At 49.7% G+C, this 140,115-nt stretch overlaps 7 protein-coding genes across 15 annotated transcripts; 6 read left to right on the forward strand and 1 right to left on the reverse strand.

Annotated features, from left to right (window-relative positions):
* Positions 1-5,938: 5,938 nt before the first annotated feature.
* Positions 5,939-28,174, forward strand: GARIN1B (golgi associated RAB2 interactor 1B; the record flags this gene model as incomplete). Its single annotated transcript, XM_079711849.1, is given in 10 exon segments — positions 5,939-6,187; positions 7,534-7,718; positions 8,694-8,946; positions 13,189-13,310; positions 16,163-16,179; positions 16,182-16,199; positions 19,169-19,266; positions 19,268-19,319; positions 27,317-27,582; positions 27,752-28,174. Coding segments are annotated over 10 exon segments (1,683 nt in total).
* Positions 28,175-36,740: 8,566 nt separating this feature from the next.
* CALU (calumenin) lies at positions 36,741-54,194 on the forward strand (the record flags this gene model as incomplete). 2 transcript variants are annotated; one of them, XM_079711026.1, is made up of 6 exons in its annotated part: positions 36,741-36,967; positions 41,756-41,949; positions 45,871-46,037; positions 46,707-46,767; positions 52,243-52,442; positions 54,090-54,194. In XM_079711026.1, exons 1-6 carry the CDS (start codon positions 36,747-36,749, stop codon positions 54,192-54,194), a joined length of 948 nt encoding a protein of 315 aa, XP_079567152.1. In that variant the 5' UTR covers positions 36,741-36,746. The 2 variants fall into 2 exon arrangements, with proteins under 2 accessions (XP_079567152.1, XP_079567153.1); XM_079711027.1 differs by lacking the exon at positions 41,756-41,949 and adding an exon at positions 42,023-42,216.
* Positions 54,195-57,956: 3,762 nt separating this feature from the next.
* On the reverse strand, positions 57,957-61,007 carry OPN1SW (opsin 1, short wave sensitive; the record flags this gene model as incomplete). Its single annotated transcript, XM_079710989.1, is given in 7 exon segments — positions 57,957-58,076; positions 59,070-59,309; positions 59,723-59,888; positions 60,196-60,364; positions 60,665-60,668; positions 60,671-60,775; positions 60,777-61,007. Coding segments are annotated over 7 exon segments (1,035 nt in total).
* Positions 61,008-69,648: 8,641 nt separating this feature from the next.
* Positions 69,649-96,198, forward strand: CCDC136 (coiled-coil domain containing 136; the record flags this gene model as incomplete). 7 transcript variants are annotated; one of them, XM_079711592.1, is made up of 18 exons in its annotated part: positions 69,649-69,706; positions 70,479-70,586; positions 72,111-72,368; positions 72,452-72,526; positions 78,134-78,457; positions 80,683-80,794; positions 81,378-81,546; positions 81,796-81,936; positions 82,257-82,415; positions 82,690-82,860; positions 83,268-83,453; positions 85,097-85,291; positions 85,752-85,979; positions 87,469-87,972; positions 88,344-88,565; positions 89,880-90,161; positions 90,827-91,141; positions 95,957-96,198. In XM_079711592.1, 18 exons carry the CDS (start codon positions 69,649-69,651, stop codon positions 96,065-96,067), a joined length of 3,618 nt encoding a protein of 1,205 aa, XP_079567718.1. The 7 variants fall into 7 exon arrangements, with proteins under 7 accessions (XP_079567718.1, XP_079567719.1, XP_079567720.1 ...); XM_079711593.1 differs by lacking the exons at positions 85,097-85,291; positions 85,752-85,979; positions 87,469-87,972; ... (2 more) ...; positions 90,827-91,141; positions 95,957-96,198 and adding an exon at positions 92,956-93,057; XM_079711594.1 differs by lacking the exons at positions 85,097-85,291; positions 85,752-85,979; positions 87,469-87,972; ... (2 more) ...; positions 90,827-91,141; positions 95,957-96,198 and adding an exon at positions 92,956-93,057 and having other exon boundaries at positions 78,134-78,424.
* Positions 96,199-102,309: 6,111 nt separating this feature from the next.
* FLNC (filamin C) lies at positions 102,310-130,582 on the forward strand (the record flags this gene model as incomplete). 2 transcript variants are annotated; one of them, XM_079711897.1, is made up of 48 exons in its annotated part: positions 102,310-102,668; positions 106,996-107,240; positions 108,821-108,918; positions 109,070-109,220; positions 109,315-109,433; positions 109,610-109,687; positions 109,898-110,060; positions 110,210-110,410; positions 111,828-111,965; positions 112,319-112,445; positions 112,599-112,735; positions 112,968-113,161; positions 113,252-113,365; positions 114,006-114,149; positions 114,378-114,501; positions 114,664-114,824; positions 115,045-115,135; positions 115,224-115,393; positions 115,621-115,738; positions 115,837-116,099; positions 116,857-117,454; positions 118,117-118,290; positions 118,403-118,565; positions 118,813-118,973; positions 119,738-119,905; positions 119,985-120,108; positions 120,643-120,799; positions 120,873-121,062; positions 121,151-121,174; positions 121,290-121,537; positions 121,989-122,069; positions 122,388-122,487; positions 122,809-122,949; positions 123,222-123,350; positions 123,429-123,602; positions 124,189-124,350; positions 124,471-124,674; positions 125,119-125,271; positions 125,368-125,490; positions 125,613-125,858; positions 126,009-126,278; positions 126,377-126,514; positions 126,790-126,905; positions 127,566-127,698; positions 127,786-127,962; positions 128,132-128,350; positions 128,965-129,174; positions 129,273-130,582. In XM_079711897.1, 48 exons carry the CDS (start codon positions 102,310-102,312, stop codon positions 129,458-129,460), a joined length of 8,166 nt encoding a protein of 2,721 aa, XP_079568023.1. In that variant the 3' UTR covers positions 129,461-130,582. The 2 variants fall into 2 exon arrangements, with proteins under 2 accessions (XP_079568023.1, XP_079568024.1); XM_079711898.1 differs by lacking the exon at positions 121,989-122,069.
* A 2,950-nt stretch (positions 130,583-133,532) lies between these two features.
* On the forward strand, positions 133,533-136,112 carry ATP6V1F (ATPase H+ transporting V1 subunit F). Its single transcript, XM_079711309.1, has 2 exons — positions 133,533-133,760; positions 135,645-136,112. Exons 1-2 carry the CDS (start codon positions 133,603-133,605, stop codon positions 135,844-135,846), a joined length of 360 nt encoding a protein of 119 aa, XP_079567435.1. The 5' UTR covers positions 133,533-133,602; the 3' UTR covers positions 135,847-136,112.
* Positions 136,113-136,642: 530 nt separating this feature from the next.
* On the forward strand, positions 136,643-138,737 carry SPMIP1 (sperm microtubule inner protein 1; the record flags this gene model as incomplete). Its single annotated transcript, XM_079710902.1, has 2 exons — positions 136,643-137,066; positions 138,616-138,737. The coding sequence occupies 2 exons, from the start codon at positions 136,643-136,645 to the stop codon at positions 138,723-138,725; spliced, it is 534 nt and encodes a 177-aa protein (XP_079567028.1). The 3' UTR covers positions 138,726-138,737.
* Between the last annotated feature and the right edge of the window lie 1,378 nt (positions 138,738-140,115).

The following is a 140,115-nucleotide window of genomic DNA, read 5'->3' on the forward strand; positions in this document are numbered from 1 at the left end:
GGATGCCCAGGAGAAAGATTCATAGTAGGTGCTCTATGGTGTTTATAACAGGGTTCTTGGTTAAGGGTTCTGGCCTTCCCTTCATTTGAGGAGCTCTGGGTCTGAGTACTGACTGAGGCTTGAAAAGTGGTGAGCAGCCATGATTCTGAACCTTATTCCTCCGAGCTAGCTATCATCATTCTTCTGATGATGCAGATGACCTTAGTCACTGCCTATCAATTTTATTCCTAGAGACCTTAAGTCAGCCCTGATTTTTTTAGTTGTCAACAGCCAAGTCTCACTAGTTCAGGCATAAAATGAACATTGGACAGGCTATCCAATAGCTGACACACTCTCCAGAAAGGTAAGAGAGAAATGGCTTGAAGGCTTACACAGCCAGGACGAAGAATGATGGCCCAACCACGGCAGGACTGCTCCAACAAACACCCCACTCCCCACTATTGCACGTACACTACAGCTCCCACCAGTGACCCTGGGCCAGGAGTCTTCTAAAATCAGACACTTCTACTGCCACCTGGCCCAGAAAATGAGACTCTGTGCAGTGCTGGCGTCCTTATGTTCTCACTCCCAAGCAAGTGAGTCTGCTTGGGAGAACACAGGTTGCAGGATGTACCTGAGCTGAAACAGAGTCTAGCTAAGTAAGGTCTGGCTTCCTCCCAGGCGAAGTAAAACTCACAAAGTGTAAATCCCCAAATAGAAGTACGAGCAGCCAGAAGCCATGAAAAATGTCCCCAAAGCACCCTTAATTAATTAACTACAGACCCGGATCTCAAAAGGTCAAACTATTCTCAGCTCTGATTAACAAGCCTGACTATTCTTCTGCTCCTGGAGTGCTCCCCAGAACCCTCTTCTCCCCACTGAGATCTCCACTGGAGCCCATTTACTGGCTTGCAGAGAGCCTATTAAACATTCTAATGCTTTCTCAAAACCTTGGAGATGGGCTTCCCCGGGGGCGCAGTGGTTGAGAGTCCACCTGCCGATGCAGGGGACACGGGTTCAGGCCCCGGTCCGGGAAGATCCCACATGCCGTGGAGCAGCTAAGCCCGTGCGCCACAACTACTGAGCCTATGCTCTAGAGCTGGCGAGCCACAACTACTGAGCCCACATGGCACAACTACTGGAGCTCGCATGCCCAGAGCCCATGCTCTGCAACAGGAGAAGCCACCATAATGAGGAGCCCTCACACCACAACGAAGAGTAGCCCCTGCTCGCCACTAGAGAAAGCCCGCACGCAGCAACGAAGACCCAGTGCAGCCAAAAATAAATAAATAAATAAATGTATATATTTAAAAAATTACCAATGGCAATTAAAAAAAATAATAAATGAAAATCTAGAATTATTAAGGCTAAGGCCACTTTCAGGAGCTATAACTTGAATGGAAACAACCAGAAATACAACAATCTAGAAACACAACAATCTAGAAATATACCAAGAGAGGATGGTTCAGGTTTTTGAATCTGTCTCTGATTCCTGCCTGACTTAGGATAAATCAACTCATTTCCCCATTGGAGAGATGTGGGTTTTTTTATTATGCCCCCAAGCAAAACCCTGTTTTGGAATGTTAATAGTTGCAACAATAACCAAGAACACACCATGTGTCCATGACAAACAAAGAAGTAGTCATGATTCATTCTAAGTTGGTCTTATAGCCCCCTAAAGTCTCCACGCTGCCTTGCAGAAAGAACGAAAGGAATTTCTGTCATATCTATCCCTCCCCTTGCCACCATTCAAGGGCCATGCCTAGATGCAAGAAGAATGTGGCAACTAGTGGTATCGGACCATCACACATGCAGCACTCGGGACATTCCATTTGTAAATGCTTTGAATTTTTCAAATTGTCTCCACTTCTACAATCTAATGTAGTTTTCCCAATTGTGTGAGATAGCTGTTATTTTGAACTATGCCTTACAGATGAGAAAAGTAAAGCCCAGAACAGCTTGGCAGGAACTTTGGGCAGCTTGTGAGTCTCAAAGTCCAGAGGGCAGTAGGGCCAATGGTCTCTGGGCCTCTTCTCACAAATGTCAGTCCCTCTTGCGCCCATTTCTGTCAGCCATCATCACTGAGACCTTTGTTGCAGGCTCAGCCCAGCCTAGTTGCTAAACCAGGGGCCCAGCCCAACCCCAAGACCCGGATTCTTGACAATGTAGCAGAGCGAATGACTGGCACCAGGTGGCGCCACACTGCAGACGGGACCCCAGTGGATTGGATCTGCACCTCCCAGCCCCTTGGCTGAGTAGGCTAACCCCAGGTATTTTATTAACTTCAGAATAACGCCACAGCACCTGATTGACTATTTGGGACCTCACTTGTCAAACTATAGTGGGCTTTTACTGTTTTTCAGAAGCCAGTTCAATACACCTTCAAGGGTATTTTTTTTTTTTTTTTGTAACTACTGCATTCTGAGTACAGGTCTCTGATTAGCTTTCATTCTGACTTCTAAGAGTCACACACAAGCATTTACATATTAGAATATATTTTTTATTATAGTTTTTTCCTTTTATATGACAGTTGAGCTAGCACATCGATTTTGAAAACCTATATGTGTATATTTTTATATTTATATATGGTATAATCACTGTATTTTATTTCAGAACAGCAGAAGAGGTGTTACGAAATATTTACCATGAAAAGGGGACTTGGGTCTGACAAGGTTGAGGACCATCATATGGGAGTATTGACCTTCTCCTGGATATTTCCTGGTTGACTTGATGATACTTGAACAGACAACAACTTTAAGCCTACTTTGCTGTCTCCACTTTCTCCTGCTCTCACCTCACCCTGGGGCTGCTCCTTTGCTCTGCTGGTCCCACACCTCCGTAGCTCTCAGGGAAGCAAGTCCCTGACAGCATCACTCGTGCCCTGGTGCAATCCCATGAATGCAATCGCTCCCTCCTAGCCTCTCTCCCGCCCTTTCCCAGCCCCTCAGCTACATCCTGCCTGTTCTGCCCTCACTCCAACTCACTTCTCATCTCCAATCTCTTCTGGACTGTCCATCCAGGTGAGATCTTGGGCTGTGCTATCTCTCCTGATGGCCCTTTAAATGTCCTTTTCTCTAGTTGGAGATGCATCCTGTTCTCATGGAATAATCTTTGTCAGTTCAGCCTGGAGATCTGAAAAACGGTGAGCCCAGCTGAGCTTTTCTGCCTCTGCAGAGGCAGTGCTGTGATCAATAGGGGCTTCTACTCTTGAAGATTTTTCTTACTGTTGTTTTCCCTGAGCTGATTACTCATCCCTCTGGCTGCCTGTCTCCTTTTGGGGGTGGTGGGTAATTTGTGAAAACACACACAATTATATTAACTTGCTTTCTTTATTATCAGGCCATACCCGGGTTTTCTGTTTTCCCTATCCTTTGGCCACCACGTAACCTCTTTCCTGGTTAGAGTGTCACTAGTTAAAATTTTGCTGTTAAAAAAAATATGTATTTACTGTGGGTGTCAGAGGGAGTAATTCTGTGACATGCTTCTTTGCAGAGTCTGCTGATAATCCACCAATATCCTTCATCCCTAAATAATAAAGAATAGAACTCTACAGTTCTACATGGGCTCATGGCCACTCAGCTAAAAGCTACATTTCCCAGCTTCCCTTGTATCTGGGTGTGGCCATGTGACAGAATTCCAACCAATGGGATGTGAGCAAAAGTGATTATGCCATTTCCAGGCCATGCCCTTAAAAGGAAAGAGTGTACACTCCTCTTCCCCTTTCCCCTTCTCACTGGCCAGGATGCAAACATAATGGCAGGAGCTGGAGCAACCACCTTGGAACCCACCTGTTGAGAATAGCAGAGATACTCTTACCAGCTAGGGACTGCTTACCTTTGGACCACTATGTAAGAGAGAATCAAAATTCTGTTTTGTTTAACCCACTGTATTTTGGGGGCTTTTGACTACCTAGATTATACTCTAAGTAATACAGCTTCATGTTACTACTTTTACCCAGCAGCGTGTACTTCCTTATTACTTGTACTTATTTGTGTTTTCTTATTTCAAATTTTATGTTTTATGTCTTCCTTTTTTAAAAATTTTATTTATTTATTTATTTATATATTCTCTTCGGCTGCATTGGGTCTTTGTTGCTGCGCATGGGGTTTCTCTAGTTGCTGCGAGTGGGGGCTACTCTTCGTTGCGGTGCACGGGCTTCTCATTGTGGTGGCTTCTCTTGTTGTGGAGCACGGGCTCTAGGTGCATGGGCTTCATTAGTTGCGGCACATGGGCTCAGTAGTTGTGGTGCACGGGCTTAGTTGCTCCGCGGCATGTGGGATCTTCCTGGACCAGGGCTCAAACCCATGTCCCCTGCATCGGCAGGCGGACTCTCAACCACTGCGCCACCAGGGAAGCCCTGTCAAATGTTTTTTTAAAAGATTCAGTGTGCTAGTTTTTGAGGTTTGATGGGGGCAGGTAGGAAGGAATAGGAACTTAAGGCACCATTTTATCATTGTTTAGCATTTTGTTTAGAGCTGAAAGCTTGCTTCCTCACAATTAGCTATTTAGACTGGGTGCTAAAAAGCCACCCTCTACACACCACAAAAATGGGCTCAACAGGCTTGTAAAGAGAAAAAGTCGTCTTCCGTATTGAAGGGAATTTTTGAATGTTTCAATGGCCAAATATATCCAAACCATGTATCTAAGCCAATAAGATTTACTGTTGCAGGTAAGCTTTAACTGTGAAAAGCATCATATCAGCGTATTAACTGCCATCACTTTTGTACTGTATGTTGTTTCCAGGGAAATGTAAACCACAGGATGCGGTATCTGACCCCATCCTTAGAGAATGTTACCATAGAGGACATTTCTTCCACATGGTAAACAAAAGAAAATGAGGAACGTGAGTGCAGAAGTTGCTTTAGCCATGAGGGAGCCGATAGAGCAGGGGCGCAATGGAAACGACTCAGAAAGGGAGCTGATGGAATCAGATAAGGAAAGCCTCGTGACCTTTCAGCCTTCTCCCTGACTTGATAATGAAACACAAAAATAAACCTCCATGCTTGTACTTTGCATATGTTGGTTGTCAAATTGCTTTTCTAAATTGACTGTATTTAACCTTGATGGTGAATGAACCTTGATGATTAATAGATTCTGGAATTTTGTCCAAACTAGAATGTGATTTCTCCCTGAAATAGACTTGAGTAGCAGTCAGCCTGCTTGGTTCTTTGCCTCTGATCTAGGCACCCCAAGATCTGGGCTCTTTCTTCCTCTGGCTCAAGGATGAGGAAGCAGGGCTTGTTGATCCAGCAGAGCTGCTCATTGGGATTCTATTCCTCTCAGCTGGTACCCTCACCAAGCCAGCCTCTGGGTAAGAAACTACTTGTTTCTACGGTTCTTCAGTTTGACTTCCTCAGGGAAATAAGGCCTGCAGAAGTAGCCAGCCAGCTGTAGGAGAACACAGAGCAGGCACCTACAGCCCCTCAACTCCTTCCAGAAACAGCAAAGGCTATTGCAGATAAACCAGGGCATGTGGGACCCACATGGTACAAAGCTCAGGAAGGCTGGGTTTTAAATTGACAACAGCCTTTAAAACTCTTTGGGGGAAAAATAAAAAATAATAAAAGAACTCTTTGGGGTTAGTCGCATTCAGAGTAAGGGAGGGTTGAAAGGCAGGGAGGGTATTTTCCTCTTAGAAGCAGGAGGAGCTTCCTAACAGCCTTCCTTCTTTGCTTTGTGCCTGGTTCAATACTTTCTTAGCAAGTTCTGGGGGAGCTCAGGTCCTGAGAAGGGCTGGGGCCTGTCAGGGCACTAAACAAGCTGTAAAAGCACTCTGGAGGAAAAGGGAGGCTCCTCTGTATTTCCCTTTCCTGCAGGCCTGCCCTGTTTTTTCATGATGTCATCCATGCATCATTGTGATCTGATTGGTGGTCCCAGGCCTTGGCCAGCTGCCCAAGGCCAGAAGGGAAGAGAGAGATCCCAGGACAAATGCACAGCAGGCCCCTGAGCATGTGCGGAAATGTTGTCATCAGTTCCACATAGAAAGACTTGGAACAAATCGAAGAAGACAGTAAAAGTCACAAGATCCTATCCAACCTTCCCTTCCCTGAATGCCTGGGAAGAATTCAGGGACCTCTTTCCTGTGGATAGGGAACCAAATCCTGGAGTGGGCCTGGGTGTGGAGGAGGGACTGCTCTGCCAGATGGTTCATTCTCCAGAATTCAGCCTGTTTCCTGAATCAGTGGTATTTGAAAGCAACTTTGTCCAGGTACTCTCGGGCCGCTCAGAATGGCACTCCTTGATTCCTCTAAATCTGTTCCCACAATGTGACGGAGAGTCTGTCCCTGGAACTGGAGTGGAGTGACAACTGAGGCAAAGAGAGGAACCTAAGGCAAGGCTACCCCTATCTGACCCTGACTTTGCAGAGCTCCAGATAGGTTTTCTCCTGCAGTCACTCTGGGGAGAGAGGTCAAGTGTTGTCTGCTCTGAGTGGAGGATTTGGCAGCTTCCTCCCTCAATTTACTTCCTCCTCCAGGCTGTCAGCTCAAAGCAGATGAACAAAGACGCAGTAAAATGAGCTGCCCTTTGAGGGTTCAGAACAGAAATGTTGGTGGGTGAAAGAATAGGAGCCGGAAGCCCAGAGAGATCTGGGCTCAGAGTCTGGTCCACTGCTTTCTTTTTCTTTTTTTTTTTTTGCGGTTCGCGGGCCTCTCACTGTTGTGGCCTCTCCCGTTGCGGAGCACAGGCTCCGGACGTGCAGGCTCAGCGGCCATGGCTCACGGGCCCAGCCGTTCCACAGCATGTGGGATCCTCCCAGACCGGGGCACGAACCCATGTTCCCTGCATCGGCAGGCGGACTCTCAACCACTGCGCCACCAGGGAAGATCCCGGTCCACTGCATTCTTATCAGGAGGTGTCATCAGGAAGGTGACCTGCACACCCTTAATCCCAGTTCCCTCTATTGTAAAAAGGGTGGGACTGACCTGGCTGTTCCATGAAACACAGGAGGCAAAGGCCTTAGTGCAACGGCACTCATTTTTGTTTCCTTGTCTGGGCTCCCCTCAGGCCAGATGGAACCCAGAATAAACAGAACTTGGAAGTTACAGGGACCTGACAGTGCAGAAAAGGTGCAGGAGATAATAGGGCCCCTCAAGAAAGTGCCAAAGGACAGGTTTTTCAAAGAAAATCCAGGAAACAGTCTGGGGAGGATTCACAGAAGTGTGACACACATCAAGGAACTCTTGTGGGCAATTGCTAATAGTAGGTAAAGTAAATACTGGTACAGTTGTTTAACCAATATAGGTTAAACTGTGGTTCCCAACAAGTGATGATTTTGCCCTTTCCACCAGGGGGCATTTGGCAATGTCTGAAGACATTTTGGGTTATCGCAATTTGTGTGGGGGGAGGGTGGATATTGCTCCTGGCATCTATTGGGCAGAGGTCCAATAGATGGACACTGCTAAACATCTTACAATGCACAGGACAGCTCCTCCCCCAAGCAAAGAATTATCCAGCCCAAAATGTGAATGGTGCTGAGTCTGAGAAACTCTCACCTAAAACATCCTGCTGCTTCTGCCAGTGCTCAGACTGTGCCCTGGGGGTGCTGCTTTGCAGGTCAGAAAGGGCAGGAACTGGATAGACATCTACAAAGCCTCCAACACCACGGCCCTTGGGGTGACCTCCTCTGTGCCCTGCCTGCCTCTTCCCAACATCCTCTTCATGGCCAACGTCAAATGGCACCATGGGCAGAGCCAGACATGGAACCAACCAACTACAGCCCCCAAGATCATCCTGAAGAGGTAAGCATCCTGAAGTGGGGCAAAGGGGGGCCATAAAGTGGACAGGAGTGAGGGCCAGTCTACATGCCCTCTTTCCTTCTCGCTGCATTCACTGCACTGAATTCTTAGGAAATCTCTCCACTTTGGGCCAAGGGGCAAGGAAGCCAGGCAGTCTGGCAGATGAAGCACTGGCTGGGAGATGCAGGTTCTAGTCCTTATGCAACTAACTAGACTCAAATAATTTTTGAGTCACAAGTTACTTGCTGCAATGCAGTCTTCCTACTGGTAAAGTGAGTGGAACGAAGTCTCACTTGGAGCTGTAACATTATGCTTGTTGGGGATGAAACGGCCCTTTTAGAGGTTTGAGCCTCTTCTGTAGGATATCTCAAGAATCTCTAGATATTCCCAGAAGTCCAAGTAAACCCTTCATTGCTCCAGGTTGCTTCAGTGATAGACCTCTCCATTATGTTCTAGGTACACCTATGGCAAGTACAGCCCAGATCCAGCTGACTAATACTAGATCCAAAGCCAGCCCCTTGAATCTTAGCTCCTTTAGGAAGAGTAATTGAGGCATTGAGGTCAATGAATGGACAAGCTGGACAGTGGGACCCAGCTCCTGTTGTGCCGTCAAGAAGGAAACTGAAAAGCCCTATGATCCCAGCTACCTTACTCCCAGGCTGTCCCTCTCAAGCAGGATCCAGGGAACACCAGCATGAGAATCATGGCAGGATGGGTAGAGGTTAGAATGCAGATTCCAGGGGCTCACCCCAGACCTACTGAATCTGAATCTCTGGGGGTATCTTGAGGCGTCTGCATTTTAAACAAGCTCCCCAGGTGAATCTGATCTCCCCAAAGTTTGAGCACCACTGTGCTGAGCATTCTCTCTCCTACGCACCAAAGCCTCAGTTCTGAAGGAGACACTCCTCATTTTAATGAAGACAGTGTTGGATCAGAAGCAATGGGGTTGTCAGTGTGTGTCTTCCCTCACGCCTTCAGGATTCTCCCTTTGAAGTTTGTGGAGCTCCAGGTCTGTGACCGCTTTCAACATATCCTGCGGTTGAGGACAGTCACGGAGAAGATCTACTACCTAAGGCTCCACCCTGACCATCCTGAGACTGTCTTCCACTTCTGGATCCGACTGGTTCAAATTCTGCAGAAGGGCCTGTCCATCACCACCAAAGACCCTAGGATTCTCGTCACTCACTGCCTGGTACCCAAGAACAGCTGCAGTCCCTCAGGAGACTCACAGGTAAGTGGGCACCATTGGCTCCTCCAGCCAAGGTCAGAGCTGAGCTGTAGAGCTTCGGTGAGCTGATACGGCAGCACCCTGGGAAGCCTTGCCTTAGGCCTTTTCTAACCAGCTTTACTGATTAAAATTCACCTGAGTGTACAGTTCAGATTTTTCAGTAAATGTATAGAGTTGTGCAGCCATCACCACAATCCAGTTTTAGAACATTTCTATCACCCTAAAAAATTCCCTCATGCCCATTTGCAGTCATTCCCTGTTCCTACTTTCTGCCCTAGGCAGCCATTGATCTGTCTTCAATCTCTACTCATATTTCTGAAACATTTCATATAAATGGAATCCTATAATATATAGGCTTTCGTGTCTGGCTTCTTTCACTTAGCATAAGGTTTTTCAAGTTCATCCATATCATAGCATGGGGCCAACTCTAGGGTAGAGTCACAGATTATCAATAATTTATTCCTTTCAATTGCTGAATAGTATTCCGTTGTATAGATATACCATGTTTTGTCTATTCACCAGTTGATGGACATTTGGATTGTTTCCAGTTTGGGGCTATTATGAATAATGCTGCTGTGGACATTTGTGTACAAATTTTTGTATAGATGTATGTTAGGGTATGTTTTCATTTGTCATGGGTAGATTCCAAGGAATTGGAATTGCTGGGTCATATGGTAAGCTTATGTTTAAACCGGCAAACTGTTTTCCAAGGTGACAGTACCATTTTACATTCCCACCAGTAATGCATGAGGGTTTCAGTTTCTCTGCATCTTCACCAGCAATGGTATTGTTGGGAATTCCCTGGCGGTTCAGTGGTTAGGACTCTGTTCACTGCTGAGGGCCTGGGTTCAATCCCTGGTCAGGGAACTAAAATCCCACAAGCCACACAGCCAAAAACAAAAGCAAAAACAAAACAATGGTATTATCTTTTTAATTAAAGTCATTCTAGTGGATGTGTTATGTTTTTAATTAGGGTTTCCTGTCAAGCAACTTTACATGGGCTTATTAGTCATTTATATATCTTCTTGGTGAAATTTCTATTCAAATCTTTCTTGAAACTTTTAAAAACAATATTTACTTTATTTATTTATTTGGTTGTGGCAGGTCTTAGTTGAGGCAGGCCGGCTTCTTAGTTGCACCTCGCCTGCTCCTTAGTTGTGGCATGCAAACTCTTAGTTGTGGCATGCAAACTGTTAGTGTGGCATGCATGTGGGATCTAGTTCCCTGGCCAGGGATCAAACCCAGGCCCCCTGCAGTGGAAGCGCAGTCTTAACCACTGGACCACCAGGGAAGTCCCTTGCCTATTTTTAAATTGATTTTTTTCTTCTTATTGAGTTGTAAGAGTTATTTGCATATTCTGGATACAAGTCCTTTATCAGATGTATGAGTTGTAAATATTTTCTCCCAGTCCGTGAATTGTCTTTTCATTTTCTTAATGATGTCTTTTGACGAGCAAAAGTTTAAAATTTTATTTTATTTATTTATTTTATTTTTATTTTTGGCTGCGTAGGGTCTTTGTTGCTGCACGCAGGCTTTCTCTAGTTGCGGCGAGCAGGGACCACTCTTCTTTGCAGTGCACGGGCTTCTCATTGTGGTGGCTTCTCTTGTTGCAGAGCACGGGCTCTAGGCGCGCAGGCTTTAGTAGTTGCAGCGTGTGGGCTTAGTTGCTCCTCAGCATGTGGGATCCTCCCGGACCAGGGCTTGAACCCGTGTCCCCTGCATTGGCAGGTGGATTCTTCACCGCTGCACCACCAGGGAAGCCCAAAAGTTTAAAATTTTGATGAAATGCAGTTTATCAATTTTTTCTTTTATGGATCAGGCTTTTGGTGTTGTATCTAAAAACTCTTTGTTCAACCCAAAGTCACTAAGATGTTATCCTATATTTTCTTCTAGAAGTGTAGAAGACTTAGCTCTTACATTTTGGTCTCTGATCCATTTTGAATTAATATTTGTGTATGATGTGAGGTAGGGGTACTTTTTTAAGTACTTTTTTTTTTTTTTAGCATGTGGATATACAACTGTCCTAGTACCATTTGTTGAAAAGCCTATCCTTTCCACATTGAATTGTCTTGGCATCTTTGCCAAAAATCAATTGACCATAAATGTAAGGATCTATTTCTGGCTTCTCAATTCTGTTCCATTGATTCGTTTGCCTATTCTTGTGCCAATACCACAATGTCTTGATTAATGTAGCTTTATATTAAGTTTTGAAATTGGGTGTTGTAAATCTTCCAATTTTGCTCTTTTTCAAATTGTTTTGGCTATTCCAGATCTTTTGCATTTCCATGTAAATTTTAGGGTCAACTTGTCGATTTCTACAAAAAAAAAAAAGGCCTCCTGGAACTTTGATAAGGACATGTGGAATTTATATATCAATTTGGGGAAAATTGCCATCTTGACAATATTGAGTCTTTTAATACATGTATATCGAATGTCTTTCCATTTATGTCAATCTAATTTAATTTCCCTTAGCAATGTTTTGTAGCTCTCAGTTTACAAGTTCTACACTTCTTTCGTTCAATATATTAAGTATCTGATTGTTGTTGATATTATTGTGAATGGAATATTTTCTTAATTTAATTTTTGCATCAGTCATTGAAAGTGTACAGGAATACAATTGGTTTTTGTGTATTAATCTTGTTTATTAGTTGTAGTAGTTTTTGTGGATTCCTTGGGATTTTCTACATATGTGCATACATTCATGTCATCTGCGAATAAAGACAGCTTAACTTAATTTCCAGTTTGGATCCATTTATTTGTTTATTGCCTTATTGCATTAGTTAGAACCTTCAGTACAATGTTTAATAGAAGTAGCAAAAGTAGACATCCTTGCCTTGTTCCTCGTATTAGGGGAAAACATCCAGTCTTTTATTAAGTATGATGTTAACCATGGGATTTTTGTAGATGCCTTTTATAAGGTTCAGGAAATTCCCTTCTATTCCTTGTTTATTGAGAATTTTTATCTTGAGTGGGTATTAAATTTTGTCAGATGCTTTTTCTCTATCTGCTGAGATGATCACATATTTTGTCCTTTATTCTATTAATATAGTATATTACATTAATTGACTTTTAGATGTTAAACCAGCCTTGTGTTCCTGCAATAAATTCCATTTGGTTACGGTGTGTATGATCCTTTTTATATATAACTGGATCTGGTTCACTAGCATTTTGTTAAGGAGTTTTGCATCTATGTTCATTAGAGATATTGGTCTGTAGTTTTCTTGTGATAGCCTGGCTTTGGTATCAGGGTAATACTCACCTTATTGAGTAATTTGGGAAGTGTTCCCTCCTCCTCTATTTCTGAGTTTGTGAAGATTGGTGTTACTACTTCTTTAAATATTTGATAGAATTCAGGGAAGCCACCTGGGCCTTTTTGCCCCAGGTCTTAGAGTATAATGAACAGAAACCTGACTTGAGTTACAACACAAAATCCATGAAGGCCGAGATTTTGTGTTTTGTTTTTTTTTTTGCGGTACGCGGGCCTCTCACTGCTGTGGCCTCTCCCCTTGCGGAGCACGGGCTCCGGACGCGCAGGCCCAGCGGCCATGGCTCACGGGCCCAGCCACTCCGCGGCACATGGGATCCTCCTGGACCAGGGCACGAGCCCGTATCCCCTGCATCGGCAGGCGGACTCTCAACCACTGCGCCACCAGGGAGGCCCAAGGCCGAGATTTTTATCTGTTTTCTTCACTTCGATTCCCCAGTGCCTGGCACGTAGTTGATATTCAATAAATATTGAATGAGTATGAGCAGTGTGCACAACTGGGGCATCTGTGGGGTATCGCAGGCAACAGGAAAAAAGGCAGTTTTACTCTGGCATAAAAAGTAGCTCAAGGTAGGATATTTCTTAGAGAAATGAATTTGAAAAACATTAAATTCCTACAATAAACATTTAATCCCCTTCCATTTAAATATAAAACCAAGTAGCATGAGCTTTATTAAAGTTTATATTAATAGGCTATTCAATAACATATTAAGGTATGTTAATAAGAATAGCTTATCTACTAAATTATGTTTAAAGTTTTCAGAGACAATGTTCTTCTTGGGACACCAAAGGATCTTTATAACAGTACGGGGGTATAAACAAACAGGTATGGCCTCAGAATTGCCTCTCTGTGCAGTTGGCGTGGCTCTGTCTGATAGGACAGCTGAGTTCTAACCCTTAGGGTCTGGACCATGATATTAGGAAAATGCAGAGATGCTGAGAACTTAACCACCTGGTTTTGCTTTTTTTCCTCCATCTAGTTAGTGCAGAAGAAACTCCAAGCCTCCCAGCCCAGCGAGAGCCTCACGCAGCTGATGGCCAAGGGGGAGAGTGAGGCCCTCTCTCAGATCTTTCCCGACTTGCACCAGCACAACCAGTTCAGGTGCATGACTCAAATCCAGCCAGCATGACGTCCCCAGATGGTCTGCGCGGTGAGATCCAGAAACCAAGTTATCTTGGTTAATGGGCACAGGGAGATGCATGAAGTATTGCCCCTCAGTATCCAGTCTGTATTCTTGACTCAGGGCAACCTTTGCCTGGTCTCTTTGCCTAATTCTCCTTCTCCACAAGCATCGTGGGCTTGACCCCAGAGGAGGAATTTTATAAAAAATGAAAAGTAGCTTCTTCAATATTAAGAATAAATTAGTAACACAGGTGGAAAAGTAAAAGCTAATTTCTAAACTAGTTTCTAGTCCTACAGAAAAGTAATCAAAACATTGTTTAAAATGTCATCATCTGTCACTGGGTTCCTTTACCTACTTACCTGGCCTCTGCTTGAACTTTATGGAGCTTCTATGGTCACTTTTTTTTTTTTAATGTTTTTTGGAAAGCTCCCTCATGCAGGCCTGTCTTCTCCATGCCTGAGGAAATATCCTTACACGTACAGATGACTTAGGGTTGCGTCTTAAGACTGGTTGGTATGAGAGAAACAGAGGTCGAGAGCACTTAGACCACAGGGCACCACGGCCAGAGAGCAAAGATAAAATGGGAACCGGGGTCCTAGTGAACTTGATTTGTGGTGTCAAAGAAAAGGAAGAACAGAAAAAAATGAGTAAATGTCACCAGAAGAGAAAAACGAGGTGTCAGAGAGAAGGAGATTTTTGTCATAACAGGGACCAGCAACTCAGAGACAGAATTTAAAAAAAGAAAGTTTTCTTTGTGAATGCCAGTAATAAACTAAAAACCAGGAGAGCTCAGAGGATGCAATCTCTCATAATGGGTAAGAGCTCACACAACCCTGGGCCCAAGTCACCACTCTGACTATGAGCCCTTGGGGGCATATTGCTTAACTCTGCTGGGCCTCGGTTTTTACACCTATAAAGTAGAAACTGCGGTACTGCCAACCTCAAGCAGATAGTGTCAGGACTAAATGAGCTCACATGCATCAAGTGCTTGGCCCATCCTCAGCAAATTTACAGGAGGATGTAATAAACTCTCAATTAACATTAACTTGTAGGGAATTCCCTGGCGGTCCTGTGGTTAGGACTCTGCGCTCTCATTGCCAAGGGCCCGGGTTCAATCCCTGGTCGGGGACCTTAGATCCCACAAGCTGCGAGGCGCGGCCAAAAAAAAAAAAATTAGCTTGTAGTATTAATTCTAACTTGAGCTGGAAGTAGAAAAAGTATTAACACAAGAAAAAGACTTGTTAGTTGCCCGCTGTTAAAGAATTTATACTGGGGTTGTCACTCTGTATATCATACAGAGATCTGTAATGAAGGAAGATGTAAGATGGTAAGATGTCACATTGCTGAGCTGGAGAGCCCTGGACTCTAATGGAGGAAGATATTTGGTATCTAATAGCAAGATATTTTGACTGTCTCAGAATGTTAACTTACAGATTTTCTTTATTACTCTGGGAAGGACTGCTTCTGTTTATACCTCATTGGCCACAATTCAGTCACATGGCCACACCCAGCTGCAAAGGAGGCTGGGAAATGCAGCCTCCATTCCACATAGCCATGGGCCCAACACAAAACTAGATGATCTGGGCTTCCCTGGTGGCGCAGTTGTTGAGAGTCCGCCTGCCGATGCAGGGGACACGGGTTCGTGCCCCGGTCCGGGAGGATCCCACGTGCTGCGGAGCGGCTGGGCCTGTGAGCCATGGCCACTGAGCCTGCGCGTCCGGAACCTGTGCTCCGCAACGGGAGAGGCCACAGCGGTGAGAGGCCCGCTTACCGCAAAAAAAAAAAAAAAAAAAAAAAAATTAGATGATCTACCCTGGAGGGAGAAGGGAAAAGGGCATGCTGGGGACCTACTGGCAATCTCTGGCACAGACAGCTTTTAATATCTCCAGGAGGTCAGAGGAGTCAAAGACCTGAAGGAGAAACATGCACAAGCCAGATAAAGGGCAGAGAAAGCTGTGCAGGGTAAGGGAACAAATGAGGCTTCACCCTGAGGAAGAAGCTTGATGAGTGCTGAGAAAGGGAAGGAAGGCCAGTAGGGAAGTGGGGATGGTGGTAGGACGACACATGTAGAAGTGGGCAGGAACCAAGCCAGGCAGGGGCTGGGAAGCCATGCGAATGGATTTAGACTCTAAGTGTAATGGGAGCCTTAGCAGCATTTTAAACAACGCGTGATCCCATTTACATTTTAAAAAGGTCATGCTGGCTGTTGCAGTGACAGTGATTTGAAGAGAGGGAGCCTAGGTGTGGAGGGACCAGCCAGGGAGCTATGGCAACCGAGTCTGGGCTGTCACGTACAAGACGGATCAGAAGGATGTGAGAAACAGGGAACATGGAATTTTTGCTTCCTTATCTCAATAATTGCTTTGTACAGACATTTAGTTTCTTCTCTTTAATTTTTCAGCATGAAGCCCTGCGTGATGATTTTTCTCCTCATTTAGGCAGGTTCTAGTCTGGTTGCGGTTATAGCAGTTTTTGCACGTTGGCAGCAACATGCAACGTACAGCAAATAAAATAAATGGCCAAGACGCAGGGCCAAACAGATGGAGTCACACCCACTCCACCTCAGCAAAATCAGCAGCCTGGGTTCTGCTGCCCAAACTTCACCCCATCCCGCCTCCCCCTTCCCTATTTTTTCTTCGGGTACTTTAATATGCGTCACACCCACCCAGTATAGTCACAGCTGGCCTTTTTCACATTTATATCTGCCTCTAACGCTTTTGTTGCATCAGGAAAAATATAACTAGAAACAAGATTTAAAATGAGAGTTTCATCCTCTATTCTTTTCCTTTTGACTTCCATTTCCTTGATCCTGAAATGGCTGGAGTTCCAGGAGCAGCAGAAAGACAGAGAAAAAAAGGACAGTCCAGGTAACGGAGGGCACGGGGCACCTTTGTCTCGGAGAATTTTCCACTCTGCAGATATAAGAGTAAGATTGCCTCTAGTCCCCCATCCCAGCTTTCCTGGTGCTGTCAGGTTTGCCATCATCCTCCTGTACCTTAGTTTGAGTTCCTCCGGGATCTTTGGCCACCATAGTCAATTTGGCATCAAATCCTATTAATTCCTTTCTTTCAAATGTTTCTTATATTCTTTACTTCATTTCTACTCCCACAGATCCCACCCTAGTCCACTTGATCATCTCTTTGCTGCCTGGACCATGGCAGCAATCTTCTGCTAGTTCATTCATTCATTTATTCATTCAAAAGCATGCACTGAGCACTCAGTAAGTGCCAAACACTGTTGAAGGCTTTGGAATCACAGTGAAGAAAGACACAGCACCCCCTTCAAGGGGTTTATAATTTCTGGAGTCAGATGGGTAAATCCCCAAATTACATAACCTCTCCTTCCAGGCAACATTCAAAGCTCAAGCCTGGGGTGCCACAGGAGCACAAAGGCAGGCCTCCCTCACTCCTCCCGGGAAGCTGTCCCAGAAGGCCTGGGGTCTGAGCTGAGTCAGAGAGGATGAGTACACGTGGGCTGGCCAAGGCAGAGGAGGCGGGGTTTCTAGGAAGAGACGCAGAGTCTGTGTGAGACAGCATGACCCATTCTGGAAACAGCAGCCCTGTTCCCGATTTATTTCTGGGTTCTAGTTTACCCCAGATCCAGTCATTTTGGCATGGATGATCCTGCATGAACTTTCCCCTCGTATGCATCTCACCTGATCACTGTCCCCTCCTCAAATGGGAGCCCTCTGACTCCTCCTGTTCTCCAGCCCAAATCTTCTGCTCTGGTCAAACCTCAGCTACCCTTCCCCATGCCTTATTCATCCCGCTCTCCTCCCTTCCTCCTGACGCCACCCTAAATCCTACCTAACCTTTCACGTCCACTCACGACACCTTCCTGCCCAGACAAATCTCTCCTTGCTCATAACCTCTCTGACACAACATACTGTCCCTAATTGTTTCATAGGCTTAAGTCTTGTTTCTTCAACCAATACTAGATTTTTCTGGTGCCTCTGAATTTCTACAGTGGCAAGCACAGGGCTGGGAACACAATAGGAGCTCAATAAATATTTGTGCACCACACCACTAAGAAATTATTCCTCCAAATTGGCTCAGGAGGCAGCCAGAATATCATGTTATATTTAGAGATTTAGAGGAATGTGTAGGTCCCAGGGGAGCTGTGCCAACTTTTATCCAAACCAGGGGTTGCAACTCAAACATCTGCAGGGGCTATAGAGGAGTAAAGAGTCTAAGTGTCATAGATATAAGAAATGGCTGGGTTTTCTCTCAACTCTATCATTGGTAAAACAACAGCTGGGCTGACACTTGGTTTCGGCATTGAGGAGACAATAGGGAGTGGTGGGGAGAGTGGCATGAAAAAGTGAACGTTTCAATTAAAGCTTCAACTAATTGTTGCCATGCTGCAACACAAGCCTGGGGTTGTCAGATACTCTGATTTTTCAAGAAAAAACAAAAATCTGAATTTTTATATCACATACCTCCCCCCCCCTCATAAAATACTAAAGTACAGTACAGGCCAACACTTAGTGGGCAAACAAAGGTATCCACAGACCAAAGTGAGCCTGGAGGCTGCCAGTTCACAACCCCTGTTCTATATGGTAAATAGAGCTGATTGCTGGCCCACGTTTTCTCCAAGTCTAGAAGTGCTTTCTCATATTATGTGACTGCTAATACAATGGTGATTCATTAATGTTTTTCCACATACATTCAAACACAGACACACACACACACACACACACATACACATACACTTAAAACATACCGCATGAGATTAGAGTTGAAGAAGACAGAAATAGAGAATATTTCAAACTTATTTCTAGGACTTGAGAGAACAGCTAGAATTTCAGACTCATAGGACATCTGTGTCATGGGAACTGTTGTTCCCAAGATGCCCCTAGGCTGATTTCAATTAATCATAATTTCAGACTCATAGGACATCTGTGTCTTGGGAACTGTTGTTCCCAAGATGCCCCTAGGCTGATTTCAATTAATCATCCTGGGGTGTCCTCAGGACCCTGCTCTTTCCTTGGAGCTGAAGGAACCCCTCTTTTCTCTTTGGGCCAGGTAGTGTACCCTTTCAGTTTGGAAGGACAGTCACACCCCAGCCTCTTGGAACTTTTGGATGACGAGAGAGAGAGAGAGAGAGAGAGAGAGAGAGAGAGAGAGAGAGGGCGCATTTGGAAAAGCCAGCGTCCCCAAGCTTACCTGTGTAGTTGAATCTTTCAACTCCCTATCAGTGGGTGGTGTGACCTATCACAGTGCTTCCCAAACTTTCACGTGCAAATGATCCCCTGGGGATCTTGTTAATATGCAGATTCTGATTCAGTGGGTCTGGGTGGACCTGAGACTGCATTTTTCACATGCTCTAGGTGATGCCAAGGCTGCTAGGCTGCAAGCCACCCTTTGAGTAGCTGAAGCCAAGTGGACCAGGAACAGGCTCTGGCTTCAGGCCATCTGGGTTCAAGGCCGTTGCCAGTTCAGCTAGCTGAATCTCCTAGGGAAATTCACTTGGTTAACCTCTCCAAGCCACGTTGGTTGCCTCCTTTTACTGGTACTGCCTTGTTCACATGACGTAGTGGTAAAAACATGGGCTCTGTTGCCTGGTTATCTGGCTTTGAATTCTGGCCTTTCCTCCTCATTTTGTGACCACGGGTAAGTGACTTAACCTTGCTGGGCCTCAGAAACCTCATGCATCAAATGGGGACTATGGCAGCACTGACCTCTCGGGGGTTGTTGTGAGTATTAAAAGAGCATTAACGCCTATAACTTTTTGAAACAGTGCCTGGCCCATAATAAGCACCTCACAAATGTTGGCTGGCCTCTGTGAGAGTGCTCTGGGGACTAAAGTACACAAATGCATTCCCTTTTTGACCTAGAAAAAAACCGTCCCAGTGAAGACTCCATCCCTTGCACCCGTGACCTCAGCTGGAGGGAGTGGGAAAGAGAGAACCCCGCTTGGCCGCAGCCCCTCTCAACTCCTCAGCACTCTGGCAGCCTCCACCGGGCCCCAGCAGGCACCACTCACAGGTATGGTGATGGGATTAATCCAGCTGCCTTCCTGGGACAGGCCTGGAATTCTACCTCAGGTCTGGGTTCAGGTCCTAGGGTCCTGGGGTTGATTCCAGGAGGCTGTGGGGTGGGAATGGGGGGCCTCTTTCTTTCTTTTTTTTAATTATTATTTTATTTTTTAATAAATTTGTTTTTATTTTTGGCTGTGTTGGGTCTTTGTTGCTGCGTGCAGGCCTTCTCTAGTTGCGGCGAGCGGGGGCTACTCTTCGTTGTGGTGCGCGGGCTTCTCATTGCGGTGGCTTCTCTCGTTGTGGACCACGGGCTCTAGGTGCTCAGGCTTCAGTAGTTGTGGTGCATGGGCTTAGTTGCTCCGTGGCATGTGGGATCGTCCCAGACCAGGGCCCGAACCTGTGTCCGCTGCATTGGCAGGCGGATTCTTAACCACTGCGCCACCAGGGAAGCCCTCAGCCCTCTTTCTTCTTGCCCTGTTCTTCTTTACCTCCAACTGGCCTGAGTGAAACCCTAAGTATGACACCTCCAGAGCCACCAGAGGCTCCTGGGAGTTCCTGCAAGTGGCTCTGAAGGGACAGAGACTAGCAGGACGCTGTCGTCACTAGAGCTGCCTTCTCCCTGCAGTGTGGGAGGCATGAGGGTCTGCCTCTGCAGCGGGGAGCGGGGAGCTCCTTTTCCTTCCCTGAGCTCCTTGGGAGCCCCAACCTTCCACTGAGGAGCGTGGGAAGGGGCTAGGGGCCCTAGCTGGGGCCCAGCCCTTATCTTCCCAAGCTCCAACCCTCATCCACCCATCCATGTATTCATTTAACAGTTATTCATTAAGTACTTCATTTGTGCCTCTGTCTGACCAGAGGGAGATACTTAAAGAAGGTAGAAGTGGTTATATGTTTTCCAGAGTAAAATACTATCAATAAACCACTAACTCTTACAAGTTACCTGTTATTTATAGTTGACAATTTTAAAAATTAACAGAAGTATCTAGGTGCCCACAGAAGAGCTTTTAAGGCATTATATCTTATTGAAAGTTTTTCTCTCCTACACCTACAGGAAGTTATATTTGAGCCACACTTTCACACTGGAGAGAATCTATGCAGCCCTCGCCAACGCCACTCTGCAGCATTCAGCTTTCTGAGGGACTCTATCTGGATGGAGGGGTGGAGAAAGCTGTAACTAAGGAAAAACTAGAATAATCTCACGCTGACAACATAGCCTTTCCCTGGAGAACCACTTGGGAGCATGGCTCCTGGATGAGAAGCATTATTCCAGCATCATTCCAGTCCATAACTTCATGTCCTCACCACTGCACATCACCACACCTCACCCCCATTCCAGCACAAGAAGACGTGCTCTCAGAAGGACCAGGACCAAGAGATGGAGAGAAGGAAGGAAAGAGAACCAGGACCAGAGGAGCGGTGGAAGAGAACAAAATGGGGGTGAAGAGGAATGTGGAGGGTGGAAATCAGAGAAGAAGGAAGATGCAGAAAAGTGGTGACAGAAAGAAACAGAAGAGAGGACAAGAGAAGTACACCTCTGAGAGAGGCTTCACCGAGCATCTAATTATCTAATTTAAAACTTGAAAGTAAGGCCATATACCAAAAGAGATATGTGTTTTCTTCTCCGCTCAGATTCCTCTGGATAAGGATGAAGAGACAGAAATGAATTCCAGCCAAAGGCTTCTCCTTAAATGTCCCTTTTTGCCAGTTTCTCTTGTTAATCCCTCTTTTCTGATTCAAGCTTTAGACCTTCTCTTCCTTAGTGCATTCCCTAACTTGAACTTGCTAGCCTGGCCCTGCTGTTCCAAATGGCGGTTTGGGTTTGAGGCTGCAGAAAGGTTCCTGCAGGAGGTTGTAAGACAAGGTCTGTGAAGTAGGCGGAGTTTCTCTTTTGTGTTCAAACTTTCAAAAGTTTACTATTGTCTCAGCCCTACAAACACTGGCTCACTTTCTTTTGCATATGACACCCCCTTGAAATGTTGACATATCTTGTTAATGCGTATTAGAGATTCCAAGGAGAAGAGACACAGGCTCAAAGCACAGGTAAATCAGAGGTTCCAGGCTTGAAGTATAGGTAAAATCAGGGGTTCACAAATTATAGATCAAGAGAGTCACTAAGGAGGGTCTGCCAGACGGCCCATGGACTCTATTTAAAATGCACAATATTTCACATTCAATAAAAACCAGACTATGAGTATTTCAGAAAAGCTACCCAACCTTCTAACTGGAAAGCTTTCTTGGATGTCTTGCTTTGATTTAGGATACCCTAGGAGGGTCTTTTTCTTCACTGAAGTGGTTTTTTTTTGGGCGGGGGGCAGTGACAAAATAACTTTTTTTTTAAACTTTTTATTTTATATTGGAGTACAGTTGATTAACAATGTTGTGATAGTTTCAGGTGATTCAGTTATACATATACATGTATCTATTATTTTTCAAATTCTTTTCCCATTTAGGCTGTTACATAATATTGAGCAGAGTTCCCTGTGTTATATAGTAGGTCCTTGTTGGTTATCCATTTTAAATACAGCAGTGTGTACATGTCAATCCCACACTCCCTAACTATCCCTCCCCCATTCACTGAAGTGGGTTTTTTTTGTTTTTTTTGTTTTTTTTTTTTTGCGGTACGCAGGCCTCTCCCGTTGCAGAGCACAGGCTCCAGACGCGCAGTTTCCGGACGCGCAGGCTCAGCGGCCATGGCTCACGGGCCCAGCCGCTCCATGGCATGTGGGATCTTCCCGGACCGGGGCACGAACCCATATCCCCTGCTTCGGCAGGCGGACTCTCAACCACTGCGCCACCAGGGGAGCCCTGAAGTGGTTTTCAGACTGAAATGGTTGGAGGGCTAAAAAGTAAGTTCCTGGACCACCATCACTCTTGCCAAGGATGAGTTATGTCCTAATTCTTGCTGCTTTCAATATCCACATAGATGATCCTTCCCATACCCTGGTCGCTGTTACTGTCCTTCACCCTCCTCAGCCACTGACCCCCCTGATTTTACCCTAGAGTTTGTCATTAATAACTGCACCCCACCCCATTATTCCTACCCTCCAACTATACCATCTCCTATATTTCCCTGAGTTCAATAATCCTCAACCCCCACCAATCCTGCAATCTCTTGCTCCTTCTGGGTTTTCACTATCCCTCACTCTCCTCACGTCCTCAGTCCCTTCCCCTCCAGCCTAGATTCCAGAATCCATCCTGAATATTATCACTCCCTTGCAAGTACCCTCAGCACCTTTGTGTCTCTTCCACTTTATTCTACTCACCGACCAAGTCCAACTCTCCACCAACTGCACCATGCCACTAAACTTGCCTGGAGAAAAACCACATGCCATTTTCACCTCAAAGTCATCATCTCAGTCCTCAAGAGGGTCCTTAATGTTGCCTGGAGATCATACTATGTTCCCCTCATATGTTCTCTCTGTTGAATGGCTATTTCACATCTTCTCCCTCTTTAAACCCCCCACTGCCTCCTGATGACCCAGCTTCCCATTTCACTGAGAACACAGAAGCAACTGAAAGAGAACTCCAAGTTCTCACCACGATGCCTACCACTTACCTGGAATCTGACCAGTAGATCGAGTTTCTCTCCTTATTAATATAGAAGAACTGTCTCACTCTAAGCAAAGTCCAACTCTTCCCCTTTTGTACTGGATCCCATCCCATCTCCCCTTCTCAAGGACATTGCTCCAGCAACTCTCCCTTCTCCCTACATCATCAGTTTGATTCTCTCTCCTAGGTCCTTCCCATCAGTAACAAACATGCTGGTATTTCTCCGAAACATAACTGTTATTTCTTCTATTTAAAAACATAACAAAATAAAACAAAACCTCTCTTGGCCCCTCTGCCCACTCTGCTCCCCTTTATAGTAAACGCCCTGAAAGGGTTTCCAACATCTTGCTTCGCATTCTCTCTCTAACCCCTCCACTACCCCACCAAACCTGATCTTCACATTGCTAAAGCCAATGGTCAATCTGTCCTCAGCTCACTGTTAGCACGTAACATACGTGATTTCTCCTGGAAACACTTCCTTCACTTGGCGTCTAGAACACTATGCTCTCCTCCTCCTTCACTGGCTTTTCTCCTCAGTTTCCTTTGCTACTTCATTCTCATCAACGCCCCCACCACCGCCACCATCTCCAAACACTAGAAATTTCTAGGACTCAGTCTTGGGTCCCTTCTAATCAAAACACATGGTTTTATACCACACATAAACCAGTTACTCCCAAATTTATATCTCTAGTCCAGACACTGTGAGCTCCAACTGCCTACTTGACATCTCCATTTGAATATCTAATAGGCATCTCAATATGTCCAAAACTAATCTCTCAGTAGTATCCCTCGAGACTTGCTCCCCACAAGGTCTTTTCTATCCTAGTAAATGCAGCTCCATTTTTTTACTTGCTCAAAACCTTGCCTCATCCTTGACTCCTCTCTCTCCACCCCATTTCCAACCCATCAGGAAACCCTTTTAAACTATTGATACTTTCAAGATATATGCACAATCTGACACTTCTCACTATTTCTACTGTTACTACCTTGGACCAAGCCATCATCACCTGGATTGTTGCAAAAGCCTCCTAAGTGGGTGGCTTGTTTCTAATCTTAACCTCCTCAATCTAATGTGACCCTTTTAAAATCTTAGGTCATGTCACTTCTCTGCTCCAATGAGAAGTGGAAACCTTCCAGTGGCTTCCCATGGCTTCCCATCTGTATTAGTTAAGGTAATGCTACCACTGTAAGAGATTAAAAAAACCCCGATATATCAATGGCATAAAATAACCAACAGAAGTTCATTTCTCACACACAGAAAAGTCCAGAAAGGGTGTTCCTGTTCACGGAGTGGCTCTTTAACAGGACCCTGGGCTCCTTCTATCCTGTGACTTGCTATCTGCACTACACAGTTTCCAGGGTTGCCACAGACAGAGAAAGAGCTTGGAGAATGGCATGTGGCAGGTTTGCATGGCCAGTACTGGAAGTAGTGGACATCATTTCTGCCTCTCTTCCCTTGGCCAGAGCTCAGTCATGTGGCCATGCTGTAAGGGGGCTGGGAAATGTAGTCTAGCTGTGTCACAGGATGAAGAAGAAACAGTTTGGTAAGTAATTAGCCAGTCTCTTCTACATCACTTCACTCATAGTAGCAGCTAAAGTCCTTACAATGGCCTAAAGGCCCTGCATGGTGTCCCTCTCCCCTTTACCGCCATCCCTGCTACTACCTCCCTGACCTCATGTCCTCCACTCTCCTCAATTACTGTACCCAGCCACCCTGACTTCCTGCTGCTGCTCAAACACTCCAGCAGGCATCAGCTCAGGGCCTTTGCCCTTGCTCTTCCCTTTCCCCGGGATGTTCTTCACCACCTTCAGATGTTCACTCACATGTCATCCTCTCCATAAGCTGTCCCTGGCCACCCTCTCAAAGACTGCAGCACCACTCCTGACCGTCCTGACACCCGCTTTTCTCCTTTCCTGCCTTCTATTATTCCGTGGTACCTATCACCACTTCTCATTCTATATATTTTGCTTTTTTATCTTGTTTATTGGCCGCATACCAGAATATGAGCACCATGAGAGAGTTTGTTCCATTGTGTTCACTGCTGTATCCCCAGTGCCTAGAACAGTGTCTTGCATACAGGAAACAATACATTCATTTGTGGAGTGAATGTTCAGTAGCGCCACATGAGCAGAGTTGGGATGCTTGAAGAACACCATCAGCCTTTTGAGGCTGACATCACGATACCTGCCATAAACAGTCCTTCAGTGCTTCTCTCAGAGACAGAATCCACAGTTAGATGGGCCTTTGATACAGCTATGGTGACACTTCCTATGTGTGTCAGCCCTCATGTCCTTTTCCTCCTCTGCTTTCCTTCTAACTCTTGGGCTCCCATGAGGCCTAATCTGTTTTTCTCTCCTCAGAAAGCTCATGTATTCTCATGGCTCCACCAGCTGCTGCCTGGCCAGTGACCCTAAGTATCTCCTTCAGCCTATTGGTTCTTTCTTTTTTGATGTTCTGCCATCACCTTAACTCATCTTGTCTTGAACTCAACTCAGTTCCCCCGTCTTCCACTCATCTAGCTCATTCTCCCAGTTTCCTATGATTACAGCTTTAAATTTTTGAGTGCTCCTTCTTCATTTCCTTCTTCCAAGCAGTGACTGAGTCCAGGAAATTGTTGTTCCCACTTTTTAAAATTCCCTTGTATAGAAGTGTTCATTTGCATTTCTCTTGCTTTGCCTAGGCCAAGCCCTCATCCACAGGGAATCTCAGAGTTGACAGGCCCCATCTCTGGCAGAGTCCCACTAGCTTATCCAGCCTCTTCTAGGACACTTCCAGGATGGTGGCTGTCCCACTAGGCTGCAGGTCCTTGAGGGCAGGGACCATGTCCTATTCTTTGTGGGTTCACCAGCACCTAGTGCAGTGCCTGACTTCAAGGAGGCATTTTCAAAATAGTTTTTAAAATATCTCCTGATGCAACCTATTCTATTATAGTTAACCCCTATTAGGAGATGCACCTTCCTGAAAGAACACTTTCAACCTCATTCCATCTGCCACAAAGGTACAAGCTTAGAAACCTTCAGAAGAAGACCCACAATTCCCACTGCCTTCAGCTCAGGCTCCCACCTCCCCCCCTTTTTTTTTTACCTCCCTCATCCCCTACCTGACCTAAGAAGTTACCTCCTACTCTGTCCCCTGCTTGCCCTTGTTCCTGTTATTCCTTTTGATGAATAGGGCATTCAGGAATTTCTTAGTCTAGCCTGAGTCACACCTTCTTAGGAAGCCCTCTCTGGTTGCCACCAAGGGTCAGGGCCACAACTTTGAATTCCCACTGGTTGTCAACCTCTCATCTTGATGTTTAAAGTAAACTAAGTTGCTTTCTATTTAACTCTCTCATGAGCATACTACATGTCTCAACTGGATTTTAAACTATAGAGGCTTTATGTGCTAAGAACACAGGTTTAGGGCCTCCCTGGTGGCGCAGTGGTTGAGAGTCCGCCTGCCGATGCCAGGGGATACGGGTTCGTGCCCCGGTCCGGGAGGGTCCCATGTGCCGCGGAGCGGCTGGGCCCGTGAGCCATGGCCGCTGAGCCTGCGCGTCCGGAGCCTGTGCTCCGCAACGGGAGAGGCCACAACAGTGAGAGGCCCGCGTACCGCAAAAAAAAAAAAAAAAAAAAAAAAAAAAAAAAAAAAAAAAAAAAAAAAAGAACACAGGTTTATAGTCCATTGACATTGCAAACATAGTAGCCCTTATTTAACTTTAATTTCATGATGTGAAAATGAATGAATAAGTTAATAATTTCCTGTGTTCCTCTTCAATCAGGGACATTCTATGGGTTCCACCCATTCAGTTCACTTAACTTTATTAGGCATTTACTTTGTACTGGGCAGTAAGCTCAAAGCTGTAGGTACAAAGATGAATAAAGGCAGATCTCTCCCCTGGAGCTTAGTCTGGAGGAGGACAAATGGATAAGCAGCATTATATAGCAAAATCTGGCAAAGTGTACCAAAGATGCAAAGTGCTATGAAGGTAAATAAGGGAGGAATTACTATGCTTAGTGAGGTCAGGAAAGGCTTCTAGAGCTAACATCTAAACCGTGATTTCTGTGAACCGGGACTTCTATTGTCATTCACAAGGCAGAGAATCTGGAAAACGCCCTCACTCCTGGTTGATAATAAAAGACTATGGAGATGTGAAAGGGCGGGCAGTTAGGAAACACCGAGATGGTGGTGGACCGAGTGCGACACCCGAGAAGTGGTGGGAGATGAAGCCGGAGCCAGCGACTGAAGTTCTGTACGATACCCCATTTAGGCGGTAGAGCTGAAGGGAAAGGAGGGAATGGGATTATTCAATATATCAATAGTTGGCGACTGACAAGAGTCGGATTAATTCGGCCCTGGGTTCTTGTGGGCATGAAGATAATTAGGATAATTTAAGAAGCCCTATGGAGGCCGAGTCAAGCGCTGCGAACCAGGACGTGGCTGTCGGACAGCCGCGCCCACACGCCCCCCGGAGTAAGGGGCTGTGGCCCGCCAACCCCACAAGTCCGGGGACGAGAGCTGGGAGGGAATCCTGTCCACGCAACTCGGCGCGCTCGCGGGGACGTGGCGCTTTCCAGCCAATCCGGACCACGAGACCGTAGGGCCAATGGCTGTCCGGGGAAGCTGTGCGTCCGCGGCGGGTTTGTTGGTGATTGGTCCGGAGGCTGCCGGCGTGGAGGACAGCGGCGGGGCGCGGAACCGCTTCCGGTTGGGCGGTGCTTGCGCGCCAGAGCTGAGCCGGTGGGTGAGTTGCAGCCGCGGCATCCTGGGCAGTGGGCGCAGCGGGGAGAGGTAAGTACTACGGTGCACATCTCTCCGCCGCCGCCTCCCCCTTGTTCACTTTCTTTTCGTTCTCTGGGCCTCGCTCCCGGCGCGGCAGGGCCTCCTTGTCTCAGGGCCCCTGTTTCTGCCAGCTCGGGGTTCTGGGGCCTGAGGCTGCTCGCGATTGCCCGACCCTCGGTGCGCAGCCTGGGTCGGAGGCCGCCTCTCGCCTTCCCTTGCGCTCTGGGAAGGGGCCTGGGTCCCTGCGAACTCCGGCTCCCGGCTTTGCGTCCTGTGGGGTACAGTTTCGTGCCTGGCTTGCCACGTCCTCTGGCCCTGGGCCCCGCCAGTCAGCAAGCCCCTCGTCCGAAAAGGTCACTCTTGTTTACCTCCTGAAGGTCGGAGTGCAGTCAGATAGCGTTATTGTTACAGCTCCCTGCCACTTCCCACACTTGGGCCTGCTTGTGTCCGCCAGCTCCGCCCCAGGGCCACATCCCGAGAGGACATCTGCATCTGCCAAGAAGGTCGTGTTCGCTGACTTTGAGGGTGTAGAAACAAGGGGGAAGAAAGCATGAAAACACTATGTGATTTTTTTTTTAACTCTCTATAATTTTAAAGAAAAGACGGAATATTTCGAGCTTCCATGTTTGGCCGCATGCTTCGGTCAGCGAAGGAAAGTAGTTTTAAAAGCTTCATTAAAGGATTGTATCTTTACCTTGTTTTGTTGCTTCTAGCTCCACACCCTAGTTCTGTTTTTTGGCATACTGTGTTCATCAATAAACTTAATTCCCTACAGCTGCCCTGATTAAGAGTCGTGTGATTGGCAGTTCCAAAAGCTGCTTTTGCATCAAGGCAAAAAGCTCCCTGGGTCTCCTACTAAAACTTCAGGGCCTTTGATCTGAATTCCTAAGTGTACAAAGTCCCAGAATAGTGTCTTTGAGAGTTGAATTACATTCACTTCCTGGCATGAACCATAAAGTCTACGTTAATGAGTCAGGAATAAGATTGCTTCTGATTTGTTTTTGTAGCCTGGAGGTAGAGAACCGTGGAATTTCTGATAAATTTATTCTTTGCTATAGAATGGGACTTGACACAAGACAAATGCATGTTTGACCTCATTCAGTAGATTTAGTTAACCGGGTACCAAACGGTGGTCATCATTGAAGAATTTATGTATTGTACTACAAATGAGGGTCCAGAGGTAACCTGTAAATTGTATTTGTGTGGCGAGAGATCTGAGTTTACCTGGGCCTAATCTGAGATTTACAGGGATTCAGCGGTCTCCAATAGGATTCTTTTGAGAATCACAACTAGGAGAAACATGAGCTAACAAACATGAATTGAGTATGCCTGAGTGGATAGTAGTACTCAGATACAGCTTTGAAATCAGCTCTTAATCATCACTGTTAATATAATCGTTTGCTTCCATTCATCCAATGACGTGTCAAAAGATACTTATGGCATTTTAGGTACATTGCACCAGTACTGGAGATCAGTACACTGATTTTAACACACATTTTCTCTGTGTGTGGCACACGCATGGTGTAGCCAGGGATAGCCATTGGAAATGCTTGCTAGGCCGTAAGGTCCTAGTTCCCTGTCTTTATGAACTCTTAAATATGGATGTTGTTGATGCTGTGATTTATGTATTAGAGTTAAGACAGCTGAAATAACACTTTTCTTGTTGCTGGCTGATGGCCAGATCCGGTAAGGGGAATTGGGGGTTGGGGAGCACTGGCAGCTGGCAGGAACTTTGTTGCTCCCAAGTACAGTCCAACTAATCCAATAAAATGTTTTGGTGTACAGAAAGTGCAAGACACTGTGTTAAGGACTACAGAGGGGAATTAATTTATATTAGCTGAGATCCCTGCCTTCCAAAAATGTACATCTACAGAGGAGCTAAGGAGACAACTTAAGAGAGCCTATGATCCTTATTGTGGAGTGGTACAAACAAGTCTTATAAAAGTTGAGAGGAATGTGTGCAGATCATTTCCAGCTGGAGTGATCATAGTAGGTAGGTCTTTTCATCTAGGATTTTTAAATTACATTTATTTACATTTGGCACTAAAGCAAGGATTCCCAAGCATTTTATGCATGTTACACATGCACAGCAAATTACAACTAGAAACCAAAACTCTTGTCCCTACATTTTACATGGTATTCCTATAGTAATTAATTATGTATTGAAGTTTCATCTGCCAAAAGGAAACTTGGATTCTCCCAGAGTTTCTAAGAACTTAATTCTTAAAGAAAATTTTCTTTACTCTGTAGCAAGAAAAATTTTAAGTTTGTACTGGGTTGCTTTGGTTATAGAACTAATGAAACCTGAGTAATAGTTTGTCATTTCAAAGCTTTTCTTCTACAGCCAAAGTTTGCACTTTTATATACTCAACTATCTTATAAACGTATGCCCTCAGTTACACAAATAGTTTAATTAGAATATATTAATGAACTAGAATGAATTAGAATATATTAATGTAAATTTGTTCCATCGATCGCTAGAGAAATGTTGAATAAATGGTTTGTCATTACCATAACTTTTATCAAATCATGAAGGATGACATTATTACTTTAATATGATAATCCATTGGTGGTACTTGTACTAAAGTCTGTAAGTGAAGAATGTCAGATAGATAACCAGATACCTTTAATTCCTAGACTTTATAACCTGAGCCTTAGTATAATTAAATTGCTGTCAGGCTCTTGCCCTCAATCCCCAATTGAAGTAGACACTTAAGCATGGAGATTCTGCTTTTGCTGCACTATAAAGGAATGCCTTTTTCTCTCCCCCCACCCCGCCCCCCGCCGCTAAATATCCAACTCACAGAACTGGAATTTTACCACCACACCCATTTCTCCCACTGTTAACATTGAGCAGTGGGTCTTTGGTCAACCAGAATAACTGTGGGGTCACCCACTGTTAATGTTCTTGAGAAGTTGAATTTAATCTAGACATCTAAATTCCCCTGAAAAAACTTACTTTTAACTGTTCAATGGATTTTTATAAAAAATGATTGGGAAGGAGGGGAGAAATGGCATGAATTTAGAGCTGTCAAGGAAATTTTTGAATGGATAAAATTCTTAAGGCTTATCGTTTTTGAAAGAAATTCAAGTCTATGCTGTTACCTGTTTTTCCTTATAAATTAACTGGAACAATTCATGAAACTAACTTTGCAGGAGACCGTTATTGGTGACATGCTGCAAAAGTATGATAGTAACTTGATACCTTTTCTGTTTTAGCCCTTTATTTGTGTCTCTAACATCATGTGATGCAATAGAAGTATAATACAAGCCACATATGTAACTTTAGATTTACAGGTGAATATTTTAAACATGTGAAATTAATTTTAATAATTTAATCCAGTGCATACAAAAATACCATTCTTTTGACATAAAGTGTAACACACCACTTCTTAATTCACACTAGCCACATTTCAACTGCTTGGTAGCCACATGTAGCTAGTAGCTCTTGTCCTGGACAGTGCAGGTCTAGTTTTCTGTTTGTTTAAGAAAAAACATTAAATGTTACCCTTGGTGAGGGAGGGACAGAATTTGAGGAAGAGAAACTTACAGGTCATTTGAGAAATGGGAGATGGGGAGATGCAGAGATGCATTTTTCACAGCCATTGATTTACTTTAGATCACATGGTAAGTTCACAGGCCTTCCTCAGAAAAGAAGAAAAATCTCAAATAAACTAACCCTACCACCTGAAAGAATTAGAAAAAGAAGAACAAACAAAACCTAAAGTCAGCAGAAAGAGGAAATAATAAAGATCAGAGAGAAAATAGAGATTTAAAAAACAATAGAAAAAGTCAACAAAACCTAGAGCTGGTTCTTTGAAAGGTTAAACAAAATTGACAAACCTGTGGCCAGACTCACCTAGACCATATGGTAAAAACTCATACAACCAAGTCCTTCATTTATGTAGTATATTATGTTTTCCTAATGTTCTGTTATCCATTGATGAATAGCTCTCATGACGGAGAAAGAGAAGGGTCTTAGCTTTATATTATTTGGTTTCCATTTGGTTGAAAAGAGAAAGATGCCTCAGAAATAACTGCACTAATAATAGTTCTTCAGATGCCTTGTGTAAGAAGTTGTTTTATACTCCTTCTCACATTGTCCTACATTATATATCCTTTGTCTTGGGAGATATCCTTTGTTTCTATTTGGACATTTTTATGTGTATATGGATTTAGATAAATTTAGTAGTCTCTTTTTTTAGTGTCTGTATTCATAAAACAAGGGGCCTTTTGTTAGTTTCTAATAGCTAGGAGTTGATATATTATATGTGGGCACAAAGTGCATAGTTTTTAAAACTTAGTAAAATGCAGATTTTTCATTGCCCACTGCAGAGAGATAAAGGTAGGACCATTGCTTTGTCCAGCAGGTGGTCCTTGATGACCTTTTTAGGCAGTTTCATCAGTAGTGATAGAAACCCACATTTCAGGGTGACAGTAGGTGGTGAGGAAGCAGAGACAGCAGTTTCTAGAGACCGTATGGGTGAAGGAAAGGGAAGAGCATGCTTGAAGGAATAACGGGGTCTGAGAAAGACTGATTTTGGATTATGAAGACCTGAGAAGTATTGATTGACAGAATGGAGGAACCTGTAGAGGGGCAGGATTGAAAGTTTAATTGAGAAGGGAAAGGATAGAGAGATGGATAAATGATAAAGGTGAGTCACTTGGCTTTTATTCTGAGATTCTTCTTTTATCACTGTATCAAGATGTTACACCTCAATCTTAAATGTAGTTTTCCCTCTAGAATCACAGTGAGTCAATCTGTTACATTTCTTTATGTTACACAGTATCAAAACTTTACACAGTATCCTTCCCAGGCCCTGATAGTGTTAGTGGGCTTAAGCATTAATTCATATTAAAACATTTGGGGTTTGCAGAAGTTGTCAGGGTATTATGCAAGAGTTGTTAGAGTATTATTCTTGGGATGTAATTAGTCACTTATAAAATTTTCCTGAATGGGAAGCCCCCTTGTTAATAGACATAAGGAAAATCCTCTGTTGCAGTGACTCTTGATTTTACTTGATTCTGTAAGCCTCTAACATTATAGATATTATTTGGATATATCACAAAATAACAACATAAATCTTATTCCTTATCTCTGTAAAGGATTTTATTTGTCTAAAGAATTATTTATAGTTTGAAATGGAAGTTTCATTTTGTCCTAAAATAAAGGCATACTGTGATGTTTGAGAGAGCCACTGAATCTAATTTTCTCTTTACTGTTCCACTGATCTGATTGATTAGATTCAATTATTGAAGAGTGGGCTGGAGTGTTTTTCTCCTAGGGCAGTGTTATTTTACTTTATAAAATAGGGTTTGTGTCTTAAGAATAAATATGTGTTTGTCCTTCAGTCTCCTTTTCCAGTCTGGAGAAATGGCTTGAAAATGTTTGCTTTGCTACCTAAAAATGCAAAGAATTTTTATGCTATTGTTTAGAAAGTAATACACATTAAAAGATAATACACATGACTATGTGCTCATTTACAAAAAATAAGACAACACAGCAGTGCAGTAGTGAAGTTCACTCCCCATGAACCTTACCTCCCCACCCCATCTCTTCTCCCTTCAGCCTAGGGCTTATTGCTGTTTACAGGTAGATGTTTATCCTTCCACACCATTTTCGTGCATATATGTTATATTTTATACAAATATAAGCAAGCTGGGGAGGTTGTTGGATTTTGCTTTTTATATAAATGAGATCTTGACATTGTTTTACAACATGCTTTCTTATTGTTGTTGTTTTTGTTCACTGAACATATCTTGGTGCCTTGTCAGTTTCAGTGTGAGTAGGTCCGCTTCATTCTTCTTAAACTGTGTTGTGTTCCACAATATAGATTTAATATGTATTTACCACTTCTTTGGTTTAGTTCATTTTCCTTTTTTTTTAAAGATCATTATAAACTGTTATCATTGAACATCTGAATTGAAGCATCTTTGTATACAAATTTGGGTATTTTGATGGGATAGCACGAAACAACATTGATAAACTTTCAGAAGCATAGCCAAGTCCTAACGTTGGTGAACAGCTTAAGAATAGTACCACCTTCTTCCCCTTTCTCTGTGGGTCTTAGGGCAGTGTTGCCACATTGTTTCCTCTGATGGGTTTTCATCAGTCTTAACAACTGTCCAGCAAAATTACCGTTTTTGTGTGTTTTTGAAATGGGCTCTTGGGGAAGCGACTGCCTCCCATTATCTCCTTAGCTAACATTTCTGTTTGTCTTTTTGGCATTGTCCTAGTTACTCTAGAACACTTTCTGCTCTCTACTGATGTATCCTTCTCTGCCATTTCTGGACCTCCCCACTTAGCTGCTTTCCTATTGAACACAAACAGTGCCCTTGTATGCCCTTTTACAGCCTGAAAGTCACTCAAGGAGGCCTCAGGTTGTGCCTTTGTATAATCAGCTAAATTGTGTTAGCATTAAACATATTCCTCTATTTGCTTTCCTTCCACTTTTAAGGAATTTTTATATAATGTAACGTGCTCACCATTAGCTGTGCTAAGCATTTTTTAGTTTATTAAATCCAAAATGCTTTGTAAATCCAAGCAAATACAATGTAACTTCTTTTAGTTACTATTTGGGGGATTACAAGGAGATGGATACATTAAAATATGTCTAAGTTATTGGCGTATTTGATTTCTTTATCCCTTGACACAATTCACTTTCTTCCTTCTAATTCCCAAAACTTTGAGGCAGGATCAGATGCATGCAGTTTCTTCATATTAAGTGTACTCTCAAGTCACATTTCTTAAGATATTATTATGGCCATTTGAGAATTTGGTTAGAATGCTGGTTCTCAACCTGGCTGCCTTTTAAAAATATTTATGGTTAAGGGTGGGGTTCAGTGGTCATTTATAAAAACTCCCCAGGTGATTTTAGGGTACAGTCTAGGTTGAGATCACTGAGTTACAAGCAATGCTGAAAGAGTTTTTATAATTAAAAAATTTTTTATATATAAAAAATGAGCCTTAGATTAGGTAGTTCCACTGGTGACATCCTGGGGAAGGTGAAGCCTGTGGCTAGTTTAATCTGCAGATTAGGACAAGATAATGCATTTAACTTTCATGTGATGCTGTGTCCCTCTGTACTGTAGCCTTGTATTAGTTTCCTAGGGCTGCTGTAACAAATTACCATAAACTACGTTGCTTAAAAGGACAGAAATTTATTCTCTTACAGTTCTAGAGGCTAGAAATTAGAAATCAGAATGTTGGTAGGGGCATGCTCTCTGAAGGCCCTAAGGGAGGATCCTTCCTTGCCTCTTCCTAGCTTCTGGTGGTTGCCAGCAATCATTGACATTCCTTGGCTCGTAGATGATCACTCTGATCTTTGCCTCTTTCATAATGTGGCACTATCTTCTCTGTGTCTGTATCCAAATTTCCCTCCTTTTATAAAGACACCAGCCATTGTATTAGAGCCCATCCTACTTGATTACATCTGCAAAGATCCTATTTCCAAATAAGGTCACATTCACAGGCACCAGGGATTAGGACTTCAGCGTATCTTTTGGGGGGACACAATTCAACCTACAACAGGCCTCATGCCCAGTAACCACCTACGCATCCAGTAAGGGAGTCACTGATCATAAGAGGAAACGAGTAAGTCATAATATGAAATTATTAAAGTTTATACTCACCACAAGGGGAGAAGCCTTCAGAATCTATGTTCTACTGATAAAGGATTAGTTAAAATATGAAAGCCTGGGAAACTCTTTCCCCTTGATTTTTTTATTTTTTATCTTATTTTTTGGCCATACTGCACGGCATGCAGGATCTTAGTTCCCCACCAGGGATCGAACCCATGCCCCCTGCAAGTGGCAACATGGAGTCTTAACCAGTGGACCGCCAGGGAAGTCCCCCCTTGATTTGTTTTTTTGTGGTTTTTAAATTTTATTTATTTATTTATATTTGGCAGTGTTGCATCTTCATTACTGTGCATGGGCTTTCTCTAGTTGTGGCGAGCAGGGACTACTCTTCATTGTGGTGCGCAGGCTTCTCATTGCGGTGGCTTCTCTTGTTGGGGAGCACGGGCTCTAGGAGCAAGAGCTTCAGTAGTTGTGGCACAAGGGCTCAGTAGTTGTGGCGCATGGGCTTAGTTGCTCCATGGCATGTGGGATCTTCCCGGAGCAGGGCTCGAACCCATGTCCCCTGCATTGACAGGCAGATTCTTAACCACTGTGCCACCAGGGAAGTCTCCCCCGCCCCACCCCCCACCTTGATTTTTAATTTTACAGTTTTCTCTAAAACCTTAACCTCTCTGGACAATACTATAGGTTATCTGTCAAGAGTTCTAAACAGTTTCTATCCTGCAGCTTCCCTGCGATTTTTTTGTCACTGTTTTCGATAAAGTGTTCCAGCCTTGTGCTTGTTCATCAGAATCACCTGTGACTGCAGAGATTCTGAACGAACAGTGTAGAGCTGGGGAATCTGTACTTTGAACAGTATTCCAGGTGGTCCTTATACCTGGGTAGGTTTGGGAAACACAAGTATACGGAATGATAAGGCAGTTATCCATCACTGTACCATCTCAGTGGTTTGATCTTTGAAGGTGATCATTGGTTCTTATCTGACAACCATCAGAATCACCTGGGAACCATTTAAAACTACAAATGCTTGGGTTCAGCCTCAGAGATTCTAATTCAGTAGGGGAAACTTTTTTTTTTTTTTTTTTTTTTCAATAAAGCTTCCTAGGTGATTCTAATAACCAGCCAGGTTTGAAGACCAGACCACTGATATAGTACAAAGGTAAAGTATTTGGAGTCAGTAGATCTGGATTTAAATCTTGGTCCTTTCACTTTTAAATCTTAGGAACTTGGGCAAAAGGATTAAAGTTCTACTTTGGTGTTTTTGAAATGAGACCACTTACAGGGTGGATGTTCCTAGTAATTCATTGTTCCTGTAATTCCTTGTCAGCCTACAATCAGATGAAGAAAACTGGTGAATAATTCTCAGAGTAAAACTGGAAAGTCTGATATTCTACCATACTTTTTTTTATGGATTAAGTAATAATATTTGGGATAATATCAAATTAATATTGTAACTGGATGTGAGCTTTTAATTTCTTGTTTCATTATTAAGCATACTGCTTCCTGAATGAACTACCTTTCTTTTTTCTTTAAGATCTGATTATCATGGACCTGCGACAGTTTCTTACATGCCTGTCCCTGTGCACAGCCTTTGCCTTGAGCAAGCCCACGGAAAAGAAGGACCGTGTACACCATGAGCCTCAGCTCAGTGACAAAGTTCACAATGATGCTCAGAGTTTTGATTATGACCATGATGCCTTCTTGGGTGCTGAAGAAGCAAAAACCTTTGATCAGCTGACACCAGAAGAGAGCAAGGAAAGACTTGGGTAAGGTGCCAGCTCTCAGGGAGCTAGTTAGAATAATGACATTTCTTTATAAATCAACTCATTCTTTTTTTCTCTTTTGGCTCAGTCACTCAGTAAAGCTGTATTGAACTACATCTTCTGAAAACTAACCATAGAATTGCTACCACTAAAATTTAATTAAGCGCTTTCCTGCATTTCTCCATTGAATAATAGTTTTTACCTCGTTCTACAAAGCAAAGTCATTTATTCATAGAATTGCCACATACTATAGGACTCAGCTTAAACTGCATCGTCTTGACCCCAAAGGAACATTACATGGGGGTTTTCTCAAACCTGTTGCTTTTAATTTTTAAAAACTATCTGTGACCTATTTATTACTGACCATACCAAGTCTTTGAGTGGATAATAAACTGCAAATTAGACTCCTGGACTGACTAATTTCTGTAGAGTTTATGGTTTCCAAGGATGTCCTTCACCCTCTTTGGTTTCACTGTCAGATATTTGCTTAACCAAAAACAAAACCAAACCAACCTTGCCTTTTTTTTTTTTTAATGTGGACCATTTTTAAAGTCTTTATTGAATTTGTTACAATAGTGCTTCTATTTTATGTTTTGGTATTTTGGCCGTGAGGCACGTGGGATCTTAGCTCCCTGACCAGGGATCGAACCCACACCCCCTGCATTGGAAGGCGATGTCTTAACCGCTGGACCGCCAGGGAAGTCCCTCAACCTTGCCTTTTAGAAGGTTGTAATAAGCAGTGGTCTTAATGTCAGAGCATGTGTTGCTATTTCAGTAACAGCTGGGCCATAGTCAGGTTCTGTGGCTCTCTCAGCAGGCATCTTTTTTTTTTTTTTTTTTTTTTTGCTGTACGCGGGCCTCTCACTGTTGTGGCCTCCCCCATTGCAGAGCACAGGCTCCGGACGTACAGGCCCAGCGGCCATGGCTCACGGGCCCAGCCTCTCCGCGGCATGTGGGATCCTCCCAGACCGGGGCACGAACCCGTATCCCCTGCATCGGCAGGCGGACTCTCAACCACTGCGCCACCAGGGAAGCCCCATCTTTTTTTTTTAAAGAGTTGATTTGGTAGAATTCCAGTTGATTATTTCTGAGGATCTGAGAATGTCTTTTTTAGCTCTTTCAAAGCCTTGCTTTTTAAGGAAATGCAGGTTAATTCAGTGAATATTTTCTCCTCAACGAAAGGCTACCATTGGTGTAACTTTCTGAACTATATTCAAGAGATTTGTCTGAAAAGTTATACCACATAGGAATTTCCAAAAATATTTTGCCCATGGATAGTGCTGTGATTAGAAGACGTTATAAGATTTGCTTTGGGTGGTACTTCAAAATAAATTTATTCTTTCAATGGATTTTCTGCTAACTGAAGGATATATTTTATTCTTAAACACTCACAGAAACAATCAAAAGATTTTGCTGTGTAGAATGAGAAACTCCTAAAACATTTGAAAGTAGATAGAGAAAATAGAAATTTATCAAAGAGTTAGTCTTCTGTTAGGTTGTTTTTCTAACTTTGAGGGACCATGCTCACTTTTAATTTTAATCTTATAACTGTGCTAACATTCCAGGCTGAAAATAGGGATGCATGAGGGCGTTCTCAGTCTTCGTGTCTTGCATAACGTGCATGTCCAGCCTACATTTTGGTCTGCACATGTCTCTGTGCAGAATTACTGTTAAATAATGAAGGGCCCTTAGGTTTGGTGTCAATCCGGATGTTCTGGCTCTGTGTAGGTACTGGAATAGCTCTGCTAACAGTCTTCAGTAGAGAGAAAATGTTTCTTTTTGTCATCAGTAAATATCAAAAGTTCAACACATGAGCAGCTCCATATTTGATTAGAATAAGATGGTTAAAATCATGTTTTTCATGGAATGTATGAATGAACCAAGTACTATTTTCTTCTCCCAAATTGGAGATAATGGCAAATATTTCCAGTTTATAAGGTGATGTACTGTTACAAGCAAGAATTCCAGGTGAACTTTTTTTTTCTTTTAACTTACTGTGGCATTTCTAAACATTATTTGGTACGTGACTATACGTCAGAGGTTGGGAACAACAGATTCCCCCTTTTCCATCTATCTAGGAGGCCAGTAATTATTAGGAGATAAGATCATTGTCTATACGTCTAGTTGCAAAAATTCACTACTGTTTTAAAATCCTTAGTTATAATACCTAAAAGACTTCAGGAAGCACTTAAAAACAATTTTAATATCCAGTTTTTTGTTCCTTTTTCTTATGAAGAATGTTGACAGATAGAAGATTTTTTCTTGTGTATGTATTCTCAACCCCACCCCCAAGAAGTCTACATATACTTAATTTTCATTTATGTGTCCTTCAAATGATTATTTATTTTGAGGTGGTGGTCCTTAATAAAGTTTTCACCCTTGATATAGTTGCTGTATAAATGAACTAGAGCAGTTCATCATCCTTTTTTGGGTTACAGGCCCAGTCCCTTTGGCAGTCTAGTGAAAGCTAAGGGAAAGTGCATACATATGAATATATATAAAATTTTGCATGCTGAAAATTTCTGGAATATTTTGAACCCTCCTGGAGCCCATTTATTGACCCAGTTCTTAAAAAGTCAAAGGATTTGTTTGATGCCTTTTGAAATGTAGACGCATATGTTACCTCTTAGAAATAATGTAAGATCCACTAGGTACATTGTGTCTGTCCTGGAGTGAGTGCTTATTTAGTGGCCTCATGGATCTGTAGGGTTCTCCAGTGTCATAGAAATATAACACCATTAGCTTCATAAATTTACACAGGCTTTCAAAGATTAGAGTTTAGAGCTTCATGCCTAAAATAGGACATGCCCACTTCCAATGTACTTTCACAACTGCCTGCAGGCTGGATAGCTAGCAAGATAAGGATGGCTTTTTTATTTTTAAATGGTTTTGTGGTTATTTTTGTTGTTTTTAAAATATGTGACAGACCATATGTGGCCCACAAAGTGAAAATTTCTTCTTATCTGTCCTTTTTCAGAGAAAGTTTGCTAACCTCTGATTTAGACCATTTGGGATATTTCTGTTGGGATGAATAGAATGGCATTTAGCCAACTTCATTAGGAAAAGCCCATCTTAAACAGTCATATGCCTTTTTTATCTGAGTGTTCCTTCTCTTTAGGCTGTTTTTAATAGTTTAAAATTTTCTTTCGGGAATAAGTACCTTGCCCTTTTTTTCTTAATGGTACAGTGGCAATCTTGGTAGCCAGTACCTTTCGGACACAAACTGGATCCCATTATAGATAATGCAGAAGTTTGGGGGCGGTTAAAACTTAATTTATTAATATTGTTAAAATTCTACAGGTTCAGGTTGCAAAAAATTTTTGTCCCGTGTCCATGTAGATAGAGGAGGATATTTGAGGTGACTTCCTACTGCTTTACCTTTTAACATTTTAGAGCAAAAGCTGTAAGATTCTCTGAAGGAAAATGCTTGTTAATTATAAGATTTAAGTAATAGACAATCATGGCTAACAGCATGTCAATATCAAGACGAATTTGTGTTGCTTGTATTCTGTGATTCTAATCACTTTCCAGTGTTGTATTCATGAGTTGAATACAAACTGGAGAAAAACATTATTTGCTGCCAAACGACAGTCTTTTTCAATCCTACAAATAATAGAGCATAGGAGTATGCCAAGATTTCAATTCCATTAGAAGTTGTTGGGGTTTTTTCTGTTTTGTTTTTTTGGCCGCACTGTGCGGCATGCCAGATCTTAGTTCCCCACCAGGGATCGAACCTTTGCCCACTGCAGTGGAAGCACAGTGTCTTAACCACTGGACCGCCAGGGAAGTCCCCCACTGGAAGTTTTGATTTAAAGTTCTTGTGACTTTACATAGGCTGTCTTAGCTTCTATAAGTAAGTGACTGCATCTTTAAACAGAAGTTTTCATATCATGCACATATTTTGAAATCCTTAAATAAATCATTTTTAAAAATGTCTGTCATTAACATAACAGATCTAGAAGAAAGAAACTCATGGAGGGCAAAGTATATTGATTCTTCAGCTTTGTAGTTTTGCTTTATCATCTGCACCCTAACCCTCTCAGCTTATTAACATTCTCATAATGAGGGATATACATTCTTACCACATTACTTCTTCAGAGCTCTTTGGTTTTGTGGTTATATGTAAAAATCCATTTCAACATAGTGTATAATAAACTGCTAGTCATTTTTAAAAATAAGCATGCTTCTGTCTCTGTGTACCTGTTTGGGGGTTTTAAAAAAAGTAATCTTGACTTTAGGTATAAGTGATCCTGGAACTATATTTGATATCTTTGTATTTTTAACAGAAGTGTTTTGGTTTTTTTTTTTGTAAACACAGCTGAATTTTTTTTAAGTCTGGTTTAAATTTTTGAATTTTTAGAAAACCAAGTCAGTGGTTGTGATTGTTTACCCAGAAATTGAGATTCTCGTAAAAGCAATAAAGAAAAAGTATAAAGATTTGCGTGTTGTTTGATACTAAGAGTGGAGAACCCAGATAGGAATGGATATTCACTCCTGAATTCTGACCATCGGCTGAAACCTACCTCTAAAGGGATAGTCCGGATTCACTTTTGGATCCAAGTACACCAGCCATGGACTGTGCTTGCCTTGTCTGGATGGCTCATTTCAGACCAGCAACAGGCACTTAAGAGAAAAATTTTCAATGGCCTGTCTGGCAGTTTTGTTTTGGAAACAATTTTTATTTCCATGCTTTAGCCCTGGGCAACACCTGTGGCCACAGCACGCACCTGGCTAAGTCCAGAGCCTAGTGTCCTTTTAACCTCTTGCTGGATTTCTCTGCATTTTCTACAGAAAGATTGTAAGTAAAATAGATGGCGACAAGGACGGGTTTGTCACTGTGGATGAGCTCAAAGACTGGATTAAATTTGCACAAAAGCGCTGGATTTACGAGGATGTAGAGCGACAGTGGAAGGGGCATGACCTCAATGAGGACGGCCTCGTTTCCTGGGAAGAGTATAAAAATGCCACCTACGGCTACGTTTTAGGTAGGTCCCTACTATCTGGGGGAAAAAGCTTTGTGGAGCCGGCACCTTGAAACGTAACTGTTTTGTCTTGTAGAATGATTGTAGATAAAATAGACGCGGATAAAGATGGGTTTGTGACGGAGGGGGAGCTGAAATCCTGGATTAAGCACGCCCAGAAGAAATACATATATGACAATGTTGAAAACCAATGGCAGGAGTTTGATTTGAATCAAGACGGCTTAATCTCCTGGGATGAGTACAGAAACGTGACTTATGGCACTTACCTGGGTAAGGGGCAAGATGTCAGCCTGGCAGAGACCATGGTCTTGAGTCAAAGAAACAAATGGGTCACACAGTGAAGGAAAGGAAGAAATTATGCTTATCTGAGATAGTTTGATGCTGAGCTGATTCTCCTTCCCTGTATTAATTTTGAATTTGTATATTATGTATTTTTTTAATTTGTTTTATTTTGGTTTTCTAAGGTCTGACATCTTTTACATCATTAGCATTTCAGATATATTTCCCCATTTGTTCTTGCTGTCATCCCTCAGAGAGACCATTTTTGTAGTAGATCTTGTTTAAAAGGCTGCATTGTTCCAACAATGCAAAGCAAGAGGCTTTGAGATGTCTCAAAGCCTGACATGGTCACATTAAAGTGTTGGACCTGAAATTCAAACCAAATTAGATTTCTTTGTAACTGGTGAGAATAGAAGGAAAATTACTGTTTTCCCTTAATAAAATAAAGATCAAATATAATAGCTTTCCTTGATGAAATTTAACTATTTCAGTATGTCTGCTTAGTGTAGTTTAGAAATGAATTATTTCCCATTTGTGTTCTCTGGCACATGAGTTTATCAGCCTGCTTTGCAAATGCTTCAAGGCAAATAAATGTGACTTTGATTGCTTTCTGTTGATTTGGTAGCTTGTATGCTTGGGCCACCTGTTAGTAATTTTCTTTTACTTATTACACTTGCCTGCTGTTGAATGCTAGGTGGCGATCTTACCGAGTTGATGACTTAGGGTGTTTTTGTTAGTGAGATTCCTCTATTGCACATGGTTACAGTTTGAGGCAAGAATGTATAAATGTTACTTCTTGCATTTTTATTCTGGAAATTAAGTAAATTTCTGGGTTAAAGCAGGCATTCTCCATCACCGACTAACAAGCAGTAAGTGTATGATGGTCTGTTTCCCCCACTGGATAGCCAGCTGTCCCTGTTAATTACAGGACTGCATGCATTTCTGTTGAACAGATTTTTATTTCTGTATCAGGCTTGTTCTCATTCCTAAGACTAGAGTGGCAGTCTCTCTCTACGCTTGACACTTACCCAAGAACCAAACATATCCTTCACCCAATTAAAAACACGTGTATTAAAAAGTCAGTGCAGATAGAGAGGCATCCATGCTTCTTGCTCTCTGGCTGAGACCCAACACCCTCCTGATTTATTTGGAATTAATTATAAATGTAAAGCAGTGGGTAGGCTATTGGTGATCTCAATAGAATGGTGTGTTAATAAATCTCAGCTCAGACCTAGTCACTCACTTGCTGTCCAGAATGAATCTTAAACTCTTTGTATGATTATGTGCATAAAAATCTGTTGAGAGCTTTGTTGCCTCACAGGGCAAATGATTCAATGTAATGGGTATTTCTACTGACTGAGACTGCATAAGCTGAAGCTCTGGCTGGAGAAACAATGTCTTTATAAGGCATCTTTCCCTGGAGTCCTGTGGCTGGACAGTGCTCGGGGTAATGAGGTGCCTTACAAAAGTGCTGAGGAGTTTTTGTGAAAGCGTGTTCTTGGTTCAGCTGAGTTCAGGTATAAATCATTTTAGCTTTTAGTCTGCTTTCCACAAAAGGAACATTAACCCTGTCTCTGCCACAAATGAAATATGAGATACTACGATCCACCCTGCCTATACCAAAACTAGATCAAGAGCCTACCCAGGCCAGATAGCCCAGTAAACTGGTGCTTAAGACAGATAATGGCACTCTGAACAGTGATGATACGCACATGAGTTTAGTCATTAAAAATAAAGTTTTAAAGCTTCCTTTTTCATCCTTATATATGTGCATGTTATCGGGCTACTTGATTCCAGTCACCATGTTTTAACTAAGGAGGAGAGAAGGGCTCTTAGCTAAGAATCTACTCTTAATGTATAAGTTGTCTTCTGTTATCTTTCTTATTTATGTTACGTAGTTTGTACTGAAGCTTTATTTGTTGAGAAGAAATGACTTAGTATCTGAGAAAGATCGTACTTTCCTTAAATTCTTTGTCTCTAACCTGTTACGGCTTTGAGTATACACGTATAGGGTCCGCAAAGCCTCATGATTCAGTCACCTATCTCACTGAATTTTGACACTCAACAAAGAATGAAACTTCAAGTTGCTCACCTCTCAAAATAGAGCAGTAGTTTATTGTTGTTGTTTTTAACTGTGCTTAAAGTATGGAAAGATTGAACTACAGTATCGAAAGTCAGCAGTGTAATGTTATTAAGGGACCCTGTGGGTCATTTTTATAAAACTAGTGCTGTATCTTTTAAAAAATTTGACCAATATGTTGTAGGAACAATCATTTCTTACCTTTAATATGGTGTCTTTTCCTTTCAGAATATCTTCACATGTTACCTTATTAGGTCCATACAGCAACTCAGATTGAAAAGGTTTTTTTTTTTCCTTTTCTGCCAATAACTCCACATTTTTTCAACTTAAAGAAACAAAATTTCATTTTTCTAGAATCTTATGGAGAGACTAAATAACTACTGCTTGTGCAGTTCAACATCCTAACAGATGGATAAATCCAAATTTAATTTGGTTGTAATCTAATATTTATCTTTTGTAACAGCTTTATTGAAGTATAACTGACATACGATACACTGCACGTATTTAAAATGCACAATTGATGAGTTTAGACAGATGTATGTATCAGTGAGCTCAGCACTACAATCGAAATAAATGAACATTTCCATCACCCCCAACAGTTTCCTTGTGTCCCTTTATAATCCTCAAGGCAACCACTGATCTGTTTTCTGTAACTCGAGTTTATTTGCATTTTCTAGAATTTTACAAAAATTGGGGAGGGGGGGTAGTGAACAGTATTTGTATCTCATGGTATATTTCTGAGTTGGTTTAAGAAACTAAAGTGTGACCATTCAAAGTGGTGTTGTTCTGGTACTTGAATCCAGATGGCCTATAATGGGATAGAAGGCCTTTGATGTCTGGCTTCTTTTGGGAGTGGCTGGGGGGTGCTGCGTTGCGCGGCTTGTGGGATTTTAGTTCTGCCGACCAGGGATTGAACCCAGGCCCCCGGCAGTGAGAGCTCGGAGTCCTAACCACTGGACTTCCGGGAAATTCCTGATATCTGGCTTTTTAATGAGAACCTAATGTTTAATCAACATAGCAATGGCTAACATTTATTAAAAGCCAACTCTGTGCCAGGCACTGTTCTAGCACTTAACTTCTATTTATTTGCTTATTTAGCCTCATAACAATCCTATGAGGCCAGCACTGTTATTATCTCCATTTTACAGATGAGTAAATTGAAGTACAGTCAAGTTGCTTGCCCAAGGTCACATGGCTAAGAAGTGGTAGAGTTAGGATTCAAACTCAGTATGACTTTAGAACCACCACTGCCCCTTGGATATATCTAGAAAACTCAAGCTCTTTGGTTGCCCCAAGAGCAGTGACAGTGAAGCATTACATAACGGATTACACAGTCCAGGAGCCAGGGTTCCATGTTGAATGGCAAGCATTTACATTTAACTCAGACCTGATTTTGAGGTCTTTGATTACCAAAACTGAATGTCTTTATACTGCTGCGATTTTACCTGAGTAATCAAGAGTTAATTCTTCAGTGCTTGGTTTATCTTTCTTGGAAATTGATTCCCCATACATTTTCATGTTTTCTGGAAGTCTTTTAAGATTTGACCTAAATTTTTCTTTTCTAGATGATCCAGACCCTGATGATGGATTTAACTATAAACAGATGATGGTTAGAGATGAGCGGAGGTTTAAAATGGCAGACAAGGATGGAGACCTCATTGCCACAAAGGAGGAATTCACAGCTTTCCTGCACCCTGAGGAGTATGACTACATGAAGGATATAGTAGTACAGGTGGGTGGGGTGAGAGCAAGGATTCTCAGTGGAAACTTTCTCTTTTTGTTGCTTAACGCTTTCCTCTTTAGCCTTTCCTCTGTATTTAGAAGAATGACTTGCTATACAAGTGCTGGCCAGATTGAGTCCAAGCTCTGTCGCTCTGTTTTTCTGTGATCTCGATGGTGCTTTAGGCTTTCTGTTTAGTATGACAATATGTACCATCAGATTATGTATTTTGCCTTTCATTGGTGGCTTCATACTGTAAGCATGAGGGGAAATCCTATTTTTTAAAATATCAGGCACTGAGTAATGACAATGATACTAAAGAATTTTCACAGAAGGCAGTTACTGATAAAACATAGACTATAGCTGTAGATGTACTCACTGGTCACATCTCCTGTTAGAGTTAAGCATGACTAGGGCTACCAGATCATCATGGGCTTCATGGGGTAGTTCACTATTAAGTGTTCCTTCAAGAAGACTGTTGGTTATTTTAAGCTGAAGCATAAAAAATTGATAATATTTTACCATTCTTTCAGCTAGAAAAACCACAATTTCCTATGGATTAACCATACCCACACACATCTACATAAACGTGTGTGTGTGTGTGTGTATTTTAATGAATGACAAATAATTGCCTAAACTAACTCATCCAGATACTAAGTCTAATTACTCTCTTCTGTTTAGGAAACAATGGAAGATATAGATAAGAATGCTGATGGTTTCATTGATCTGGAGGAGTATATTGGTAAGTCTATTTCTAGTGTTTTTCTTAGAAGAAGCTGAGAAGCTTTGGAAGATACGTTCACCAATAGAAACAATTTACCCCATGGGTCAACTCTTAGCACATCATTAAGTCAGACCAACGTGAGGAATAGGGGGTCATGATAAAGTGTCTGTAGCAGCACTGGCAAATCAAAATGTAAATGTGAGCCACATATATAATTTTAACTTTTCTAGTAGCCACATCAAAAACAATAAAAAGAAACATGAAATTTATTTCAATAGTGTATTTTATTTAGCCTAAGATTCCAAAATACTATAATTTCAACATGTTATCAATATAAATCATTGAGGTTTTTTTTTTTTCTACAAATCTTCAAAAGTTTATTTTACACTATAGCACATTTCAGTTTGGACCAGTCACATTGGCCAGTGGCTACTGTAGTGGACAGCACTGAAATAGTGCATCCCAGATGCCCTGTGGAATTGACAGTAAGGAGTTGCAGGGAGCCTAGACTGGCATTAGGAAACGGAAATAGAACAAAAGAGACAGTTGGGTGACTAAGAGCTGTTGATTCCTCTTAGTCTTTCCTTTTCGCTGTATTCTATTCATGTTTTCTGTCTAGGTTCTCTAATTTGTTTCCTTTCGTCTTTTTTTAAAAATCACTCCTTTCGGGCTTCCCTGGTGGCGCAGTGGTTGAGAGTCCGCCTGCCGATGCAGGGGACACGGGTTCGTGCCCCGGTCTGGGAAGATCCCACATGCCACCGAGCGGCTAGGCCCGTGAGCCATGGCCGCTGAGTCTCCACGTCCGGAGCCTGTGCTCCGCAACGGGAGAGGCCACAGCAGTGAGAGGCCCGCGTACAGCAAAAAAAAAAAAATCACTCCTTTCTGCCATTTTTCCTTTTAGTTGTCTGGTTTTGTTTTCTTTTCCTTTTTGTTTTCTTTTTTTTTTTTCCTTTTTTGACCACACCTCGGCTTGTGGGATCTTAGTTCCCTGACCAAGGATTGAACCGTTGCCCTCAGCAATGAAAGCTCGGAGTCCTAACCACTGGCCTGCCAGGGAATTCCCAGTTGTCTGTTTTATTTTAGATGCTACTATACCTTCAAGTTGTCTGTTTATTTTAGATGCTATACCTTTCTCTCAAGTAAAGCTTTTTTTTTTTTTTGGCCATACTGTGCAGCATGTGGGATCTTAGTTCTCCAACCAGGGATCGAACCCGTGCCCCCTGCAGTGGAAGTGCAGAGTCTTAACCATTGGACTTCCAGGGAAGTCCCTAAAGCTATTTTTATTATCCTCAAAATAATTTCAAGATTTTCCCATTGCTTTAAAAAAAGGAGCTGCCTCTTACCAAGTAGTTGAGCAAATTGTTTCACAATTAGTGTGATGGAAATTAGCATAAGTAAAGGAGAAGAGATGGAAGATACTACAAATGTCTTTGTTACAAATGTCATTCCATTTTAAAAGATATTAGATAATTTTATATTTCCAATTATTATTTTTACTCATAGTAACTTAATTCTAGTGCACCACTGGTTTTGTGTTTCTTAAGACAATTTGTTTTTATGCTTCTAATCTTTACCTGGAATGTTTATTTTAAGTGTGAAAGGGAGACTTAAGCCCTTACCTCTATCCCTGTATGTCACTTCAGCCCATTGAACAAGTCACTCCTTTACTCAAATTTTGTCTAATTATACCTGCTATTTATTTTCTAGAGTTATTCCAGTTGAATTACTCCTTGAATACTCTTTTCTTCTAAGACTCCATGATGTACTTTGAGAGGGGTGAGCAGTGGGAAGATGGAATTTTTTTCCAAAATGACTTTTTTAGTGGAATTCATCAGCACAGTGGAAATAAACGTCTGGTGCATTTACTGAGCCCATTTCAAACTCGACTATTTCTTTTTTTTAATATTTTATCTTTTAATTCTTGGTTTTTGCCATTTTATCACCATTGCTAAAACGGAGGAGCTCATTTTGAACCTCTTGAGAGGAATTAAGTTTTATAACGGTTAAGTACCATCATTTATCAAGCATTGGGGCCAAATAAAGAGATACTTCTATCTCCCTCCCATCATATAGATCAATTGTTTCTTGAAACTACTAAAACTATCAACTGTGTGTGTATGACTTTGTTTTGCAAATCATCAACTAATGCAAACACTTTTACATCTTGGGTGCTGGGCTTTGTAAAGCTAAAAAGTCTCCCAAACAGTATCTTCCAGTTTCTAGGGGTATGCTAGTTTCTGCCCTGTTGAGGAGAAAGATCAAAAAGAAACAAATGGTCTTTGCCTCTTACATTTAGCATTAATAAGTCCCCAGAGTTATACTGTTGAACCATTTAAATTTATTATACAGCATTGCAAGCATACACAAAATTAAATAGAATAGTATAATGAATCCCCTGTACTTACGCCCAGTCCCAGCAGCCATCAACCCGTGGCCAATCCTTTTAAATCCATATCCACGTCTTACCTCCTTTATTATTTTGAAGTAAATCCCAATCAACATCTCATTTCATCTGTAAACATTTGGTTATATCTCTCTTAAGATACATATGGGGCCTCCCTGGTGGCGCAGTGGTTGAGAGTCCGCCTGCCGATGCAGGGGATACGGGTTCGTGCCCCGGTCTGGGAGGATCCCATATGCCGCGGAGCGGCTGGGCCCGTGAGCCATGGCTGCTGAGCCTGCGCATCCGGAGCCTGTGCTCCGCAACGGGAGAGGCCACAACAGTGAGAGGCCCGCGTACCACAAAAAAAAAAAAAAAAAAAAAAAAAAGATACATATGTATCTCTAAAAATTTTTAAATAAAATCTCAAAAAATTAGTAATTCCTTAATATCATTATATAGGTTGAATTTTTTTTATTTGTATTTGTTTGTTTGTTTGTTTTTGGCCATGTTGGGTCTTCATTTCTGTGCGAGGGCTTTCTCTAGTTGCAGCGAGCGGGGGCCACTCTTCATTGAGGTGCGCGGGCCTCACTGTCGCGGCCTCTCTTGTTGTGGAGCAGAGGCTCCAGACGCGCAGGCTCAGTAGTTGTGGCTCACGGGCCTAGTTGCTCCGCGGCATGTGGGATCCTCCCAGACCAGGGCTCGAACCCGTGTCCCCTGCATTAGCAGGTAGATTCTCAACCGCTGTGCCACCAGGGAAGCCCAGGTTGAATTTTTTAATAGAAAATTAAATAGTATTAATTCTTATCCTTACTCTTCTAGCTTTAAGATGCACGTACATTATGTTGTATATTCTAGCTTCTGTTAAAAGCATGTCTTTCAGGAAGTTCCCTGGCGGTCCAGTGGTTAGGACTCGGCACTTTCACTGTGGGGGCCGGGTTTGACCCCTGGTTGGGGAACTAAGATCCCGAATGCCGTGTGGTGTGGCCAAATTAAAAGAAAGAAAGAAAGAAAGAAAGAAAAATATGTCTTTTAAACACATGTTTTCCTAACATGTGTTTCCTAATACGCACATATTCCCTAATTCAGAATTTCCCAATCTGTATACGGTGAAAGGTCTCCCTGACCCTCAGGACAGCTAGAGCAGGGTGCTGGCCAGTAGATCATACAAATACTGTGTTTTCTTTTTTTTTTTTTTTTTTCTTTTTTTTGCGGTACGTGGGCCTCTCACTGTTGTGGCCTCTCCTGTTGCGGAGCACAGGCTCCGGACGCACAGGCTCAGCGGCCATGGCTTATGGGCCCAGCTGCTCCGCGGCATGTGGGGTCTTCCCGGAACAGGGCACGAACCCGTGTCCCCTGCATCGGCAGGCAGACTCTCAACCACTGCGCCACCAGGGAAGCCCCAAATACTGTGTTTTCTGAATGTGCTGTAACATGAAAAAAGAATTGGCAAGACCTGCTCTGAGACTCCCAATTTGTGTTTAAGACAGAAAGGAGTAGTTCTACTCTTAACCCTCAAGTTCAGGAAGATGACAGTGCCAACTGTAAAATGCTGGAAATAGTAGAATTTAATAACAAGTTTGATGTCCTTTATTCAAGGGAAAACAATCCATGGATTGGGGGAGTCAAGTACCTCACAAGCAGTAGAGCATTCTTCCTAGGGGGTTTTGGGCAAGAGCAGGCTTTATAAAACATTAAAGGGGCAACTTGGATGCAGGACATGATTGGCTAGGAAGTCAGGGATTTCCTTATAAAGATAGCAGGTCGTCTTTTCTAAGGGTAAGGTAAGTTGACTGAAGCTGAGCTGGAGGGTTGTGATTGATATATGTTAGGTTTTCTTGGCAGTGTGGGCTGACTTAGGTTTAGATTTGTGGCATGGGCCGGGCCACTGGGGCAGCCTCCATTTTATGGGTCCCAACATACAAATTACTTTTATCACAAGTAAATAACTCTTTAGAAGTTACTTAGACTTATATTAGGTGTGTTCCCATACCTTACATGAAATGCATGTACACTTACTTTGATATAGTGTAATTTAGGAGTCTTCAGACTTTCACTCAGGTAATTCCTAAAAAAATATTGACAGTAGCTAAGCCCGTGCGCCACAACTACTGAGCCTGCACTCTAGAGCCTGAGAGCCACAACTACTGAGCCCGTTTGCTGCAGCTACAGAAGCCCGTGCACCTAGAGCCTGTGCTTCACAACAAGAGAAGCCTGTGCACCGCAACAAAGAGTAGCCCCTGCTCGCCGCATCTAGAGAAACTCCACGCGCAGCAACAAAGACCCAACGCGGCCAAAAAAAAAAAAAATTTTTTTTAAATACTTAAAAAAAAAATTAAAGTATACTCTGTAATTGGTTGGTGGACAGTTTGACTTACAGACCTCTCAAGTTTTCTTGAGGATTTAAAACCACATCTTTCTAAAACTAGTGGTCGGGTTAATTAGTAGTGAAATGGAATGTAGGGAACAACTATCTTATGAAAGTTGGTCTTTACCTTTCTTTTTATTTATTTTTTTAAAAAGAATTTATTTATTTTTGTCTGTGTTGGGTCTTCATTGCTGCACGGGCTTTCTCTGGTTGCAACGAACAGGGGCTACTCTTCGTTGTGGTGCACAGGCTTCTCATTGTGGTGGCTTCTCTCATTGCGGAGCACGGGCTCTAGGCACGTGGGCTTCAGTAGTTGTGGCATGCAGGCTCAGTAGTTGTGGCACACATGGGCTTAGTTGCTCCGCAGCATGTGGGATCTTCCTGGACCAGGGATTGATTGTCCCCTGTATTGGCAGGCGGATTCTTAACTACTGCTCCACCAGGGAAGTCCTGGTCTTCACCTTTCTTGACGCTAGTCATCTCCCTTTGTTTCTGCATTTTTTTTAAAGGATTCTCTTTGCTCTCATATTCAAGACCAACAGCTGGAAATATTTTTGTTGCAAGATCAATAATCACACATCAGGAAAACGCCTTGCTTCTTAAGGTCTATCTGACCTAAAATACCCTTATAACTGCTATTAGGTTCCAAACTGATGAATGAGGAAAAAGGGTCAGGTCAGATTTGTATGGGGCAGTCTTTGAGAAAAGACAAACTCATCTTTTGTATGGATGTGTATTCACACAGGTGACATGTACAGCCATGATGGAAATGCTGATGAGCCAGAATGGGTAAAGACTGAGAGAGAACAATTTGTTGAGTTTCGAGATAAGAACCGTGATGGGAAGATGGATAAGGAAGAGACCAAAGACTGGATCCTTCCCTCAGACTATGATCATGCAGAGGCAGAAGCCAGGCACCTAGTCTACGAATCCGACCAAAACAAGGTAAGTCTGTCCAGGTCCAAACAATCTATCAGTGATCAAAGTCTGTTTCTAGGGTATTGCCTAAAAAATTCCTGTTGAGGTACATAGAGCATTTAAGGTCTTAATTAGTTTGAGTCTGCTATGGATCTAAAGTTGGCGATTGAAAACTTACAGGGCAGCGCTAGCTCTCTGATCTCATTTTAGAAATCCTTTTGCCCAATGTTCCCAGCATTGGAGAAATTTAGGCCTCAGAAAGAGCCTCTGGATATAGCCTGTGCCCAGCATGCATCATCTGCTATCTTTGGAACCCCAAGAAATCTTCTTTGCTTTTTTGTTGTTATTTCCTTTGTTCTTTTATCTTTTACAGGCTCATTTTGCCTACTCAAAGCTGGTTGTTTCCTTCTTAAATCAAGTATGCTTTTTAAAATTAAGTCATTTGTAGGAGCTTATAAATCAGCTTTTCTCTGAAACCTGTTAAAATTACCCTTGATCAGTTATCTGAGAAGGCATTCAGTTCATTAAAAGAGTGGTGTTACTACTGACCCCTGTCACCTTTTTCAGAGATTTGAATGCTCTCCTTAGAGCAAACTGAAAATCAGTCTAAAGTTGGGGGATTCTAGAATTCTAAATGTTCTTTTATTTAGACTGATCTTCGGTTTTAATGCAGTTTCTTTTTTTTTAAATTATTTTATTTATTTTTGGCTGCGTTGAGTCTTTGTTGCTGCACGCGGGCTTTCTCTAGTTGTGGTGAGCGGGGGCTACTCTTCGTTGCGGTACACAGGCTTCTCATTGCAGTGGCTTCTCTCGTTGCGGAGCACAGGCTCTAGGCACGGGCTTCAGTAGTTGTGGCTCGCGCAGGCTCTAAAGTAAAGGCTCAGTAGTTGTGGTGCACGGGCTTAGTTGCTCCGTGGCATGTGGGATCTTCCCGGACCAGGGCTCGAGTCCGTGTCCCCTGCATTGGCAGGTGGATTCTTAACCACTGTGCCACCAGGGAGGCCCCTAATGCAGTTTCTTATTGAGCCTCTTTGAGGGTCAGTCTGTTTTGAGTTCTTGCTCAGTCACTTCAGTAGCCAGGTGCTGTGCCCTGAGACATGTGAGAAAAGGAAACTCATGTAGTCATCCCTTGGGAATCTGGCCTAGATAATTCTTGAGATGAGTATCTGAGCCTTCATTTGGGGTTCTGTCTGGAATCTGATTGGTGACTAGGTCATTTTGGAGTTGAAGACTGTGCTTGATATTAGCATATTTCATTGTTCCTGTTAGACAAAGACTTGATTCACTTTGAAGTATTTTTCCTGGCTCTTCTTGACTATCTCTTACCCATATCTAGGAGATGTCCCACATTTTGCTCGGAAGGGAGCATTTTCTTCTCAAAAAACAAACCCATATCCCTAGCACTGAGCTATTGAGCTATATTATTTCCATCCTTCCACTTTTAACTTCCTTGATAAGAAAAATGTATCAACTGCAGTTTTCTTCCCTCTTTGCGTATGTGCGTGTGTGCGTGTGTGTGTGTGTTGGGGGTGGGCAGTGAGGATTGAGTTCACATTTAACTTAGTGGGAATTAGAATCGTAAATCTTGACTAACCCCTGTTGTACGTTAACAGTGTTCTAAATTTGAAATGAGAAATATATTTTGCATCAATTCACTGTTCTCTCTACTTTCAGGATGGCAAGCTTACCAAGGAGGAGATTGTTGACAAGTATGATTTATTTGTGGGCAGCCAGGCCACAGATTTTGGTGAGGCCTTAGTACGACATGACGAGTTCTGAGCTGCAGACAGAGGAACCTACATTTCTTCAAAAGTAATTTATTTTTACAGCTTCTGGTTTCACATGAAATTGTTTGCGCTACTGAGACTGTTATTACAAACTTTTTAAGACATGAAAAGCTGTCTTAAAAATCCCGTCCCCATTCCTCCTCCTCTCTGAGGGACTGGAGGGAAACAGTGCTTCTGAGGAAAAACTCTAATTAGTACACTTGTGTTTGTAGATTTACACTTTGTATTATGTATAACATGTGTGTTTATTTTTGTATTTGTTCTCTGGTTGGGAGTATGATATGAAGGATCAAGATCCTCAACTCACACTTTGTAGGCAAACGTTAGCCCTTCACTCTGTCTCAACCCTTATCATATAATTTTTATAATTCTGACTTAATTAATTTTAAGCCTGAGATCAATAAGAAATGTTCAAGAGAGAGAAAAGGGAAGAAATAGTCCCCACAATTTATATTTAGAGAGATAACACTTAAACTTGCCTATTGAAAAGTATACTGCGTAAGGAGTAGGGGCCGAATATTTCATTCATCTGCTCCAGGTCCAGGTCCTGGCATTGTCTGGTCAAGGACCGATCCCTGTGCTGTAAGAAAGCTTGGCTCAACTTGATTTCATTCATTCGTTTTTTTCCTTCCCTGTAAGACTAGCTGTTTGCTAATTTTGTCAAGCACAGCTGTGGTGGGAAGAGTTGGGGCCACTGTCTTGAAAATCAATCAAGTACTGAGTGTGTTCTCTTTACAGAGCTATACATAGAAACAGCTGGAAAACTAAAGGAAAAATACAAGTGTTTTTAGGGCACATGCTTTTTTCTGGGTATGCATCTATTGAAGTGCTCAAGACTGTCTTGCCTATTGAATCACTGTAAGTGCCCCCATGCAGCTCCTGTTTCCCCAGGTGTTCCAAGGCATTAATCTGCACTGCAGTTAAAATGTACTCCTTTCCAATCATGTCATTGAAAGTGCCTTTAATGAGAGAAATGATCACTGAATGAGGATTCTCTTAAGAAACTCGAAGATAAAATAAAGAGAAGATTATTTGGACCACCTTAAATGAAAGCTTAGAAGCTCCTAGTGTGGTGGGATTTTTTTCTTTCCTTTCTCTTTTGGATGGTGGTTAAATAGCAGTATTAGTTAGGGGCTTGGTTGCAGTGTTCTTATCTTGTGGGCTGGTTTCCAAAAACCACATGCTGCTGAATTTACCAGGGATCCTCATACCTCAGAATGCTAACCACTTACTACCAGGCCTATTTCTGTGTCAGCTGGAGAGCCTGAGCTAAGACTCAAAGACGAGAGGGCTCTTTGGTTTGAGGACCATCGCTCACCCTTTCTGCCTTTGACCCATCACCCTCTATGTCCCCATCTCCCCACTGCCAAAAAAAAGTTTATCATGAATCAACATGGCCAACCCTTATCAAAGAGAGGGACATTGTAGAAGGAGCTGAAGAAACCACCTCTGTTCCCAACTCACTTTACCTATATTTTACGTAACAGGAAACTGTCTTTTTTTGGTCCCTTTCATACAGATGGACCTCTTTTGAGAAGAATTATTATATTCCAAGTTTTTAGTCCTCAGGTTACTAAGACAAATGTATATATATATCTGTTATTATTTCATATATCTTTCTGGATAATACATTCAGGTGGTGCTGGGTGATTATTATAATCTGAACCTAGGTGTGTCCTTTGGTCTTCCACAATCACGTTGAGGTGGGCTACTTGGCCTGGTAAAAAGCCGGATATCGTGTAACTCCACCCCAGCCTTTGCATTGAGCTCTTGAGAGTGGATACATTCTTTTAGCCCCAATATAAGGGAGTGGAAATTCTCTGCCTTCCAGATTCCCCATTTTTATTGTTAAGAAGATCAGGGATAATTAATAATGCCCACCAACCCTGGCTTGGAGAGGGCACATCATGAATTGTGTGGCAGGAGATCCTCATAGGTCACTAGGTACAGAGAACCCAGACCTTATGTTAAAGTCACGCACCTAGAAAGCAAACCTTCATCTGCTAAGACAGCAACTTCTGGATGCTGGGTGCTCATCAGTAAGCATTGTACTCTAATCTCTAATGATCCCCCTGGATTTTTTTTTTTCTTTTGGTTTAAATCAAGCCTGAGGCTGGTGAACAGTAGCTGCACACCCACATTGTGTGTTCTGTGAATGCTAGCTCTCTTGAATTTGGATATTGGTTATTTTTTATAGAGTGTAAACCCAGTTTTATATTCTATAATGCAAACAGGTACCTATCTGTTTCTAAATAAAACTGTTTACATTCACTGTGGGTTATGTATGTCCTTTTTTCCTTAAGAAATGGAACTCTTGCTTAGAATTATGGGTGTTATAAAATGGCATAGAAAAAGAGCTCTCCTAAAAGGTTTATCATACCCCCCACCCCAACCCAGAGAAGTTACTGCCTTCTCCCAAATTGGTTACTCTTTTCTTCCTATTCCTGAAGTCTTCTAGCATCCTTCTACAGCTGTAACCCTTCTCTGCTTCCCTTAGGCCATATAACTGGAGAGGAGCCCAGCTGCTCATTACATAATTGCCTGATACCAAACACAAGCCATTTCTGAATGTACACACATTTATCTTGATTTTTATTTCAAGAAGTCTCTTCTTCAGGGGGTGGGGAGAGGGAGTATAAGGTAAAACAGTTTTTTGAACATTTTGTTTAGTTTATAAATGGTATTGAGATGTGCAAATTCATTTTGAGAACATGAAGGGAATTAAACTATTAACTTTAGTAAATACACAGCTTAAGACAGATATATAGGTTTAGCCAGATAGGAGGTGTGGGGGGAAAGGAAGCACCTGGAATATTCATGCTGGTACAGGGGTTTGTGGGCATGGCTGTCGCAGCCAAAGCGGTAGAAATTACTGGCAGTGACAGCATAAGAAAGTTCTTTCAAACTCATTTGGGACCTACTGAAGGTTTTTTTTTAAGGTTTGTTTTGTTTTGTTTTGTTTTAATTTATTTAATTTATTTATTTTTGGCTGCATTAGGTCTTCGTTGCTCTGCTTGGGCTTTCTCTAGTTGCGGTGAGCGGGGGCTACTCTTCGTTGTGGTGTGTGGGCTTCTCACTGCGGTGGCTTCTCTTGTTGTGGAGCACGGGCTCTAGGCTCGCGGGCTCAGTAGTTGTGGCCTGCGGGCTCTAGAGCACAGGCTCTCAGTAGTTGTGGCGCACGAACTTAGTTGCTCTGTGGCATGTGGGATCTTCCCGGACCAGGACTCGAACCCGTGTCCCCTGCATTGGCAGGCGGATTCTTAAACCACTGCGCCACCAGGGAAACCCTAAAGGTTTTTTTTTTTAATGTCTCTCCCATTTCTAAAGTGTTTTCATAAGTTTGTTTTAATTCAAAATATATCATCTTTGAACAGATCCCCAGTAGGGAAAAAATGTTACTAAAAAGGAAAATAATTGTTGTGTATACACTGAAAAATCATCAGCCAGACTGCTTTACAGTTGCCTTTTATGTAGAAATCTGTTCTCCAAGTGCTATAAATTCTGCCACTTAAGAGGAGAAACTGATGATTGTTGAAATGGCCTTTGGGGTGGTCTGAAGTAGACCCAGCTGGAACAGTAGCTTTGTGTAGGTAGGAAGGAAATAGTAGGAAAATGGAAAATTGACCTCAAATTGCTGTCACTCCCCTTCCCATTTTCTGTGTTGTAGTAGTTTGGTTTTTGACAGGGAAGGTAGAAAGTAGAAGTTTCCTTAAATGTAAAATCCTTGTTGCTGCAAACAGGCCAGTATGGCTCCTTAGTTGGGGCCAACTTGGCTAGAAGAGATGGTAGAAACTTCCATTTTCTGGGAGCTAGACATGTCAGACTCATCTGTCATGGACCTTCCACACACCATCTCCATGATGCCAGCTCGGAACTGGAGGAAAGAGCAGAATTGGAGATAGTCCCCTTGGTAGACCAGTACAGAGGAGATAACATCAGGAAGCATAGGGGGGAAAAAGATCTCATTCTTTGTATCCTCAAAACCTTGCACAATGCCTTAGACACAGGATCTCCTCAGGTGGTTTTGATTATATCTTCCCAATACTGAGAGCTAGCTATATTCCAGGCTAAGACTACTCACTACTCTTGGGTCTACAGTGATAATCCCTACACATTCTGGCTAACTCTGAGAATGTGTAGAATTTCACTGTTGGGAAACCTCACAAACCACCCTGCCCCATAAGAGCACTGTCAAAAGTGACCCCAGAATAGCCCCGCCCACCCACCCCACCATTACTTGAAAGTGCTCCCAAATGGGGAAGGACTGCCAATTCTGTTTCTGTCCAGGAGGTTTCACATTAGTTTTGAATCCATCTCTGGAATTGAGGAAACAAAATAACAATTCTCAAAGCAGAGTGTTAGCTCTACAAGACAGGAACCCTCCTTGATTTGTCTGAGTTTGGGTTATTAGCTTAGATTCAGGATTTGGGATAGGAAGCCACCTGGTACCTTCAGATGATAAGCTGTTTTAGAAACTTATGCATGTGTTGTGATTTCTGTGTTTCACATAAATGGTCGTGCAGACTAGAAGTTGGAAAGGATTAAGAACTCGTGAAATGGAAATTTAGGGGCACTGTTGATCTATCAGTTTTTCAGTGAAACGGAAAGCCTTTTCACTTCTCATCCTGCCCTTTGGAGCAACTCGAATTTTATGGCTCAAGTTGTCTTCCCTGGGTTCTGTGATCTTGTCTGGATGACCACGCCTTCATCCCTGTGCTTGCTTACCAAGTGCTTTCTAGCCTGCTAAGGGTTTCCATGCCTTCCCTGTTCACCCCTAGAAACCCTTTGAGTGGAGTCCCAGGTGCTTGGAGTTAAAAGTCGTTGTTAAGAAGAACCAGGTCTTAGGAATATAAATAGAGAGCTTTACCTGCTTATTCATGAAGCAGTAGATGATGGGATTGTAGACGCAAGCACTCTTGGAGAAGAAGGCAGGAATGGTGACAAACCATAAGTCCACCCCGTGGTTACGGTTGTTGACTATATACATGGGCAGGGCAGCACAGGGCGTGTAACAGAGACAGAAGGACCCCACCATCATCACCACCAGGTGACTCACCTCCCGCTCAGCCTTCTGGGTTGTACCTGACTCCTGCTGCTGAGCTGCAACCTGGAAAGAACACAGAAAACATCACACCCTCTTATCCCTGGCCCTGAACTCCCAGATCTCTGGACTCTTCAACTAGGGGGCCATCTACTCTAATTGTCTCTCTGCTGTCCCAGCTTTTGGCCTAGTCCCTCTGTTTCCCCCTCCTTGAGGAAGGCAAGATGGAGGCAGCTCTCTGGTCTGTGACAATGGAAAAGATCACATGCATCTCTTGATATACCTGAGCAGGGATGACTCCGCCTTATTCTTCATTCCATTTCATCATCTCCCTGTCCCCACTTCCTTCACTGCTTTTTGATACCCCTCTACCTGACTATGGACATTTCCAAATGTTTTATGTTCTAGAGCACTTACCCGCTCTTCCTTCTCACCTAGAGCCTTGTGATCCCTTCCTCCCTGACCCTCACGAAAGGCACAGCTCTGAAGACCCCCAGCAGCTGAGAGTAGGAGAAGCAGATGAGGGAGAGAGGCACAATGTAGCAGAAAATGAAGAGAAACCAGGTATAGTACTCGCTGTAATATTTGGTGCTCACAGTGTACCAGTCGGGACCACAGGGACACTGAAGACCCTCGGGGACGAACCTGCAAGGGACCAAGCACTTGCTCACTGTGAGGCTCAATTAGTAGAGAGGGAGATGAGATTCTTGGGTTGTGTTCTCCACTTAGAACCCCGAGTGACTTCAGGCAGTGGGTATTTCCTGTCCTCACCAGCGAGCCTTTAGCAATTGCAACTGCAGGGTAAACTTTAGCACTTGTCTCCCACAGCCCTTTCCCTTATTTATTCCACCAGCTCTTTAAAAATTAGAGGTCAAAGACTATACCCAACTCTCTTCCCGCCCTCGCAGCCTGAGCTTCTAGCTAAGTCAGCACAACGGCCCCACACTCTCACCGGCTCCAGCCAAAGAAGGGTGGGATGGAGGCACCAATACCGATGGTCCAGGTGGCCAGGACCACCATCAGTGCGTGCTTGGAGCTGAAGCGGAAGTTGCCGAAGGGCTTACAGATGCTGATGTGGTGCTCAAAGACCAAGAAGGCCAGTGACCAGCCTGTCACCAGACCTGTGATGAAATGTGGGGGTAAGAGGGTAAACAGCCCCACTCATCCTGGCAGGCAGAGTGGAATACAGATGGGGTGGAGAAAGCACAGGGAGGGAAGGTTGGAGTGGTGAGTGAAGTAGAGTTTGGGACTCGGTCAAACTTCTAGTCTGGGTGGCTTTATATATCAGTATTCAAAAGAGCACCAAACTTCTATCCCCCAGACTCCTCTTTGGGGCCCACTCTCACCCAACAGCCTGGCCCCTGGTCCCAATCATGGAGCGGTGTCCTTTGCCTCCCCTCAGCCCCCTTCTCCTGCAATACCTGCTGTATATAGCCCAGGAAGGCCCCCAGAGCACAAACATGGTGGCCGAAGACAAAGTATCCATGACAGCTGGTGATGAAGACGACAAAGACAGAAAAGATGCAGTAGATGGAGCCCCCCCAGGGATACATTGACCAGAATGTAGTTGAGTGGCTGCTGCAACTTTCTGTAGCGCAGTGTGGCCACCAGCACTGTGGCATTGAGTGGCGTCCCTACAAAGAAGACAAAGCCCGTGAAGGCTGCCTGGAGGTGGAAGGCCCAGACAGGGGCGAGGTGGTGCTGAGGCCCATCCCACGGCCCCACCAAGGAGATGAACAGAAAAAACTCCTCCTCCTCTGACATCTTGCTCATGGGATGTCCGCCACCCCCTCTGATTCCTCTTACAGATCATCCTCCCGCCACCACTTCTCCCCGACCCTGCCAAAGAACCTCTCCTCCAAAGCCACTTTGGAGCTCGCTGAAAGATCAGTACTGATCCTAAGCCTCCTAAGGACAAAGCTTGGGATTAAGGACCCTAAGCCTCCACCTAAACCTTTTGTGGCCCCAAAGCCGATTGTATGTTCTTCAGAGGATAAAAGAGTGGGCTCAAAGAATCCGGACATGCAATGGTCAGGTGCTGGAATGAATAGGAGTGGGCTCATTAGGGCCTGGGAGATGCTGACCCATATTTAATGAAGACCCTCCATCACTTTTTTTTTCCCTTTGAGTGGACCTATGGAAGGCACCCTTCTTTGACTTCAGGCACTACTATATCCCTGTAGGTGTTTACACCCCATCTGCCCCTTTGTGGAAGGTGCCCCCTAAGTGTCCCTCTCCAGGGATCTTGGGCTCACAGCCAGCCTGGGAAACAGCCTCAGGCTGCAGGAAGGGGCAGGGAATGGAGAGTTCCCTGGAGCATCTTAGTAACAGCCTTCATGGAACAGTTCAGGGGCAACTCGACAATGCCTAGAGGTCTAAGGCATCCCAGGCTGCCAGTTTCTTCATGGTGAGTCTACCCAGAGAGGGTACCTTTCCTACTCAGACCTCCCCCAGCCAGGTCGAGGTTAGTTTGCTCACTGTCCCTCTCACGCCATGTTCACACCTGCTCCTGCCCTTAGCTCAGCAGTGCCCAAGCTGCCAGTCATCCTGTCTGCTCATCCAAGACCTGCCCAGTGAATTACATAATTCACTGTCCAGAAAGTCAACGGAAACCAACTGTTCTTCAGATTATGACAGACAAGAATGGGGTTTCACAAAGGAGACATCGGTGTGACGTAATAAACAATGTCCTCAACAGCATTCCTGAGTAGCACAACAACCAGCTTCACAGGATTGGGTCTCCTGCTGACTTACCCTCAATATGGGCTCCACACAAAGCACGATTCAGAACTGGACATAAACCAGAACCATTCGGCTGGGGGCCAAATACCAGCTCTGCCAGGCTACTCTAATCCAGAGGACATTTCAACTCTCTAGAGGCTTGAAAGGCATTATTCCCTAGCCTCTCTAATCATGGCTTCTCCCTGCTTAGTTTTTTCTCAAGTGGATTTCTGTTTCAAGTGGATTGTATATGCCTGGGGCTCAAAATTCAAAAAGTACAAAAGAATATACAGTGAAAAATACATTTCTTTCCCACCCAGGCTCCCAGTTCCCCTCTCCAGAAGCAACCAGTGTTCACTTTTTGCTGTGTTTTTGATGCGTAGGATGAAATGATGTGTTGAGCTTGAAATGTGTTGTGACAGTGTTGTCTGTTAAATACTGACCGGTCAGACTCTCCAGACAAGTGGTGAGATAAGGGAAAGTTCTACATGCTCTTGTGAAAATGAGGAATCGTCCAAGGATTTGCCTGAATGAATGCCATCCTCACGCCTGGGAGGAGAGAGCAGAACCCCCGCACCCCACCCCAAGGTAGAGCCATGAAGCTTCCTAGAGAATTTCATCTGCTGGCTTTGAAATACAGAGACAAATGAACCACTGAGGGCCTAAACTCCTACAGCCTAGATCAAGGCCACAGTAATTTTAGCCTGGAAAACAATGCATGGTAGATGGCAATGGATTTCCACCAGGGTGGCACTCCTCTCCCCCACCCTGTTACCCTGGAGACATTTGGAGGTGTGTGGGGTGGGAGGGGGGTGTTTTATGGCTGTTGGCAAAGAAGGGAATTACTGGTATTGAGTGGGCAGGACACTGCTCTAGGCAGGCCACACTGAGAATGATCCTGCCTCAAATTCCAATAGTACCCCCAGAGAGAAGCACTGGCTGGGACCCAATCCCGGTCTCAGCCCTGAAACATTCTCAGCAAAGTCCCCCTGGCGCCCTTGCTTGGAGCCACCTCACTCCTTGGCACACCCAGTGAGAGAAACAATTAGGAAATGTGTACTGAGGTAATGGAATGACGCGTTGAGTGGCTTTTATTTATAAGCCAGTTTAAAGCTGGGAAACAGCTACCCAAAAACTCCCTTTGGTTTGAGAATAGATGAGGTGTTGCTTTTCTCTCTGGCCATGATTGGTTAGTGGAGCCAGTCATCTGGTCCAGACACTCCTGGATGGGGATAATAAAACTTCATCCCCTGGGTACAAAGGAATGTCAGCCAATATGTTCTCTAAAACGAGGGCCATTCTTCCCCATATCCAACAGACGCGTTGGTTTATTAGGAAGCCTGCTTTTGCATGGATGGTGGGAGGGTTTCTTTAGGTTTATGGCTTTTACCCCGAGCCAAGTAATGAAGATCCACCTGAATATCTGTTGCCCCTGTGGTTTTTTGGTGCACACTCCTGGCTTTCTTTCTTTCCCTCATTCACGCATTCATTTATTCCACAGACATTTGCTAAGAGATGCCTACAACAGCAGTTGTGCTGTGAGGGTGACATGAGATTAATCTGGTAGAGTGCTTATCTAAGGCCGGGTACACAGAAATGCTTGGGAGTTGTTTGTTTTGTCAGCAGGATTGCCAAGTGCCAGACACAAGGCTGGATCCAAAGATCAATAAGACAGATCTCTGTCCCCCCAGAAGCTCCCAGCCTCCTAGAGGGGACCCCCCCACCCGGAGGCAAACAAGGGTCCTGGGGGTGTGATGGATGTGGTACAGTAGCAGCACAAAAGAGAGAGCCAGACAGAGCCTACTGGGTCTCCTACGAGGCCCCCGTTTCTGATGTGTGACCTCTCCCCTCACTCTCATCTGGGGAATCCCAGCCTGAAGAACCCCCACCCAGGCCACCCTTAGCTGATTGGCAGGCTCTTCCCTGAAGCTTCCCTGGGTGGGATGAACAGGGCAGGCTGGGGTGAGGGAGGAATTGTGGGTATTTACAGGATGTATTCCCATCTCTGGTTTTCTAGAAAGTCTGGATAGCAGTGTGTATCGCATTTAAAACACGCTTTGGATTCAGATAAATGTGCTTCGTATAAGTCGAATTTGGGCACGTTTCTTTTTCTTATAGTGGGGTGACAGCTATCTCACAAGGCTGTTACGAGGTTAAGTAAGATCTGTAAAGCACAGATCACACTTCTCAGCCCACAGTAAGCATTAAGTGGCAGCTTTCCTCTCATGTATTTTCTCCTTGCCCTCATGTTGCCATCATAATAACCCCTTTCCTTTGTACAGCACTTTACAGTTTGCAGAGTGCTTTCACATACGTTTACTCACCTGATCCTCAAATTACCCTGTAAGGCAGACAGGGCAGGTGTGACTTCATCCACAGATGAAGAAACTGAGTAATTTAGCAAATATCACCCAGTCAAGGGTGATCTGGGACAGACTTCTTAGTCCTCACCTAGGAGGCAGATGAGTTTGGAGGATTTTTTCTGGTGGTCTGATCATGAGGTAAGAAAGAAGAGTGGTTCTTCATGGGTGCAGGAGATGCCAGGCAGACCCCCTCAGCCCTGGGGTTCCCGGAAGGGGGGCTGGCTGGAGACTGGCTCCCTCCCTGCCCTTCCCCAGCAGCACCCCACGAAACTCCACTTGGCAGCCCTGAGGGAGAACTGGATGGTCACTGGGAAGATGGGACCTTGCCTAATCACTGTGTGGCTCCACAGTGGGCCAGGGAGCAGTGGAGAGAGCCGAGGGGCAAGGCCTGCTGCAGTGCAGCCGACCTGGGCTGGGAGCCAGCCTGGACGGAGAAGAGAGGCCCTTCTAGGAACCACAAACTGCGGCTACTGCTGATGTGGCAAAGAAGACACAGCTGGCAAAGAGTAACCCTCAGTGGCTCTTTGGTCTAGGGCTATGGTTCTCACTTAGGGTGCAAGAGGTCCCGGGTTCAAATCCCAGACGAGTCCTACTTTTCCTGGATTTTTCTTTTTTTCTGTTCCCCTTTCCCCGCCACACAAGTATACATTGCCTGCCCTTTCTCAAGCTGAAACAGAGATGACCCAGTGGTGAGTGAATAAAGGACCCTGAAGACAAGCTGCCAGTCAGTCTCCCCATTAGCCATGGCCTGTATATACCCCATTATTTCCACTGAGGCCAAGCCGAGCAGAAGGGGATTGACATAGCTCCAGGAGCTGAACCTGAGATGGTAGAGCCAAAGGGTTGCCTCGTGTTAGGCAGAAAGCCTCTCAGAGAGCCTCAGATAAAGAGCGGGTGGTCAGAACAATCAGGGCCTGAGCTGGAGGTCAAGACAAGGCAAACTCCCCATGTAAAACCCAAGCTATGAGATGCATTGGCTTCAAAGTCCAAAAGCTAGGAATAAAGTTACAATTCTTAGTCTCAGCTTTCCTCTTGGTAAAATGGGAACAATAATATTCATTTCTTAAAGTTGAGAGGATTAAATCAGAAACTGTATGTGAAAACACTTTGCAAACTATAATACACCTTACAGACATAGAGATTGTTAGGAATACTACTAAAGATAAAGAGAATCTGGAAAGGAAATTCTGACAACGTGACAGACTGAACTAATGTAGTTTCTCTTCACCCAGTGTCCCCTAAAACACACACAGAAATACTACATAAAACAGAATTTAAAAACTAACGTATGAACAATTGCAAAATTGGTTTAAAAAGGGAAATTCCCAGATATCAGAATTAAAGAAAGAATATAAGACTAAACAAAGAAGGAGGAGGAGGAGGAGAAGGAGGAGGGACTATCACAGAAGCCCATGGTTCATTTCAGACACAGATCACAGACATATACCAGGGACATAGAGATGTGTTCTAATGCTTTCAGTTATAGGCTATGGGCCCTCAGCCCACCAGAGACAAAGAGCTGGTACTGAACCCCCTGCATAAAGCTCAGAACATCAAAGATCTACCTTATCCATGGAAAGAAGACTAAAATGGCACACACCAGTTCAACGAAGCAGAGAAAAGGGTTAGAAATCCAAGTCAACCCTGAGAAATTGAAGTCTGAGCCTGAGAAAATGCTTGTGTTGCATCTGGATTTATGTTTGAACTTTTTGGCCAACACAATAATATTCCAAGAGATAATGATGGATAATTTTCCAAAATAAAAGAAAGACACAGTCCTCAGATTGAGAACTGAGCTTATAAACACATTGTGGTGAAACTGGAGAATACTGAAGAGAAAAAGAAAAATCTTAAAAGCAACAAAAAATAAAAAAAATTTAAAAACTTGTTTGCCTAGAGAGACAATTATATTGGCAGCTGACTTCTTATTAGCAGCAAAAGATTACAGAAAAAAATAGAATATCTTCAAAAGTATATCTAAAAGAATTGTCAACCTAAAATTTTATGCCCACTAAATTTCCATTTAAGTGTTGTGAAATAAAGACCTTTTAAGGCAAAGACTGAGAATGTTTACCACTCAAAGACTGTCACTGAAATGCTACCAAAGGATATACTTCGTAAGAAGGAAACTGAAATAAGAAGGAAGGAATGAAATGCAAGAAGGAATGGTGAGCAAAGAAATTTATAAATATGTTAGTGAATCTAAAAAAGCATTGAGGGACTTCCCTGGATGTCCAGTGGTTAAGACATTGCCTTCCAATACAGGGGGTGCGGGTTCGGTCCCTGGTCAGGGAGCTTAAGATCCCACATGCCTCGTGGCCAAAAAACCAAAACAGAAGCAATATTGTAATAAATTCAATAAAGACTTTAAAAATGGTCCACATAAAAAAAAATCTTTAAAAAATTTTTTAATTAAAAAAATAAAATAAAAAAGCATTGACAGCCACTGTTAGTGGAGTAAAAATCAGTTCAGCTGCTTTATAGAGCAATTTGGCAATACCTAGTAAAGTTTAAGGTGCACATATTCTATGACCCAGAAATTCTACTTCTAGGTATCTACCTTAGAGATGTGCTTACATATATGCCAAGGAGGCATGCACAGCACTGTCCATCACAGCATTGTTTACAATAGGGTATATTGGAAATATTCCATATGCTCATTAGCAGAAGAATGGATAAATCAATTGTGGTATATTCAAACAATGGAACAAAATTCAGCAGTTAAAATTCATGAACTAGAGCTATACGAAACAGCATGAATAAATGTAAAAAGAAAAAAAAGTTAAGGAAAAAAGAAAGGTTGCAGAAGAATGTGTATAATATACTGTACTTTTTGCATCTTTAAAAGATTCACTTTTTTTTTTCTTTTTAATGAAAGAATCTAGGCATTTAGAAATCAGGGTAAAGGGGGATAAATGGCTGCATCAGTCCTCAGAGAGGATGATCTGCTGGGATGGGATTAGGAGGGAAGCTGAATCCTGGGTCCATGGATTACAAGGATTAATTGAGATTATCCCCCTAAAGTGATCACTTGGCTGGCATCCCCACTACTCCTAGCCCTTCAGAGATGCATCCCTGGACTACAGTCCACCTCCCCCCCATACCTGCTAAGCCCTTTCCTCCAGCCTCCTATCTTCATTCTCACCCTCAACCCAGTACTGGTCTGGGTTTTACTCATATTTGGGTCCTGAGAATAGACTGGTTCAGATCTCCTCTGAATGCTCCTCAAATCAAGGGTGAATCGTGACCTGCACCCCTGGAGCCAGGGAGAGTTTAGTCCTAATACTCTGGATGAGAGCTCCCTGAGGAGAGCTTGGACCTCTAGATGTTACAGTTGACAACTTTCTCTCCTGTCCTTCCCTCCATTAGCCAGGAGGTCAGCAGTCAAGGTTTGCTATCTGACCCTGCTGGTTCAGTCAGGACCAGAAGGAGCTGTGCTGGGGCAGAACAAACAGCCACTCTGCTTCCAGCATTAGACTCTGTCATTCCCAGGAGCCCTATGCCCTCCACCCTCCTAACGCCAACCCCTTTCCATCATCCCTGACAGTTGCCCTGCTCCCCAAGTCTGGACAGGCCTGAAATCGGCAGCGGACCCTCTGGAAAGGGTCTGGGTGGGCCTGCTCAACAGTCTTTCCCCACAACTCCATCACCTTAACCACAGGGTCTGGAGTGGAGCCCTGTCCTCTGGGGAGCAAACGAAACATGTTGATCTGTGCTCACCATCTCTCAGAGCACATACGAGGCTGGGGGTATGAGAGGGAAGAAGAAAGGTGAGGAGAGAGAGACAGAGAGAGACAGAGAGAGGCTTAGAGGCAACATTATGGTTAAGAGGCAACATTGAACTCCTTAAGTGTGAGATCATATGTTAAAATAAGCAGAGCATTGACTGTGTTGTTGGGAGATTTACCTTTACTCATTTATTCTACGTGTAAAGGACTTTGGCAGATGCTGGAGATACAAAAAATGACTAAGATAACCTCCCAGTCTTCAAGAAGCTAGGCAGACAGAAAATTAAAAACCTGACCTTGACAACCCAGAGTGACTGGCGCTGCCCTAGAGGGAAGAAGGACAGGGCAGAGCACAGCAGGGGCATATAATGGGGTTGGAGTGGGGCGTCAGGCACAGCTGCTTAGAGATGACTCCCCACTGAGTGCTGAAGGATAAGTAGGGGATGTCCAGGCAAAGAAGGGCTCCCTTCTGAGGAATATAGAGGGCTTGTGAACCTGGGAGCCTGGGGGGAGGGGGTGACACTGACAACATATGCCCAATGACCTTGTGAGTGGATGCACAAGAGAAGGGATTGGTGTGTGCCCCTGGCTTAGGAATCTCCCAATGCTTTTCTGCATGTGCTGGGGCGCCCCGGTTCCCAAGTGTACCCCCCCCCTTTTTTTCCTGGCTGAGACCTGCAGAGATGTGAGAGCAATTGCTTCGTCAAGATCTGGCATACAGTAGACGTTCCTTGAATGAATGATGAAGTAAGTGAAATAAGCCCTCTGAGCTTTCACATCTCCCTTCCATGAGAGTGAAAATCAGCAGTGCCCACGCTGAGCAGGCTACAGGGGCAGGTTGAGTGAGGGTCATGGCTCGCAGCCCCGCGGGCATGGGGCCAGGTGGGAAGGCAGGCGGCGGAGAAAAGCGCTCTTCGGACACTAAGGACTGCGTAGGGCCACGGAGCGGCCCCTCTTAAGAGGGTCCCTGCTTCTGGCTTGGGGAGGCGCGGGGACAGCAGAGGGATCAGGGCCCCGAGGTTCGAGTATCCTGGCCTTGGTTTCCCTCCTCCTGCCCTCACGCAGCTCTGAGGCTGGGGCCGGCGGCCGGGGGTCCGCGCTTACTGCCGAGCTGGGCGGCAGCTCCGACCTGCTCCGTAGGAAGCTAGGGGAATGTAAGCATCCGTGCTTTTGGAGAAAACAGGCCGGGAGGATTTGTCCATCCTTGTGGTTTTCCTCCCCCATCACCGAGCAGAACGGGGCCCTGACAAATGGCGCAGAGCGGTCTCCCCGCTCAGCCAACTGCCAGCAGGACCCACTGCTAGACCAAGACATCTGGTCGCTCCCTCAGCGCGGGCCTCGGGGCGTGTCGGGGGACACGCTCGCTCGGCCTCCCGGGACCCTCCCGCCAGCACAGGGTCCCGGTGCTCCGGTGGTGGGCCAGCTTCCGGGCGGCGGCGGGGGAGGTGTCAGGTGGCCCGGCCAGGCCCCGCCCCCTCGGCCGGCCCGCCCTCCCTTCCCCTGAGCATCCGGCTCCGGTCCCCGGCCTCGCGGCGGCGGCGGCGGCGGCGTCTGCTCCGGGCGGCGGCGGCGGCGGCGGCGGCGCGAGCGGCCATGGAGGCGGGCGCCGGGGCCGGCGCGGGCGCCGCGGGCTGGAGCTGCCCGGGCCCAGGTCAGAGCGCCCCTCCCTCACCACTCCATCGCCGCTCCTTCCTCTTCTCCATCTCTCCTCCCTCCAGACCCCCACGTCCTCTCCCCTCTCCGCTGCTCCCCACCTTTACGTCCTAAGTCTTCCTCCCTCCATCCCGCCTCCCACCCAGGCCCGGTCTCCATCTTTCCGGGCTGGGTCTTCCCCACACCGGCCTCATCCTCCCTGGCAGTGCCTCCCCTGAGCCCTGTCAGTCTCGTCTCTCCAGACCAACGGTGCTTCCAGCCCTGGGGGCTCCAGACCCTGCACCCGCTCGGACCCCCAACTATTCTGAGCGCGGGGCGGGGGTGGGGTGGACGAAGTCCAGGGAGAGAATGTAGGGCAGGGGAGCGGCTCCGGTGCAGAGCCCCTTCCCACACGACCCCTGCCCGCCATCAACCCCTTCCCCTTCCACCTCACCCTTTCAGCCTCTTCTGTACTGGGTCGCGCCCTCTGCCATCCCTGCCCATCTCCCCCCTGCCCCCTCTGGGCTAAAGAGACACACACCCTTTCTGCCTGTGCAGGGGACAGGAGCCTGGAACGGGGATGCGGGCGAGGTTGGGCAGTGCAGGGCGCTGTCCCCATAGGCCCAGCTTGAGGGGCGGCCTGGGGAGGAGAATCGCAGCTCTTGGCAGAGTGAGCCAAGTACTTCCACCGGGATGAAAAACCCGGGGCTCCAAAGGGCTAGAAGGCGTGTCCCTTCTGCGCCCCAGCCTCCCCTACCATCCCACAGGCCCTCCTCTCTCCCTTCTCACAGGACCCACAGTGACCACTTCAGGCTCCTACGAGGTGTCAGAGGGTTGTGAGAGGAAGAAAGGCCAACGCTGGGGGCCCCTGGAACGGCGGGGGATGCAAGCTATGGAGGGTGAGTTTTCCCAAAAAGCTTTCTTTCCATCCCCCTCAGCCAATTTCCCTTCACTTCTCCTTCCTCCCTCTGACCCCCAAAACTCTGAGCCAGGACACAGCCCTTCCCCGCAGTTCAGCTGAGCCCCCTCCACCCCTCCTCAGGGCTCAGGCCTTGAGGGAAGTTCAGGGTACATCCCTTTGGAGTCCTAATCACCAGCTAACCAGGTTGTGTGTCCCGGGGGAGCTGCCGGACAGAGAAAGAGGCCTTGTTGGACAGAGCTTTGAAGCAGCCTGTCAGTAGGGGGTTTGTTCTCACTGCCTCCAGACCCACATCCCAAGCTGTCTCTTATTTTGAAAAGCAGGGAAGTGAGCATGTGAATTGTCTTTCTGGTGCCACCACCACTAACTTCAAATGGAAGCCTTGCGGCTTTGGTTCTCTAGGCTATCTTACCGCCTGAAAGAGGGAGCCTGGGAGCGGGGCCGGTGAGAAGGCCAACCTCCCAACACGCATGTATCTCCACCAACACCAGGAGCCTGGAAGGATGCTGGTCCTGTTTCCAGGACTTCCTGTGAAGGGTCCCTATGCACACTCAATATGGACAATCCTGCTCCCCCGAGGGGGACAGATGATGCAAGGGGTCCCAGGTGAACCTTAGGCTGTGGTTATTGGACAAAGATCAGAGATTCCAAATTTTAAAACAAAGCAAACTATTACCATCCAGGTAAGATTTTCTATTTAGAGGAACTGCATTGCAGCAACGGAGGGCGTGCTCGCCAGCCAGAGGCTGAGGACTAGCACACCCCAGTTTCTTAATGCGTTGAAATGTCAGGGTATCTTTTACACCCAAGTACAACCTATGACTTCCCCCTTAAAACTGCCTTGTGGTCAGCAGGGAGATCTCCTGACACTCAGCAGGGAAAAGAAAAGTGGACCTGGTAGAAAATTCCAAAAAGACTATTAAATAGAGTATATTTGAAAGGGGCCTAGTGTTTGTCCAATAAAACATATAGAGTCATTTCATTCAGATGTTCTCTTTCTCTACCTACTGACAGGCAACCCTTTCTTATTATGGAAAGGCTAATTTATCACAAGCCACCCGGATCATTTGTAAACTTTGTACAAACCCCCAAACTATAATTCTTGCCCTGTTTGGCTTAAAGATACACCCAGTGTCTGAATCTTTCTTGACTACTTGTCCTGCTACCCAGAGACGAGGATGGAAGAATCAGGTATCCTTGTGCCAGCTTCACATGGCTGAGCCAGCACCTGGCTGCCCAGTCTGCCCGAGGCAGTACTTGGAGGCCACCAGGGGCAACATTGGTCCAGAAAAGGCCCGGGAGGGGGATGGGCTACCTCCAAACTTGACTCTCACACCTGAGGGCTCCTCATGCATGCACGTCCTGCCCAGGGGCTCCTTGGGGGACACCAGGTGGCACTATTATACCATCTCTGCCCTGGGACAGTGAGTTGGAGGGCCCTCTAAGGACTGTGGAAAGGAAGTCGGCTCTTACTCGCTGGTGGCGGGGGGTGGGTCTCTCCTAGGGGAAGTGTTACTCCCAGCTCTCTACGAGGAGGAAGAGGAGGAGGAGGAAGAAGAGGAAGAAGAGGTGGAAGAAGAGGATGATCAAGTGCAGAAAGGTGGCAACGTGGGCTCCCTGTCGGTTGGCAAGCACCGGGGCCTGAGCCTCACGGAGACGGAGCTGGAGGAGCTGAGGGCTCAGGTGCTGCAGCTGGTGGCAGAGCTGGAGGAGACCCGGGAACTGGCAGGGCAGCATGAGGACGACTCGCTGGAGCTGCAGGGTGAGTGCCTGTGATGGGGCCGGAGGGCCTGGGCCCAAAGGCACTGGATCCCAGGCCTGATGCCAGCTTCCCCGTCACTGCAGGACTCCTGGAGGATGAGCGGCTGGCCAGCGCCCAGCAGGCAGAGGTGTTCACCAAGCAGATTCAGCAGCTCCAAGGTAAATCCTAGCGCTCGGACTGGAGGCAGGTGGTCATCCAAGTACTTTTTTCTTGAGGGTGTGGCTGAGGCATAGCAGACATAGCAGACCATCGGAACCGAATTCGGTACTTTCTCCTCATTTTCTTCTACTATTCTTGCCCTGTTCTCCTTGCCTCTCCATCCTCCTCTTTACCTAATTTCCTTTCTTTTTGCACCTCTAACTGGCTCTTCTGTTCCCCCTCCTTCCCTTTCTTGCCCTCCCATTTCACCCCCGTTCCGAGGCTCTCTCCTTTTTCTCTCCTCAGTCTCTCCCCCTCACACCTGCATCCCTTTTTCTTTGTTCTCCTGGTCAGTGCCACAGGTAGGTAGTCAAGGTTGAATTCCAAACCAGATTGCTTTTGTCTGTCCCTCCAAGGGCATCATGGGAAGAGCAGTGAGCCAATGAGAAGTGCCTGGAGGGGACTCTCTGCATCTTTTAAGGGAGGCAGATGAGAACGCTTCTTTTGCTCCCTAGGACCGAGCTGGTGGCCCCAAAAGCCTTTTCTTCTAACACCCACGTGCCTTTGTCTAGGAAGCAGCAAGGCAGTCGTCCCACATGCGCCGCCAAATAAAGAGGCAGGTTTTGTTATATCTGTGGGCTTTTGGAAGGTTCCTGGGAGCTGTCCTAGAAAACTGCAGGGACTCTCCGGGGAGAACTGAGATCAAGCCAAAAGAGAAGTATAAATGGAAAAAAAAGGAAGGCCGGCAAGCAGGCCTGGAGAGGAGCAAGCCAAGGTGGGAGAGGAGGAGGGAAAGAGAAGGGAAGGAAGATGTAAGCAAAGGTAGATGCAGGAAAAGTAGACAGTAAACAGGCTGAGGTGGGAGGGGAGGGGAAGGAGAGAAACTGCAGGAGCTATGTTGCTCAGGGAAAAGAGTGTGAGCATTGGTCTCAGGTCACCTAGATTCTTGAGCCCAGCTCTGCCACATAACAAGCTTTGTGATCTTGGGCAAGTCACTTTTATCTCTCTGAGACTCAGTTCCTTAACTGTGAAATAGGGCTAATTTAAATGTTTTGTCAACCATTTATTGAGTGCCTGTATACTTGGAGGAACAGCTATGAACGAGATAGACCAGATCCCTCCCCTAATGAAGAGTACATTCTAATGGGGAGAGGCAGAAAATAGACAAACACCACCAGTTCAGGTGGCAATAAGTGCTATGAAGAAAATATAACAATATGATTTGGAGAGACGGGGTAAGATGGAAGTTTATTTTTGATACGGTAGTTATAAAAGTCCTCTGAGAAGAGGACATTTGAGTTAAGACCTGAATAATGAGGAAGATCTGAGGGACGTGCACACCAGGCAGATGAACCAGCAACTGCAAAAGGTCAGAGGCAAGAATGAGTTTCATGTGTTTGAGGGACAGAACAAAGGCCATTGTGGCTGGAGCAAAGTGCACGTGGAGGACTTGGGTAAGAGAGAGTTCTGAGAAGCAGGCAGAGTTCAGATTACAGAGAGCCTTATAGGTCAGCTGAGAGGTTTGACTTTTATTCTAAGTATAGTGGAAAAACATGGGAGGGTATTAGCCAGGGCTGGAGGGATATGATCCACTTTACATTTTTATTTATTTATTTTAAAAATAAATTTATTTATTTATTTATTTATTTTGGCCGCTTTGGGTCTTCATTGCTGCGTGCGGGCTCGTGGCGAGCAGGGGCTACTCTTCATTGCGGTGTGTGGGCTTCTCATTGTGGTGGCTTCTCTTGTTGCAGAGCACGGGCTCTAGGTGCATGGGCTTCAGTAGTTGTGGCACACGGGCTTCAGTAGTTGTGGCTCGCAGGCTCTAGAGCACAGGCTCAGTAGTTGTGGCGCACGGGCTTAGTTGCTCCCCAGCATGTGGGATCTTCCTGGACTAGGGCTCGGACCCGTGTCCCCTGCATTGGCAGGCAGATTCTTAACCACTGTGCCACCAGGGCAGTCCCCACTTTACACTTTTAAAAGAGCACTTCAGCTACTGTGTGGAAATTGGATGAAGAGAAAGGAGTCAAAACAGTGAATCTGGTCAGCAAATAACTGCAATAGTCCAGTCAAGAGATGATGGTTGGTTGGATTAGAGGGATTAGAGCAGTAGAAATGGAGATGATTGAGAATATAATTTGAAGTTGGAGTTCTCAGGACTTGCTGAATTGGATTGGGGGATAAGAGAGACATGAAAGATGACTTTGCCTTGAGAAACTGAATAGATGGTGGTGTCATTTATTGGAATGAGGACAACTTGACAAGGAACAAATTTTGGGGCTAGGGGAACCATTTAAGACACGTTTTCTACATGTTGAGTTTGGAATGGCTATTGACATCTAAGTAAATATATTAAGGAAGCAGCTGGATATATGAATCTAGAACCAGGGAAGAAATCAGGACTGGAGATATAAATCTGGGAGTCATTAGCGTATAGATGACATTTGAATCCAAGCGAGATCACCATGAAATCACATGGAGAGATATAGAAAGAGGAGAGAAAAGGGTCTAGTCCCAGGGATACTCTAGAATTTAAAAGTCCAATAGAGGAGGAGAAATGAACAAGAGACTGAGGTAAGAGGAACTACTGAGGCATCTGATGCCCTGGAAGCCAAGAGCAGAAAGTGCTTCAAGGAGACAGTGATCAGCGGTGTCAGAAGTTGCTAAGTCAAGTAAGATGGCCATTGGATTTGGCAAGATGGAGGGCTCTGAGACATTTCAGTGAAGATAGAAGCCTGATTGTATCGGGATCGAAGAGGAAAGGGGAGGTGAAATGGAGAAGGTGAGTACCCATAGTTCCCGTAGTCATGTCTTGAAGAGAAGCAGAGAAATAAGGGAAATGAAGTCAAGGGAGGGCTTTTGGTGCTTGGGTTTTGGGGGGATGGGTCACAGTAGATCATGTTGGTCTGATGGAGGAAAGGATCCAGTAGAGCACTGGATCTCATCTGAGCGCGGGGGTGGGGTGGGGGTGGGGCTGGGGCTGCGGGTCTGGTGAAGGCGCCCAAACCCCACCTCGCTGGAGGAAACCAAGTCCTTGCGCACGCGCGTTGCCCGTTTCCGCCAAGAGGGGGCGCGCGCGGCCTCAGAGGTAGCTGGTGTTGAGAGGCCGTTCTGGCCGCCACAGCCCCTTGGGGGCTGGGACCGGTTGGCGGCGGGAGGCCCCCCGAGAGACAGCTTGCGGGGTAGGGGGTGGATTCTGGCGAGATGGAGACCATAACCAGTGAGTGAGAACTGACTTCACTGTGTCCCCCTCCCCGGGTCTTCGGCCTCGCCCCGACGGCCCCAGCTTCACTGCCAACCGGCGCCAGCTCTTCGGAACCCTGGTCAGGCCCTTCCACCTCCCAGCCGGGCCCGCCCCGCCCATCTTCCCGATAAGCCCCTCCCTGGGGCCTGCCTGCAAGCCCCACCCCTGCGCCCCTCTGTGTTTCTAGTTAAGAGCTTTCTGAGGCTGAGCGCGACCTTTCTCCGTTCCCCAGTGCATCTGAGAATGTCATTTTTTAGGGTTAGACCCCAGAGGAGAACCTAAGGGAGTTTTGAGCCCGAGCATTGAGGACAAAGTGGGGAAGTAGACGTTGGTCAGCCCTCCAACAGAAAACCCACCCAGGCCTTTATCCTAATGGCCGGTTGACTTGTGTGTCCGTTCAGTAGTGGAAAGAGCAAGGACTTTGTTTCCTTCAAACAGGAAGGAAGTCAGAGAATCTAAGTGGAGATGTTTGGACTTGGCACAGGGGTGATCAGTTAATACTTGTCGAATAGACTGAAGAGAGGGGACAGCTAGGATGGTTGGATGGTTGTAGAGAAGGAGAGACTGGCAAAGATGTGGCTGGAGCCGCCCGTGTGAGGTTGGCAGAAGACCTACCCCCGTGCCACTCCCACCCCGCACCCTTGCCTCTGAGACACCTGGTCCGCTCAGCGTTTATGTCTGCAGTGTGTCCAAGTTTTTCTTCTCAAACCTCCATGTTCTGTTCTAGTTTTTAAAAAAATACCCAAACATGTAATTCTTTTTTTTTTAACATCTTCATTGGAGTATAATTGCTTTACAGTGGTGTGTTACTTTCTGCTGTATAACAAAGTGAATCAGCTATACATATACATATATCCCCATATCTCCTCCCTCTTGAGTCTCCCTCCCACCCCGAACATGTAATTCTGTACCCGTGGTCCTCAGTAAAAGTGTGTGGACTAAATGTATCCCTGCCTCATTTATGCATGAATACAACAAATATTTATTGAGTGCATTATGCTAGGTTCTCTGGCAGATCCTGAACCTGTAATGGTGAGAAAAACAGACATGTTTCCTGTCTTCATGAAGCTTACAAGTGGAGACCAACGTTTTATGTACACACACACACTAAAAAGTACAAGGGGCTATGAGAGCATTTAATGGAGGGCTTTGCTTAATTTTTTGAGGAGGTTGGGGGAGAGGCTAGGGAAAGTTGAAATCTGTAGAATGAACAGGAGCTGGGGGCAAGGGATGGGGACAGTGTGCCTTGCAAAGAGTTTGTGGGAAGGTCCTGACCCTCCCAATCCAATCCTCACTAATTCCTGAATCCTGACTCCCAAATTTTGAATTCTCTGTTGGTGGCAGTGCCTTTTACTCTCGCTCCACTTTTAGGTTCTCCTGATCCTGGATGGGTACCTCTGTCCAGAAACCTTGAGATGCTCCACGGATACTGAGAGCTCTGACACATTTCTTTTGTAAATTAAAACCTATTATAAAATATAGGCTTGTTGTGAAATGTCAGACAGCACTGATATATATGATGTGGAAAGTAAAAGCCCCTCTCACATGCTGTCTCATTCCTCGGAAGCAGCTATGCTGTATGGTTTAGGACATATATCTTTCCAGAACTTTTTCTATGTCTTTGTATATTTGTGTTATATATTATACATATGAATATTTTTTGCAAAAATAAGATAATACCATGTATTTTACAGCTCATTTTTCTTCCTAGTTAGTATATTATGGAAACTTTCTCATGTCTTCTCTATAGATCTGCCACTTTCCTTTAAATGGCTGCCAATATTCTGTTTTACCTTCTTCAATTTAAGCTATCCGTTATTGATTGGCATCTAGGTTATTTCTCATGTTTGGTTCTCATGAGATGAACCTATATTTGAATTTCAGCTGTGAGCTCTAAATACACATTGTTTTGGGACCAGTACTTACACAGGCAGTTCATGGGAGATCTGAGGCTCTGTGATTTCTAAGCTCCCAGACTGAATAGATGAGAATAGTCTGTGTAAATTTTTTTAGTAAGGGGCTTTTTGGAAAGACTCAGGGCATCAGTAAAATGCTGTAAATTAGGTTTGGTCTTTAACTGTCAGGCGATTTCATAGAAGCACTTAATACTTTTTGTTTGGAGTAACCTAATTTGTTTTTGATGCCAAACCTCAAGATCTACTTTTCTACTGCACCTTGCTATGTAGATTCGCTCTGTTCTCTTCTTAGGTATTCCCTTTATTCCATATCAGGTGAAGCTATACTTCTCTGATGGGGTAGAGAGCGGGTTGTCAGGAGTTTCCAGCTAAGAAATAAGTCTGCCTTTAACTTTGTGCTTCTAGAATATGGTAGATCAGTTCACTTGTCCTCTTGATCAACTCAAGATCGTCTTTGGGCTTTGCAGGTGAGCTGCGGTCTCTACGGGAGGAGATTTCCCTGTTAGAGCATGAAAAAGAGTGTGAACTTAAGGAAGTAGAGCAGGAGTTGCATTTGGCCCAGGCTGAGATCCAGAATCTGCGGCAAGCAGCGGAGGACTCTGCGACTGAACATGAGAGTGACATAGCCTCCCTGCAGGAGGATCTCTGCCGGATGCAGAATGAACTCGAGGACATGGAGCGCGTCCGAGGAGAGTATGAGATGGAGATCACCTCCCTCCGTGCAGAAATAGAAATGAAGAACTCTGACCCATCCAATAGTTTAAGTCTCTCAGATTTCTCTGAGATGCAAGGTATGAGAAAGCCAGCCCTCCTCCTGGTCTGTCAGTCAAATCAAGCAGAGGGAAGTAATATTCAAGAAGATGGTGGAAGGTGGGCTTAGATCATGAATTGGGAGCCTCTAGAAAAAGCTTCCATGTTGGATTCAAGACTGTAAGAGAGAAAAACTTGATGTCATATAACCAGTCCATAATGGTGTAAGAAATAGCACCATGGAGCTGTACCCTGAGAATTCTTCCTCAGAGAGCCATTGGGCATTTGTTGATTTGCCTGTGCTAAAGCCCTTCCTGGGAAAGTTTCCATTTCTGGGGTGGGCGTATAGGGGCCTGTCACCTTGGAAAGCTTCCCACTGCTCTGGCATCATGGTGCTTTGCTTGGGTCACTTTCTGTGTGGGTTGGGGTGAGGGGTTCCCAGTCCTGCTCCCAAGTCCCAGAATGCCCACAATGCTAATTTTTAGCCTTCTTTAGTCCTCCCCAAGTAGAAGCTTTAGGGGGCAGCAAACCAGAGCACAAGACAGCTGGAGAGGAACAGAGGTTATTTCCAGTAATACGTGAGTCCTCAAAAGCTTGGAGCTCTGCTCAGTCTCCTAGCTAGCTGCTAGGCTTCATGACATCAGAGTATTTGCCTTTATTCTGCGGCTAGATTTATGATCTGGGTATAATGCGAGGCCCTGTACTAGGCCAGGTCAAGCAGAGGCAATCAACGAGGAATCAAAGAACTGCAAGTTTTCCCAGCTGTAGCAGGCCTCTCAGAAGCACTTTTGGACTGGTGTACTAGGAGAGGGAGACCAGCACAGTGGGAACGCTTGGGCTGGAGTTAAACAGACCCAAGTTCAGAATCTCAGCTCTGCTAATTAGCAGGATAAATAGCCCGGTTATTATCTCCTGGACCTCAGTTTACATAGCTATAAAAATTGATTAATAAAACTTTATAGCTGGATGGGATTCTGGAACAGGAAAAGAACCTTAGAGAAAATGTAGAAAAATCTGAATGAAGTATAGAGTTTAGTTAACAGTAAAGTACCAGTGTTCATTCCTTAGTCATGACAAATGTACCCATGGGAAGATGTTAACAATCGGGGAAACTAGGTGAGAACATTCCTGGGGAATTATGCACTATCTTTGCAACTTCTCTGTAAATCTAAAACTCTTCTAAAACTAAAAGTTTATTTAAAAAGAAAGAAAAAAAGAAAACCTTATAGGACTATTTTGGGGATTAAATGAAATGCCTAGTGTATTGAAGGCGCTCACACACAACTGAATCAGAGGCTGGACTCATCAAGTCTAATGCTTAGCACGTGGTTGGTTTTCATTAAAGATTAGTTTCCTTCCTTCCTTCTATGATAATCTGGAGTATGCCGAGGACTTTTGATTGGACTAAAGAGGGAACATTAGAAGTGAATTTCAGGGTGTTGAATCTCAAAGCAGGTAAGATAGGCCTTGTGTTCTAATTCGAGCAAGTTAGTATTCTCTAAATATCAACAAAATTAGTATTCTGAGAGAAATAATTCTTAATCATGAAGAAACAAAACAGATATGGGTGTTTATATTATCACAGCACTAAAAAGTATTGGTATCTGGAACTTAGGGACATGTGCTGGGACATTTCAACCAGATCTCTGCTGATGCCTGTGGATGATTTGTAGGTTTGGTTGGGGTGGGCTTTTTTGTCAGAGATAAAAGATCATTAGAAAGAATTCTTGGCCATGTGCAGGCCGATGGATTTGGTGTGGTCATAAAGGAAGTAAAAGGATGCCTGGGTTGTCTCTGAAAGCCTGGCACTGGCAGTATGACATCTGGCAGTTAACACTCTCAGCTTTTTGTACTAAAAGTGTAAGAGGAAATTAACTGTAAACAGTTGAGTGGAAACTTTCAACACAGTAAACCAAAAACTTACTTAAACCCTCGCAAGCTCCCAAAAATCTCAAGGCTGTCTTGGTTGGTTTTCTACCCCCTGCCACCCCTACCCAACCCCTTGGTTGGGGTTTTGAAGATGGGCACACAGGGCAATCTTCTGGGAAGCTGAAAAGAAGGGCAGCTCACTGAAAGAGGACAAAGACTCACTGCAGTGTGGAACTTTCCGGGCCCTGTCTTCTAAGCCTCTGCATGTGGTATCTCATCTGTCTTTAGAAAAAGAAACTCTTCAGCTTTCTGCAGCCAGATTTCTAGGCAGGAAAATTGGGGGCTGGTCATCAGTGCTTCCTCCCTGGGATCTCACCTCTCTGCCTGTCCTCTGCAGAAGAGTTGCAGCAACTGCGGGACCGCTACCACTCCCTGAACGAGGAGTACCAGGCCCTTCAGGAGAGCAACAGCAGCCTCACAGGACAGCTTGCGGATCTGGAGAGTGAGAGGTACAGCCTGGAGGCTGGCGGGGCTCTTTAGGACTGGGCTTTCCCCTGAGTAGAACTGATGAAGGCAGATGCCAGACTAATGAGCCTCCCTCCGGTCCTGGTGAGCCGGTCCTTTCCATGGTATTCAAAGGATATGGATACTGCCAAGAAGTAGGTCTTGGGGTCCAACCCAGATGTTTCAGGACTAGAACTGAGTGAGTTCTAAAATTTAGTTTTCTTCCATTCTAGGCATTAGGTCTGGTTTGCTCTGCCCTAGAGCAGATAAGAAGCAATTCCTTTGTTGTCCTCCCAGGCTTGATTCAGTCTAATGGTATATTACCTCCAGATTGGAGCTAGCGTGTCTCCAGGCCCAGCCTCGAGCCCGACTGGATTAGTATACTCTTAGGGTCTCCCAGAGCCAGACATGCCTTTGCAGATTGAGGTGCTGGGGACTTTTTCTATAATCTCCTAGGTGTGTTTGAGAGGTGAATCACTATAGAAGGCTCCTTTTGCCTAAAATGAAGGCATCAGGACCAAGCACACTTGGCAGGTGGTGCTGGGCAGAGCTCTCTCCCAAACGTGACTCTGGGGTTCTGGATTACAGGACACAAAGAGCAACAGAAAGGTGGCTGGAGTCCGAAGCACTACGGAGTACAAAGTCATCAGAGACTCAGACTTCAGAAGAGGATTTCTTGGAGCCTGATCCTGAAATGCACTTGTTGCGACAGCAGCTGCTGGGAGCTGAGGAGCAGATGCATGACATGCAGGACAAGGTAGGGAAAGGCAGGCCCCTTTACGGCCTCGCTCCCACCTTCTCCTGGCCTGTGGCAGCAGCATCTCCTTAGACACGAGGCTGACAAAGGAAGCAGGTGCTGTGGCAAGAGATAGGACTCCAGGGTCTCCCTTGCTTGCCTTTTCCTGAATATTCCGGTAAAAGGAATGACATACTCTGCCCAAGCCTGTTCCCAGAGAGCCTATGGTACCTGTCGTAAATCCGCCTTCCTGTTGCGCTTCCCACACAGTGTGAGAAATTGAGTTGTGAGCTGCAAGAGCTACAGCATCATCGCCGGACCAGTGAGGAGGAGCAGAGGCGGCTGCAGAGGGAGCTCAAGTGTGCACAGAATGAGGTGCTTCGGTTTCAGACTTCCCACAGTGTCACCCAGGTAAACACTGACAGGGGAAGGGCATCGGGGAGGGCAGAAGGGCCTACGTGGAGTCACCATTGCAGGGGAGGATGAACGCAGAGGAAGGCTGTGCTCTGCCGACTCTTGCCCTGCAACCAGAGAGCAATTGGAGAAGTCACACAGCATCGCATTCTAGAAATGGTAGTCGCTATCGAGTGTCTGCCGCAGAAAAGAAACTAAACCATATGCCTGTGGGAGTGCCTCAAGATGTCTGCGTCTGGAAAAGAACCACTCCGGTCTGGAGAGGGGTCAGCTGATTCATGAGAGTAACCGTTCTTCCCACATCCTCCCCACCGCAGAGCAAGGAGCTGAGGACCAGCCTCTGTGCCCTGCAGCAAAAGTATGATGCTAGCCAGGATGAGCAGAATGAGCTCTTGAAGGTGCAGCTACAACTTCAGGCTGAGCTCCGGCAGCTCAAAGTTATGAAACCCACAGTCGTAGAAAGCCAGAGTGAGAAGGTAACCACGACCCCGAGGTGAGGGGCTGCTTAGGTGCCAGAGTTTTGGGGGGAGGGGGATAAGAGTTGAGTGTTGAAATAGCTCCAGCTGCCCCCTGTGCGGCACCACAGGTACAGAACTCCAGCTGCCCTCGAGTCCTCTGTTAGGTGAGAGGACACCCGTAAGTGCAGGGCAGGGGGAAGTGGATTCTCAGACTGTGTCTGAGAGTGACTCAAGCAGAAGCGTGAGTGGGTTGAGGATCCCAGAGGTACTGCCCAAGGCCCCTCCACCGCAGGAGTTACAGTGCCAGCTACAGAAGCTGCAGCTGCAGTACCAGAACATCACGTGTGAGAAGGACAAGCTGCTGGCTGTGCAGCGGCAGCTGCAGGACAGCCTGTGCTGCCACAAGGCAGAGGTGCAGCACCTCAAGGGCATTGTGGCCTCCTTCCAAGAGAGCAGAGAGAAGGTAAAAGAAGCTTCAGATGAGGGAGAATGTAGCACGGCAGAGCCTCCCATGAGAGGACAAGCCCACAGGAGGAGTGGGGTGGTGGAGTTCTGTGGAGGAGCTGTCGATGAGGGAGATAAAGTGCTTCATGGAAACGTGATCTCAAAGGGTCACGATGCGCTCAGCCTCCTTCGATTTTAAATCAGAAAGGGCTGTAAAAAGGAAGCCGTTTCCCTTCCCCACCTTCCAAAAGAGGAAGTCCCAGTTCTCTGTATAGAGCCTGTTAGGGATTGGTCCATCTCAGGTAGTCCCCGCTGGGATGAAATTGGAACTGGAAAGGACAGGACCCTTTAGTCCCTGCCTGAGAGGAGAGAGTGCAGCCACGGGGGCTTCTGGGATGACGGCGGGGTCTGCCTCCCCTGCCCCAGAATGCGGAGATGCACGCCCAGCTGCAGGAGATGAAGTGGCTGTACCAGACCAGCAAGGATGCGCTGGAGCAGCAAAAGCACGTGTATGATCAGCTCAAGCAGGACTTCTGGCTCTGCCAGCAGGAGCTGCAGCAGCTCAAGACCACCCAGTCCACCCCAGAGGACAAGGGAATGTGTGCCGATAAGGTAATTGTAATTAAGAGAGGTGAGATCTCCTGAGCCTTGGAGAGAGGAGGTATAGAGGCAAAAGATGAAGTCATCCAACCAAGAGGCTTGGTGGACTTCCTGTCCAATCACAGATGAATGTGGAAAGGCAGAAAACAGAGGCAGAGCCCCATGCTGTTAACTTTAAAACTTTGCCTTGACCTTGACTTTGAGCCCAAGCCACAGCTTAGTAGAATCAATACCTCTGGATCCAGTCTGAACACCTGAAGATTTCACACATGATTTCATGTGTGTAGACATTTATACCTTATTGTTAGAACTGTAGTGATATCTTGTCATTTGTGGAAAAGAACATATACATAGGCCCATATACACAACTATGATTGTTAGAACTAGAAAGAGAAGGTCCAGTTTTCTGAGGCAGATTGTAGGTGCTCTTGTCAAAAGGCATGGTCTGTGCCCAGAGTGCTAATTGGGTACTAGAAGGACCTAGGCTTTTTCAGGATTTATTCTGTGACTTCAGAGTAGTTAAATTCTAAACTTGAATTTTACCCTCTTTAAATTGAACAGAATACTACTGTTATCTCACTTTCTTTTAGTAAAAAATCCTGGTAGTGATAAATAAGGCCTGCCTTCTTCACTTAGCCTTTTTTCCATAGTGTGTAAAATGCAAGTCATTATTAGTTAGCCTTGTTGAGTACTTTCAGCTCCTGACCACTGACAGGAAATGGAAAAATGTTGAAGCATGATGCAAAAAAGGTACAAGATTCCAAAAGATGGTGGAGCTAGTCGCCTTCTGCCAGAATACTCAGTAGCTCCTGCCACAGCCAACAGTAGGCTATGTCCCCAGGGAAAGGCCTTCAGAAGACACAGAACTGGGGACGTTATATGGGCTGCCCCAATAGTCCACCTGCCTTTCTACACCCAGGCTCACTTTCCCTCCCCACCCCCCGCCACTCCCGCTCCATTTAGAGGTCCAGGGGGTCCATAACTTGCTCATCACTTTCTCTCCTAGTGGAAGAAACTATGGGAAGGGAGAAGCATGCTGGCCTACAGAGCCAGCCTCTTCTCTCCTCCTAAAAGGACACTGAGATTAGTTTGATATTAGAAGATTTGGGTTTTTGGAATCATGGGATGATTTAGTCCTCTCAACCCAAATTCAGCAATAGCTCATACTTCTCTAAAGATTCTTAAAGCTGATTATGAAAACAAAAATGGGAAAAATTAGGGTGAAAGTAAGTCCTTATTGGAGCATAGGAGCATAATTAGTTGTAGAAACAACTGGAGAGTAACAGGAACTAGAATTCCCTGCAGGGTGAGAAAATGGTATCTACCAGAGGAAATGGAGGTGGGGAAATGAGAAGGGAGGGGCGCTGATAACCTCCCGCGAAAACCGCCCTCAGAAAGAACTAGTAGGCAAAATTTAGAGCACAGCCAAACTTCGGTCCTGAGAAGCCTGCTGGGGTGCCCATTCAGCATCTAGGCCTGTATGGGCGCAATGTGGCTTGGGGTGATGAGTCTAAGGTGACTACAGGGTGGGAGACCCTGGTGAATCACAAGCGGTAAGAGCACACGGGGTGCTCTGCTGACCGCACGGGGCAGAGAAACGCCAGGGAGCCTGCCTCCCAGAGTAAGCACCCCTGCGCGCCCTGCCCCGTCCACAGTGTGACGCACTGCTCTTCAGACTGACAGAATTGCAGGAGAGGTACAAGGCCAGCCAGAAGGAGATGGCGCAGCTGCAGATGGAGCAGCGCGAGCTCCTGGAGAGGCAGAGGAGGATACAGGAGGCGCAGGGCCAGCTGCACGAAGAGCTGCACAGGCTCACGTTCCCGCTCCCCAGATCTGGTCTCTTCCACAAGGTAATCACAGCCAGGGGCGGCTGCTAGCTGTGAGGAGCTGCCCAGATGTGACTGTACTTGGGAGAAGTAGAAGGGTGGGGATGGAACTTTTTCTCTTCTTAACCAACCACTCCTTCCTTTCTCACCAACCTCCTCAAACAGAACTGTTCAGTATAGCTGATTAGGGCTCTAAATCTTAAAATACATCCTATACTCTGGAATCTGTCCAGCATTTTATATTTAGATACTCAGTCCGTCTGGAGAAAATGTACTTGAAAGCACTTTGCAAACTGCAAGATGCCTCCAAACATATGAGGTCATTACTACTCAACTAGCAGGTCTCCAAAGAGAGACTCCCCTCCTGTCCCAGATGGGCTGTGCAGAGCCGGCCCCGCTAAGGGAAGGGTCCCGAGCAGGAAGGAGGCGGAGGTCTTGCTGTGTAACCACCACAGTTCTAGCCCCCTTCCACTCTGCCTCACAGAGTCAGGAGCTCCTTACAAAGTTACAAGACCTGTGTGAACTACAGATGCTCTACCAAGGCGTGCAGGAGGAGCAGAAAAAACTGATACAGAATCAAGAAAGTGTATTAAAGGAACAATTAGAACTGCACGGAGCGCTGCAACGTTTCAAGGAGTCTGATTTCCAGGAAGTGTTGGAGAATCCGAAGGATCCCAAATGGCCTAAGTCCTCAAAATGTGGTTATAACAAGGTAACTATAGCAAGAGGCAGGGAGATAGTTCTGAGGGCAACAGCATGGTAGGGAAATGGGGCTCCACAGAGGGGTCAGAGTTCTGAATCCCTGTTTTGCCAGGCGCAAGGATGAAGCTAAAGCTCCTCCCTCTCAGCCATTCAGGGGCTCATTAAGATGTGACTTTAGGTACAGCCTTAGCTGCTCCCTCAGATGGATGCCCAGTTGAAGCACTGTGAACACTTAGAAACCAGATGACCTGGAAGTTTGTGATCTCCTGATAATTTGACTCAATCTCTTCAACATCTCATTTTCCAGATGTATTTGGAAGTAGATCAACTTAGTGTTTGTTTGGATTCCTTAGGACTGACTCTAAACATGCCATCCTTTCCTCATGAACTCGTTGTTAATCGAGAAGTAAGCTTTCCAATGACCAAAATCTGTAACCTTTTGGCGTTCTACATGAGGCACATCTGAGGCCGTTTATTTCCAAGGAAAGAATTCCCAGCATGTGGGGTTCTTGGTACTGACCTCACTGTCTTCATTGGAACTTTGTGGCAATAACAGCCAGGTCAGAGGCGTTGGGCTAGAGAATCCATGGGTCTCAAGCACCAGCAAGTGGTCATGCCTCTGGGGTCACACTGAAGGAGATTTCTAGACATGTCTGTTCAGGGTTGGGAGATGCATTTGGTCTGAGGCCTCAGTGGGGACAAGGAAGAGCAGGTAGACAGTTTCAATTTATTGAAATTGAAATTTATTCAATTTCAATCTATTTGTTCAGATATTAGCCTAGACAGTCAGATATATGTAGGGAATAGCTGAAGTCCAAACTGAGATTTGGTCAGATTCCAGGGGTGTCAGATTTCAGCCTGGATAGCAGACACCAGGAACCAGGTATAAAATATTCCCTTAACCAATCAGATCTCATCCTGGGCATCAGCTCCCAAGAAGCCAGGCCCCGAGGGCTTGGGAAACATGCCCAGGGGCCAGATTCAGAATTGAGGCAGGAGGAGTCCCTCACTACGACAGGGACTTGTAGTGAGACCTTGATTCCAAGTCTGCATCTTCTGAGGAAGAAGTTCTTCATATGCTCACATTCAAGGCCAGGGCTGATTTTAGAATTGGGGGTGGCGGAGGGGACTGAGCCCCAGAGGTCAGGATAATGGATACGCCTGACTAAGAGGGGAGGGGAGGGAGCCCGAGTGACCTTGAGATCCACTCAGTGCTGCTCCAGGGAGAGAGGAAGTTACCAGAGCATATGGAAACCAGCAGAAATGGGAGGCCAGAAATCGTCGACTATCTGTCCCAGGGAGATTTTCTCCAGTGAGCAAGAAATTGACACATGCCAGTTACCTGTAGGCAAAGTCAGAGATCTAGGCTGTGGTGAGACGGGAGGGTAGGTGTGCAGTGCTCTGACCTGTGCTCTCAGACATCCGCACCAGGAGGGGTGCAGCTAGAAGGACCGCAGTGTCTAGAGTAACAATGCTGTTTCCCCGCCCACTCCTGGCAGTCCAAGATGATCATCGCCCAGATGCAGGCTCTGCAGGAGCTGTACGAGGCCAGTGAGACTGAGCAGGAGCTGCTGCAGCAGGAGCAGGAGCGGCTTCTAGAGGAGCGGAAGAGGCTGCAGGCCGACTTGCAGCTCTGCCTGGAAGAAATGCACGTGCTCCAAGTCCAGTCCCCTTCTGTGAAAATGAGCCTTGAGTCCTACAAGAAGAGTTATGGGAGTACGGCCACCAGCAACGAGAACTGTCGCAGAGGTTGTAACATTGATGACAACGAGAGCTATCACGGGAGTTACAACAGCAGCCAGGCCAGCGAAGAGAGCCTCCTCAAGAGCTATGACGGTAGCACCAGTACCAGGGAGTCCTATGGGAGGAGTTACCGCAGCAGCAGCAGCAGCAGCATTGCCTATAAGAGGAGTGACGGCACCAGCATTAGCTCTGACACCTGTCACAAGAGTTATGTCAGCAGCAGCACGGACGACGAACTTGCGGAGCCTGAAGATATGGAGGTAAAAGTCACCAGATGTCAGGTCAGATAGGGGAAGAAGGTGCTTGTCTTATTAAGAGAGAAGTCACGGGGAAGGGCACAAGAGGTGAAGTGGGCAGTGGGCTCAGAGCTGAGCAGGGAAACTTACAGGAAATAAATGAGGTACTCTGCCCGCCTCATACGGAGATGCTCCATCTGGATGGAAGTCTAAGATTCAGGACTTTGCATCAACACAGTCATGGTGCTCTTTATGGGAAGAAATACAGGATTCCCCCTGGGCAGCTTCAGATCCTTGTGGCCACTGTTTTGTACCCAAGAAAGGGCCTAGCGAAAAGAGTGGGCGGAGGGCAGGGGCTTCTCAGGGTGCCGTCATCACTCCCCTGCCCTCCACAGCGCTTTGAGGACACGGTTGCCAAGGTGTTGATCAAGCTGCAGGGAGTGCAGGCCATGTACCAGCTCAGCCAGGAGGAGCACGACCTGCTGCAGCAGCAGATGAGAAACCTGCTAGACCAGCAGAAAGGGCTGAAGGCAGAGCTGGATGCCTGCGAGAAGGAATTCAAGGAGTGCGTGGAATGCCTCGAGAAGACCGTTGCCTCCCAAAATGAGGAGCACGAGGTAACTGCTTTCAGGGAGGCAGGGTTTCAGGTAGGAGTCCCTAGAGCCAGAGGAGGTCGGAGCCCTTTCGGAGAGGCTGAGGAGAGAGACAGGAGCTCATTGCCAGCTCTGTACAGTTGCCCTCCTCCTGGTCAGAGGGACATAGCAGGGGCTGAACCCCAAGAGGCTGGGCAGTCTGTTGTGCCACTGATGGACATTTCTCAGGCGCCCACTGTACTGGGATTTACTGATCATCAAGACTCCTTGAATGGTTTTTTTTTTTCCCCTTTGCCGCTTCTGTTCTCTTTTGTCCTAGAGCACTTCTGTAGAGTTGTATTTTTTTTACCTCCAATTTTCTTTAGTTCGTGTGTGTTCCACCTTTTCTCTTCAACTAGATTGTAAGCACCTCAAGGCCAGGGCTGTGTCTTCTTTTGGATCTCTGGTAATGCCAAGCAGAGTGTTCCGCATCCACTAGGAATGGGACAGAGGGCATTGTCTCTGACGAAGAGAAGTCCTCTGTCCAGTGGGGGTCGCTGTACGCATGGGAGAGGCTCAGAGAGCAAGAAACATGTGGGCCTAGGTTGCTTAGTATTGGTACCTACCCAAGGAGGCCATGATGTGCTGCCAGAGGCCAGGAAAGACAAAACCAGGGAGTAGGGAGCAGGGTTGGCACTTGCCTCTGTTTCCAGAGTGAGGTGCAGGAGCCCAGGTCCAGTCTCAAGAGTGTACAACACAGTTCCTATAGTAATGATTGTACCTATTAGAGAAATAGCTTGGGCAAAGTAGGAGTTCCCGTCAAAAATAACTACGTAAGGGCCTCCCTGGTGGCGCAGTGGTTGAGAGTCCGCCTGCCGATGCAGGGGATACGGGTTCGTGCCCCGGTCTGGGAGGATCCCATATGCCGCGGAGCGGCTGGGCCCGTGAGCCATGGCTGCTGAGCCTGCGCATCCGGAGCCTGTGCTCCGCAACGGGAGAGGCCACAACAGTGAGAGGCCCGCGTACCACAAAAAAAAAAAAAAAAAAAAAAAAAAAAAAAAAATAACTACGTAATAAAGCCCCACGGTTCAGAAGGGGTTAGCCCTTTTGTCATTCCCCTGACAGTTCACAGTAAAAACATAATTTTAGTCATCCTTTTTTGATCATGTTAGATGTAAATCATCAAGTACTTCAAGTTAGGGAGAACCTCTAAAACTGCTTTAGAGGCTCCTTTTCAACAGTTTAATGTTTTCTGTATTACCTACATCCCCCTGGGCTTTAGCAGGGAGATTTCTGAAGCAGGGGCCAGGCTGAGCATGTAGGTCCAGCTGTGGATAACTGGGCCTCCACTACCAACAGATCAAAGAACTGCAGGCCAAGCTGCGGGAGCTGCAGCTACAGTACCAGGCTAGCGTGGATGAGCAGGGGCGGCTCCTGGCCGTGCAGGAGCAGTTGGAGGGGCAGCTGCAGTGCTGCCAGGAAGAGTTTCACCAGCTCAAAGAGAAGAGGTCCTCTGTTACCAAAGAAACCAAGGGAACGAATGGCAATAAGAACACGCACAAGAATGCCAGTGGGGTTAAAAGTAAAAAGGTGGCCAAGCCAAGCCTGGAGAGTTCTGAGGTCAGCTTTGAGACCAGAAGGGTGAGTAGTAACCTTGGTAGCCAGATAAGCAGAAAGTTAAAGGGGATCCTAGGAAGGAAAATCACCTTCACCACCATTCCGACCAGATGAGGTATTTGTACAGGAGCTTCTGGGATCTCTAATGTGTCTAGAGTAGCTCTATCTTAATAGCAAGTTGGTACTCCCTTTTCCTGTGAGGTCAAGGGGAGAGTGGAATACAGACCACTCAGACCTGGAGCCCCTAGGCTGGATGACTGTCTCAGTTAGACCAGTGCAATTTTCTGGGGCCCCTGTTCTTCTTCTTGGGTCACATGCCCAAGGGAAGGACCAAATGGATGGAAAGAGAGGGATTTACTCAAAGCAGCTGTGTACATATAGGTGGAAGAGGACTGGATAAAATGGGGGGTCACCAGGCAGGGGTAGGAAGCAGCAGTTGAGGTGCAGAATCTTTAGCTCTGGGAACGGTTGGAAGTGGCTACTGGCCAGATAGATGTGGTACGGGTCCAGAGAGTCCGGGTGTGGCTACCCTCCACACTGTGCGTGGGACATCAGTTCAGTCCCAGGACACAGTGCTGTCTGTGCACTGTGGGAAGCAGCGTGTTCTTGAGGTAGTTAAGCATCGTCATGAGGGTGGGCATCTTCCCAGGTAACAGCATCCCCCATCCTGCACTGCCTCCGCCCCACAGAGTCTGGAGGTGGTGCTGTACTACAAGGCCAGCCACATGGCCTTGGACGATCAAACGAAAGAGGAAATAGAAGAGGAAACGAAGGAGGCAATTGAGGACAAAATGAAGGAGGCAATTGACGAAACAAAGGAGTCCTGGGATGAACTAGTTTCTGAGCCATCAGGTCCTAGAGAGGTTAACTTCAAAGAAAACCAGGAGGAGAGATACGAAGAGTTCCACAGCCAGGAGGGTAAGGAAGAAGAAGACGACCAAGAGGAGGAGGAGGATGAAGCTTCAGAGGGAAGCAACCCCCTCAAGCCCTCTGAGAGCAAAAAGGTAACCACAGCCCAAAGGCAGGATCACGTGGGAAATGGGCTCTTGGGCGCACGTGCCCAGCATTCAGGTGTGACCCAGCCCTTGGATGGACTTCTACAGGAGTAGAGGCCAACAAGCTCTGAGGCATCGCACTGGGGAAAGTGGAGGTGGAGGTGGGATTGGAGAGAGCAGTCTCTGCGGGAAAGGCTGTGGAACTGTCTCACAGAGAGCACCTTCTCTGGGAACTGGGGCGTGCTGGTCGGAGTCCTGCCTCCTTTCATTTATGTGGTAATACCCCTCGTTACTCACTTCAGGAGGGTTCTTCACCCTCCCCTAGCACCGCACCACGCATTTCTGTCAGCCTGGGCAAGTCACCCAGTCCTGCTTTCCCGAGGTGCCCTATTAGGGCTGACCTCTGTTGCCGTGAGGGGTGTGGAGAGGCTGCTGTCGCCTCCCGGGCTCTGTGTAATATTACAGGGCATGAGAGTGGGGACCAGGGCCGATCGGAAGTGATAGAGTGTTTGCGTCTCTACAGCAGGGCCGTTGGCCAGTCTTGGGAGACCAGCCACAGCCCTGACCCCTTAGTTACCGGATCTGGAGAGGTCGGGTGGGAGTATCCTGGGTAATGTACCAACTGTACAAAAATATTTCTGTATTTTAACAACTGGTACATCTATACAGGAACATACTAGCTGAATCTCTGCCCTGGTTGAAGGTAACTGGGGGCTCTGATTTCCGAAGGGTTTGAGTAGTACCTGAATAAGTCCTCAGTTTGCAGTACAGGTTCTTTCTGTCCTTTTAAACACAGGGGAAGAAAATAAGTCTCTTGTGGTGGGATGTCCCAGTCAGCTCGAAGGTTATCTGGAATTTTCAGCAGTTCAGTCAGTTCAGTCTGCAGCACTGGCTAAGGACCCAGTTAGAGTTCTCTGTCAACCTCATGGCAGAGGACCATTGTTTAGGACGTGAAAAGTAGGAGTAACCATAGCCCCTTCCCCAGTGTTCTATTTCTTTGAATTCTTCATACCCTGCCATGTGCTGGTTCAGAGCCTCATAGATTTCCTTGCCTCATGTGCCAGCTTTCTAAACACGAAACTGGATTTTTCTACATCACAATCAAGTACATTCCTTGTGTCTGCATATGGAGGTGTCCCTTTGCCTCAGTGGGTCCTGCATCTTTTACAGGCAGCTCTGCTGGCGTATGTGTTACCGCCCGCAAATTCATTTTCTCTCTGGAAGATGGTTGCAGTCAAGAACTAGCCCTTCTCCATTGTTAGCTTGTTTTACTGCGCTTTGTCTCACAACGACAGCATCAGACTCCTAGGGGATGTCCCAGAACACTGAGACTTGGTGGAAAACAGCCAGAACATGGGGCTAACAAAGGGACAGGTGGCCTGGCTGGAGGCTACCCTTCCTAGAGTGACCCAGGCAAAGTAGACATCCTGCTCATCTGGAAAGCCCAGCTTTACTCTCTGGAGCTTCACTTTTCCACAGTTACGGATCTACAAGAAAGGTCTAGGTGCAGATAACCCTTGCTTGACAAGATATAAGAGGGATATGACAAGCCAAAAATGTGGCCCCGAATTGGACCCACGCCGCTGCTTAACCCATGCAGTTTTGCATCTCCTGTAGGCGACCCACGGGGAGAACCAGGCCCAAGTAGCGGAGAAGAAATACCGCTGCTCTCGCTTACCTGTTGTTTAACCTCTTGATCTCTTTCTCTTTTCCCTTTGTTTTATCATCTTCATTATCTGTTGGATTCATGTGTTTACGTCTTTTTATACCATCTCTCATCTCTGGTCTCTCCTCGTGCCTCTTTCTCATTTGATATGTTGCAGCCATCCCCTGCCCCCGATCCCCCCATCTTCTCCTTGCCTCTCGTAGGCCTGGTGGTCATATCGGCTTTGCTCTGGTGCTGGTGGGCTGAGACGTCGTCCTAACGCAGGTACTGGTATTGCGTCCCCTCCTTCTGAGGGATAGAGGGAGGGTGCAGGTTGCCCTGGCCTCTCCTCTTTCCCTTTTCTCTGAGCCACTTGCTTCTTGCTTTTGCCATTTTACAACAGGTGATAGTCAGGTCTGAGTTTTAGCCCTGGCTTTTCCTTGGGCTACTGCAAAGCCCATAACATCTCGGAGAACGTCTCCCTAACTTGTATGGAACTGGAATGCTCGCCATTGACATAGTTTGACTTTCTGTACTCTGGCTGGGAAAAATTTGAGTGATCCCAGCACTGTGGCTACTTTCAAAGCTCCCTCGACTACTTCTGATGAGCTGATGTCTGACTGCAAGGCTGGCCTGGCTGCTCTTTGTCTTTGTTTAGCCCCAGAGCCAAGCTCTCACTACGGTCACTACCCAGGATGGCAAGATAAGGAATCACTGCCTCCCCACTTGGGTGAGAAAGGAGGTCTGGAGAGTTGTGCTCCCCAAAGGTCATTTGTATGAGGACAACCTCGATTCGTCCTTCAGCCTTGGCATCAAACTCTTATCATATTATATACTTTCTACTGAGAAGTTCTCTCGTTTGGGGATTCTAGTCTCCAAAAAATCAGAACAAGAATGCCACATCCCTTTTGGGGGTCAGATTCTATTGTAATTGGCTTCCCAAGCTAGGCTCTCTGGAGAGAATGTGGTATTGGTGAGAAGTTTCCACTAACCAGAAATGCAGTGTTTTCAGGGAACCAAACTGATATATTCTGGGCACCAGTCCATGTAATCTGATCTGTCAACAGGGCACCAAATTCAGGAGGCAGAACGTAGTCTTATGGCCCAAGGTAGAGCCCTTCCAGACCCATAAACTATTCTCTCTTGGCCTGTTTTGGCTCCTTTCCCACGCTCCCCCTGCCACTCCCACTCCCCCACCCTCTCTTCTAACATCCCTGTAAATGGAGTGTAGTTGGCTCACTGCATAGGTTCAGAGTGACCGCTGGAGCCTTTGTGGGTAGCATTTATCACTATTTCCTTTTCTGTCCTGCCTTTTTTCCTCCTCACTTTTTTCTTTTTTTTTCTCTTCAACCCTTCTCCTTTCTTCTTTTAGACATTCCAGTTACTCACCACGGTCAGTCTTTAACTCCTTTGGTGAGAGGGGTCTCTCCCTGTACCTGTTGCTCCCTGTACACTCCCAGATTTCTGGGTCTGTATGGGATGAGACCCAAAGCATTCAGCCATAGCCTTTCACCAACTCAAACCCAGCCAGGCCTGACCAGAGTGAGAGGAAGGAACTCCTGGGTAAGCATCCTCTTGGAGGAGCCTGTTATACCCAGAGCCTGGCTACGGCCCAGCATGCAGCTCCCATCCAGAAACTCAGGCAGCAGAGTAGAGTAGAAAGTGTGGCTGACAAAGCGGGCAGACAACTTGGGTGAGTCTGTCTCTGTTTCTTAGAGCTTAGTCCCAGTGGGCAAAATGCATAAACTGAACATCAGTTTCTTCAAATGTAAGGAAAGGATGATAAATCCTCTGGCTTCCTCATGTAAGGAACAGATGAGTTCATTTATATGAAGGTACTTTATAAATGATAAAACACCACATAAATAATAAAAAGAGCATACTCTTACGTAATGCATACTATATGCCAGGCACTGTTGAAATCATCTGATAAGTATTAACTCATTTAATTCTCACAATAACCCATTGAGGTAGCTATCATTTTATGTGTGATAAAACTAAGGCATAGAGGGGTTATGTAATACAGCCAGTAAATTGTGAATCAGATTCTAAGGACTTAATATTAGCATCAGATAAAATTCCAATCCTGTTTCCCCTTCTCGTCTCTCTTCATTGGTTGCTCCCAAGTAAGTAGGAAGACACCATACAGCAGCCTCTTCGTGCAGCCTCAGATCACGTTAGCTCTCTGATAACTAATATCACATTGCTAACTTATTTCATGTATGGTTTATAAAAGCCCTTTGCACACTGCATATGCTAAGCGTTCTCTCCCCATTCTCTGCCTGCAGTTGATTTTTTTGGATCCAAGGCAGAATGTTCCATTCAACTCTATTAGATCTAGTCCACTGTCCACTGTTCTCACCTATGAAGCTTTGTGTTTATTTTTAATCTTGACCCTGTGGTTTCAAAGTACTCACTTTTGCAGCCAACTTCACCTCATCCTCAGGGGTGACCAGCCACCTTCTTATCTTCACCCAAGTTACAGGTGAGGGTGAGCCTCTAGGGTGTTCCTCTCCAGGTCCTCATCCAGCTTATCAGTCACGTACAAATGGTTGTACAGCAGGCTGTCATCAGCCTGCTCTTTTCTTCTCCTGTTTTCTCCAAGGAGGTGTTTTAATGACCCTGGTGTTTGCCTCCCGGGGCCAGTGACCAACTTCCTTCAGTCTCCTTCAAGGACCTCATTCTCCACAAACGGTCTGGGCTGCCTGAGAACCTCATGTTTGCCATACTCTGGTGCACTTTCTTCGCTTCCCCCCTAGTCTTATCATCCTCTTGAGTTCACTTTTCCTCCGTCAAGCATTTAATGATGCTGCTGCATTTCCCAAGGGCCCAAATTTACCCTCTTTTTCTTGCCGTGGCATCTGATCCTTTGCTGCAACCATTTGGATTCTCTGAAATCTGCTTCTGAGCTTGCTCCTACACGCAGGAGCTGGTTCTTCTCACCCCACGGGGCATGAATACAGGCAGCCAGCTCAGGTCATCCACGTAGTGTTGTTCCAGATACCTGATGGTGCCAGGACTAAGCCCACATTGTCTGCAGCGGTTACCCAGGAGATAAGAGAGACTGGACCATTATGATGTTCCTGAGGTATCTCTCCAGCACCAGTAGGCAGGGGATCTCTAGCTTAGGGAGGAGTTCAGAAGGCTGGGCACTCACCATTTGTCTTTGGTCCCCACAGAACATGTTTGGGATGTGGAAGCCTATGGTGTTCTTGGCTCTTGCAGCTGTGGCTCTGTATGTGTTACCCAACATGCGACCGCAGGAGACAGAGTTCTGCCTCATGGAGTGATGGCAGGCCTGGGCCAGCCGAGGGGGCAGATCCGCAGTGGCCACTACCCTCAGCTTTGGGCAGGACACACTGTGCCAGAGCCCCCACCCCACCCGTGTGTTCCATGTGTCCCCATCTCCTTAGCCTCAGCCACTCAGGCCGGAAAGGCTTGTTGTGGGGAACTGCCGGCTCCCATCTCCTGCCTCGTGTAAGAACCTGGGTTCCTTGTAATTAAATATCAACTGAATCACATGAGACTTTGTGGCTTTTTATTTGTTAACTACCTCACAGCACAACCAGAACAGAGCAGTTCCCCTTTAACCAGGTGCTCAATTAAGGCTCTGGCTCCTACGTACGATTTCTCACCCTACAAATGACCTCAGAAATGAGGCTGAGGAAAAAAAAGAAAAGAAAGAAAGAAATGATGCTGGCTTCTTGTGCTGCCAGCCGAATCGCAGCTGGATTGGTCTGTACCTACTAACCCTAATCTCAAGGAACTTACCTAAGCACAGAGAAATGGAATGATCTGGGTACTTGTGTGATGGGGAGCCAAATGACCTGCCCTTGGGTCTCGTGCCCACGTCTGTCTACTGTGAGAAGGGTGCCCTGAGAAGATCTGCGTGTAGGCCTTCGTGGCTTCGTTCTTATGACTTCTCGAGGGATTTGCTCTCGGAGATGACTTAATGATCACTCAGGGTCCCAGCAGTAAACCGAAGGGAGTTCCCTGGTAGCCAGGTGGTTGGCATTCCGGGCTTTAACTGCCATGGCCCGGGTTCAATCCCTGGTTGGGGAGCTGAGGTCCCACAGGCTGCACAGTGCAGCCAAAAAAAAAGGCTTTAACCTAAGGGTTGTTAATGAACAGATTATGTACAGAAGGCAGGAGAACCAACGAGGAATAGTGAAGTCCCCAGGCACCAGCAACGGGGGGAACTGGCAACCGTCGCAGGCCTGAAGGGGAAAAGGGAGGAAGCAAGAGCTGGAGGCCTGGCACGGGGCCCCAGACACACATGGTGGCCATAGGGGGGTGTGGCCCTTATCAGAGCCCTGAGGAAGTGGGAAGTTTATGTGCTCCCCCCACCCTCTCTTCCCACTCTCCAGTTCCCTGTTGGTGTGTCTCATTGGCTGATCCCACCTGGGAGCCAGAGAGCAGAGATGCCCAGGTGATAGTCTTTCAGGGTCAGCCTCCTGGAGTTCAGAGCCAGCCGGGCAGAGGATTGAGAATGGATCTAAGTGGGAATAAGCAGAATGATGAGGATAATTTATGAGTGTTCCCGTTGACCTTCATTCCTGCGGAAGCTTTTGTGATTGGTCGTTCTCATCGTGAATGTTTCCAAATGAAAGCCCCCAAGTCTATTCATAAGCCATAGTGGGCAGAATGGCCCCCGTGACTGCTGGTTTCCTGGGACCCTCTCTCTGCCTCCTTTCTACCTGATACCAAAGGAGTTTGTTTCATTCACCCCAATATACAAAGCAACACGTACCTATAGAGTGTGTACTGAGGTGGGCACTGCTGAGCACTAAATGAATTCATTTCTTCCACAGTGTTTTCCTAGTGGGAGCAAGGACATTTAGAATGAGGAGGTTTTTAAATTGTGTGCAGCCCAGAGGAGTGACAAGGCTGACTGGGAGTCTTCCTAGCAGACCTGGGGCCAGGGCTGAAATCGTGACCTGCCCTTATCGCAGGGCTGTACCTAGGCAGATTGAGGGCAGTGCCGTGGGTCCCCTCTGCTCCCTCTAAATGACTCCTCTTTGAAGATAGGGCTCATTTAGGGTGGCCTAGCTCCTTGCTGCTCAAGTTGTGGCCCACGGGCCTGCAGCATGAGCATTGTTAGCTTGTTAGGAAGGCAGAATCTCGGGCCCCAGCTCAAGCCCACTGACACAGAATCTACGTTTTAACAAGATCCCCAGTTGCTTAGTACACACGATAAAATTTGAGAAGCACTGCCCCTCACTATATTAGATTGTGTATTCTCAGTTGTAACCTAATTGAAATTCCTTCACAATCCACCTGCTACCACTGTCCCCTTGCTGTTGAGTGTAGTGAGACCCTGCTTTTTACCAACTTTACTCCGGCCACCAGTTGGCTGGAGAACATATGTGGTGGAGAGGACTGGAAGATTACCCACCACTGAGCATCACTGTTTTAACTTCGTATCTGAAGCCAAGGTGGAGGTCATGGTCTGGTAGGCAGTCGGCCCCCAGTCAGGACTTCATCTGGTCCTTCTCAGGCCCAAACCCAGAGCTGGCAATGACAGGGAAGTGGTCCTTTTCTTCAGCCTTTCTGTTTAGAATACAGAGCTCCTCCCTTTAGGTCACTTGCCCGTGTCAGCTCATCTTGGAAGGCCATCCTCTTCACTGATCTGGGCTCTGTGCTTTCTGGTCTTGTAGATACACTGTTCAGAGTTAACAGGTCTGCCTGTGTTGAATGTGAAACAGTCCCTGGAGTTAGCTTTGAGTCCACAGGGGTGTCTCTTAGAAGCCACAGGCAGGCAGGCGCCCAGGTACAGATAGAACCAAGGACTCAAAACACCTCCAGTGGCCTCCATCTCCCCCGTCTCCTGCCCTCTGCATAACTGCTTCCTTTCTGCCCTCTCCCTGCGCCACGGACCCCTCTGCTTTCCCTTCCCAGGCTACGTGGTAGAGCACACCACCTGCCACCCCTGTCAAGGCCCAGCTGCTCTCGGGGGGCATGGTGGGTAGCTCTAAAGATCAGAAGTACTCTGGTTCTGATTCTGGCAGGTGGAGTGTTAGGCTGCAAGGAAGGGAAGAGGGGAGCAGTGGGAGATGCCGGCAGTGGATTCTACAGGGGACAGAGGCAGCTGTGAGGAAGGCCTAGCTCACCAGAACCCATGTGGTCCCCAGGATTCCAGCAGAGGAAGCAAACTGGTTTTTTCTGATCACCTATTAGCTGCCCAGCACCATGCTAATCACTTTACATGTTATCTCCTTTCATCTTCACGCATAAAAAAATCCCTATGAGAGTACTATTAACTCCATTTTGCAGACGAAAAAACTGAGGCCCCAAAGAGTTCCATTACCTGATCAAGGCTACAGAACCAGAGGTGAAGAGGCTGGAATTCAGCCTATGGATCTTTCCACCCTACTACACTGTCCCTGCCACACCTGGGCCAGGGCCACAGTCAGTATCACGGATTGAACAGAGTGCCTGCTGTGAGCCTGGCCAGCCTGGTGCCATCACAGGTGGCTATGGAAATGTCCCCGGTTCCAGAAAAGCAGGATTTTCAAACATGGCCCATTGGACACGCTCACTCAGATTTTGCTCAGCTCAAGTTAAATACGGCCCATGTTGGCTGACCAGCAGTGCCCCTTGATGGGAGAGGCAGGGCCAGGTGAAAGGCCAGGCAACCAGGTCTCCTGAAACAGGTCAGCGGGTGGTGAGTCAGGGGGCTATATACAGCCTTGGCCACCGCCAGCACTGCCGCAAAAACTCAGCTGATGAAACCCACTGTAAGCCCCTCTCTGAGCCCCTGCCAGGCTCTGAGAGGAGCACATCAGCCCTCCTCAGGGAGGGGCCCTCACTTGGCAGGTCCCTGGACCAGCATTGTGCACGGTCTGTTCCAGCTCTCATGGCGAGGCCTGGGGCCTAGGCTCATGGGCTATATTGAGGGCTGAGTCACCAGCCTGTGCCTGGGCAGGCTGACTGTGACTGGCTGGCTGGGGCCTGAGTCAGGCCCTGATTTATCCTGGAGAGTAACGGGCTCTGGCTTCTGGGGCAGGCAGGGTGAGAAGGGTGCCAGGAACCATCCTTGGCACTGGGCACCCTCTGCCGACCATTCACTCACTCCCCTGGGGCCACACACACACACACACACACACACACACACACACACACCCTCTCGGAGGAAGGGAATGAGAAGGGGGAGAAGGGAGTTCTTTGTCCACTTGCTGGCTTCCCTCTGAACTCCCCCACCTTAAGCAAGGCCTTCAAGTTACTGGGGGACCTCAGGTAATGCCCACAAAACAGGAGTGTGAGCCATTAGGGTTTGTGAAGGGCTGTCAGCTCCAGGCAAACCCTCTTTACCCCTTTCTCTTCTCCCCAGAGGCTCAGGGAGAGGAATCCATCCTTTCTTGGATCTATACCTCAGTTGCTTCATCACTGACCCCTGAGCTGGCACCTCAGGTTGGGTATCAGAAGTCTGCCTTTTTATACACACACACACACACACACACACACACTTCCCTTATGAAACCCAGCTACATGTCATGTGTCCCCAGGAGGTGGGCATCTCTGCACAGGAGAGCTCAGCCTCTCAAGTAGACCGACGGCACTGATGCCTGATGGTTGGTTTTGGCCATGGTATAAAGGTGGCATGGGGGAATGAGAGTTCTGGAGATAGGGAAGGGGGTGCCAGCAGGAGGGTGGAATTCCTAAGCACCTCATCACAGGCAGCCGAGAGAACATGAGCCGCAGGGCCCAAGCTATTTATATCTCGCCTGTCACTATCAGGGCCCCCAGAGCTCCCCCCTCCTAAGTCACGCACAGCAGGTCCCTTTTCTGTTTCTGGTCCCTTCTCTACTCCTCCCCCTCCCTCAGTAATGAGAAGGGAAAGAAATCCTTCAAGGACCCCTTTCACCATAAGCACTGCCCCCCACAAAGCTCCTGCACTTCTTCCCAAGCTCTATAACAAGGACTGCCCTCATTCTGACCCCAAAGATGCCCACTCTCCCTGTCCTTTTCACCGGGCCTGGTGGGGGAAGAGGAATGTCAGATGATTCACCAGAAACTTGCCAAATTTCAGTCATCACACAACTTGAGTTGGGGCCCAAACTTATGGGTCCAGAAGCATGGGAAAGCTGAGGAAGTTTGGCCTCAAGGGGGTGCCAGGAGGTGTGGAATACATGTATCCAACAGAATTGCAGAATATATATTCTTTTTATATAAAGTAGGTTCTACAGCTCTTTCACCTCATCCCAGGCCAGCTCCTCTGTTTGAGTGCCTCAGTTTCCCTGCTGTCAGCTGCCCTTGGCTTACCCTGAGCCCAGTCCTGCCCAGGCATCCTTGGGGCTGGCTCCTTGGGGCTCTCCCTGCCCACCAGCCCCCGTCACGTTTCCCCTTGACTACTCTGGGCAGGACTCTCTCTGTCTCTGGCTGGCTAACCTGCCTTTGACTGGAAGGATCTGCCCTGTGACCCAAATGGGCACATCGCCCAGGGGGGTCCCTGGTACTACAGGGCAGAGGCTCTCCCTCCGCTCTCATCACCTTGGCTGAGTCAGACTTTGGTGGGGCGCGGGGAAGCACACTGTGACTCACTGGGCACTCTTTTCCTGAGCTCAGCTTCATTCTGAGAGGATGAGGACAAAAGGGCTGGTGACAGGGACACTGAGTCAGGGGTAGACGCAGTCCTTTCCCTGGGGCCCTGGGTTTGGGCTTCAAGTGAAACTTTTCTACCTGTAAAGTGGGGCACCCTCACCCCAAGCCTTCTCCCTAATTGGCGTGGGCAGTGTCGTTACTTCCTCTCAGTGCGTCTGCGCACAAGCACACACACTTCCCTTCCCTGTCCGCAGGTGGACAATACCCTGGGCTAGGAGCCAGGACTCCCAGGCCCTGTGAACAGCCCTGCCACCAAACAACCCAGAAGATTCTGTCAACACCACATCAGTGTGTTTTGCCCTAACCACTGGCCTCAGTTTCCCCTTGTGTCTCTTTAGTCCTGCGGGGCGGGGGTATATTTCATCTCTGACCGGCGAAGCTTAGTTCTGGGGTGTTGGGAGCCCTCACTCCCATTTTCCAGCTCCGCTAGTCATCTCTCCAGCGTGGCGGCTCCGGGGCCCGGGCCTCCCTGAGGTAGTAGACCCGGGCCAGGGGCGTGGGCCCCCTCCCGCCGGCGGGCCGCGTGGGGGAGGGGAGGGAGGGAGGCGGGGCCGGCGGGCTCGGCTCGGCCCCCACCCGCGGGCCGAGCGGCATTCCTGGGAGGCCGGCGCTCTGACGTGGAGCCGGGGGCCGCAGGCGCGGCGGGGGGAACGCGGCCCGGGGGCTTCTTAAACCCCCCGCCCCAGCCCGGCCCGCACTTCCAGAGCACCGCTCCGCCCCCGGAGGGAGACAGACAGAGACAGAGAGAGAGCGCGGCGGAGGAGCCGAGGAGTCCCGCCGAGTCCCGCCAGCCAGGGGCGCGAAAGAAGTTGAGAGCCGCGCAGCGCAGAGCCGCGAGTCCCGCGATCGCGCCCCGACAGCGCCTCGAGCCCGAGCCCAGCCAAGCCGGAGCCCAGCCGGCAGCGCAGCCCCCGCCCCAGCCCGCGCCAGCATGATGAACAACAGCGGCTACTCCGAGGCCCCCGGCCTCGGCCTGGGCGACGAGGCGGACGACATGCCGTCCACGGAGAAGGACCTGGCGGAGGACGCGCCGTGGAAGAAGATCCAGCAGAACACTTTCACGCGCTGGTGCAACGAGCACCTCAAGTGCGTGGGCAAGCGCCTGACCGACCTGCAGCGCGACCTCAGCGACGGGCTGCGCCTCATCGCGCTGCTCGAGGTGCTCAGCCAGAAACGCATGTACCGCAAGTTCCACCCGCGCCCCAACTTCCGCCAGATGAAGCTGGAGAACGTGTCCGTGGCCCTCGAGTTCCTCGAGCGCGAGCACATCAAGCTCGTGTCCATCGGTCAGTGTGGGCGGGGAGGGGGAAGTGCCCCGAGGGGCTGGCCCACGGGGACAGAGGACTCAGGTGCTGGGTGGGCGCGCGGGGAGCCGAGAGAGGGCAGAGAGAGCCCCGGCGCCGGGAGAGGACCCTGTCCCCGCTCTCCCGCCCGCCGACGCAGGCCCCCTCGGGTCCTGCCTTCGCACCCCTCTCTGGTCGGCCGGCATCCCGAGGGGGCCCCGGGGGAGTCCAGACCCGACAGTTTCTGAGCCCTCCAGCTTCAGCCTCCCTTGCACACTCTCACCAACCCGCCTCTCCCCTTCGTCCCCTTTCCTGCCACCCGCACCCCCAGCCCAGGCTTGAGAGGACTGGGCCAATGCCCATTACTGGTTCCCGGGGGCACCTCCCCCCAAACAAAGCAAATGGCTTCCCAGCCTCCCAGCACCTCCACCGGGGAGGAGCGGCTGAAGGCGGGTCCCAATCGCTGCCCGATCCCAGGGAGCAGGGGGAGAGCTGGTGGCCGGGCGGGCGCGGGGCCCGGGTCCCCCGTGGGCATATGTTCTCGGCGGCTGGGTTCAGGCCCAGGGGCCAGGGCCGGCAGGGCCCAGCCTCGGAAACCTAAAAAGGCTCTGAGCGAGCTCCGAGAGCGTTAACCCCTGCCTGTCCTCTACCAGCTTCAGTCGGCCGGGGAGGGGGCTCCCTCCGTCCCCGCCCGGCCCCCGCCCACCCCCTAAGCCCCGATTGGCTGCAGCTCAAATGGTCTGGGCTGAGGGGAGGGAGGGAAGGCCTGAAAAAGGGAGGAAGTCATTGAGTGTAACCAGATTTGGAAGGTGTGTCAGCGCTGGGTGGGGGTGGGGAGGCACCCCAGGCTTGGGAGCTGGGGAACCCGGGATGGGCTCTGAGAGGGTAGGAGCTGGCCCTCCCCTCACCGCCCTGCCGTCATCCCTGCAGGCCGGGGGCCTGGGGCAGAGCCCTACCCCTGTGGCGAGCTCCTAAGAGCCCTGATGGGATTTGCAGGAAAGGGCCCCTTGGCGGGGTGCACCCCAGGGCCGCAGGAGGGGAGTTTCACAGGGCGTCCGGTGCCCCCCAGGCTGCCCCAGAGACTTCTTCAGATGATGGAAGGTCTGTCCACCTCCACTCTCCCTCGGGGCATCGCTAGGCCTCCGGAATTAGCAGCTGAGCTCAGTCCGGGGCCCTTTGCCCCGGCCAGTCCCCTCTCTAGGCCTTAGCCCCTCCTGCCCCAATACTGCCCCCCACCCCACCCGCTCTGGCCTGGAAATAGCCCTGCCGCTGTGACACAGCAGATGTCTCTGAGCTCTCCAGAAGGACAAGCCTGAGGACAGGACGTGGGGAGGGGCCCTGGTGTGTGTAGTGGGAGTGAGGGCTGCTTGAGAGCGCGTGGGATTGCTGGGGGCCGAGGTCAGAGAGGAGTCAGCCCTGGGCCTGTCAGCCCCCAGCAGCTGGGATTTTACCGACTGGACTGACGGTCCCAGGTGGGGTCTCGAGGGGAGAGCCTGGGGCCTCACCAAGACTTCGTAGGAAATGGCTCAGCCTTCCCTCCCCTCCCCTCTGCAGGGCGCTCGGCCCCTCTCCAGGCCCCGTCCTTCCTGAGAGCACACCTCTCCCCTCCCCCATGGTGGTGCCTGGCTCCGGCCCCTTTGGCTCAACTGTGTTTGGAGAGGCCGGCTCAGAACAGAGGGGGAAGAAGCAAAAGCCGGTTTGGGGGCGGGAGGGAACCCTCCTTTCCCGTTCCTGCAGGGAATTGTTCCCCATTTGGGCCAAGTGGTTCGCTCCCGCCGCCCGATGAGATAAGCTGTCAGCAATTCAGCTGCTGGGGCCTGAGACTGAGGCTGAGGCTGAGGCTGGATGGGAGGGGGCACAGGCGGCCCAACCCGGAGAAGGTGTAACGGATGGTTCCCCGCCAGGCGGGCATCGTGCTTCCTCTAGTTTCCTCTGTCCCGCTAAGTGGTAGGAAAGGGGCTGGGGCAGGGGCCGTCTCTGGGCATCGTTCTCAGGACTGAAACTGAGCATTTGGGCACCTGGGAGGAGGTCAGAACGGCTCCCCGCGTCCTTTTCTAGGAGTGGGGCGGGAGCTGGGGGTTGAGCGGTCCCCCTGAAGGAGGTAGGGGTACTCAGCCAGGCTGGAAGGAGCTGCGTGCCCTCCTTACCCCGCCAGCCCCTCCGAACAAAGAGGCCTATGCGGCAGCTCTTTCCCGCAGCTGTTCCCCAGTTGCTATTCCTTCTCCTGGAGCCAACCACCGAGGGAGGGGCTGGAGGGGGCAGCAGCTGTCCCGGCACCTCCCTCGCTGGGCCCTCTCTTCTCCCCCTCCACTCGAGGCCTGGGGTGGCCTCAGGGACTGGCTCTGGGGCTCCTCCCACCCCTTTGGTGGCATCCCCATTGGGGTGGGAAGGAGGGAACCTGGCCTGAGCAGAGCTCCCCTCCTCTGCCTGGCCTCTGAGGGGGAGGAGGGAGAAGAAGGTCACTGCTCGCAGAGTGGGACTCCGGGTCCACCCCTCTCCTGCCGACCAGGACCACTTGCTGTCTGGCCCAGGGCCAGTTGCTGGGGAGAAACCTCTCCCTGCGGCAGATGGGATTGACGCCCCCGCTCCCCGTACCCCGCGCCCCCCCGCCCCAGCAGCCTCAAGGCCTCCCTCCCAGGGATCTGGCTGCAGTTTGCAAGTAGCACTCGGGGCATGCGAGCACCAGCTTTGGAGGCTGTCAGGGTTGTGAGAGGCTGTGAGGAGGCCCTGGGTGTCAAGACTGTGTGAACGTGTTGCGGGCCTGTGTGTGTTTGAGAGAGACCGCACCAAAGCACCAGGAGGCTGGGAGTGAGTGTGTCATGGAATCTGCAAGCTGCCAAACCATTGTGCTGCAGTGGAGCCAGGGGTAGAGGGGGCGGGCCTGGGGAGCTGCTGGGGAAGGAAGGATGAATCAGTGAAAGGGTGGTGGAGCCAAGGGGACCAGAGCCCGAGGCCAGAGGGACAGAGAGACTGAGATTCCCCTCCTGGGAGCAGGTTGAGGGGGGATACTGGGGTTCCCCAGGCCTTACCCTCCAAAGGCCATCCCCCAAGATCTGGTGGGGGGCAGGAAAAGATACATAAGGGGGCACCTTTAGCCCCACCCTTTCCCATCTCTTGGGCAACACCAGTAAACAAGGCTGTCTTCCACCTCCTCCCAACCTCCTAAAAGCAGTGCTCAGGGAAGCTGATGGATTTCAGGCCTGCATTGTCCTTTACAAGTAAGCTGGTTTCCAATGATCTATACTCCAGGCCACTCCCGGCTCCTGGATATTTCTCTCTGGCTGTTAAAAGGGAACTAGGCCCCCAAAATCTTGGGGTACCAGTTCTGGTTCATAGTATTCCTCAAAGGAGGGGAGGGGTCGAGAGCCTCGGCTGCCCTCATGTGGACTTGGGTCCACATGGGTAACACTCCCCCCGGCTCTTGTGAAATCTTACCGGTCCCTATCATTTGAAAACATGATTTTCAAGCCTTAACAGAATGTGCACTGTACCCACCCCGTCCTCCAAGAACTTTGTTCCAAAAACCTTTTATAGCGTCCAGAGTAGAATTTGGCTGGAACCAGGTTGGTCCCACTCCTCTCCAACTTCAGTTTTTAAAATATTCATTCATTCAACCAGTATTTATTGAGATTCTACTCAGTTCTAGGCTCCGAGTAGACATAAAATACAGTATCTAGAGGGAAAGAAGGCAGACAAAAGTGTATACTGTATGATTCTATTCATAGAAAACTCTAGAAAATGCAAACTAATCTATAGCGACCAAGAGCAGGTCAGTTGTTGCCTGGGAGGGATAGACCAGGAGGGGCAGGAGTGCTGGATCACAAAGGAAAGGAAACTTTGAGGAGGGGCGGATATGTTTATTATCCTGATTTGTGGCGATGGCTTTGTGGGTATATACATGTCAAAACGTATCCAGTTGTACTTTCTAATAAGTAGTTTATTGTACATCAAGCATACCTCATTAAAACTGTTTGAAAAAGAAAGGAAACGAAACAAAACAGTGTCTGCCCCTGAGAGGCTTACAGTCTTGCATAACTGCATGGATGCCTGTAGCCTGCTAGGAGGCTCGCACAAGCGCCGTGAAAGAGGTGAAACTACATGCTGAAGGAACACGTTCGGAGGCAGCCTCATCCTGAAGGGAGAGGAGGGGTCCGTCAAGGGCCGGGCCTCACAGGATGGAGAATTTGGTAGTCAGAGAAGGAGTAGGTTCCAGAAGAAGGAGGCCTGACCCAGCGCTCAAGCAGCAGCCTCAGGAGCTGGGCGGGGGAGGGGAGGGCACTGTGCTAGAAGTGGAGCCCTCCTGAGCCCAGATTGCCTCTCCGCTCTGCAGACAGCAAGGCTATCGTAGATGGGAACCTGAAGCTGATCCTGGGCCTGATCTGGACACTGATCCTGCATTACTCCATCTCCATGCCCATGTGGGAGGATGAGGATGATGAGGATGCCCGAAAGCAGACACCCAAGCAGCGTCTACTCGGCTGGATCCAGAACAAGGTGCCCCAGCTGCCCATCACCAACTTCAACCGTGACTGGCAGGATGGCAAAGCTCTGGGCGCCCTGGTGGACAACTGTGCCCCTGGTAAGTGGGCCGGCAGCACACCATGGATCCTTGAGCCCGGAAGGGGAGCTGGGATGAGCTGGTGATGCCGAGGCTTGTGTTTGTCAGAACACATGTCCCAGGGTTGGGGGATCAGGACCCCCTGCCCCAGCTGAGAATCACTGCTGGAGTTAGACCCTTCCTGATGAGTTGCCAGATCCTGCAGTGGCAGGAAATGGGTTTACAGGCAAGGACACTGGGGTTCAGAAAAGGCCAGTGACTTGTCCAAGATCACACAGCTTATCTGTGGCAGAACTGAACCAGAGCCCAGGGCCTCAACTCCCTGCTTCCTACTTTGCCACATGGGTGTCATTTCTGCTCAGCCAGCAGAAAGCAAGTGTGGTGGGACTCTGGCTTTCCAAAGAAGGCCAGGACTTAGACCCAGAGAAGGCTGCTCTTTGTGAGCCCCTGGGACAGCCTTGAGAAGGAGTTGAAGCCCAGGATGATGTGGGCTGGGGCTGATGTGACACTGCCCAGTGGCAGGTGACCCAGCCCTGCCCTCTCTCGATGTAGGCCCTGGCCTGCTCAGGTGGGGGCAGCTGAGGGCCCATGAGAAGACTGAGGCATCACAGGCGAGAGCCGTACCCCACGTGCGGCTCCCTTTCTGACCCTCATCTCCTGAGAAGATAGGTCTTCTCCACCCCTATCGGTCAGCTCTGCCTCTGGGGAGCCATGTCCCCTTGGGTGAATCCTCCCCCAGCCTGGGGTCAGCTGGGGAGCAGGGGGTGGGAGGCGGGGGCACTGGCCGCCTGGGAAGCATTCCCAGCTGCTGAGCCATTGCCCACGGCTGGTGCGGCTGCCAGCAGTGAGCTCAGCTGTTCTGGCCAGTCATGGATTCCAGCCTTTGAGCTGGCCCCCTCCCCGCCAGTGAGCAGCACCCTCCTCCTCCAGCTCTGGCTTGGACCAAGCACACCCTAACCCCTACACCCCTTCCCAGGAGTGACCTGCGGCCGCCTCAGCATTCCTCCCATTAGAAGGGCTGGGTTCTGGGTGGCTGGAGAGAAGAACTCATCCTCTCCAAACAGGCCCTTCAGTGCCTCCACTTCCCCAAGGGGGAAGTCAGGAAGGAGAGAGAGTCTTATTCTCTGAGGCTGTTGTGGGAAGTGCTTGGAGACCTAGGACTTCAGGGCAGCTGTGAGGAGACCTTTGAGGCGATGGGTCAGAAGCACGTGTGGCACGGGGACTGCCCACCCGGAGGCAGCTGGGATGAGGCAGGAGAGGTCTGCGAGGGATGCCCTCACAGGGGGTTGGTGTTCAGGGTCGGTGCTGGGGCCTGGTAGGCAGGAGGCCGGCTGGCAGGGCTGGTGCCAGGCTGCGTCAGCCGGGGCAGAAAGCCCTCATTGTTGGTGCTAGGGAGGGCTGCCGTGCCTCTAAACAGCGATGGGCATCCCAGCTGATGGGCTATAACATCGGGGGTCAGCAGGAACCTGGCTGGTCAGGGGCCTAGGGCTGCATGGGAGGGAGTGTGAACCCACAGCCTATGAGGGTGTTGGATGAGCAAATGCTCTGCATGCTGGCTGACTGCTTCCCCTAATCATCGCCTCCCTCCGCCATCTCTCCAGGCCTCTGCCCTGACTGGGAAGCCTGGGACCCCAACCAGCCTGTGGAGAACGCCCGGGAGGCCATGCAGCAGGCGGACGACTGGCTCGGGGTGCCCCAGGTACACTGGCGGACGGGGCAGTGGGAGAGTAAAGGGGCCAGGAGGCCAAGGGTGAAGTTGGGTCTATAAGGGTACCTGGTCAAGATGTGGGTGAGACCCGGGGTTCCTGGCTAAGGAGGGCATCCTCTAACTCCCTTCCTCCTCATGGCAGGTGATTGCTCCCGAGGAGATTGTGGACCCCAACGTGGATGAGCATTCTGTCATGACCTACCTGTCCCAGTTCCCCAAGGCCAAACTCAAACCTGGTGCCCCCGTTCGCTCCAAGCAGCTGAACCCCAAGAAGGCCATTGCCTACGGACCTGGTATGTATTGAGCCCTAACAGCCCTCCCCGGGCAGCTGGGCACAGGCTAGGATGGATCTCCCTAAACTCCCTGGCTCTGCCTTCTGCCCCTCAGGCATCGAGCCCCAGGGCAACACCGTGCTGCAGCCCGCGCACTTCACCGTGCAGACAGTGGATGCTGGCGTGGGCGAGGTGCTGGTCTACATTGAGGACCCCGAGGGCCACACCGAGGAGGTATGGAGAGGCCACTGGGGATTGGACAGAGACCACAGGCCAACAACCGGAGTGGCCTGGAGATGGCTGCCAGGGCTACCCTCTATGCTGGAGATGGGGGACGCCTCACCCTGGGGGCTGCAGGAGCTGTGGGCTCAGGAAGGGCTCTCACTGCCCATCTTTTCCCTTCCCAATAGGCAAAGGTGGTTCCCAACAACGACAAGGACCGCACCTACGCTGTCTCCTACGTGCCCAAGGTCGCCGGCTTGCACAAGGTATCTCCCCATAGGCCCCCCCGCCCCCGTCTTCCCCATTCCATTCACATCCTCGGCTCTGGCTGAATGGACCCCTGTCTCGGCTCGCACCCCGCCCCACCCCCGTGCACCGGCCACCGCCTCCCACCCTCCTTGGCTCTGCTATGCTCCTCCATCCCCTCTCAGAGCTGCTGTCCTCTAAAAACTTAACCTTTGGCCTCTGACCCCCAGGTGACCGTGCTCTTTGCTGGCCAGAACATCGAACGCAGCCCCTTTGAGGTGAACGTGGGCATGGCCTTGGGGGATGCCAACAAGGTATCAGCCCGTGGTCCTGGCCTGGAGCCCGTGGGCAACGTGGCCAACAAACCCACCTACTTTGACATCTACACCGCGGGTGAGGACGGCCCCCTTACACCTGACACCCCCGGACTGGGCGTGGGGCGTATGCACAGGGGCCCGGGGCAGAGTCCCAGCCAGACGGCAGTGGTCTCAGGGTGAGGGAGCCCCAAGCAGAATGAGGGCTGATGGCCGTTGTCGCGACAGGGGCCGGCACTGGTGATGTCGCCGTGGTGATCGTGGACCCGCAGGGCCGGCGGGACACAGTGGAGGTGGCCCTGGAGGACAAGGGCGACAGCACGTTCCGCTGCACGTACAGGCCTGTGATGGAGGGACCCCACACGGTGCACGTGGCCTTCGCCGGTGCCCCAATCACCCGCAGCCCTTTCCCTGTCCACGTGGCAGAAGGTAAAGGCCCTCCACCCATCCACATGATCCCCTCCCTGACGCCAGGACACAGAGAGCGTTGCCATCGAATTCCGAGTCTGAGGATTTATGGGAAATGATGCAGTACCTCCAGGGGCGGGTGGGGAGCCATCTGAAGGCTTAAAATGGGCAGAAGAGCGAGCCAAGGGGTGGGGCTCTCGAGAGCTCGTCTGTCCAGCCCCTGCCCCCAAGGAGGCTCAGGAGGCCACAGTGAAGGATACCAGACAGGGGCCACTGTGGAAGGGTTGAGGGGGAAGCGACGGGGCCACGTGGGTGGGGGGCATTTACGTGAGCACCTGTACGCCAGGCCCTCAAGCAGTGACCCCCCACTTGGTTCTCTCTCTGCCATTCAGAGCCCCTGCCGCCGCTCGCCCCCTCCGTGCCCATCGTCCACCAGGCCAAGAGAGTGGCGCCACGTTAGTACACTCCAGTGGAGGCGGAGCCGGGCATGGCCATAGCTGACTGGCCTCACCTGTGCTGTGTGGCATGGCCCAAGCGGTGTGGAATCGCCCCCACCCCCTTCCGTGGCATTCTGTGACAGGCCCCAAGTTCCGTGCCTTTGCCTACGTTCTGTGGCAGATCTAGTTTCTTTGCCACTTGCCTGATGATTTCCGTGATATAAGACCTCCATTCCGTGCCATTGCCTGTGTTCTGTGGCAGGCTCCGGGTTCTGTGCCGTTGCCTGTTCTGTGGCAGTACCCGGATTCTCTGCCATTGTCTGTGTTCCGTGGCAGGCCTGGATTATATGTCATTGCCTGTTTGGTGGCAGCCTGTGGGTTCCATGCCATTTTATGGGTTCCGTGGCAGGCTGAGATCACTGTTCTTTGGCCTGTGTGCAGTAGCAAAGTCTGGGTTCATTGCCACTAGCAGTGTTCTGTGGCAGGCTGGTTTCCATGCGTTGCCTGTGATCTGTGGCAGGCTTCCGGTTATATGCATAGCTCTTGTTCCATGGTGTTGCTGAGTGTTTTGTGGCATGACTTAGTTCCTAAAGCTGCTCTGGTGGCTCTGAGAAGGCTCAGATGGCTCTAGGTGGGTGGCCTTGGGGTAGGTGAAAGGCCCTTCCCTGTCTCTCTTTGCTCCAGTCTCTGCTCAGGCTCTGCCCTGCCTGTGTCCCAAGCGACACTGACTCCGAGGAGCCCGGTGGGGGGCGTTTCTTGTGAGCAGCCTGATGAGGGGGGCTGGGGGCACCGTGACCAGCTCCCTGCCCAGCATGGTCTCGGCAGCCCTAGTTGTGTCGGGGGCACCAGGGAGCACGGGGGAGGGTTGCATGAGGCCATGGCCTGTGCCTGGGGGGCGTCAGGAGGACTGTGCACAGTGAGGTGGGGGATGAGAGGTGAGGGCTGAGGCTCTGTTTAGGGCCTCTCGGCGCCCCCAGCCTCGCCTCTCTTCTCCCTCCCAGCCTGTAACCCCAACGCTTGCCGCGCCTCTGGGCGGGGCCTGCAGCCCAAGGGTGTGCGTGTCAAAGAGGTGGCTGACTTCAAGGTGTTCACCAAGGGTGCTGGCAGCGGGGAGCTCAAGGTCACAGTCAAGGGACCAAGTGAGTGCCAGGGCCCAGGGCCGTGGTGGGAGTCGGGGCACAGGGAGGAAATACAGCGAGTGGTTCTGAGCCCCTGAGGGCAGTGACGGTCAGCACCATGCCCCCCTGGGGGGCTCCAAAGAGACCCTGACCGGAGGCTCCCTGGGACCTTAGGCACATTGTCTGACCTCTGCCTCAGTCTCCCAGTGTGCAAGCTGGGAATGCTGCTCTCGCCGGTGCTCGGCCCTGGGCTGTTACACAGTGCCCTCCAGCAGCACGATCCTCAGGCTGGGCCTGGGTCCCCAGGGTCCTTGAGGGGACTGAGCAGCTGGGACTCGCAGAGCACTGACCCCCCACTTCCCACACCTCCTCAGAAGGCACAGAGGAGCCGGTGAAGGTGCGGGAGGCTGGGGACGGTGTGGTCGAGTGCGAGTACTACCCCGTGGTGCCTGGCAAGTACACCGTGACCATCACATGGGGCGGCTATGCCATTCCCCGCAGGTAAGCACCGTGCGGCCCCCGTGCCTCCAGGTCTGGGCCCTCAGAGGGTGGGAGAGGGAGGCGGGCTGCCTGGGACTCTGAGGGAAGGGAGGGGGATGAGTACCTCTGGCGGGGGCAGCTCCCGGCATGGACACCAGCCCCCTGTGTGCCCAGCCCCTTTGAGGTGCAGGTGAGCCCAGAGGCAGGAGTGCAGAAGGTGCGGGCCTGGGGTCCCGGCTTGGAAACTGGCCAGGTGGGCAAGTCAGCCGACTTTGTGGTGGAGGCCATTGGCACGGAGGTGGGGACGCTGGGTAAGTGGCTGGGGTGGTGACAGGTGGGAATGCGGGGGAGTGGTGTGATGGAAGGACACTGGGGGGGTGACTGGGGTCAGGAGGCGGGAGTGCTAGCGAGTGTTGAGATGAGACTGGGAGATGGGACGTGGGGTGATCGGGGTGGTGACGCCGGGAGAGCGATGCCCCGGGGACCTGCCTGAGTGTCCAAGTTGCTTCTTGTGCCCTCTGACCCTCCCCATCTTTCACCTAGGCTTCTCCATTGAGGGCCCTTCACAGGCCAAGATCGAGTGTGATGACAAGGGAGATGGCTCCTGCGACGTGCGATACTGGCCCACAGAACCAGGGGAGTACGCCGTGCACGTCATCTGCGACGATGAGGACATTCGAGACTCGCCCTTCATTGCCCACATCCAGCCAGCTCCACCCGACTGCTTCCCGGACAAGGTGGGGGTCCCAGCTCCCGTGGGCCTGGGACAAGGTGAACAGGCCCTCCTCCAGTCCCCAACCCAGCCCTCCGCTCTTGCCCCTGTGCAGGTGAAGGCCTTTGGGCCCGGCCTGGAGCCCACTGGCTGCATCGTGGACAAGCCAGCAGAGTTCACCATTGATGCCCGTGCTGCTGGCAAGGGAGACCTGAAGCTCTATGCCCAGGTGGGGTGTTGCCCCATCTCTGTGCCCCTCGCCGCTGTAGCAGGGACCCTGGGAGGGTGGGGCAAGTTAGAGAAAGGGGCCTCCAGGCATCACAGGACTGATTCTCATGGATCCATTAGAACTATGGAAAATTTAAAGTTTTGTGTTTTCTTATTGATGATAATCTTAAAAACATATTTTACCAAATGTATATTTTTGTACTAATAATTTGCAATTGAAAGATGATTTGACGGAGTAAGACATCGGTTTCCCAGCTGAGTTTCTCACAGTGGTGTCCACTGACCCCTAGAGGTTAATGAATATGTTCTTGGGTCCAAGAGGATTTCTTCTTTAAAAGGTTATTTATTCAATTTTAGGAACATTGATTTAGCTGAGCCTTTCCCCTGACAACACATGTCAGAGACCTAGGCTGGGAGACCAGGCCACACAAATAGCCTAGAACCTGGCCTCCCTGTTCCCAGGTGCACCCTGGCCACCAGAGCTTGTGGCACTAGGCTCTCCTGGTCTGAGCTCTGTGGCTGGGCGGGGCCTGTGAGTGGGTTGGCGGTGGGTAAGGAGGATGGCCCACGGCCAGCAGAGGGCGCTGGTGCTCTAGGAGTCCGGGGCACTCCAAGAACCTTGCTTTGGGTGATGCCCACAGGACGCAGACGGCTGCCCCATTGACATCAAGGTCATCCCCAACGGCGATGGTACCTTCCGCTGCTCCTACGTGCCCACCAAGCCCATTAAGCACACCATCATCATCTCCTGGGGAGGCGTCAACGTCCCCAAGAGCCCCTTCCGGGTATGTCCTTCGCTCCCTGCCCCGTGCCCACTGCCAGGGGCCCCAGAGGGAGGGCAGAGCCTCACGCAGGAGATGTTGGCTGTCCCTGGGCCCTGTCATCGCTCCCCACCTCAAGGCCCCTGCGAAGATGCTAAGACCGGTCCTGCTAAGGCTGGGCTCGGAAGTGCTGGGGAAAGGGATAGATCTTGAGGAAGGGGCACTGTGCTGACCATCGACTCTTCCCCACAGGTAAACGTGGGAGAGGGCAGTCACCCCGAGCGGGTGAAGGTGTACGGCCCTGGCGTGGAGAAGACAGGCCTCAAGGCTAATGAGCCCACCTACTTCACGGTGGACTGCAGTGAGGCGGGGCAAGGTTCGCCGAGGACCAGGGAGTGGGGCAGGGCCGGGTGGGGCCGGGCGGGGTCTGGGTGGGAGGCGCTGGTACCCTCCACCTGGTCCCAGCTGTGGGGGGACTGGTCAAGTGCAGGAGGTTGTTGAGCCCCCCACTCATGGCCTCGTGCCTGCCTCCCCTCAGGCGATGTGAGCATTGGCATCAAGTGTGCCCCCGGTGTGGTGGGCCCTGCAGAGGCTGACATCGACTTTGACATCATCAAGAATGACAATGACACCTTCACAGTCAAGTACACACCCCCAGGGGCCGGCCGCTACACCATCATGGTGTTGTTTGCCAACCAGGTACCCTACGCTTGGGTTTTGGTTGTCACGGGTGGCTGCACACCCCACCCTGCCCGGGCCCACATCTCAGTCAGCAGCTTAAGAGGCAGTCGTTTGGGGACAATTCTACAGCCGTTGATTGCGCACTTCCTACGTGTAGGCAGCGTGCCTCAGAGGAAACAAAGGGCACTTTTTCAGAGACTGCTCGTGTCTACCCTGACCAAGCTTTTTCTCCCTCCAGGAGATCCCTGCCAGCCCCTTCCATATCAAGGTGGACCCATCCCATGATGCCAGCAAGGTCAAGGCTGAGGGCCCTGGGCTGAACCGCACAGGTAGGTGTCTGAGTCGGGGCTGGGCTGGGCTGGGGGTGGGGCTAGGTGGCCGCCAGCCCCTCACTACCATCTCGGGGTGACTCCCCAGGTGTGGAAGTTGGGAAGCCCACTCACTTCACGGTGCTGACCAAGGGAGCCGGCAAGGCCAAGCTGGACGTGCACTTTGCCGGGGCTGTCAAGGGAGAAGCTGTGCGAGACTTTGAAATCATCGACAACCACGACTACTCCTACACTGTCAAGTACACGGCCGTGCAGCAGGTGTGTCCGCCCCCTCCATGCTCCACCCGTCCCGGCTATGGGGTCGTGGGTCTCCTTCCTTCAGTCTCACAGGGCCCGTTCTGCATCTAGCCTCCCAGATCTAGCCCTTTCCTGCCTTCCCTCCTCTCTTGCTGTGGATCTCTGAGCCTCTGGTCCACATCGGCCAAAGGCATGTTGCCAGGCTGTGCCTAAGCCACCCAGTTCTGACCTCCTGTTGTACCCAATAGGGCAACATGGCAGTGACAGTGACCTATGGTGGAGACCCTGTCCCCAAGAGCCCCTTTGTGGTGAATGTGGCACCCCCGCTGGACCTCAGCAAAGTCAAAGTTCAAGGCCTCAACAGCAGTAAGTGGGGCAAGAGCTGCCCTGGGAATGAGGAGAGCTCGGGGGGGTGGGCAGTGGGTCGCAGTCTCTGCTCACGGTGTCCCTTGCCGTCTACACAGAGGTGGCTGTAGGACAAGAACAGGCATTTTCTGTGAACACACGAGGGGCTGGCGGTCAGGGCCAGCTGGACGTGCGGATGACCTCACCCTCCCGACGACCCATCCCCTGCAAGCTGGAGCCCGGGGGTGGAGCTGAAGCCCAGGCTGTGCGCTACATGCCCCCTGAGGAGGGGCCCTACAAGGTGGACATCACCTACGATGGTCACCCGGTGCCTGGCAGCCCCTTCACCGTGGAGGGTGTCCTGCCCCCTGACCCCTCCAAGGTGAGGAAATAGGGGCTGGTGGGAGTTGGGGGCTTCTAGCGAAGATGGGTAAGTCACAGGGGCAGAGGCCAGAGGGCCTTATGTCCTGGAGTGAGCATAGCCAAGGACCCAGGGCCGAGGCAGTCCCCCGCCTCAGGACCTGCCTTTGAGACTGCTTAGGTTTTTTTGGTTTTGTTTTTTGTATTTTTATTGAAGTATAGTTGATTTATAATATTGTGTTAATTACTGCTGTACAGCAGAGTGATTCAGTTATACATATATGTACATTCTTTTTTTTTTATATGCTTTTCCATTATGGTTGGTCGTAGGATTTTTCTTTTTTTTTTTTGGCCGCACTGAGCAGCATGTGGGATCTTAGGTCCCCGACCAGGGATCAAACCTGTGCCCGCCGCGGTGGAAGCACAGTGTCCTAACCACTGGACGGACAGGGAAGTCCCTGTCATAGGTTACTGAATATAGTTCTTTGTGCTATACAGTAGGACCTTGTTGTTTATCCGTCCTACATATAAAAGCTTATATCGAGACAGCTCAGCTATTAAAAGCCTGGCCTTGGATCCGACCTGGGCTTCAATCCCAGGTCCACCAGCTGGGACAAATTATTTAATCTCTCTACCTGCTTTTCCTCGCCTGGAATTGTTACAAGGACTCAGCCTGTGGTAGCTGCTACAGATGAAAGCGCTTAGCTGATTTGAGAGCCATGAAGACCTCGTGGGTGAGGTCAGGTGTAGGTGACCCACACGCCTATTCCTTCTTTTAGGTCTGTGCTTACGGCCCTGGTCTCAAGGGCGGGCTGGTAGGCACACCAGCGCCCTTCTCCATCGACACCAAGGGGGCGGGCACAGGGGGCCTGGGGCTGACCGTGGAGGGCCCCTGCGAGGCCAAGATCGAGTGCCAGGACAATGGCGATGGCTCGTGTGCTGTCAGCTACCTGCCCACGGAGCCAGGCGAGTACACCATCAACATCCTGTTTGCCGAAGCCCACATCCCCGGCTCGCCCTTCAAGGCTACCATCCGGCCCGTGTTCGACCCGAGCAAGGTGCGGGCCAGTGGTCCGGGCCTGGAGCGCGGCAAGGCTGGCGAGGCAGCCACCTTCACTGTGGACTGCTCGGAGGCGGGCGAGGCTGAGCTGACCATCGAGATCCTGTCGGACGCCGGCGTCAAGGCCGAGGTGCTGATCCACAACAATGCCGACGGCACCTACCACATCACCTACAGCCCCGCCTTCCCCGGCACCTACACCATTACCATCAAGTATGGCGGGCACCCCGTACCGAAATTCCCCACCCGCGTCCACGTACAGCCCGCTGTCGACACCAGTGGAGTCAAGGTCTCGGGACCCGGTGTGGAGCCCCACGGTGAGTGAGAGAGGAGCCTGGAGCTGGTCACATCGCCAGTCAGGGAGGGAGGGAAGCAGGGCTGAGGGCTTGTGCAGGGGGAAGGGAGGGCTTTGGGGGCAGCGCTGAGTCTTTAGGGCTCAGATACCCCAGAAGAAGGCGCCTAAGCCAAAGGCGGGACGTGGAGCTTCACCTCTGGTCTTGTGGCAAAATTGCATTTTCCTGGGGACATTCTCAACTTTCATCAGCTGTTCTGAGAAAGCTAAGGACCTTGCTCTCCATGACAGAGGGAAAGCTTTGGGGTTGAGGGTGACGAGAGTCAGGGGACAGTTCAGCTCAGCTCGGTGCCTGTGAGTTACCATCTGCTGGGGGCCAGACCCTGGGCTAGGCATGGGGGCTGGGGTGCAAAGGAACATAAGACCCAGACCTGCCCTCAAGGGGCGCACAGCCTGGTGGGGAGACTCAGGTGAACAGAGTCAGTATGTGGTGAGGGGAGGGAAGGCGTGGGCAGTGGGAGGCGGGGCCCGGAGCTCGCACGGCCGAGGGGGGCAGGGCTCAGGCTGGGGAGCAGCAGGTGGGGAGGAGGAGAGGCCTCGGAGTTGGGGAGGGAGGGCGCGCAGGAGTGAGCAGCTGTGTGAAGGCTGCCCCCAACCTGTGCTGAGCTCTCGTCTCCTGGGAGCCAGGTGTCCTGCGTGAGGTGACCACGGAGTTCACTGTGGACGCAAGATCCCTAACAGCCACGGGGGGGAACCACGTGACGGCCCGCGTGCTCAACCCCTCGGGCGCTAAGACGGACACCTACGTGACAGACAACGGGGATGGCACCTACCGAGTGCAGTACACAGCCTATGAAGAGGGTGAGGGGCTGGGCTGAGCGGGGACGGTGGGGATCTGATGCCGGCATTTTCAGGGGGTTGGGGAGGTAAGGGCCTCGCACACTCTGACTTGCACCGTGTGGCTGGCTTCCAGGAGTGCATTTGGTGGAGGTGCTGTATGATGACGTAGCTGTGCCCAAGAGCCCCTTCCGAGTGGGCGTGACTGAGGGCTGTGACCCCACTCGCGTCCGGGCCTTTGGGCCAGGCCTGGAGGGTGGCTTGGTCAACAAGGCTAACCGCTTCACTGTGGAAACGAGGTATTCCTCCCCCTGCCTTTCCTAACCTTGACCCTGATGCTGTGGCCACCCTGATCCCAGCCACCTGGCCTCCCAATCCTTCTGTGTGTGCCTCAGCCCCGGCCTATCCCGTCAAGGGTGCAAACCTCCCCCAGTGTCCCAACCCCTGTAGCTGGTCCCTTCTCAGCTGGGCCCCCAGCCCCCATTCAGCTACTCCATCCCCACTCACTGGTCCTAGCGGAGCTGATATAGGGGTGTCATCTTGTAGGGGAGCTGGCACTGGGGGCCTAGGCCTAGCCATCGAGGGCCCGTCGGAAGCCAAGATGTCCTGCAAGGACAACAAGGATGGTAGCTGCACCGTGGAGTACATCCCTTTCACCCCTGGAGACTACGACGTCAACATCACCTTCGGGGGCCGGCCCATCCCAGGTGTGCACGGGGTGGGTGGGACTCGGGGAGGGCGGCAGGCCTGCTCAGCCAGAGAGAACCTGGAAGGAAGTCGGGTGTGGGGACTCATCCCTAGAGCAGGAAAGCCCCGAGCCCAGCCAGCAGGGAGGACGTGGAGCAGGCAGGTGCTGTGGTCACGGCCAAGAGGCAGGGTGGCGGGCGCAGTTCATTCCCAGAGGTCCAGCACTGGTGTCTTGGCCCTTTGTCTGGAGCGCCAGACCTCCTGGGTTCAGTCACTCACAGTCCAAGCCTCTGTCGCTGGCTCAGCAAGGACAGCCTCTCACACCCTCTCCCTCTCACTGTGCAAAGCAAGGAACCCCCCTGCCCTCCTGCATGGCCGAGTTGCTCAGGGCAGGGGTAGGGGTGGGGAGGGCGGGGTTATGTCTTCAATTATCGCATAACTCGGGCCTGCTGAAATCGGACATTTCTCCTCCTTACCTAATTTCACGCTGGCAACAATGCATTTTCTGTTGCAAATACTCCACTTTTAACATTTTATTAATTTAGGAAGGCCTTCTTCCAGGCTTGTGGTCTAAATAAGTGGATTTGCCCAGCCGCAGTCTGTAGCCAAGTAGCCAAGTTTATTTTCCTTGTTTACATTTTCTTAGCAAGTCCCTAAGCGTTTGCACATTTGGTCTGGTCTCCCTGGGGCATTTCAAAGGCAGGGAAGGCGTCCTCCTCGTTCCTCGGTGTCAGGGAGAGCCTCCCGGGCAGGTGGGTAGGGGCTGACGTCCCTCTCCTTGCAGGGAGTCCATTCCGGGTGCCAGTGAAGGATGTGGTGGACCCTGGGAAGGTGAAGTGCTCAGGCCCAGGGCTGGGAGCCGGTGTCAGGGCCCGGGTACCCCAGACCTTCAAGGTGGACTGCAGCCAAGCTGGCCGGGCCGCCCTGCAGGTGGCCGTGCTGAGCCCCACAGGTATGGAATGTCTGGGGCAGGGTGGAGGGAGGCAGAAAGGATGCCAAGAGGCTTTGCTGACCCTGCTCCCCTTGGCCAGGTGTGGCTGAGCCTGTGGAGGTGCGTGACCATGGAGATGGCACCCATACCGTCCACTACACCCCAGCCACCGATGGGCCCTACACAGTAGCCGTCAAGTACGCCGACCAGGAGGTGCCACGCAGGTGAGGCCCAGCTTTGGGCTCCTGTGCTGTGCTGAGCTCTGGGGAGCTCCCACCAGGGCCGCGCAGGGCCCTGGAAACACCCCTCCTACTTGTCTTCGCCTCGTCCCGTCTCTGCTGCCCCATCCCGCTCTTCCTCAGGGCCCCCTGCCTGTCTTCTCCACCCTGGAGGTGGCACAGCCCCAGGGGCTCTCCTCTGGCTGGGCTGTCCCCCCATGTAGATACAAAATTTACAAAATTAGTGCCTTGGGAAAAGGCACCATGTAGCTACAACAAGGTGGGAGACGGCAGCCTCCTGCATCCTCCTCTTTAAACAATTCACGGCATCTTTCTGGAGCATGGAGAAGAAATGCTCAGGCTTTGTCAGGGGCACACCTGTGTGACCCTCCCCCAGACTCAGGCTGTGACCTGGTCCCTCCTCCCTGCCAGGAGTCATCTCCCCTGCTCAGAATGTGGGGAGGACTCCAGGCCCCAACGAGACGGGATTCCCTTTGCCCCAGAGCTTGAGCCAATTGTCCATCCCTTCTGCCCCTCAAGCCCCTTCAAGATCAAAGTGCTTCCAGCCCACGATGCCAGCAAGGTGCGGGCCAGCGGCCCCGGGCTCAATGCCTCTGGCATCCCTGCCAGCCTGCCTGTGGAGTTCACCATCGATGCCCGGGATGCTGGGGAGGGCTTGCTCACTGTCCAGATCCTGGTGAGTCCATGTGCCGCCCCCCTCAGGTCAGGCTCTGGGCACAGGCCGGCCTTGACCTCTGTTCCTCCCCCAGGACCCTGAGGGTAAGCCCAAGAAGGCCAACATCCGAGACAATGGGGATGGCACGTACACCGTGTCCTACCTCCCGGACATGAGTGGCCGGTACACCATCACCATCAAGTATGGCGGCGATGAGATCCCCTACTCGCCCTTCCGCATCCACGCCCTGCCCACTGGGGACGCCAGCAAGTGCCTGGTCACAGGTGGGCACTCACCCCGCCTCCCCTGCCCCTCCCCCTCCCCACCCCCCATCCTGAGCACTGCGTGGCTTACACTCTTCTCCATTTCCAGTGTCCATTGGAGGCCATGGCCTGGGTAAGTGCCCCTTCTCCTCTCTTTCTGCTGTGGGCTGAGGTGGTGGGGGAGCTGGGAACTGCGGGGGGCTGGGCACAGGCCCGTGGACCCCTGACCAGACACTCCTGTGTGGCAGGTGCCTGCCTGGGTCCCCGCATCCAGATTGGGGAGGAAACGGTGATCACGGTGGATGCCAAGGCAGCAGGCAAGGGGAAGGTGACGTGCACAGTGTCCACGCCGGATGGGGCGGAGCTCGACGTGGATGTGGTTGAGAACCACGACGGCACCTTCGACATCTACTACACGGCGCCCAAGCCGGGCAAGTACGTCATCACCATCCGCTTTGGAGGCGAGCACGTCCCCAACAGTCCCTTCCACGTGCTGGTAAGCTCCGCGGCCACAGTGGGACTAGGGCGGCTGGGGAGGTGGGCCGGGCCCTCTTAGTGATAGCAGGGGATCCCAGAGCCTGTCCCCACGTCTGATGGATCCGGGACCCAGAGTGCCCCAGAGTCGAGTCTTTGCTTTCCCTGCAGCCTCCCAACCCAGGAGGTGAGCACAGGTCTGCTTCTGGCCCCTCTGGTGGCTGGTCAGCTCTCTCTGGTGGAACATGCCGTGTTCCTTCTGACCCTCAGGCCCACTGTCCCTGTACATCTCCCCAGGGTGGCCCTGCAGGATGAAGCCCTCCAGAGGGTAAAACACCCAAGATATCCATCCTGCCCTGTGGGCAGCCTGGGATTTCAGGTCCCTGGGCCATTCTCTGTGTCAGCTCGTGGTCACTCGAGCTGGCGTGTACCGGCTTGTTACATCCTGTGCCCTCCTGCGCCTGGCTTCCCAGGCGTGTGACTCCATGCCCTGCGTGGAGGAGCCCTCTGACTTGCTGCAGCTGCACAGGCCCAGTACCTACCCCGCACACTGGGTACTGCCACCTCCCACCCGGGCCACACCTCGCCCCCCTCCTCCTCTTCCTTCATTTCTTCCTTCTCTTCTTCAGGGGCCAGGACTGGGGCATGGTTTGGGGGTCATCTTGGGGGAGCAGGCGGGAGTCAGGCTGGGCAGACGGATCCCCAAGCTGGGCACGGCACATCTTCTCTTGCAGCTGACGCGCCTCTCCTGCCCTCTGGTTTCACCATTAACCATCTTTTTCTTTGCTCATTTTCTCTGACTTCAGTCATGGCTCAGGCCAAGCTCCCCAGGCCTTCCCCAGCCAATGACTGTTCCCTCTCACCTGCCACAGGCCACAGAGGAGCCAGTGGTGCCCGTGGAGCCGATGGAGTCCATGCTGAGACCCTTCAACCTGGTCATCCCCTTCACTGTGCAGAAAGGGGAGCTCACAGGTACTGCCCCGGGGCCCTGAGGCATGAGGGCTCAAAGGGAGGACACCTGCGTCCAGGCCCAGCGCCTTCTTTAGAGATGAAAGCTGGGGCCCAGAGCAGGGAAGCAAGCTACCCAGGGTCACACAGCAAGTTGAGCAGAGCTGGAACTCAGACTCCAGCTTTCTGTCTCCCAGGTCAGGGTTCATCCTGATGCTCCAGGCTGTCTCCTGGTGCCTGACCTCTGGGGTAGAAGCAGAACCACACAGGAGTGGGAGCCTGGGACAGCAAAGGGGGTTGAGGTAGGAGAAACTGGCGTCCCCCACTTAACCCTCTGCCTGGCAGGGGAGGTACGGATGCCCTCTGGGAAGACCGCCCGGCCCAGCATCACTGACAACAAGGATGGCACCATCACGGTGAGGTACGCACCCACCGAGAAAGGCCTGCACCAGATGGGGATCAAGTATGACGGCAACCACATCCCTGGTGAGTCGGGGGCCAGGCTGGGCTTGGCTGGGCTGAGAGGAGCCCATAGTGACTTCATCCTCATCTGCCTTCTTTCAACACATCTTTATTGAGCACCTGCTGTGTGCAGACACCATGTGAGGCCTGGGAAGTCTGGTGTCCTGGTGGGAGACCCCTGTGGCAGAGGTGCAGGGCTCAGCAGGGAGCCTGTGGGGAGGTGCAGGGGCCAAGGTGGGCTCAGGCAGCTCCTGTCCTCACTATTGACCCAGCCCCCTTTCTCCGACCACCCCCAGGGAGCCCCCTGCAGTTCTACGTGGATGCCATCAACAGCCGCCACGTCAGTGCCTATGGGCCAGGCCTGAGCCATGGCATGGTCAACAAGCCGGCCACCTTCACCATTGTCACCAAGGATGCTGGGGAAGGTGAGGGGAGCCGGGTGAGGGTGGCCAGTGCAGGGGTGAGGGCAGGACCTCTGATCTCAGCCCTCCCTCCACCCACAGGGGGTCTGTCCCTGGCCGTGGAGGGCCCGTCCAAGGCAGAGATCACCTGCAAGGACAACAAGGATGGCACCTGCACCGTGTCCTACCTCCCCACGGCGCCTGGGGACTACAGCATCATCGTGCGCTTTGACGACAAGCACATTCCGGGGAGCCCCTTCACAGCCAAGATCACAGGTGGGTGGATGTGTGGGCACACGGCCTGCCACACACACCCCAGCACACAACGGATGTGCAAGCCCAGCATGTTCAAGTCACCGGGGCATTAGGGTAGGGCCCCCTCGAGGTGGAAGAGGTCAATTTTTGGATAAATGTAAGGAACACTCTATCCTCTAGAGCAGGTGAGAAACATCCAGCCACCCTTTGAAAACACATCTTGTTGAGTCTTTTAGGTCAGGGTACTGATAATCCCTTTTGATAGATGAGGAAGCCAGCAGGCCCAGAGGGGCTAAGCAACTTGATCAGAGCCACACAGAGGGAAAGGGGTCTGGGCTGTCTGGCCCAGTCTAGTTTTTTGGTTCCACACAATCACGTGACTCAGGATTTACATTCGTGTAAATTAGGGATTTAACCCATTCAGGACTGGGGCATCCCCAGGGGAGCTGGGTGCGAACGGAGACTGCGCCATCCCTGGTCTCTCTGTGCCTCTGGGTGGTCCCCAGTCTCTGTTGAGTCCAGCAGGGGCTGCCAGGAAGTCTCCTGATGTCCACGAGGGCAGGGCCTGCCTGGAGTCACACTGCCTGACATGCCAACTCTCCCCCAGGCGATGACTCGATGAGGACGTCACAGCTGAACGTGGGCACCTCCACGGACGTGTCACTGAAGATCACCGAGAGCGACCTGAGCCTGCTGACCGCCAGCATCCGCGCCCCCTCGGGCAACGAGGAGCCCTGCCTGCTGAAGCGCCTGCCCAACCGGCACATCGGTGAGCACGGGGCCCCGGGAGGGGCCCGGCGTTGGTGGGGCCGGGAGGAAGGCGGGGGCAGCCGCGAAGGAACACTGCCAGGCCCAGGGCTCCATTCATGCCTGACCTCCCTCCCAACAGGCATCTCCTTCACCCCCAAGGAGGTTGGGGAGCACGTGGTGAGTGTGCGCAAGAGCGGCAAGCACGTCACCAACAGCCCCTTCAAGATCCTGGTGGGACCGTCTGAGATCGGGGATGCCAGCAAGGTGCGGGTCTGGGGCAAGGGCCTGTCCGAGGGACACACGTTCCAGGTGGCGGAGTTCATCGTGGACACGCGTAATGCAGGTGCTTCTTGCCCCAGAGACCCCTCATTTCAGCTGGTGCTGCCGGTGACGACTAGTCCTTTCCTGCCCAGTGCCCCTTGGCTATACACTCCTCCCTGAACTTCCTGGCCCCGTCGCTGCTGAGATTCACATTCTGGGGCCCCTTTGGGGAGAGTGAATGTCCCCATGTCACTTCTCCTATGTTTCAGAGAAAGCTCAGCTTTACTGAGCTTGTCTCTCCCTTGCTCACTAGAACCCAAGAAGCCTGCCTTAAGGAATTTTCCAGACTACCTATCCCCGACCCTCTGGGTCAGTGCCCAGCTCACCCCTTCTCCTGCTGAGACATCTTTTGTTAGTGGTTATGATACACCTTGGGTGCCTGTTCTGGACGGAGCCTGTAGTTTGGGGAGGGGAGAGCAGAACAGCAGTGGGGACTGAGGGAGACGTGTCCCTTGTTCCCCGCTAGGTTATGGGGGCCTGGGGCTGAGTATTGAAGGCCCTAGCAAGGTGGACATCAACTGTGAGGACATGGAGGACGGCACATGCAAAGTTACCTACTGCCCCACGGAACCCGGCACCTACATCATCAACATCAAGTTTGCCGACAAGCACGTGCCTGGTAAGGCGCTGGGCTGCTGCTGGGACAGGCCAGGAGGCCAGCGATGAGTGATGTGAGATGCCCTGAGACGCCCGACCCTCCCTTTCTCCCCTATAGGAAGCCCCTTCACAGTGAAGGTTACTGGCGAAGGCCGCATGAAGGAAAGCATCACCCGGCGCAGGCAGGCGCCGTCCATTGCGACCATCGGCAGCACCTGTGACCTCAACCTCAAGATCCCAGGTGGGAGGCAGAGGGAGCCGGGGCGGGGCGATGGGGAAGGCCCAGGGCCTGCCCTCTCGGTCTCTGTCCTGCTGGCTCGTTTCTCACCTCCCTCCCCACCTTGGGCTCCACGCGTCCCACAGGGAACTGGTTCCAGATGGTGTCGGCCCAGGAGCGCCTGACGCGCACCTTCACGCGCAGCAGCCACACGTACACCCGCACAGAGCGCACGGAGATCAGCAAGACTCGGGGTGGGGAGACCAAGCGCGAGGTGCGGGTGGAGGAGTCCACCCAGGTTGGCGGAGACCCCTTCCCCGCCACCGTCTTCGGGGACTTCCTGGGCCGGGAACGCCTGGGCTCTTTTGGCAGCATCACCCGGCAGCAGGAGGGTGAGTGGGGCGGGGCTGGGGTCTCCGTCCCTCGGGACAAGAGGGGGAGGCCGTTGGTCTGAGTGGAGGAGGGGGTTTTACTGAGGGAGGGAGGGAGGGAAGGGCCAGGAGCAGCCCCCGTGTCGCCCTGACACTCCCCACCTGCTGCAGGTGAGGCCAGCTCTCAGGACATGACCGCACAGGTGACCAGCCCGTCAGGCAAGACGGAAGCCGCAGAGATCGTGGAGGGGGAGGACAGCGCGTACAGTGTGCGCTTTGTGCCCCAGGAGATGGGGCCCCACACGGTCACTGTCAAGTACCGCGGCCAGCACGTGCCAGGCAGCCCCTTTCAGTTCACCGTGGGGCCACTGGGTGAAGGCGGTGCCCACAAGGTGCGAGCTGGAGGCACAGGGCTGGAGCGAGGGGTGGCCGGCGTGCCAGGTAAGGGGCAGGGGGCCAGGACGGGGGGCGGGGGCAGGGCAGCCACCAGGGTGGACGATGGTGCCGAGGAGCTGCCCCTGTCCCGTTTCCATCTCCAGCCGAGTTCAGCATCTGGACCCGAGAAGCGGGTGCCGGGGGCCTCTCTATTGCCGTGGAGGGTCCCAGCAAGGCGGAGATTGCATTTGAGGACCGCAAAGATGGCTCCTGTGGGGTCTCCTATGTTGTCCAGGAACCAGGTGGGTGTCCACCACGGGGCTGGGCCTGCCTGACCTTCCACACTGGGTTTCTGCTCGCCCAGGCAGGAGATGGGGCTACTGAACCAACTCTTCACCTGGGCTGCCACTCTTTTTCCGCCCTGTCTCCCTCCACCCCACACTCCTGGGAATGCACGTCTGTCTCCAGAGCTGAGCCCCGACCCAGGAGCTTGTTCTGGGATGAGGCCAGGGTGGAGGGGGTTCCACCCTGCTGTCCCCAGTCCTGGGGCCTGTGCTGATTGGCCTTCCCTCCCCAGGTGACTATGAGGTCTCCATCAAGTTCAACGATGAGCACATCCCAGACAGCCCTTTTGTGGTACCCGTGGCCTCCCTCTCAGACGACGCTCGCCGTCTCACTGTCACTAGCCTCCAGGTGTGTGCCTGGGGGTGCGGCCCCTCTGCCACCCTGAGAGATGGGCAGAAGTAGAGGATGGCAGGCCCATGTGGCCAGGGACTTAGTGGTGACCTTGGAAGGTCCAGACAGATGTCCTCTCTCTCCCAGTGTCTGTACAGCAGGGGGCTCCATTCCCCCTTTTAGCTGCCCCTCAGGAGCCCTTGTGCCTCTCCTCCCCCGTCCCCTACCCCTACGCTAGAACTGGGCTCTGTGCCCCAATCTTCACCTCCCCTGGGAGCCTCCCCATCGGCCCACCTCCCCCATCGAGTGCCCCCAGGGCAGTCTAGGCCACACCCCTCCTTCCTCATCCCAGCTACTGAGTGTTTGCAGTCCACACACAGCACCGTCCTAGCACTGGCTTCTCTGCTGACAGGCCCGCTTTATGGTTTCTGGGTCTTACCTCCTCAACCAGGACAGGGTACATCGTGTGTCGTCCCCACCATGCCCAGCCACAGCCAGGTGGCCCCACCTCATAGCAGGTGGATACCAAGGCCACAGACCCAGCCTCCACCTCCCATCACAGCCCTGTTCAGAGCCTCCCTGAGCTGGGCTGGGCGTGCAGTGAGATCAGTGCCGGGCTGCAGAGACGAGCCCTCCAGACCCTCCCGGGAGTCTGAGCCCCCTCTGTGGCCTCTGCAGGAGACGGGGCTCAAGGTGAACCAGCCAGCGTCCTTTGCGGTGCAGCTGAACGGTGCACGGGGCGTGATTGATGCTAGGGTGCACACGCCCTCGGGTGCGGTGGAGGAGTGCTACGTCTCCGAGCTGGACAGTGGTGAGCTGGCCCTGTCCCTGCCAGGCTAGGACCTTCTGGGAAGGGGAGGGAAGGACAAAGGCTCACCCACCAACGTCTGACCCACAGACAAGCACACCATCCGTTTCATCCCCCATGAGAATGGCGTCCACTCCATCGACGTCAAGTTCAACGGTGCCCACATCCCTGGCAGTCCCTTCAAGATCCGAGTTGGGGAGCAGAGCCAGGCTGGGGACCCAGGCTTGGTTTCAGCCTATGGTCCTGGGCTCGAGGGAGGCACTACAGGTGAGTGCCTGGGGCTGGGGAGGACGGGTGGACACTGGTCTGCCCCAGAGGCGGGGCAGCGCTGATGAGCCCGAGTCCCGGCACAGACCTGCTCCGGGGAGCCTGGGCCCATCCCAGTTCTGGGCCCCAAGCCATTCCTGTCTACACCCTTGCTACCTCTGGTCCCCAGGAGTGTCATCGGAGTTCATTGTCAACACCTTGAATGCGGGCTCGGGGGCCTTGTCTGTCACCATCGACGGCCCCTCCAAGGTGCAGCTGGACTGTCGGGAATGTCCTGAGGGCCACGTGGTCACTTACACTCCCATGGCCCCTGGCAACTACCTCATTGCCATCAAGTATGGTGGCCCCCAGCACATTGTGGGCAGCCCCTTCAAGGCCAAAGTCACAGGTGAGTGTCCTGGGTGGGGGAAGGTCCCTCCAGCTCATTCCATACTGGCTGGCTCCAGTAGCCATTCACATCCGGGTCATAGGCCCCAAACACCGGGGTCAGGTTACCAGGAATAAAGTGGGCCTGGCTTTACACGTCACCCCATCCTCCACGTGGACTCAGGTACATCATTGAAAAAACTCAAATCCTTCCTCTTTGTTGTCCATCACTTGACTAATCTTTCCCCGCGGCGGCTCCCCAAGCTTTCACTTAACTTGCTGCCCTCCTCTTCCCACATTTCTGGCTTCCAAGACGACAGAGCTCAGTAAAGATTCAGCCAGCTTTCCTTTTGGAAGCTGCGTGAAGGATTAGTTGGATACATGTTCCTTTTTAAAGCAGGACGCTACCCTGTGACTTGGGGTCCCAGGCAAAGCCCAGAAGTGTGGGGGGGGAGCCATCGAGGCTCCAGACCTCGAGATAAGCCCGCCCTGGAGCCCTGTTTGGAACGGGCTGCCACTCCTAGCATGCTGCGGCTGAGGAAGGGACCGCGGGGCTGCCGGTGCTGGCACACGGCCTACGCCTGGGGAAGAGCAGGCCTCTGATTAGGCTTGTGGCCACCCCACTCCGCCTCTCAGGTCCCCGGCTGTCTGGAGGCCACAGCCTTCACGAAACATCCACGGTCCTGGTGGAGACTGTGACCAAGTCGTCCTCAAGTCGGGGTTCCAGCTATAGCTCCATCCCCAAGTTCTCCTCAGATGCCAGCAAGGTGGTGACACGGGGCCCTGGGCTGTCCCAGGCCTTTGTGGGCCAGAAGAACTCCTTCACCGTGGACTGCAGCAAAGCAGGCAGGCAGCGGGGGGAAAGGGGGCAGACCCCCAGGGTGGGCAGGTGCGTGGGAACGTGGGCCCAAGGGCCTGGGGTGAGCCTGTCCCTCTCTCTCCAGGCACCAACATGATGATGGTGGGTGTGCACGGGCCCAAGACCCCCTGTGAGGAGGTGTATGTGAAGCACATGGGGAACCGGGTGTACAACGTCACCTACACTGTCAAGGAGAAAGGGGACTACATCCTCATCGTCAAGTGGGGCGACGAAAGTGTCCCTGGAAGCCCCTTCAAAGTCAACGTGCCCTGAATCCCAGAAGTGCCTCCCCCAGCCTCGGCCCCCACCTCCTGGCCAAACACACTCACAGACACACACACACACACACACACAAATAGGCCACACCCAGATGCACGCACGCAGAATCAGACACCACAAACACCTGCCCTGGGGGTGGAAGGAGTGGCACTGCCCCCTCCCTGCCGGGCTCCCAGGTTGGAAGGCCTCGTCCGTCTCAGGGCAGTGTCCCTGCCTCAGATGTGACATGAGGGCGAACTGGAGGTTGGGGGGCCAGGGAAGCCCTGAGTTTTCTGGTGGGGCTGAGGCCAGTGGGGGAGCACATGTCTGGGGGTGTCTGCATGTGTGAGAGAGGTCGCCCTCAAACCGCACCGCCAGCGGGGCCTCCTTACCGCTGAGGACTGCGTCCGGCCCCTCTGGTGGCCACAACCCCAGAGCGTTAAGGACTTGGAAGAGAAAGCACAATCGCAGGAAAAAATGGACCCAGCAGCAGCAGCAGGCTTGGTGCGTGTCCTGGCCCCGGGCAATTGAGATCCCAGCCAGGCTTCCTGGGGGACTGATTTCTCTCTCTTTTTTTTTTTAAGATTGCACAGCTCTGCCCCATGGGGGGCCTTTTTTTACACACTGCGAGGCCCAGCTTTCTGGGGGGCTTTTGCACATGTCATGCGGCTCAGCTGGGAGCCGTTTAGGTGGAAAACAAATAAAGTGCGGCCTGTCGCAGAGACCTGGCTGTTCCTTGTGTGTGTGCTCCCTACGGCTGGCCACCAGGCCCCGGGAGGCAGAGGCTGGCTGCCTCTCCCCTGGAGGACTGAGTCAGGTCAAGGGGGAGGGCCTGGGGCAGACAGCAGCCCCCTCTGGGCCATCTGTTTGTTTGGGAAGGTCTGGAATGTTGACAGAATGCTTGAAAGAAGGGGCTGGTGGGGGCATGCCAGGGATGTGCGCTTGGTCCTCAGATTCCTGGAGAGCTGGTGGGTGGGAGAGGGAGGTGGACACTATGTTCTAGAAGACTGCCCTAGGACCACCAGGAGGCCAGTTTCCACTCAGCCTGATGTCAAGCATGTTCTCAAAATTTTTAGGACCTTAAAACAGCACTGGCTCAAGCAGGAATGCTCCCCACCCAGCAGGCAGGCACAAACCCAGGAACCTTTCACTCCAGCCAGGCCCTGGGTCAAAGCTGGGCCTGCTCCCTCCCCACCTCCAGCCCTGACCTGGCTTAGGGCCTCCCTCCTGAACTGGCTCCTCCACTAGCCTTCCTGGCCCACCAGCCAGCTCCCTCCAACTAGCCCTCCACACTGCAGCCAGAGGGCGGGGTCACATCACAGGGACTATGGACCCCTCTGGTCCAGGGCCCTTCTGTGGCTCCCTTCTCTCCAGGCTAGTCTAAGTGTCCTAACAAGGCCTCCAAGGCCTATAGGTTCAGACATCAGCCTTCCTACCCATTCATTCAAAAAGCCCCCCAGGGGCTTCCCTGGTGGCGCAGTGGTTGAGAATCTGCCTGCTAATGCGGGGTACACGAGTTCGAGCCCTGGTCTGGGAGGATCCCACATGCCGCGGAGCAACTAGGCCCGTGAGCCACAACTACTGAGCCTGCGCGTCTGGAGCCTGTGCTCCGCAACAAGAGAGGCCGTGATAGTGAGAGGCCCGCTTCACCGCGGATGAAGAGTGGCCCCCGCTTGCCACAACTAGAGAAAGCCCTCACACAGAAACGAAGACCCAACACAGCAAAAATAAATAATAAACTCCTACCCCCAACATCTAAAAAAAAAAAGGCCCCCCAGCCCCCAGTCGGGCACTGTGCCCATTCCTCACTGCACCCTCCACCTCTAACCCGCTTCACAACCTCTAACCCTCTCCACAACCTCTAGTTTCCCAGTGTCCGCCCAGGAACACCCTTGCCTCTCCACCCTCCTCATCTTCCTGGCCAACACGAAGCTTTCCCGAACCCCTTCCTGCCCTCCCAGACCTGCCCCCCAGCTCTCATACTGCTCTGGGGCACATCTCTGGCTGCACTTACTACCCTCATCTGTGACCTTGTATCTGAGGGTCGGCCTCCCTCACCAGACTGTGCTCCCTGACCCTGGGAGGTCCGACACAGACAAGTGTGACCAATGAGTAAATGAGCAACTGAGTAGCCAGAGCAGGGCAAAGCAGCATTTCACTCAACTGATCCCCCAACTCTAAACTCATCCCAGGCATTTCGGCACATGGTGGTGGGGAGGCCAAAGAAAACCCAACACACGTGGCCTGGCTCCAAACACCCCCTCCCCCCGCCTCTTCACTCAATAGGCTGTCTGCCTCCTGGCTCCTCTTTAAGTTTCTTCTTTCCTTTCCCCTGCAAGACCCTTCTAGGGCCTCACTTTCTTCTGTAGGTCTACCTCCCTCCCTGTGATATTTGTTACTCTCCCCTCAGTCCCGAGGGAGTTGAGGACAGAAATTGTATTTTATCCATCTTGTGTCCTCAGCCTCTCCATGACCACATTTGACAAATGCTGGTTGAATGAAGGCGTGTGTGATAAACGTGGCACCGTCTCAGCTCCCTACTTTACCTGACAGACCCTTTAAAGGCAGGATCCCTTCTCAAGTACCCAACCATTCGTGGCCGTTAAGGGTCAGCTCTGTGCCAGGCACTGAGCCAGGTGCTTCTACACACACCCTTCCTCACTCTCTGCCTTCCCTCCCACCTCGCCCCCAGATGGGAGCGTCTTCCTGCGGGGTTTGCTGGCCTCCTCAGCTTCAGCTGCCCTCCACCTGTGAGTGGATGTGTTTATGGATATCCAGCTCAGCTGCTCTCCCCCAACTGCAGTATGGCCACAGGTGCTGAGCATTTAGTGCCTCTACCTCACTTAATCCTAACGGCCTATGAGATGGGCATAGTATTATCTGAAGAGATCAAGGTCCTGAGAACTTTGGTGATGAGTCCCACATCATACCTCTAAAGAGCAGGGTCGAGATTCAAACCAGGTATGTCCAAATCCCAGGCCCATCACAGAGATAACCACTAGACCAGACCATCTGGATGTCTCAAGTGCTCTAAACTTGCAAATCACAGGCCAGATGCAGGATGCCTTCTTGTTAAAAGGGTGGAGGAGCGAGCGGACCTCTCTCCTTCGACATGTTCATCTCATACATAGAGTTCACTCTCTGAGGAATGTTACTCCTGTCCACCTAGCTGCACAGGCCAGAAACTTGGAAGTCATCTGGTCTAACTCCCCAAACATAACCAATCCCAAACTCAGTTCTGTCCATTTTTGTCTCTAAATATCTCTTGACGCCACCTGACTCTCACATTCCCCATCCCCACTCCCTGGCTTCTTTCTGGCCACCACCATCTCTTACCACAATGGTTTCTCCACCTTAGTCTTACCTCCACACACAGCACGATCTCGATGCTATCGCTAAAACATAAACCTGGCCGTATCATTCTCTTGCTTAAAATCCTTCAGTGGCTTCAGAACAACTTTGTCCTCAGGATAACTTCCAGATTCTTTATCTTTTCTTAAAGGCACTTATTCTCTCTAGTCCCCGCTAAGTCTTTGCACGTGCTGCTCCTCTTCCTGAGAACACCCTCTCGTCCTCATCTCTAGCCCTTCATCCTGCTGGCGACCTTCTCTGCGCGCCGCCTCTCCCATGGGTTAGTTACACCTGATGTGTGCTTCCACGTACTTCTCACGTTTTAGCAATTGACACAGCGCTTTGTCAACGCTCTACCTCACTAGAGAGTATCATTTACTTGCCCATCCTTTTACTAACTGAATAAATAACACTAGTTGTGTCATAGTTACATACATACACGATACAGACTCGGACCTTACTCTCGAGAACAGGTACCGTCTTTTCTTTGGCGTCTCGGCGCCTAACAGCAGTAGCTTCAACACGTTTGTCGAACTTACCGATCGAACGCGCCTCCGAAAGACGGCTGTGCCGCGCGGACTTCTGGGAACCGTAGCTCCCCGGTTCGGACCTCCCTTTATATGGCGCAGCCGTATTCGGATTCAGGCGCTTTTGCTCTTAATGCGCATGTCCCGGGAGGCGGAGTGGTGGAACTGCGCATGTCTAAAGAGCGGGGGCTGGGGGTGCGGCCGAAAAGGAGGTGCACTGCCGAGGCGGGGCTTTGGTGACACCCGGAGGTTGCGGCTGATCGTTGCCGGACTGTGAGGATGGCGGGGAGGGGGAAGCTGATTGCGGTGATCGGAGACGAGGACACGGTGACTGGCTTCCTGCTGGGCGGCATAGGGGAGCTTAACAAGAACCGCCACCCTAATTTCCTGGTGGTGGAGAAAGATACTACCATCAATGAGATCGAAGACACTTTCCGGTACGGTAGCCCGCGAGGCCTGAACGGGACCTTCAGCTGCCTGGTGGGAGCGCGGGGAGAAGGCGGGGGCGGCCCTGGGCTTCCAGACCTTGGCCGAAGTGTCAGACCCCGTCCTCGAGGGTCGAGGAAGTCGGTCCACCTCCCCTTCCGGAGAGGGGGCCTCCGCGTCCCAAGTTCCCTTTTGGGCCTCGGTGGGACCGGGGCTATGTCGGGTCCACAAACTCCCCCCTGTCACATGACCGTGTGTCAGGAAAGAAGGGGAACAGAGCTCGTGACGGGCGGGCGCCGCCCCTTGGCCCAACCGGGCCCGCCAGAGCTGAGCGTCCGGAGGGTCCAGGCCCGGAGGGGGCTAGTCTCAGCTCCCCTGCAGGGGCTCCCCCATTTCACCCGCAGAGCAGGCTCCGGGCATTGCAAGCACTCGACTCTCTTGCGAGTTGACACCTAAAGGAACCACACACTCAGTGAACACACGGGCAGGGGGCTCGGGCTTTCCTGTATTTTCATCTCCCTCAGAGGCTCACAATCGTCTTGTGAGGTAGGGGTTATTCCCACTTACTGGTGAGATTATTAAGTTCAGAGAGGTTAAGGCACACTCTGTGATTCAGACGAGAGCGAGCAGGGATTTGAGCCCAGTCCCACCCTTTCTGCCTTTCTTAAGCCAGGGCTACACTCTGTGTAGCTCTCCTCAGTTGGCTTCGGAATTTCCCGTTGTCCTGAGCACAGCGGACAATATCAGGACTGTCCTACCTTCTGCTGAGACCATGCACTTCAAATCTTCGCTTCCTGTTCTGGGTTAAGAGCAACAGCTTCAAAATGTGGGTGCAGGCATGTCCCTTAATCCAGGAGGTGTCCTGGTGACTAGAGTTGAGGGTGCCAGCCCCCTATTCTTTCCCACACCCCTTCTCTAGGGCCCCTGTGCCAAGTCCCAGGAACAAACCACTCTCGCTTGTTTCCCCCTCAACAGCCCAGCCCTGAGCTACTGGCTGAGACTGGTTCCTGCTGCCTGGGGTGTGATAGGCCCTGACCCGGGAGGCTGATCTCTGCCGCTCTCTAAGCAGTCTGGTAAAGTGACCCAAGTTTTCATGAGAGAAGGACAAATTTTACTTCAAGAATTTTCCAACTTTCTAACCAAAAGGGATCTCAGAAATCATCAAGTCTAACCTGCCCTAGTGTCTGGCACAGAGTAAGCTGCTCAGTTTTTAACGAGTAAATAAATTAATGAATGGGTGGTTGATCACAAGAAAGTAAGAGCCCAGTGTCGGGTTCTCTCTGTGTGATTCCTTCGTTACCAATTTTCCTCTTCCTGTGTTGTGTTCTTGGCTCAGGCCAAACTTCCCCTCTGACCCACCCCCTGCCCTCATCAGCATAGACCTTGAGTAGTCTGTACAGCGCCCCCTCAACCTTAAAAAATTTAATGTTTTCTTTTGAAAGGTTAATGTGTTCATGTGGTTTACAAATTAATATTTAAAAGGTACATGCATTGAGAAGTCACACTCCCACCCCGACCTCTTCTACTTCATTACCTCCTTCCTCCACCCTGTAACCACTTAGTTTTTTCCTTATCTTTCTTTTTCTTTATGCAGATACAAAGGGACAAATGTATATATTCTTATCCTCTCCCTTTTTTACCCGAAGACAGTGTAAGGAATACACCAGCATGTACCCTCATCTTCATTAGCAGTTCAGTTGGGAGCCTTCCAGGCAGGGGAGGTAGAAGCCATGGCCCTTAGCTTTGGACTGAAATTGATTCTAAATAGAATGAAGAGAGTTTAGTGTAGCATCCTTGTCCATTGCACTCTCTGGATCGAGCTCGTTCCCCTCTGCAGCCCAGCCCACCAACTCAGAGTGGGCTGCCTTGGACTCCCTTCTCATCTCTCCCTACAGGCAGTTTCTAAGCCGGGACGACATCGGCATCATCCTCATCAACCAGTACATCGCAGAGATGGTGCGGCACGCGCTCGATGCCCACCAGCGCTCCATTCCGGCCGTGCTGGAGATCCCATCCAAGGAGCACCCCTATGATGCTGCCAAGGACTCCATCCTGCGCAGGGCCAGGGGCATGTTCACGGCCGAAGACCTGCGCTAGGGGACTCCCCTCAGCCATGTGGCCTCTCCCCAGGCTTGCCATCAGCCCTCCTCTAAGATTCGAGCCTCTGAGTTCCAATTCCCTGCCCCTTCCCACTCCACTGAGAGGCTAGGTGAGGTGCTTCCAGTTTGCTGGGGCTCTGCCATTCAAATCAAGGCTGGTTAGGGTATAGGAAGCCTGAGTGTCTTCTCTCCATTTACCTCTTCCCTGTGCTGTTACAGTGTCCTTGTTGATGTTAAATTAAAGTACTTCTTGCTTCTCTCTGATCTGAGGCTGGGTGCTAGAAAGGACACGTGTGGGATGAGGCTGTTGTGGGGAGGCGGTGGGGGAGTGGATTCGACTGGCAGGGCTGGAAAAGGTTTTGCCAAAGATCCAGGCATAGAGGAGTTGGACCAGGAAGATTGTGCCAGATTGGTCCTCTGAATTAAAGGTAGCCAGCTCTGGCAGGGAGGAAGGGAAGGAGGCTTGCGTCCAGTCCCCTGGCACCCCAGCTTGAGTCTGTATTGGCTGGGAGGGGACCGGACCTCAAGGGAAGGAAGCAGAAATCACAGGAAACCTGGAAGCCTGTGATACTAGCCTAGGTCAAGCAAGAGGTTTGGGGATCAAGGTTCTTAGCCAGTGGGCCCCGGCCTGAGGCTGCCTCAGCAAGCAAGGCTTGTGAGGTGTGCTGAGGGCATGGCCCTCTGTGAGGTGAGGCTCAGTTGCCAAGCGACCACTGGCTGCTGGGCAGCCACCTGCTGTCAGAAGGGCTCTGCTTGCTGCGTTCACCCCTCAGCTGCAGTCACCCTGGTCCACCATGTCTCGGCAACTTAACATGGACACAGTGCAGCAGAACTTCTGGAAGGAGGAGTATCTGAGGGAGAAGATATTGCGCTGTGAATGGCACCACAAGTATGGGTCGATGGTGAAGGCCAAGCAGAAGGCTAAGAAGACTGCAGCCCACGTACCCCTCAAGCTGCCCACCCTGCCCCCCAAAGCCCCACTCTCACCCCCGCCCGCCCCCAAAGCAGTTCCTTCCAAGGCCCCCAGCCCTGCCCTGGAGGCTCCTATTCAGTCAGAAATGTACCCAGTCCTGCCTGCCACCCGGGCCCTGCTGTATGAAGGCATCTCCCACGACTTGCAGGGCCGCTACCGCTACCTCAACACCCGAAAACTGGACATGCCAGAGAGGCGCTACCTCTTCCCCATCACCACCAACTTCACGTATGGCTGGCAGCTGGGTGAGCCCTAACCTTCCGGAAATTATTCACCTCACAGAGCACCTGCCACGAGCCAGGCAGCGCTCTCGGCGCTAGACACACAAGGCACGTGGACACTCCTTCTGGGGACGTCCATTCTAGTGGAGGGTCCAGGCCATAAGAGCAAGAGAGGGCCAGGTTCCATGATGAAACTAGGCCTGGTGGGGGAGGGGGACAGGGGGCGTGCGCGGCTTTAGACTGGACTGTCAGGAAAGGCCTCTCTGGGGACCTAAAGGCTGAGTGAGCTAAATGACAAGGAGGAGGAGTTTGGGTTTTACTCTAGATTTGAGGGGAAGCCATGGAGAGTTTTAAGCAGGTAAATGATACTGATACACTTTTTTTAAAAAAATCACCCTGAATATTCTGTAGGTAATGGCCTTTTTAGGGACAAGAGTAGGCTCCGGCAGATGGCTGAGCTATCCTGGCAAGAGATGATGATGGCTTGGGCTAGGGTGATTAGCGGTAGAGCTGAAATAGATTCCAGAGATGTTTTGGAGGAAGAATCAAGAGAACTTACTGAATGGTTTGAAAAAGACAGGGAAGGAGAATGCAATGGCCATGCCCAGGTGTTTGGCTGAAGCAGCTACAGCAGGGGAGACTGGGGCGGGGGCAGGGCTGGGGGTGTGTGAAGACAGGTCAGTGTTGGGTGTTCTGCGCTGGAGGTGTCGGCGAGTCGGCTGTGTATGGGAGTCGCCCTATGGAGGGAGGTCAGAGCTGAAGATGCAGTTTTGGGGGTCATCAGAATATAGGTACTCTTTAAAGCCCCGAGACTGGGTGGGCTTACCCAGGGAGCTCCAGAGGCTGGATCAAACTGGAGAAGGCAGAGGACGCAGCGAGCGGTAGGGAGATGGTATTGGCCAGAAGGCTGTCCATCTGGATTGAGTCATGGTCACCAGCTGGGCAGGAGAGGAGCGAAGGCAATGGTGCAGTTGGAGATGAAGAGTCAAGGTGTGGGGAAAAGAATATGCCAGGGGGTGTTGTGGGTTTGCTGGGTGATGAGACATGTCCCTTTGTTGTCTGTGGTCATGAATTTCAAGTGAGACTACTCAGTCACATGTTTTCTCCAGCTCCTGCACAGAAAAGGTGGATGGTTGGTGACAAACACAGCTGAAATTTTGCCTAAAAAAAATCCCCCTACTTTCCCCAGGGCCCTAAATGGGGAGGAAAGGGAGCAATTTCCAAATGAGAGCAGGAGGTAGAAAGAAGCCTTGTCTGCCCCGGAGAAGTCTAGCTCTGTCTGTAACAAGCACGGCTGGGAGTCCCACCACCCGCCTCCATGGAGGATTCTGAGGCTGGGGGAAATGCTGGCACACAGCTGACTGGCATTTGGCCATCACTGCTGATCCGGGCAGCCAGCCAGCTCCCTGTTTCCCCATAGCCCCCACTCCTCAGAAGCACTTCTTTTTATTTTTTCACACTTACAAAGTGGATACAACACAGGCAGATTCCTAGGGTTATGCAGGCAGGGCTCCCGGGCTCTGCGAGTTCCTTTCCCAGGAATCCATTCTTGGCCTCTGACATCTTTTCCCAGGCCCCCCAGTGAAGCAAGAACTGGTCTCCTGCAAGATGTGCCGCATTGAATCTTTCTTCCGCAAGAATGGGGCCTTCGCACTGCTTGACCCCCAGGACCTGGCCCTCTGACCTTGGGCCAGGCAGTGGGCTTAGGGGAGGGAAGAAGAAATAACACACCTGGTGGGCCGAAAGTGCCATGTGTGTCTGTGTCTGGCTCTCCCAGGCCCTGAGGCTGCGTTCTGGGCCTTTCTGAAACTACCTCTGACCTACAGGTTGCCCTCTTGCTTTTTCCTTAAATCCCCGTCTCTTTAGTCGTCCCTTTGAGGATTCAGCAGTGACCAGAGGGGGCTAGGAAGAGTGAGCGATGCTCTCCAGGCGCAGGCTCCTCAGAGCCAGGGGGCCACAGTAGCTGCTGGAAGTTCTGGGTGTTCCTGTGGGAAGAGTGGCCTTTCATCCCAGATGCCAGGGAAAAGGGACCGCCACCACCCCACAAGCCTCCCCGCCCGCCCCCTCACCTGGCCCCGAGGGCTCGCAGCCGCCCGGTCCTCTCCCGTTGCATCTGCTTCAGCTGCTCCCGCAATGCGCGCCGCTGCCCGGCTGCGTCCTCCTGGGGCGGGGCCGAGAGCTGAGCGCCCGCGCCTCCCAGCCCCGGGGCTCGACGCGGCCAGCAGAGGGCAGCACCCGGGCAGGCCGGCCCTTCCCGCTCCGCAGGTGTCATCACAAGTGCGCGGTGCGAGCAAGTCAAAGGGACCCAGGTCGCGCCCCGCCCCCCCAGGCAGGGTTTTGGCGACCCCACCGCCTTCTCCTAGGGGTCTTGCCTGTGGTGGGAGCTGAGCCGGGCTCGGTGGGGATCTCAAGGGGTGCACGCGGCAGTGGCGGTTCCTGGCGATGCGGAGGCGTTCCAAGACCTGGAGGAGGCTTCTGTCAGCAGCCGATCGGCCGCCCCCCGGTGCCCCGCCCTCCCGGCCCGGCCGCGCACCCGGAGCCGCTGCTGCTCGCGGTCCTGTTGCCGCCGACGCCTGGCCTCACTGTGCAGCTTCAGCAGCCGCTGCAGAGCCGTCTCCTGCTGCGCCGCGCTCACGCCCGCCGACCGCCTGTCCCTGCTCGGGGACTCGGGCCACGCGGTCTTCGAGGCTCTGGGGGCCTCGGCACCTCCCCTCCGCCCCCCGAGGGCGCCCGGGAGCCCCATGGAGCCGCCCAGCTCCTGCTCCGCGGGGCCAGGGCTTCCTCCCGGGCCCCGAAGCGAGTGCGGATCGCTCAGCAGGCCCGGGTGCCCTGGGAGAGCTGCGGAGCGCTCCCGCTGCTCGGAACCACCAGTGCGTAGGGCCGCCAGCAACACCGCTCCTGGGCGTGGGAGCGGGGGCCGGGCCGGAGGCCCCGGGGCCGTAAGGGGAGCCGGCGCCCCTTCCCGGGCGGGCCCCTGCTCTCTCACGGCCGCTGCGCTCTCTCCTCTCGGGCCACCGTTCTTAACCTGCCTCAGCTGGGTGGTCCTTCCCCGCGGGTCCGGGCCCTCCCTTCC

Source organism: Hyperoodon ampullatus, assembly GCF_949752795.1.
Source record: "Hyperoodon ampullatus genome assembly, chromosome: 9".
Taxonomy (NCBI): domain Eukaryota; kingdom Metazoa; phylum Chordata; class Mammalia; order Artiodactyla; family Ziphiidae; genus Hyperoodon; species Hyperoodon ampullatus.

Excerpts from the sequence above, each read along its gene's own strand:
- ATP6V1F (XM_079711309.1), top strand. The coding sequence starts at position 133,603 with ATGGCGGGGAGGGGGAAGCTGATTGCGGTGATCGGAGACGAGGACACG. Across the intron at positions 133,761-135,644 it reads GAGATCGAAGACACTTTCCG|GCAGTTTCTAAGCCGGGACG; the intron begins GTACGGTAGCCC and ends CTCTCCCTACAG.